This window comes from Gossypium arboreum, chromosome 8, assembly GCF_025698485.1.
Source record: "Gossypium arboreum isolate Shixiya-1 chromosome 8, ASM2569848v2, whole genome shotgun sequence".
NCBI lineage: Eukaryota > Viridiplantae > Streptophyta > Magnoliopsida > Malvales > Malvaceae > Gossypium > Gossypium arboreum.
The window spans coordinates 16,048,272-16,192,450 of record NC_069077.1 but is presented as its reverse complement, the minus strand read 5'-3'; the positions used below and the strand labels follow the sequence as shown (position 1 = coordinate 16,192,450).

The window sequence follows — 144,179 nt, the reverse complement described above, 5'->3', positions numbered from 1 at the left end:
AATCGCGTAACACGTAAAAGTTGAGTACTGTTGTTTAAAGGTACTATATGGCTATAGCTTGAATTGTGGGAGTCCTTGCATGTCAAATAAACCATATTAGAAGTTATTGGAAGTTGTTAGCTAGGTATTTTTGAAATTTTTAAATTTTATAAAGGTTAAAAAGGTAAATTAATTAATGATGTTAATAATAATAAATCAAAAACAAAAATTTGAGCTTGTCATCTTCACCTAGCTGAAATTTAGCAAGAAGAAAAGCCATTTTCGTAGCTTCCATATTCGGCCATGGTGTTTTGAGTGCATGAGTTCATTTTAAGGTTAATTTTCAATGATTTTTACGTTTTTGAGCTTGTTGTAGTTTAATTTAGCTAGCTTGTACCATCGTTCTTGAAACTGTTATAGATTTTGAAAAGTGTCATTGCTGAATACTTGAGTTCTTTGTTATTAAATGATGGATTTTGGAGATTTGATGATAGTTTTACTAGTGTTGTAAAGTAATTTTTGACAAAATTGTAAAATAGGGACTAAATTGTAAATTTATAAAAATTAGTATTAAAAGTATGAAATAATGAAATTTTTGGGTTGCTAGTAGCATATAGGAAATTCGGCTATAATGGGTTATAGCCTAATTGTGTAAATTTGTCATCTTGTGTATAAAGGATTAAATTGCAAAGTGTCAAAAGTCTAGGGTGAATTTGTAATTTGGCCAAAAATGAATGTTTTCGGCTAAATTGAATTGAATGAAAATTAAATGAGTTAATTTGATATCATATAGATCAAGATAAGCAAATATCGAAATTAGATCGGGGGAAACGAAAGGTAGACGAGTAGTCGACGGTTATTCGAGCAACTCGAGGTAAGTTCGTATAATTAGAATCGAACTATACTATACTTGCAATGGTTGAATTGAATGTTTATAATTGAATTACTTGATGATATATCGAATGTGTTACAAGTATTAGTTGAATTATAAGAATTCATTGGATACGAGTTGACATGTTTTTGTACTTACCAAAATGGTCGAGCTTCTGCATTTGTTGCGGACTCACCATAGCTTGTAAGAGCTTCCCTTCTACTCAATAGAGCTTCCAGTTTCCAGCTTAATTGAGCTTGCAGTTATCAACTCATTATGAGCTTATTGGCCATGTCTCGAAAGAGCATGTATGATGATGAATTAACGGATTATTAACATTGTTCACTCGATTATCCTTTGAAGTTCTAATAGATTCAATGAGCCTAAATAATATTATATGAATAAGATATGGTTTATGTATTAATTGAATGACTAACATGTGATGATTATGTGTAATTAGGTAATGGATTTTTATTTAATTGTTGGCTTGTTATTTTTGCATTTGATTTCTTTAAATGGTAAGTTCAATTCTGAATTGTACGAGCTTACTAAGCTTAGAAGCTTACTCAGTTTCTGTTTCTATGTCTTATAAAGGTTCGTTAGCTCACTCGTTCCGGACAAGTCGGAGTTGCGCGTCACATTATCCAAATTTCTGTTTGTATTTTGAACTTTCAAACCTATGTAAATATGGCATGTATAGGCTAGTTTAATAGTATAAGTTATGTTTTGGAACTATGTTTTGAGTAAGAATTGTATATAAATTAAGCCATGTGATTTGGCTTATTTAGTACTATGTTTTGGTTGTATATATATATGTGTTTAATCATGGTATATTTTTAGTATGATAATGTATGTATGAGATTATGCCAAGGTAGTATTGATTTAAGAGGTTAAATGGATGAGTTGTATATGATGCTATATAAGTGCATGAACATGTGAATGGTAAGTTTGGATATAGCTTTATTTGTGTATTGAATTGGTTCATTTGGCTAATGAGTTGTTCATATGAGGTCAAATTTGAATGTATTTTCTTGTGTTTTAGGGTGGCAAATTTGGCTATTCAAATGGCCTCTTTTTGTCCACATGTGAGAGACAGGCGTGTGTCTCATTGCAGTGTCACATTTCTGATCATGTTACACGGCCATGTGTCCCCTGGGGTACCCTACAAATTAAAGTCAGTATACCCTCCGGTTTTCACACGGTCTAGACACACGGGCGTGTCTAGTGGTCATGTGTGGCATACGGGCTGGCACATGGGCATGTGGGCGGCCGTATGGCCAAGTCAGTAGCCTCCTTAATTTTTACACGGCCTGGCACACGGGCGTGTCTTGTGGCCTTGTGGATAAGTCAGTATGTATGCACTGTTTTGCCATGGCTTGGACACACGGACGTGTCTAAGGCCGTGTGAGGCACACGATCTGTTCACACGGGCGTGTGACTTTTTAAAAGTTCAAAATTTTTTTAAGTTTCTGAAACTTTTATATATTACCAACTTGGTCTCTAATGTATGTTTTAAGTATAGTATGCTCGATTTTAAGTTCATACTGAATATGAATGAATGACATTTATTGTAATGAGTTGATTTTTGTTATGAAATTGTTCTGAACTAAATGACAAGTCCGGTAATGCCCCTTAACCTATTCTGTCGACGGTTACGGGTTAGGGGTGTTACATTTTTAGTAATTTTTATATTTCTGAGATCGTAATAAATTAATCTAGCTATCTTGGGGGTTAATTTGCAAATTTATTAAAGTATTAAAATTTTTACATGGATGTGTATGCTGAAATTTTGAAGTTTAAGGTAGAAAGTGAAAGGTTGTTGATAGACAAACAACTTTTGTAAAGGAAATTTTGATGAAATCATAACTTAGGGACTAAATTGAAAAGATGGAAAATCCATGGAAAAATTTTAAATTTTGTGAAATGCATAGGCTGCTATTGTTATATGTAAAAATCGGTTAGGCTTGGAATAAGGATTAAATTACATGAATTTCATTTTCCGAGCCTAAGGACGAAATTAGAATTAATTAAAAGTATAGGGGCAAAATGGTATTTTTTCCTAAGATGTGATTTGGATTGAATTGAGTGTAAATTTTATTAAATTGATTTTAAATTCATTCGTATAGATCCAGATAGATCAAGTACTGAATTAAATCGAGGAAAAGAGAAAGTATCGGAATAGTAAATTTTTCGTACACGAACACTTGTTGAGGTAAGTTCGTGTTACTAAATTGTGTATATTTATATGTTTAAATTGAATGTTATGTATATGTATTTTATAATTGACATGTATGAAATTCGGTCACATATCTAATAATTCTAGATAAGTATTAAGTCCCAATTAAATAAATGAAATTCAATGGATACAGGATTTCCGAATTGGTTATGGTCCTAAATATATTGCGGACACACTACAGCTCGAAAGAGCATCCTATTATTAGCTCTTATGAGCATCTTGATATATAGCCTCTCGAGCTTCCTATTATATGGTTCTTGCAAACTTCCCGTTAATAGCTCTTCGGAGCATCCCGATTGGTTGTGATTCTGCATGTGTTGTAGACACACCACAGCTCTTATGAGCGACCCGATACATGGCTCTTCGTAAGCTTCCTGATTAAAAGATCTTTGTGAGCTTCCTGATTAATTGGCTCTCCAGAGCTTCCCGATATGGCTCACTTGAACTTTCTGATATATGGCTATCTAGAGCTTCCCGATTAATGGCTCTTCAGAGCTACCTGTTATTGGCTCGCATGAGCTTCCTGATTATGGCTCTTATGAGTTTCCCGTTATACAGCTCAGATAAGCTTCCTGTTACATGGCTCACATGAGCTTCCCATTATATGGCTCGAGAGAGAGCTTCCTGTTTATGTGCTCATATGAACATTACTGAATATGAATTGACGGATTTCAGATTTGTACATTTCGAGTGTACTACCTGTGTATCCATCGATATTTCAAATAATGTGAACTTGAGATGAATTATTATGGAAATGTACTTGAAAATTACATGGATATGATTTGTACATGTTATATGGTTGCATGATATGGAAAGTATATGTATAAGGAAAATTTGATAATGGTTAAGCTTATACATGTTTCTTGATATTTATTTGGAAATTATGACTAACATGATTATTGAGGATATTTGTTTAAGCTTTTGGCCAAGTTGTTTGGAATATGTTTTTTATGCTTACCTTTAATGTAATTAAATTGTAAGTTAAATTCCATGTTATACGAACTTACTAAGCATTAAATGCTTACTCTATTTATTTTTTTCTGTTTTATAGTATTCGGAAGCTTGTAAAAGTTGGAAGTTGGTCGGAGCTACATCACACTATCCATCGGCTTATTTCGACATATTTAGTAAATCAACTTTGGTTATAATGGCATGTATATGTTAACTTGGCCAATGTTGGCATATAAATGTTTTGGTTGTAAGTAGCCATTGGAATGACTTATGATGAATATTTTTTAATATATACATATATATAAGTAGATTTATCATGCTTTAAATATGAGTTAATTATGCATATACGCATTTGGTACCTAGGTAAATACGAGTATTAGGATGACATAATGATAAACTGTCATTTGAGGTGCTTAAGAGCACATTGGTTGTATGTAGTAATATGTCATGTTTAAGACATGATTTTAGCATGTTTTGAGTGCTTTGATATGTTTGTAAATGTGTAATTTGCTGTAATAGGTTGATTCAAAATTTGGGTGAGAAATATGGCTTAGAAATGGCCTTATTCGTCCACACAGGAAGAGACACGGGCGTATGTCTCAGCTATGTGTGACACATGGCCTAGCACATGGGCGTGTGGTTTGGCCGTGTGTCCCCTGCATCTTAAAAATTTAGAAACAGAATGCTCAAAATTATCTACAGAGCTGGCACACGAGCGTGTGGCTTGGTCATGTGACCCTTGCACCTATACACGGCCTAGCACACGAGTGTGTGACTTGGCCATGTGACTTAAGTCAGAAAGTTACACGGGTATGGACACGGGCTAGGACATGGCCATGTGCCCTATTTCGAATGCCCACATGGCCTAAGATATGAACGTGTATCTTGGCTGTGTGAACCACATGGCCTGACCACACGGGCATGTGTCCCTTACACCTAGGAAAATTTTTGAAGTTTCGCGAAAAATTATCTGAATACCTGGTTTAGTCCCAACTTGATTCTAATGTGTGTTTTAGGTCTCGAGGGCTCACATAAGGGATGATATGATTGATTATTACAAGTTCATGATATGAATGTGAAATTATATGAGATTGTTTGTATTTGATCTATAAATCTTAGTAATGCTCCGTAACCCTATTTCGGCGATGGATAAGGGCTAGGGGTGTTACATTTTGAACTAGTGCATACTGATTTGTGGGGACTATAGTGGATCTCTACCCATAGTGGCCATCGTTCCTTTCTTACTATAGTTGATGATTATAGTAGGATGACCTGGATATGCTTGTTCCAATTGAAATCTAACGCAATTCTTCATTTAAAAATTTTTTTATCCTTGTCCAAAACCATTTTTCTACCACTGTTAAGTATTTACGCAGTGATAATGGAAATGAATTCTTCAATTCGTCTTGTTCAGAGTTATTTTCTTCCTTAAGAATTGTTTATCAAAGTAGCTGTGTTTTTACTCCTCGGCAAAATGGGATAGAAGAAAGAAAACATAAACATTTGTTAGAAATTGCTAGGGCCCTTCGATTTTAATCCAAAGTGCCTATTAATTTTTTTGGGGAGTGTGTTAAAACTGCTTGTTACCTTCTTAATAAACTTCCCTTCTTTATTTTAAACTGGAAAGTACCTTTCGTTGTACTTTATAACAAAGAACCTACTTTTTCTCATCTTAGGGTGTTTGGCTGCCTTTCTTATGCTATATGTCCTAATTATCATGACAAGTTTTCTCCTAAGGCCATATCTTTTATTTTCATGGGTTACTCAACTACTCAAAAAGGTTACATTCTCTTTTATCTACAAACCAAATCTTTTTTTGTCAATAGGCATGTCATTTTTCATGAGACCATTTTTCCATTCTAATTTCCTTAAGATCCTATTTCCAATTTCTTTCCCTTTCAACCACAGATTTCTGATGATGACTTTTTAGTTCCCACTCCTCAATCTTCACCTCAACCTTCACAATTATCTTCTCTTTTATCCTCTATTGTATTAACAAGTACACCTCTCCAACGTCAGTCTCCACATCAATCACCACAAAGTTCGTCTCCACATCAATCACCATAGAGTTAATCTTCACAAATTCAGTTACAATCCCAGTCGCAAAATACTTCAAAATTTAGAAAGTCTACTATAATATCTCAGCCACCACATTGGTTGAATGATTATGAGTATTCCTGCCAATCATTCATCCTTCCAAAATAGTACCCAATTTCTAATCGTCTTTCATATTCTCACTTAACTAAACGCACTCAAACTTACTTGTCTTCTACATCCACTCTTGTTGAACCACACACATATATTGAAGCCATAACAAATCCCTTATAGGTTCAAGCTTTGGAAAACAATCATACATGGTCTATAGTATTTTTGCCCCCTAGTAAAACTCTCATTAGTTGCAGATGGGTGTATAAGATTAAATACAAGGCTTTTGGTGCTATTGAAAGATTCAAAGCACGTCTTGTTGCTAAAGAATACAATCGGAAAGAAGGTATTAACTACACGGAAACCTTCTTTCCAGTGGCCAAATTGGTTACTGTTCGAGCTCTCCTTACCCTTGCTGCTATTTTTTACTGGCCTTTGTATCAGATGGATGTATACAATGCTTTTTTGATTTAGTTGAAGAACTGTACATGGAGCTACCTTAAGGATTTTGTAGCCAGGGGGAGAACAAAGTGTATAGGCTGCAAAGTTTATATATGGTTTAAAGCAGGAATCTAGGCAATGGAACATGAAGCTAACTAAGGTATTACTAGTTGTTAGATTTCAACAAAGTAAGTTTGATTACTCTATGTTCACAAAGAAGAAGGGTGATAATTTATTAGTCATGTTGATATATGTGGATAATTTAATGATCACTAGGAATAATGAGGAAATGATTGTTGAATTGAAAGGCATATTAAATCAAAACTTCAAAATGAAAGACTTAGGAAATTTGAAGTATTTTCTTGGATTTGAAGTTCTGAGATCAAAAGAGGGAATTTTTTTGAATTAGAGGAAATATGCTGTAGAAATTATTGAAGATGCAGGATTAGGAAGAGCTAAGCCTGTTCCAACTCCTATAGAATAGAATTTAAAGCTCACTACAGTTGAGTTTGATGGCATACTACTGCAGAAGTTTGGTGATTTCCTGATTGAAGACAAGACAGTTTATCAAAGATTAATTGGAAAATTGCTTTATTTGACTCATACCAGGGCAAACATTACTTGTGCAATGCAACATTTGAGTCAATTTATGCAGCAACCTAAGAATTAACATCTTGAAACATCATTGAGAGTTCTGAGATATGTGAAGAAAGATCTACTGCAAGGCTTGTTATTTAGAGCTTCAAAGGATATCCAAATGGTGGCCTATTGTGATTCAGATTGGGCTTCATGTTCAATGTCAAGAAAGTCAGTGACAGATTTTTGCATTAAATCAGGAGATTCTTTGGTATCTTGGAAGACAAAGAAGCAAAACACTGTTGCATGATCATCAATTGAAGCTGAATATAGAAGCATGGCTATGACAGTAGCAGAAATAGTTAGGTTAACTGGACTATTGGAAGAACTGGAAATAAGGAATGTAACTCCAATTAAACTTTTCAGTGACAGTAAGTCAGTCATTCAGATAGCTGCCAATCCTGTATTCCATGAAAGAACTAAGCACATTGAAATAGACTGCAACTTTGTTCGAGAGAAGATACAAGTGAGATTGATACAAACATAACATGTGTCTTCAATTGATCAGATTGAAGATATCCTGACAAGGCCTTGGGAATTCAACAACATAATTACTTGATGACCAAGTTGGGAGTTAAAAAACATATTTCAACCACCAACTTAAGGGGGCTGATGAAGAAAGAAACTGTAATTAGTTAGTAATTAGTTGCAATGTTTAGCTTTTAGTTTGTAAAGATAGTTAATCAGTTTGTAAGTAGTTATAGTTTACAATTTAGCTATATAATGGCATCACTTGTAAGTTGATTAAAATAGATTAATGAAAGTTCGTGTTTTAATATTCTCTCTGATTTCTCAACAAAGTGAATAGAAGATAAAAGGTGTCTCTAGACATCAAATATAGCATTGCTTATTTGGAGTGTTTATCGGTTTGAGTAAGGGGTGTTACATTTAACTTCAAAAATGGATTAAAAAGTTATCACATGTTTTTAATTGATATTTAATAAATAAATATGACACGTGAAAGTTTTTTTTTTTAATTTTGTTTGTGTATAAAAAAATAAATATGTATAAATAATAATCATACAATAAATTGAAATGAGTGCATTTGAGATGGATTGCAGGGGATCTCCGGTTGAATGCATTTAGGAGAATTTTAGCAATCAAACGCATTTTAATTTTGGGAAACTAATCCCAAAAATTTGGGCGAAAGTAAGAGGTCAAGTGATATCACTCAAGAGGCCATCACTTTATATTTTTAAAGCGTCCTTTAAATAATCTTGATATATTTTCATTCACCGCTTTTGCATCTCATATAACAATAAGTTAATTATTTATAAACTAATATATAAATAATTATAAAATAAGAAATAATATTTAATGCACTAGAACTTAAAAATAAATTTATTTAAATATAATTAAAATTGATTACTTGGACAACAAGATATAAAGCCCCAGGGTTGTTTAAAATCTGGAAAACAAATACACACATACAATAACTCTTCACTTGTTCTTTATTATTGGTAGAATTCAATTTTGTTAGAAGATATAATTTAGAAACCAACCTTATGATAGAAAAATTACATAAACAAGCAGGGATTTGATGCCTTGTATGTTGTTTTCAGTTTCTGGTAGGTGGTTTTTTTTAAATTGTAATTTATGTTTAACCACACTTAAATAAATTTTAGTTATTAATGAGATAACTTAGTGCATAAGAAATCTATAAAACTATAAAATATCACTTAAATTTTAAATGTTGTTCACAATACTCTTAGATGAATGTCAACCATCCATATATTTTTTTCTTAATTACTATTTTAAAAACTATTTTTCTATAGCATAAATATTTATATTTACTTCCTTGCATCACAATTTCTAGTTTTTGTTTATGTATAGAATTACCTATAGTTCCTCTCTAACACTTGAATAATAGAACAATGCGTTTCAACGCACTCGAACTCACGTCCTCTTACATTGACAATAATTTTGATGCCAACTGAATTAAGACTCAATCGACATAACTGAATAATTTAAATCAATTATAATTTTATTAAAACAACCTTAATATAATTGATATTACTTTACATAAATAACTATCATCCATATCAATCAAATTAAATTACAATAATCACATCACTATTAAATTAATTGAAATACACGACTCAAAATTATGGTTTGTGTTTTTGCAAAGATACTGATTTGCATTAAAATCACTTTCTCTATAAGCAATTTTAATTAACAAGTTACTTTTCTTTTTCCAAATGTAAGTTCTTACATTCAATAACAAATCAATTGTAAAATGCTTTTCAGGCAAGATATTGAAGATGTTAAAAGGACACAAAGATTCCTAAATATTTTATTCATGTTTTTTCCTATATTTTTTAGTTAAAATTTATTGTTTAAGAAAATTAAAACAATAGTCTAAATATTATGGTTATTTATAACATTTACAATTTTTTTATATAATTTTTTCTGTATTTTAATTTTTTTATAATTTATTTATCTATTAATATAAAAGACATTTTAAATAATACAAGATAAAAATTATCCAATTAAATTTTTGTTTAATTATTTTAATACATACATACACATATGATGTAATAACGCTTTTTAGATCGACTAAATCGAAATCAGTTGGAGTATTGATTCGAGAGAATTATTACATAGATTAAGTTGACCCGAGAATCGATACTGAGACCTCTAGAATCGATTTTTTAATATATATTATAAATTTTAAAATTTATTTAATTAAATCGATGAACTGATAACTTAAGCGATCTTACTATCGATTATCGATTTAATACTAAAACTTCATTTAATATAATATAATTTTTATTAATTTCGTAAGTGTGAAATAATTCAAAATTTTCATATATAAAGTTGTAATATGACCTTCATCTCACCAACACTAGTATATTCACATCCAAACATATTCCCCCAAAAGTCATGGCAGGTAGACTTAATATAGAATTAAGTTAATAATAAAACAAGTAATGTTGTAGAGAAACTACTTACACCAATTGTATAAAGTACAATTAGAGCTGAACAAAATTCGATTCGATTCAAAAAAATTAAAAAAAAAACTGAATTTCAAGTTAAACGAATTGAGTTATTCAAGTCAACTTCAATTTTTTTTCAAATTTCGAGTTCGAATCGAGTTGAGTTTTCGAATCCGAATATCAAATTATAATATTTTATATTTTTACCCTAAACTCCCAAACCTTTTTACTTTTCCCTCAAAACTTTTACTCCTTCCCACTTTCTCCCCAAAATTTTTACTCCCCTTCCATCCCAACCCCCAATCTACCCAAAATCCATTTCCCACAAAAATTTTACTCCCAAAAACACTCAAAATTTTTTATTTTCCCCTAAAATTTTTGCTCCCTCCCACTTTCCCCCTAAAATTTTACTCCCTCCCACTTTCCCCCTAAAATTTTTACTTCCTTCCCATCCCACCTCTCATCTACCCCAAACCCATCCCCCCTTCCAATTTTTTTTTTAATATTTCTCCCCAAAATTTTACTCCCCCTATTTACTTTCCCTCAAACTTTTATACCCAAAAACTTTTATTTTTCCCATAAACTTTTACTTCTCACCCTTTACTCTCAAATAAAAATCAAAATTATTCAAAAAAATCACTAAACATAAAAAGTAATAATTTTATTTATATCTATTATTTATATTATTAAATTAAATTTCACATTTTATATTATTTATATTATTGAATTGTTTAGTCATATTGAATATTTATATTAAAATTGAATTATTAATTATGCCATTAAACATTCATGTTAAAATTTATATTGGTATCAATTTCACATTTTATCTTTAAAATAATTTTTATTAAAAATCATATTTTTACATTTAATATATTTTTAATTCCAATATACATAGTGACAACAATCTAAAGATAATTGAAACAACTAAACAAGCAAAGAAGCTAACCTGTATATAAAATATTAATAAATAAATTATGAGGTGATGAAAGTTAATAAAAATTTTGATTAATGTGGACAAATTTTACTACGATGGGTGACAGTGGTTACAAAGACTCAAAATTATTTTTTAAAATTTAACTCGAACAAATATATTCGATTCAATTCGAATTCTATCTCACTCAAGTCAATTCGTGAAAATTTCAAATCAAATTAGGATGATAAAATATGATTCATAAACTCGATTAACTCAAAAAAATTTTATTTGATTCGATTTAATTCGATCGAACGCTGACCCCGTAAATACAACTACCTGATCAGCGGTGATGTTCTTTCACGTGCCAAAAAGTTCCAAAGAAATTAGCTAGGGATGGAAGCCACTCTTAATTAAGGGCAGGCATTAGATGTAGGCTGCTCCTATTGATCTCATTTATTTCATACCCTTCATCCATTAAAACTTTTCTTGCTGGCAATTTATATTTAATTAAAAACTATATTTGGTGTTTCAAACAAAAAAACTTGTAAATAAAGCTAATTTTATTATTCTCAATTATAAATATTTTGATATTTAATTCTTTATTCACACACTTTTACAATAACAATCTATTAATAGACAAATTTGGACTTTCCAAATTGGATTCAAAAGCTTATTCATGCTCTTTAGGGTGCAATAAAAATGAAATATTAAAAATTTATACTTTGAATATTTATGTCCTAATTGTAAAATAAAAAATATCTACTTTCTAATAAGATTATAATTTTGTACACCAACTCCACAAATGTATTTTGAATGATACATTTGTTTTAAGATGTAAGAAAATAATACAAGAGTTGACATTAGCTTATGAGAAACAATGGACAAAATAATTAATTTATTTAGTTAGATTTTGTTTTAAAAAATTAAATGGTTGACTTAAAGGTCATTTAAGATTTATAATCAACATGTCGATTGAGTTTTAAATCGGTTGGTATTAGTGTTATAAAAGTAGGAATACATAAGTTCGAAGGTGTTGAAATGTATTTATCTTTCTATTTAAGGGTAGGAAGAAGTCAAGGGTTCTTCTAATATAGGTTCAAACATATTGTTAATCTCTTTGCTTGTATTCAATTTGAGATTTAGCCCATGTGTTTTAAAAGTCAAAACTTCAGTTTTACTCTCTTTTTTTTTATCTAAAAAAATTTTAGACCAATCATTACGGTGGTTGATAATTTTTGTCAAAATTTATCAACTTACCTTATTTATTTTTTTGTCAATATTATGCCAAGTTATACATGGATAGTCTAATTAAAATACCATTTTGAATTTTAGTTATTGATTGAAATTTTTAAATAAAATATACGAAGACTTGATTTTTAACTTTTAAATACATGAATTAAATCTCAAAATTTGTCAAAATATAGAGACTAACAACATATTTTAATTTATTTATAATTTCTTTTTAGGGTAATTTAGGAATTCAAATGCAAATTGCAGAGCGTATCGACAGAAAAGAAATCACACGTGTCGAATGGATCTAAGAAGGTAGGGTAGGGTTCCTCTACAAATTATTGGAGCAAAAATTGAGTATTGCTCTTATAAAGTTCGAACTATTTATGGAGTATTAGGAATTAAAATATGGATATTTAAAGATAAAAAATAATAAAAATAAGACTCTACGTTGTAATCTGCATTAGGACAAAAAAAAAATACAAATTCTTTGATTTTTTCTAATTGTTGTAAATCCTATAAGGAAATTCTATAAGGTTATGTAAAAATTTGATTCATCATTTGAAATAATATATAAATAAAACATAGAAAGTTGTAAAATCCCAGCATAGCAGGGAGCCGGGACTTAAACAGTAACACTAGTTGAAAAACAAAAATTGCCTTTTGATTCTATTTCAATTTGTGAGAGAAATAAATAAAAAAAAATTAAAAAAATCTCGTCGTACGTTAATGGTAGGTTTCATTTGTGGCTGTGGATTGTGATTGATACACACATGCATCCACGCTTCCACCAATTGATCAAACCCCTCTTTTTATGCCAAATATCGCATTCAAATACAGATCTGTTTAAACCAAATCACACACACACATATATATAATATGCACACCTCTTCTAGTTCAAGTCTCTACCTGATCATCTCCCCCAACAACAACTACCCTCCCACCCATATCTACCCCTCCCACACCCTTTGAATGCAACCCCCGCCCCCTCTTCCTCTTCTGCTTTATATTCTCTAATCTCCTTCACCTCTAACCCACACCAGGTTTCTGATCTACTTTCTATTCAGTCGTATATACAAACTAAATTAGCTTGGCTTCTCTCCAACAGAAATGGCTCCCGCTTCCTTCCATCACGAGAAAGTTTGCGTGATGGACGCCTCCGGTCGCCTTGGCTCTACCCTGGTTGAACGCTTGTTGGAAAGAGGCTACACTGTCCATGCTGCTGTTCAAGGCCATGGTACTTATACTTAATGCTCCCTTTTATACGTTCAGCTTCATGTTTTTTCCCCTATTTTATGGGTAATTAATTATAATATGTTAATTTCTTTGGTTATAGTTGATGATTTGAAACTGAATGGGGTAGCTACTGAAAGGGAAAAGAAGCTCAAGATTTTCCAAGCAGACCCTTTCGATTATCAGAGCATTACCGACGCCCTGAAAGGCTGCTCTGGTTTGTTTTACGCCTTTGAGCCCCCACAAGACCACCCTGCCTATGATGTAAATTCCTTTCTCTCCTTCCTTACCATCTTCTTCAGATTTCTGTAAAATTCCTTATGGCTACTTTGATTTCATCTATGAACACATTCTCATGCATGTTTCAGAGTTGATATCCATTCTTCCTCATCGGGCAGTAATTAGTACAATTTAAACTTATATAACTCTCATGGCTAGTGTTCATGACGATTTTCCTAAACCACATCATTAGAGATAAAACTATAAATGTCTCTGCTCAACTGGTTGACGTACGGGCAGGAATATATGGTAGAAGTGGAGGTACGAGCAGCACATAATGTGGTAGAGGCATGCGCTCGGACGGAGACAATAGACAAGGTGGTCTTCACATCCTCCGCCACTGCTGTTCTTTGGAGAGACAACAATTCCCAATCGCTTGCTTCCGATTTGGATGAACGCCATTGGAGCGACGTCAATTTCTGCCGCAAATTCAAGGTAAACATACACACACACACACACACACACACACACACATATATATATTCAGTATTTGAGTTTCTTAATCAAAGATTAGATTGTAGTGTTTGTTAATGTGGGGGGCTCTGGTAAATTGGGAAAAATCAGTTATGGCACGCGCTGTCAAAGACGGTGGCAGAGAAGACAGCATGGGCGTTAGCAATGGATAGGGACATTAACATGGTTTCAATCAACGGTGGGTTGTTGATGGAGCCTCATCTTTCCATCACCCACCCTTACTTGAAAGGAGCCGCTGAGATGTACGAGAGTGGGACGTTCGTCACAGTCGATCTTCAGTTCTTGGTGGATGCTCACATCTGCGTCTTTGAAGATGTTTCATCCTACGGTCGATATCTATGCTTCAATCACGCCATTACTAACCATGAAGATGCTATTCACCTCGCCCGTTTGCTTACACCTTCTGCTCCTTCCCCTCCTCCCAGGTTTGTTACCATGTTTTCTATGTAGCTGCTAAATCAGTTATTTCACTCTTTGCTAGTATTAATTTTAATATAGTAAAATATTCGACTTTTCGTAGTTATGAAGAAGCTAACATGATCATCCAACAAAGATTAAGCAACAAGAAATTGAACAAAGTGATGGTGGATTTTGAGAGTGAGCTGCTTTTGGAGGATTGATCCATTCAGGCTGAGGGGGAAGGTCCTTATGAAACAACAGCAGAAAGAAAATCAATTAGTTTTTCTTTCCTTCCTTCCTCATCCAGAAGCAAAATTATTTACAGTTTGTCTTATAATTAATGGGAATTGCAAACTATTTTATCCCTCAACATGCCCCCTTGCAAGGGATATACCAAGTTTTGGGCTTTGCTGTAGCTCGAAAGCTGGATGATATTTACTGTTTAAGTAATCCTACTTCCTATTGTTTCTTTTTTCTTGTGTTCATCCGAAGTGAAACAATTCCATTTTCAGTTTACCGCTGTTTTCTTGGGTAAATTCCACAATTGAGTCACCAAACTTTTACAAGTTTTCATATTGAATACTGAAAATAAAAATTTTCATTTTAGGCACCACAATCAAAAACTATTTTTGTGTTTGGCATTGCCATTAAAAATTATTCTCATTTTGGTCACCCGCTTAATTCAATGTTATTTTACACTCATTTTAATCACTTAATTTTAATAAATTTTTATTTTTGTTACTCTTTTCCTTTTAAAATTATTTTTCTTTTTAAAAAGAAAAAAAACCTAATTTTTACCAGAATTGAGTTATTCAATTGTATATATAAAACTTAAGTTTTTCATGTAACTTAATTCATTGTAAAATTCATATTTTCTCTTGTGAAAACCTAGATATTTCAGTGGAAAAAAAACCATGATTTTCCTTTGTTATAGGAAAAAAACTAAAATTAAATTTAAAAGAGCCAAAAAGGAAATGAAAAGGTAGAAGGCTTTCCTCTTTCCTTATAAAAACTTAGTAATTCTCGTAAAACCTTAATTTTTTTTCTAGGAAAAATTTTAAAATTAATTTTAAAAATAAAATAAAATAAAAAGATAAATGGTTTTTCATGTAAAATCCAAGTTTTTCCCTATAAACTTAGGTTTTCCCCTTTATTAAAAAATTTAAATTAATTCTAAAAATTAAAAAGAAATTAAAAGTTAAAATAAGTAACCAAAATAAAATGTACTAAAGTTGAGTGACTAAAATGAATGTTAAAGTTGGGTGACTAAAATGAAAACATTTTCAACGATAGTACCTAAAATGAATTTTTTTATTTTTAATACTTAAAATGAAATTTTTAAAATTTGAGTGACCAATTGTATAATTCACTTTTCTTTTCGATGAACACTTTTCTTTTACACTGATAATGAAGATGCTATGAATTAATAATGCTTAAAGTTATAATATAGTTATGATATTTATATTTATATCTATATTTATCTGTACTATTTATGAGGTCTGTAGTTGTATTGGTACCTTTGAGTTAACTATATATATATATATATTGGTACTAGAAGAAAGAAATTAATGATTAAACAAACTCCATCCTATGCAATGTATGGCCTTCTAAGTCTTTTTGCAGAGCTTGAAGAACCTCACTCGATGGTTGACTATTGACATGGATGCCAATCCATTTTGAAAAAGCTAATGAAGCCATTTTGTCTGCCGCCCTTTGCCTTGACCGTGAACATGAGATGCCCTTAACAACCAGTCCCGGTGCAACAACTTCCAAATATCTCGCAATATTGCATTGCTACCATCACTCCTGATTTGTCCATTAATTAGTCGAACAACCACTAAGCTGTCTATTTCCAGAGTGATCCTCCGTGCACCCATATTCCAAGCTTGCATCAGCCCATCATAGATTCCCTATAATTCCGCCTCCACAATAGAGCATACACCAATATAGCGGGTAAAACCAACTTTCCATTCTTCATTATGATCACGTATAATGCCCCCTGCTGCAGCAAGTCCCGATTGTTGAGTTAAATAGATATTGATTTAGCTGGTAAAAGATTAAAAAATTTAAAAAAATTAAAAACAACAATTTTTTGTTACATGGGTATTCTATATTTCAATAATTTTATTTTTTAAAATTAAACAGCTTAAATTATTCTAACACTTCAAAATATATAAGGTTATATGAAATAAATTATCAAGAATTAGTTTAGTCTTGATGGTTATATTCTCTAGAGATCTTAAGTTCTATCCATACCCTTCTCATTTTTATTTTTTTTTAGTAAACTAGGATAAAAACTACTCTAGAATATATATTAAATGGAGTAAAAAAATAAATAAGTGTGGATAATAGTTTAATGATTAAGCATTCTCTCTCTCTCTCCCCCTTACACCCTAGGTTCAAGCCACATCAAATTGCCCTTTTAAATTTTGAAAACTCTAACTATTTAAACCATTCTTCTAATTAGACTAGGATTTTGCTCCCTTTTCCAATTCTCCTAAGAACTGTACTTCCATCTTTTCTATTTCATCCCTCTTTCTTTTCTTTCTTATTCTTTTCATCAAAATTATGTTTCATTGTTGAAAATTGTTCTTGATTACTCCAAATGAAATAAATTCTCAATTAATCTCATTCTTCCAGCGGTTGTTGAATTTATCGTCAATAATCTTTGAATTATCATCAAAAGATCGATTAGTACTCTTGTTTCATTTTGTAGAACCCATAAAATTTTGTAATAACATCGTCTTTATTAATCTTCCAGTTCGATTACTGATCTTTTACAAATTTTGTCGAAAATCTTATTAATCTTGGTAAATCTTGAAAACCATTATATATTCATGTGTAAATTATCCTATTTGAAGGACTTGATCTACGTGCCTCGGACTAGATCCATGCAAGAGGGACGTCACTCGAGACTCCATTGACAGGTGTGTGTTCTTTTACAAGTGAATCGGGATAAAATCGAGCCTAGTATAGGGCCACACGAGCTTGTGGGCCACCTGTGTGGACTAGACGCCCCCATACACGGCCATATTCCCCCTAAAACCCTAGGATGTTCGATTTTCACACGACCTATGGCCTCTCATACAGTCGTGTCACCCTTGAAGCTTAAATTTTGCATATCTCAAACGGCCACACTTCGTTACACAACCTTGCCACACGGCTATGTATCCCATCTACACGGTCGTGTGTCCCCTGTATCTCAAATTTTACAATTTTGACCTAAAATTTTAGGTTTTTGTCAATTTAACTCCTGAATAATTTTTAAACTATGTTTAGTGTTTTAAATTATACAATTAGGTCCCTGATTATTTGAATTATGTTAGAATCCATGATTGAGTGAATTATTAGGTCCTTGATTATATGAATTATGTTAGAATCCATGATTGACTGAATTAATTCGGTAATTATATATATATATTTGCATGAATTATGAATAGTATATATAACTATTGTATCTATAATTGGGATCATACATATAACATGCTTTGTGTTACTGTTAATATAAATACATGAAAAGTATGACTTTTGCTACTGCTTTACTATGTGTTAGTACATTAATTGCTATCATATTTGATATGTATTAAATATGTCACGTTGAATTGGGATGAGACGATGTGATCGGAAGAATTCTAGCAGTTTATCTGCATTTATCTATTTTATTGTGATCTACAACCAAGGGCAGATTCCATTTGTGGGTACTATTATGTATTGATCTGTCATAATTTGATGTAGCAGATTAAACTAGTTTTCACACTTTAGGATCCTAAATACAAGTATTTTTATTGTATTTTAGTTAAGTTTCTTTAGTTTTACTTACATTCAATAAAATGTGCAAATTAAGTCTTTTATTGACCTTAAGATTCGAATGAGGCCTGAGGGAGAGCTAACGTACTTTGTAAGTGTGCAGGAGACCATTAAAAGGTATTTTAGGTCAATACTAGATGCTATGTCACAACACGAAAGGTCTGATGTCGTAACATAGGGAACAGAATGAAGAAAACTCAAGTCTGCCTTCGATGTTAGACACAGACTGAGGGTGTCGCGACATACCCCTAAAGATGGCTACAAATGAGCATACTAGTTGCTATGTCGCGACATAGGTTTTGGTGTGTCATAACATCGACTTTTGGACGGAAATAAAACATTGTAATTTAACCATTTTTAACTAAAAATAAGTTTAGCCGAATTGTATAGCACTCCACTACAGCCCATATTTGTTGTTATTTTACATCAAGTCATTATAATTTTATCACTTTAACATTTTAGTCCTTAAACATTAAAATTACTAAATACTACTTTACAAAATAGTCCTATTTAACAACCAAGCTTAATAATCTACCATAAAACTTCAAGAGCAACTCCTACATTAATAACCTATAACATTTAACAGTTTTACATATTAGTCCCCGGGGTAGCTAGATCAAGCTAATACGAGCTCAAAAACATAAAAAAATTACTAAAAATAGGATTAAAAATCACTTACATACCCTAACCTAGCTTGACAGAAGCTTTCTTCTCCCATAACAATGGCCATTCGATTTCCAAAGAAAAGAAAGGAAGATGATAACTAAATTTAGCATTCTTTTAATTTAACCTTTTATTTACTTAATTTACAATTTTAACCTTTACATTATGACTTATAAAAATAAATAAAACATGTCCATATTTGTCCATCAAACGAGAATATGTAATAATTACCAACTAAGGGGGTTTAATTGCACAATTGATCCTTCAGTCATTTTAATTTTTTAACTAAACAAGCTTAATTTCAAGTTAACCCTAAACTAATTAGGACTAAATGAGCAAATAGCCTAAAAGCTAGTGGATTAATCATATCCACCGTGCTTGGACTTTTTGACCATGGTTTAATCACCATTTTGGTCCCTTTACTAATTTAAATCTATAACAATTAACTTTTACCTCTTTTACAATTTAATCCTTTTTACCTTAATTAAGCAACCAATTGTCAAAATTACTGGACCAAACCTCAATCCACCTATAATACGACTTTGCAAACATTTAATAAAAAAATTTACGACCTTAAAATATGAAAACGAGTCCCAATACCTCATTTTCAAAAACTACTTGACTTTTAGGCTAAACCACTTATACTAACCATTAATTTAATTAATTAAACTGCTTTAAATCAAAATTCAATATAAAAATTATTATTGACTCGTATAATTTAAATACTAATTTTACAAATTTACTCGTTGAATTTGTGGTCCCGAAATCATTGTTTTCGACACCATTGAAAAACAGGCTGTTACAGTTTCACATGCAAGACTTTTTGCTGTAAACTCACAGCCAAAGGCAGATTCCATCTACAGGGACTTGTGTGTCAAAGCCAAATGGTAGCTATTATTTGCGAAGCAGTAGTGGTTTATCCACATCCCGGTGTGTTGAAGAAGTGGGTTTAGGGGAACTACCATTGTGGTGTGTAGCAGTGGTGTAGGATCTATTCTGTTAAAAATCAAAACTGTATGGCATCTTTAAAATAATGTGCATACAAATCTGGAATCTCTGTTATGATATATATATGTGTGTGTGTGTGTGTGTGTGTGTGTGAAATTCCAAATTAGGGTAAAACACAGTTGATATTAGGGAAAGGCATTGCAAGATAGTCCTTATGGTGATAACTGCACGTTTTTGTACGACGAGCAGTCCAAGAATCGAGAGAGTGTGGCTATGGCGGCAGAGGTGGTGGTGGGAATGTGTACCGAATGCAAAGACAAGGATTTGTAATAAGTGGGAACTTACTGGGTACTGCCCATTTGGAAATAGAGCTGGAGGTATTGTTTATCAATTGATCGGTTAACGAATTACTTTTTATTTTTGTCCTGTTTTGATTTGGATTATGGAAAGTATTTATGCATTTCATTTGTTTGCTATCGGTGTTTGTTATTCAGTCAAAAGATTAGAATTCACATAGGATGATGAGTTGTGTAATTTAATTGTTTGATTCCTATGCGTATGCTCTAGGCTGGGATTGACCACAGCCATCCAATTTACTAATCAGTGTCGTGCAAGTTGGATGGTACTCAAAGCGGGACTCTTATCATGGACATGGTAGTATGCACTTGTTAAGTGATAAATAAGAATTTGGAGGTCATATGCTTGTACCCTTTAGCTCCTCAATTACTTTTACTTTAGAATCAGCTTAAAGACAGTGCTCCACTGATGAGTAGCTAACCCGAAGGATGATGCAAGATTGATGTTGTGTTGTTTTAAATGGACTGAGTGAGGACAAATATCATTCAGACAATACTCCACATCCTTCTCACAAGGACTCGTTCAATACCCAAAAATATAATGCTTACCAAGCATCACCTTTCCAAATTAAGGCTACCGTTTCAAAAACACATGCGTTGACCTGCTTCCTTGTTTCTCTCTTTCCTTCTACACAATCAACAAAGGAAAAAAAGAAAACATCTAATCAACAAACAGGCAATCTCATTTTCTCTCATCAATGAAAAAACACAAGGCCAGGACGATATATACTCCGGCTACTGCTGCCCTTTTTATTCGATGTCGACAAGTTCCACTTCTAATGAACCATCCTCCTTCTCATCAAAGTACAGCCAGCCAGCACCTATAATTATAACAATAGTTTTCATTGTTGCGGTCATTGGTTTTTTCACAGCATACTTATGTAGTTATTTCCTGAAAAATGTTCTTGCTATCTGGAATTATGGGCGTAACCCTTCAGCTGCTACAGCTGCCACAGAAGGTGGTGCAGATATGAGTGATGGTCTTGATCCTGAATTAATACAAGCTTTCCCTACATTTTATTATTCCAGTGTCAAAGACTTTTGTCCCCAAAAGTACAGTCTAGAATGCGCTATTTGCTTGGCAGAGTTTAGTGACGGTGACATGCTTCGATTTTTAACTATTTGTTGCCATGTTTTTCACCAGGAATGCATTGATCATTGGCTTGAATCACATAAAACATGCCCAGTTTGTCGTCAAGAGTTAGATGTGACTAGTAAATCAATAGTAAATGTAAGTTCACTACAAGATTCTGTTCGCATTGAAGTTTCAGAAGATATAAATAACAAAGTTAATGGTGTAGAAGATGCACAATGCTCTTTGAATTCGAAAGAACAACATGATAAAAAACATGAGGGCATAGAAAGATATTTAAGGTCACATTCAACGGGACATTCCATAACTATAGAAGAAGAGGAGGATAAACATACATTGAGACTGCCTGACAATGTAAGAATAAAGATTGCAAGGCGACATAAATCTGAAGGAAGTTATATTGCTTTTGGTGAATTTACAAGCTGCGAGGAGACATAGATGAAGTATAAGCTCATTTTTGACAATGTTGTCTTTGAAGTCATTTGCTAGAGCTTTTCTGTAAAAATTGCCTTTGATGAGTTGCACCAGTAGTTATGGTTGATACAAACTGTACTCTTTTGCCTTTGTAGAATAGCTCAATGAACTTTACAATTTATGTGCTTTATCATTAAAGTTGCAAGAAAGAAGCAAACCCTAAAAGGCATCAAAGGATGCAAAACCAGAGAACATTTGTGACATTTAACTGTCTTCTTTTCTATTATTTTATTTTATTTTTATGTTTCTTTTGCTTTCCCTCGATAAATACAAAGGTTGGAGACAACTAATCTTTTTTGTTTCTTTTTCTTTCCATATCCTGTACCAAGGTTATCCTTTTCAAAAAGTGATTAGATTTGAAGACCTAAATACACTTTTAAAATGTCATTAATTGTTTTGTTTTAGTAGCTTTCATGGATCCAATCCAGGGCAAAGAACAAAAGCTTGTGGGGTTACATGACAGAAGCACTATATCTTGTACACATTTTTTCAACACGAATATCTTTACTCGAGGCAACTCCCTTTTCTTTTTGAGAGCCTTTTTTCATTACTAGATCTCAAAAACAATACCCAGATATAGCTCTTTCACTCTTCAGACACATCAATTCTCCAAACATAAGAAAAAATGGCACTAAGCAACAATGTCATCGGTGCAATCAACTTCGTTGCTATGCTGCTCTCCATTCCAATCATTGGTGCTGGAATCTGGCTTGCAAATCAACCAGATAATTCTTGTGTCAAGATTTTACAATGGCCTGTTATAGTTTTAGGGGTGTTAATCTTGGTTGTAGCACTAGCAGGCTTCATTGGAGGGTTTTGGCGCATCCCATGGCTCCTTATTGCTTACCTTGTTGGCATGTTGATCCTCATCATATTGCTTGCATGCTTGGTTGTTTTCGTCTACATGGTTACCATGAGAGGTTCAGGCCACCTTGAACCTAGTCGGGCATACTTGGAATATCACCTGGAAGATTTTTCAGGTTGGCTTCAACGAAGAGTTAGAAGTTCTTTCAAGTGGGAAAGGATTAAAATCTGTCTCAGCTCAACAGATATATGTACCCAGCTGAACCAAACTTATACAATGGCCATAGATTTCTTTAATTCCCATCTAACTCCAATAGAGGTAAATCTCAGTTTCTCTACTCAAGTTTCAAATTGTTCCATACATCTCCATCCCTAATCTTGAGTTTTGTAGGAATTTAATGAAGTAAGTTAAGGCATAAATCCTTATTTATTTCAAGAAATTCAAAGGACAGGTATACTATGTTCTTGTTAAAATTCCTGGAATCTTCTCCCGGAAATAGGCTGTTTTGTCAAATTATGATTTTGATTCCTTTGCTATGCTCAAATTTAGTATTTAGTCCCTAGATTTTAATTTGGCATGGTTTAGTCCTCTACTTTTATAATGTTATTAGTTAATCCAACCGGTGAGTACTTTGATCTGAACAGTTGAATGGACTAACTATTTGGAATCACAAATTATGCTGAAGTACAAGATTAAATCACAAATTTAAACATAGTAGAGGAACCAAAACCAAAATTTAACCCATTTTGTTTAATACCAAGCTTAGATTTAGGCATGCATGTTAAGCTAATAGATTCTCCAGCCATAAGTTAATCATCTTGTATATTTATTCTTTATGCTTTTACTTTACAGTCTGGATGCTGTAAGCCACCAACTGAATGTGGATACACATTTGTGAATCCAACAAACTGGATCAGCCCCATCGACAACATAGCGGATCCGGACTGCATACAATGGAGCAATGACCAAACGCAGCTGTGCTACAATTGTAATTCATGCAAAGCGGGATTACTTGCAAATATAAAACAAGAATGGAGAAAAGCCGACATAATACTGCTCATAACTCTTATTGCTTTGATATGTGTATATCTAGTAGGGTGTTGTGCATTTAGGAATGCAAAGACTGAGGACATATTTAGGAAGTACAAGCAAGGTTATACGTGAGGAGTAGGTGGTTTGAATGCAGTTTTTGGTTTTGTGACTTTGTATAACTAAGCAGATGTTTTACTTGTTTTCATGTGGTTGAAAATTTGTGTTGGTACTGAATGTTTTCATTACAGGGTGTAGACATTTGTGTAAGAGCAGTGATGAGATGTGTCCAATATTTTACTGTTTAGTGCATGAGAACATTGACTTTAATGGTGGGGGTTCTTGAATCACTGTCTGACAATGTAAAGAAAAATGTCACAAAACTAAGTAATGGATGATTGCAAGAGGCTTGGCACGGATCTCCATAATAACCCCACGAATGATCTGAATTAGTAGCTAATTTTGAAAATTAAAAAGATGACTTTTCCATGAAAACGTTAAGCCTGGAAGCAAAAAGACCTGAAATCCCGGTTTTTGAATTTGAAAACAAAATGGCCGACAATGATACTTGCCCGTGAAAATATCGCCAAATGATCATCACGCATTTTCACTTTCAAACCAAAATAAGGTTGCTTTCTAGTTCATTTAAACCCATGGGAACCATTTTAACATATGACAAATATTTTTACATGCTCGAGATCACTATAATTTTGTTTGGGCTTGCAAAATGTATAACACGGAAATTGAAGCTCATTCTTATCAAAGAAGGGACTCAATTCATCGTGATTCGTGTCCCTCTAGCTGGCCTAAAGTTGGGAAATATAACCCTCAACATTTTCTTCATTTTCTCCTTCACTTTATCCCTATTCTATGCTATCCCATTTCCTGTAATCTGCCATTATAGTATTAGGTTTATTAGACCCCAGAGAAAAGATATTCTCATTATCCTCGATCTCACCGACATGGCAGCCAACAGCGCCACTGTTGGTGTTATCAACTTCATCACCTTGCTTCTCTCGATTCCAGTCATCGGAGCAGGAATCTGGCTTGCAAACGAACCGGACAACGCTTGCGTGAAGATACTGCAATGGCCTCTTATAATACTAGGCATCTCAATCGCGGTCGTGGCACTGTTAGGCTTCGTAGGAGGGTGTTGGCGCATCACTTGGCTCCTCATCTTTTACCTTTTTGCAATGTTCATCCTGATACTAGTGTTTGCTTGTTTGGTTGTTTTAATCTATTTGATCACCAACCAGGGTTCAGGTCACCCTGCACCAGGCCGCATATACTTGGAACATGACCTTGATGATTTTTCCGGTTGGCTTCGTCGAAAAGTAACGAATCCTTACAAGTGGGATCGGATTAGATCTTGCCTTAACTCAACAGATATGTGTTCCGAATTAAACCAAAGATATCGTATAGCTCAGGATTTCTTCAATGCTCGGTTAACATCTATACAGGTAAGCAGTGAGCTTCATTCTAAACTTGCAATGAATAGAAAAAGCAATGAATAAAATTATTCTTTTCTTTCTTGTTGTTCTTAGTACGGATGCTGTATGCCGCCAGCTGAATGTGGGTACTCTTACATAAATCCTACGTATTGGCTGACCCCCAACAACACAGCAGCAAGCATGGACTGCTTGCAGTGGAGCAATGACCAAATGCAGCTTTGCTTTCATTGCGATTCATGCAAAGCGGGATTACTGGCTAAGTTGACCAAAGAATGGAGAAGCGTAGACATCATTTTGTTCATTACACTTGTAGTTTTGATATGCGTGTATTTGATAGGGTTTTGTTTTGCTCTTAGGAAATCCAAAACTGGGGATACATCCCCAAGACGCCACAAACAAAATACATGAAGGTCTTGCTTCATGTTGTAAGTAGTAACTAGTTATGAGCCAGTTCCATCATTATCTTATTTAATCTGTTTTTTTTTCCAATTATCCCCTCATCTGATCTGAACAAAATGTTGGAATCGTATATTAACATGATTAAAAACTATGCCTGCTAAAGTGTATGGAATATATCCAAATTATCTTTTGATTTAACATCTGCTACAGAAACCTCACTGTTTGGAGATGGGGAAGGTGATGATATCATTATAGCGGTAGAAAATTGTAAAAAAAAAAAAAAAGCCGAATAATGTGTCTATGCGTAATTTGCGCGGGGCACCGAAAGATGATACTTATTTTTTTTTCTCTTTTTCTATTACGAGTGGCAGGATAACAGCAAAGGATTTGTGGGGCTTTGGGTTTCATCACCAGAAAAGGATTTATAGGGATAAATATTAAAAATCGGTAGAAAAGAAGAGGGATAAACCCTCAAATATTGTTAAAGACTCGTTTAACAAATATAAAAAATGACAATACATTTAGATATTGATTTTTGTATGGGTAAAATTTTGAATTTTATTTTTTTTCAAATATTAGAGGTAATTTTCAAGTTTTTAAATACATTTCAAAAGAGTAATGATTTTCTTATTTCTTCCAAATGTGTTCCCCATTGATCTGGTGATTCCAAAGTTTCACCGAACTGAAGGACAGTGTTAGATATCTTATCCGAGGTTTCCATTTGTTCATGACAAAACCTCTAAACTCAAAGTAAGCAAGCCAACCCAATCTCCTCACTCCCCAAAGCAACGTCAAACTTAAGATATTGGATGTGATACACCACAGTTTCCAGGAAAGACTACTCCTATAGATATCACTGCATAAGCCTCTGTTTAATCTCCCAAAAAGATTCTCTTAGTTCTAAGTAAAATTAGGTCCTTTGAATCTAATATCTCGCAAACCATGAATTCTTGGAAAAGTTTGCAACCATTAACAAGTCACCGCTCCTGAGAATAGAGCCGTCCACTGGTTGAGCTATAAGTCTTCAATAATAGCTTCCATTGCCTTTTGTGGTCGGCAGTACCATAGAAACTTCATTATTTCATACTTTAACCACTTTACCCTTCCACTGCAAAGACATTGGTAATCTCTGATTGTTTCTTGATGGATGGGCCACCCAACTCAACATGATGGGCTTGGGGTTGCTCTTGCCAACTAATTTTCATATAACCCCTTCTATATTCACCAACCCATCAAATGCCTTTATTTTTCGCTCAGGTTTGCGTTGCTCCTGTGAAAAGATGGTTGATTCTTTTCCAATGGTTGACTGCCTTTATTACCTTGGTCTTCCTGGGGAATATTCCCTTTATTTGGTAATAAATCAAAACAAGGTTTTTAATACCAATGGTGGTTGAGCCACCAAAAAAGTTAGGTTCAAAGAGGAGGAACCTGGTTTTGTACAAGCTAGTCCCCATGGCATGGCAACCAATCAAGTGGATGGCATTCCTTTTATCTGCTTTTCGGAAATGATCCATAGTCTTCTTAAAGCAAAGCATGAACTCCTGGGGTGAACATCGGATTCAATACTTTTTCCTAATAAAATCATATAAACTTTTATCTAATATCTATAGGTGTATAATCTAGGTTGGGCTTTAACAATCACAAGGACTATTACTATTACATTCAGTCTAGACGAGCAAATTTATTAATTTTCAACCGAGCCTAAGTTGTGACCCATCTTTATTTGCTAGACTGAACTGGATCTTTTCATGTAATTGGACCTAAAACCAGCCCAACTTCTACGCTCTGGAACCACTGTGCTGGTTTGGGGATTCTACAATTTTGATAGCGACTCCACGAGATAATATTCGGCCATATATCAATCCATTGAATTTAGCTCTGAACCATTCCCCTAACTTTGTGGTCAAGAACCAATTTCTCAGATTCTAAACCCAATGCTTGAAGCGTGTATACCAACTTGATGGAACTTTCAATGGACATTAAACAATCAATATCCGCCAATTTGTTTCAGCAATCCATTGATTCTTAAACTAGACAATAGTTGAAGGTCACCGAGTTGTTGAAAGCTGATCCTCTCGCAAATTCTCATAAACCATTCTGTCATTCATGTCTGCCAAAATACAGGGGACTTGACTCCTGGAAAGTTAAGTCAATTGCTCAAGACTGAAGCCTGGTAGCATGCAGAGGAAATTTCCTCCCCACAACTTGCACTGCACGCATAATAAAGTTTGTGGGGATACGGACTGGATCACTAGTTCATCAATGAAACCAAACAAGCTAGTTGACTTTTAAAACTATCACCATGACCCCACCTCTCAGGTCAATGTTAGATGTATCATATAATTGGCTTTTAATAATATATTACTTCACTTAATCTCTATCAGACACGTGTGCCTTAACCATCAAGATCTTTTCGGATTTCCGTTGGTAAGATTTCATGGCTGAATCAACGGATTATATCACAATAATTGGTTAAGTGGAGAAACCACAGTTAAATTTAAGAACTAATTTAAAACACAGTTGACTTTCAACAGGAGATCCGTCCGAAATGTGGCAACGATGCTTTTAATTTCCACCTACAATCTCATAATCTGTCGACAAGGAAAATGCACATCTGTTTGATATTATTATCGTTGTTTTGAATTTATATATAATCGTCCAGGATTATTGAAATCGATGTTTTTGTCTTGATTAAGATCAGGTGTCTGAAGAATAAATTCCATTGAAGAGCCGGCAATTTTGGTTGACAGGGACGATACATGCATGGTAATTTTTTTCTATATATAATTGAAGAAGGAGATGTTTTCGAGTGTTGGTCCAGATTATTTTACAACTAGCAATGAATTTCTTTGTCATTGAACGGAGATGTCAAGGCAAACTATTTATATATCTATATGTTTACAGATATTTTATAACCAAAGACACCATTTAGGCCATATTTTTCCCTTCATCTCTAATCATGCTACTGATCAACATTACTTTATTTTCAGCATGCTTTTGTTTTTTTATTTCTTTCATAATAATATCTTCTTCATATTCTTCAAAGGTTTAGGAGAAATTTTGGACACCTCAACTTTAGCCTCACTGATAAAATTAAAAGTCAATAACACCATAACGCAAAGCAGACAATGTAGGGAGGTGAGGCGCCTATTGCTAAATCCTAGCAAAAAGCAGGAGATAGGCTAGGGTTAGTAAACAAAATGACATGAGGGATTAGGTAAATTATTAATATAATGATCCACCTCCACCCATTTTATTGCATTAAGGCCGAGTAAAATTGTGGACGTGCAAAATCGAAAAAGTTTCATAGCTGGCATCATAGATTATGCTTTTCGCATATACAAACAGAAAGTTGGGCAGGTTTTTTTGTTGGAGGTGGATCACATGGGATACTGGTCCAAGACTGTCTGGAAATGAGAGAGTTAATAGAGGAAGAGCTTGGCATGAGTTTTTCTGGACATTTTTTCTTACTTTTGTAGGCCATGGAATACTTGGATGTGATAGGATGACTTTACCATGCAACATTTTTACAAGTAACAGAAGAAGATGATTCAGGTGATGACAAGTATATAGAAGTTTTCAGTTGAATGAACTATTTGATCTCCATGGTTTTAAGATTATCAGATATAATAATTGATTTATTGAAAGATTAAATAATTTCATATCAAAAGCAAGGTCACCATAGTCGCAGCCACTAATTAAAACATATATTTGGTTAATTTTGGATTAAACACCGTCCGTAATAACAAATCTTTAATTTAATTAATTAATTATGAGATAAATTAAGAATATAATATTTTTCGAAATTCTTTTGTAAAAATATATTTCGAAAAAATTATATTCTTAACTATTATTTTCCTTAACTAATTTAAATTAATATAAGATAAATAATAAATAAAAATATGAGGAACTAAAAATAATTAAATATGTACATGTGAGTAAAATTTTTTAAATATTTATACAAAATGTAATGATTAAGAATAAATTTAATATATTAAAAATAATAGTTTATATAATATGACAACTTATCATCAATTTTATTTTTTAGAAATTCGTATATGTAAAACGAATAAATCCTAAAAATAATATATGATTGTAACGTAAGTAAACCCTAAAATATGGCATACCATGTTAAGAAAAAATAGATTAGAGATTGGCAAAGCTAGACCTCCTAAAGTGGGGGCGCCCTACCAATGTTAATATATTTGAATTTCTATAGTAAGCTACGTAATTATTTTAACAACACAACCAACATTGCATTGCTTGAAAAGCTTGTATTTAGTGGTGCAGACAAAGTGGCTTCACACCGGATCTCACTCTCTTTATTTTATTTTAATTTATAATTTAATCTCTATATTTTTATTTATACAAATTTAATTCTTTTATTTTTTTTTGAATTTTCAAATTTAGATTCAACTGCTTCCAATTATCAAATATAGTTAAATCATCATTAAAATAATTTAAAATAATTTTTAAATCATCATTAAAGCATTTATACAAACTATAAAAAATGAATAGATTGTAAATTAAACTTTTCATTATTCAATTTGTTTGTCAATAAAAAAAAAAAAGAAAATCGTCATAATACTTGGTAGTTTATATATGATCAAGTGTTCATATTTAGTACTGGCAATGTACTTCCTTTTATTTCATAAAGAGTCTCTCTTTTTTAGATATTTATTTCTTAATATTTTACTATACTCTTATAAAATACTTGTCAATCCCTTAACATTGTTTGTAGTGTCTAAAACCTTCACTAGCAGTGTACCAAATAATTTTTCTATGATTAATACAAATACAATATATTAGATTATATATATCTATTACTTATAAAATTTTAAATACGAAATATTTAATAAATTATTAAAATGACTATTTAAAACTAAAAATAAAGTTTCCCATACTTACAATTCTTTTTGAAAAATCCACAATGTACAAAAAAAATCTTAAAACATTTATGAAATTATAAAAGCAATCAAGTCATAATCTATTTTTGAAAATTATCAAAAAAATTTAAAATTATAATTATACGGAACTTCAATAAAAATAAAAATAAAATAAAATCTATTTGTTTAGAAATGTAGGTTTTAGAAAATTTTAGAATTTTATGAGAAATTTTAACAACTTATGGTTTTCTTATTAATTTTAGATTTTTGCATTTTTATGAATTTTTTATGTTTTTAAAGGAATTTTGAGTTTTTTAGTAAGAAATACCATAAAATTCTTAAAATTTTCATAATATTCTAAAATTTTTCTAAAAACAATACAATTTCCAATAAACAAATTTATAATTTTTTTATTTTGAATACTTATAATCTTATTTTTTATAATTTTTAAAAATAAATTTTGTTTTTCTGTTTTTTTTATAATTTTATGAGTTCTTTAATTTTTGGGTTTTTGGATTTTTAAAGATATTTTCTTTTACATATTTTTAATATTTTTAAATGTTTTTTTCTCTTTTCTTGGCACGTTGCAACGTTGGCTGAAATGTTTTTAATGAAATTTAGGTTGAGGGGGTATTTATGGGTTAGGTCGAGTCAAGTTCGAGTCGGGTCTAAATAAGATATTAATATTTTTATGTTTGTACAAGCTCGGTCCTGCCTGGCTCGAAATATGAGCTTAAAATTTTATCTAAACCAGCCCCACTTATATTATTTTTAATTTTTTCAAAAAAATATTTATATTATATTATTTTAATATTTAATAATTTTTATTCTTTATTGAAATTTTTTATGTAATCATTTTAACATTTTTTAATGTTTACATTAAAGTAGTATTATATATTTAGTATAGGTTTTTTTAATGTGTTCTAAATTACATAATATAAAGATTTATAAACCTAAAACGAGCGATGTCCGGCTTTAAATATCCATGCTTGGGCCCGTCCATATTTTAAATGGGCCTATTTTTTTTTTGTGTGTAACCTCCCCAACCCAACTTAGACGTTAGACTTGAATTAAAGAAATTATATCGACCACCAAAATGGCCTAATATAATCAACTTTGGTTAAGAAAAATTTTGTTTTAAATGTAATTTTATTATGGATACATATAAATTTCTATATTGATATTAAATATAATTAGTAATTTAAAAGTTTTTCAATATAGAAATAAACTCTTAAAAAAGAGTATATAAAGTATTCATAAGAAAATCTCAATAATTATACCGTATCATTGTTATTCATTACATGTATGTTTACATTTTAAAATATTGTAAACTACATCCAAAGTCATTAAACTATTAGTAAGTTTATGTTTGAAGAGAAATATCACAAAAGTTTTATTAAACCATCATTAAAATAAAAGAAACCATGCACACGTATTTAAACAACCCTGCTAATTGTTATTAACCTACTAACTACTTCTTAACAAACTAACTACTAACTACCTAACCGTTAGAGTTAGGTTGACTATTCCTTAATATTCACCTAGCTAGTGAACATCGTTGAATGCTTTCGTTTTTGCTGACCACCTTCAGTTGTGTTCTGAACTTGCTAAAACATGCTGCTGGTAAAGGTTTCATGAGCACCACTACCACCTAATCCTGAGCTAGAACATAACCGACGACCAACTGACCTATTGCCACTTTTTCATGAACAAAAAATAAGTCAAGCTCTACATGCTTGAACTTGAAGTCAAGAATCGAATTAGCTAACATCGCCACTGTATTCGAATTTTCACACCACAAAGTTGTCTTTCTTGCAAGCTGAACATGTAACTCTTTCAACAACGACTCTATCCAAATGACCTCTGCTATAGCATGCGCGAGACTCATGTTTTCTACTTCTGCAGAAGAATGAACCACTACCTGTTGTTTCTTAGGACCACATAAGACAAGGTTTCCTCTGAGAAATATACAAAACCCTGACGTAGATCGCCTATCATTAGGATTGTCACCCCAACTGGCATTTGTATAACCCATAAGCGACAAGTGAGGAGCAGTAGTGAAACAAACTCTATGATCGATGGTGGCCTGTAAATACCGTAAAATAAACTTTACAGCCTTGAAATGATGATCAAGAGATTTATGCATGAATTGACAAACCCTATTTACAACAAAGGCGATTTCATGCCTAATGATTACAATATATTGTAATGGCCCCACTAAGCTCCTGTACTCAGACTCGTTTTCAATAAGACTTCCAGCATGAGTAAATAATACACAAGAGGAAACCATAGGAGTTAATGTGCCTTTGGAACTCTCCATGCGACTCCTATGCAACAAGTTAAGGATATACTTTCGTTAGTTGAGTAATAGCCCCAAAGAGTTATAGGTTACCTTTATACCCAAAAAATAACTCAACTATCCCAAATCTTTAAGAGAACCTTGAATCTAAAGACTTCACAAACTCATCAATGATTGGCTGATGGTTGTCTGTAACTATAATGTAATCGACAGAGACAAGTTCATAAAGAAGAACCTCACTAGTATGCTTTATAAAAAGTGAAACATCAAACTTTGCCAGAGTAAAACCAGCTGCAACCAGATAATCCCTTAATTTTTTGAACTAAGCCTGAAGAGCCTATTCAAGACCATACAATGCTTTCTTGAGTTTACACACCAATGACACACTTTCGCTCTGTTGTTCAAACCCTAGAGGTCGAGTCATGTAAATCTCTTCAGTTAAGTCATCATTGAGAATGGCATTGTTTATGTCGACTTGCATTAACTTCCAACCTATGAAGCATGGACATGGACATGCAATACGGGTATGACACAATACAGACACGGTGACACAGTAATTTTTAAAAAATGAGGACACAGATTTGGCAAGATACAACAACAATTTTTTTATGTTAAAATACTTAATGTAAATGAAAATATTGATATTTTTCATTAATAAATAATCAACTATTTTCCATTAAGTTCTCTTATCATTACATAAAATATGACAAAACATAGTAATAAATTTTCCAAGTTCATTACACAAAACGTGTCATATCTAACCTGATACGATCTCGCCTCGGTGATGATTCGAGTTATATTAGTTACTCGATCGTAAAATCAATAAGTTCCGTTCCAATTGAAGTAAGCTGAAATTGGTTAAGATTAGGCTTTAAACAAATGGGTTTGAAGTATTTTAAATATGATAAGTATATGGTTTAGGCTAACAAGAAATAATGTTATATTTAAGTCAATGAATGTGGATGGAATAGAAAGGTTCAAGGTTGAAGAATGAACCAATACTATATACAGTATTGACCCGAGACTTATAAAAACACTTGAGATGGCAAATGATAGAACCTTGACCCACTGTCTATAAGGAGATAGGAACCAAAGGTATAATGGTGAACGCCACGCTCGGTTTAGGAGTGATGAGTTCAAATAAATAGGGTGAAGCCACTAGCTAGGCTAGATAAGTCAAACTGTGTCTTAAAAGAACAAAGAGCATTGAATTAAACTTACAATGTTATAAACATCCATAAAAGGATAAGAGGTATTTTGTCTAAATTGTCTAACTAGCAAATGATTACAAAAACAACTATTTATAAGCCCTAAAATGCCTATTAAAATTCGGCTACTAATGTGTTCACACAACCTTTAAAATATTCACACTTAATAATAAATTTCGGTTCATGAATTGGCAGATTCATGCTTCAGCAGAATAGTTACATTCCTCCCTCTTGGTGCGTGCATGTATTCTTATTCAAGAAGTATTCTTTATGTTCAATGGATGTACAACCCTTAATCTACCTTCATTCCCTCTTAGATGAATGCTAGGTGCATGAAACAGGCATCTCCTTTAATTGAGATATTATGGCGTCTTGATCAAATAAATGGCAGTTTACATTTAATTGGTTTATCCCTCATTTTTGATGCATGAATGTGCTGGTACATTGGCTGAATTAATGAGGCTTGAATCCCTTAAATATTGTACATGAATTCTCTCATGTATGAAATAATTAATCAGCCAAATAAGATGTGAATATGATTTAATTCCCCTTGGATAGCCGAATGGGCAGCAGCCATTTCTAATGCTGTTGTAGCTCACGAACAGCCCTCAATGTGAACATATGAATTCGATTGGACACTTGTTGGAACTCAGCTTCTAGTTGAATGGTCAAGTGTGAAAACACTTTAATTTCTTTTGTAAAAAAGAACAGCCTTCTTAGAGCAAGTTAATGTATGAACATTATTTTTCAATGTGTTGAATTAATTTATCTTCTCCTCCCTTAGACGTGCATGCATATAGGATATGCATGAAGTGCAACCCAATGGCAACATTAAGCTTCCCAAACATCCACAGACATGAATGCTGCATAGAAGAAACAATCAGCAGCTCCACCTCCTTTTAATGCACGTCCAAATGCATGTCTTTACCTTCAATGTCGTTCATTGCACATGCTTGCTGTCATTGAATTTTGCTTGCTGATCAGCTCCTATAAACACATTAAAACCTATCTTAATTTTAAGAATAAAACATAATCCAACATCATTTAATTTGTCTAAGCTTTAGACACATTAAAAGCAAATAAATTCGGCTATAGCTAAAGTATATTAAAATAGGTATTAGACTAGGACAAATTAAAGACATGTATTAAAATAAAACACATTTATTAGATGAAACTAAGTTAACTAACTTAATTAAATAATTTGATTTATTCCAGTAAGTTTAGGAAGCATAAAATAAAAGGATGGAAATGAGCTCGATGAGCTAGAATCGAGCTGAATTGAGCTCAACGAACTGGATTTGAGCTAGGTCAGCTTGCAAAAGATAGCAAGCCTTGCTTGGTGAGCTGGTCCAAAGGCATTCTCGGGGCATGGCCCTATCAAAATCTAAATATGAAGGTCAACCTATATTCCTAATAAGGCTTATACAAAAAAAAAAAAAAGCAAAAAGAGGACAATTTTCTACTTCAATTCATAACATTAGCATTTTCCAAATCTTCTTCTTCATTGGAAAAAATTACCATCTCCATATCTGGTTCATCGAGAGATAGGCTAGCAACTTCAAGAACTTCAACTGCTTCAAATGAGTCAAATAAATCACCTCCAATATCCCACATCTTGTTCTGTTCTTCTTTATAATGAAGAGTATTTCTTGAAAGTAATCAAAGATTAGCATACACAAATATTTGATCTTCGGTACATTGAGAATTAATCTTGTTTCTCCTCATAGAATGGATAAACAAATATGTACTCCAATTCCTCTCACAGCAAGATGATGATGAAGGTTGTCTAAGAAGTTTCAAAGCTAAGTTTTGGAGCAGAGGTATTGAAGCCCCATGAACTAATCAGCAAGACTTGGGATCCAAAAGCCATCTATTTTATAGTGAATCAAATGAACCAAAATCATCTTGTGCTCCTAAAAATCTTGCAAAATCTTGCATAGTCATCTTCCTTTCTTCGGTAAAATAAAAATATCTTCTTAAGCTATTTTTCCTTTCCTCTGAACTTTTACATTTTTTTTTTGTGGAGGAAGTAGACTTGGAACATTATTAAGCTAATCACTACAATAATACCTATGTAAACAAATAAATTTATTTTTTTAATTGATAATAAATAAAACAAGTATAAAAGAACAAAAACAAGCATGAATGGAATATATGTTATCTAAGTTTAACTTGCATTTAAAGAATGAACCATACAATGAAGTGGTGTACTACTCTTAGTCCATCTATTAATAAGAATATCATATACCACTTCATAAAAGATTGATCTCTCGTCTCTTTCATTTCCTTCATGCCTATAAATGCTTGTCTTCACTTTTTCAATTATTTCGTACCACGTCTCATAAATCAAGTGAAGAGTAGGCTTATTCGGGTCCATAATTTGAAGCATATATAGGTCCCGTAATAAAAAGGATATAATCAACCTTATCCCACCAAAGGTTATCCAAATATTTTTCCTTCACTAAAGAGACTTTGGAAACGTCATCTTCTCTATAAATAGATCATTCATCACTAATAACTATATTTTGGAGACCCCGTTTAATGAGCTTAAGTCTTTTTAACATCACAATCATAGAAGTAAATCGAGTATCTACAATGGTAAGTAATTTCTGTAATGCCCCTTTTACCCGAGACCGTCGCCGGAGTCGAGCACGAGGCATTACTAAACTTATTTGAGCACTTAAACAAATTCAAACAATTTATATCACACTTTCCAGACAAGTTGTCCAACTGCGTTACAGACGCAAAAAAAATCATATCTCGAGCTACAAAACTCGAAATCCAAATCCATAAATTTTCCCCGAATCTAGGCTCCTACATCTACTTACTAATTTTTTTCTATAATTTTTGGTTGGGCCAATTAGTACAGTTTATTAGTTGAAGTCTCCCCTGTTTCAGGGTTCGGCTGCTCTGCCCCTATGCACTACGAACCAAATTTCTCCATGTACAGAATTCAAATAACCAAGCCGTTTGTTTATCTTAAAAATAGACTCAATAAAGAATCCATAAATATATAGTATGACTCCTAATTAATTTTTTTACAATTTTTAATGATTTTTACAAATCAGAACAGGGGAGTTCAAAATCACTCTGACCTTGTCTCACAAAAATTCAAATATCTCCTGATATGAAAGCCTTTTGCTTACACTGTTTCTTCTATGTGAAACTGGATTCAATAAGATTTAATTTCATATTTTATTCAACCTCTAATTAGATTTTCATGATTTTTGGTAAATTTTCAAACTCAAACTACTGCTACTAACCAAAAACTGTTTTAGTACAAAATGTTGTTAACTAGTTTATAACATCTTTACTTCATTTCATTTAAACTCTATACATGCCATATAAATCTTCAAACATAAAACAAAAGCTACCGGAATTGATCTGGATAGTGTGCTTTGTTGTGTTGATTCGATCTACCCACTTCACTTCAAGTCAATCTACATAAAAATATTAAACACACACAAGTAAGCTTATTTAAGCTTAGTAAGTTCATAGGTTTAAAAGTAATGCTTACCAAACATAATATTTCCAAACAATACCAAAACATTTACTAAAGTTTCCTGTGATTCACAACCATTGTTATAATAATTCACATAGTTGAGCTCAACAGTAACAACTACTCAATCTCTTTCATTTGGATCACTTCTATTTTATTTCTTATAATCAAATTAGGAAACGGCTTACGAAATTGAGTACGTCGTTGCTCAATGCCACAATTCACAACTCAGTATGGTTTTCCTTATTGAAATACCATACCTACATTTTTCAACTCGGTATGGGAAATGCCATACCTATATTTCTTAACTCAGTATGGATTTGATAATACCATACCTACATTTCACACTTTACCATGGAACAACCATGGTCTTATCTGTCAATTCATCACACGTCACGATACGAACGTACTCAATCCTGCGTTTTTCCTAATTTGCATTTCCACATTTATTCTTTCATTAACAAAATCTACACAATCCCACAACAAATTCGTATATAATAACACATTATATACTTCAATCATTCACAAATAAACATCTAAATTCAACCATATGAACTTACCTGGCTAATTTGTAGAAGATATTGAAATTTAGGGACTATTGCGCAACTTTTTCTTTTCCTCGTTCTTCTTTGGATTCTTGATCTATAATATAAAATATTTCTACTCATTAGCATTTATTTGATTTCTATTTCACTTCACAATTTATGCTGTTCAAATTTCAAAATTCCACTTTTACCCCAAAATTTATAGTTTTCACAATTTAGTCCCTGCTCAATTCACCCATCAATTGAACTAATTTTTCTCAATTAACACTTTATTTTATAATTATAAACTATTTCAAAACCTTTTGTATTCTAAATTTCAATAGAAACCTTCAATTCACAACTTTTTTCACAATTAGGTCCTAAATATCATTTCCTATCAAAATCACTTAATAAAACCACCTTAATATGAAATTAGAACTTAAATTTCATAATAATTCATCATAAAATTCCTTATCCATCCAGGGTAACTTCCAATTTCACCCATAAAATAAAAAACTAATGAATTCTATAAGTGGACCTAATTGTAAAAGTCATAAAAACACAAAATTATCAAGAAAAGCAAGAATTAAACTCACATGATGTAAAAATATGAAAACCAGCTTTCTCCAGACCTTCTATGGCGTTTTGGCTGAGAAAATATGAAGAAATGTCTAGATTTTTCAATTACATCATTATTTAACTATTAACTTTTATACTATTTCCAATTTTGCCCCTTGTTCACATTGTTTTCTTGCTTATTTCATACCCAAACCTTCCAGCCATTAACCTTTGGGTCTAATTGCCCTTTAAATCTATCTTTTTAAATACTTAAGCTATTTACTCAGAATTTAACAAATTTTGTGTTATTTTTAATTTAGTCCTTTTTAATTAATTAGCCATCCAAATGTTAAAATTTTATAACGAAACTTTAATACTAATTCAATAACACTCCATAAATATTTATAAAAATATTTATAGCTCTATTTTCAATTTTGAGGTCTCGATACCTCGTTTTTAACCCGTTTGACCTAATAAATTCTTTTAATTCACTAATTTCACCATTTCACAAATTCTTCTAAATTCTTACTTGACTCATAAATATTAAATTACTATCTTGTTCAATCTTATTTGTCGAATTTAGTGATCTCAAATCACCATTTCCGACACCACTGAAAATTAGGCCGTTACAATTTCAAAGGCACAAAAGAATTAAATATTGCCAACCCCATAGAGTGATTCATTATGAAGTTTCTTATAAAGATAACATCATCACCAACATTATTTATCCAACACAAAACTTCATATGTAACCTTATTCTTTTCTGTGTTTTTTGTAGTACATATATTTTTAAGAGAAATATTACGAGTATGTACCATACAAGATATCCAAAAGATATGAGGATGTTGTGTCTCTAGTAATAATCCTGCGGCTTTCCAAGCCGGTGCATTGTCGGTTCTCACTTGAGTAACATTTTGTGCCCTAACCTCACTTATGGCATCTCTAATTAAAATTGTAACATAATACTTATTCTTGTACTCCTTTTCACAATTGACAACTTTCAAGAAAACAACTCCACCTTCAAAAACGGCTATAAAGTCAATCAATGGTTGTCTTTGTGCATCCGTCCATCCATCACATACAAGACTAATACATTTTTCCCTTCACATTCCCTTTATAGGTTGTAACAACCTCTCTATGTTTGCTCGTTCTTTTTACAACAATGTTGTCCTTAATGCATTATACCCCGGAGGTATGTAATTCATAATCAAATTCTTACTAGCTAAGATGAATGCATTCACATAATGAGGGTTCCTAGCTAGATGAAAAGGTAATCCACCTGAATAAAACATTCAAGCAATTTCACTATCTAAATTCTCTCGAGTAACAAGGTTTAATGATTGTACTGAAGGGTCGTTTCTTTTATTAGAACCTAAACTATGCCCTTAAAGTGAGGTTGTGTTTGGCCCAAAGGAAGATGTTAGTGCTTGAGAACTAGGTGGCAATGGGACTATTTTTTGTTGCAACTTGAGTGTCGCATCTTCAACTATTTTTTGCATTTTAGCAAGATGTTATTGTGTTACTTTAGGACACACTCAAATTCCTTGCCCATTTAGTTTCAATAAATGTACTTGAACCCTAGAGTATAACCTCTTACATATAGCGTTGCAAAAATTACACACAAACCTAACATTCTTGCCTCCTTTAACAGTTTTCGGTAATTTAGTAAATATCTCCAAAGAGTGTTACTAATATCATCTGGAGACACACTAGCATTAGTAACATTATTTGATGAGCCAGCTCTTCAACTATCACTTTAAGATATCATAATTAAAAACCTAAAGTATTAACAAGAAAAAAATCAATGTCTTTTTCAAGAGTGATCATCATAAATCAATTATTTAACATACAAATATACAAAAAAAAAAGTAACTAAACAAATAAAATAATGTAACCCATTCAAACTTATCTAAAAATAAAAATGTAATCCATTCAAAGTATAACCAAAATAAAATATTGAACTTACCTTCAATAGCTTCAAACTTCCATACTCATTGAAAGTAGGAAAATGGAAATAAGAGCGATGAATGTTTAAAATATTTTTTAAAATGTGAAAAATGGAAACGTCAAAAGCAGAAAAACAAGTATAAAGCTCGAAAGCTTATCAAATAAGCTAATTTCTTTTTTAGTTTTTATTTTTCTATTTTGATCGACTATTTAATGTTTTAACTTTTAAGTCTTTCCAATGTTTACATAGGCTGATAGTAAAACTCAACGTTTCATTAATAGGAAACCTTAAACTTTACATTTTTTTTCTTTACATCATCTTCTTACTGTTGTTGACTCTTCATCTGCTACTTTTGAAAGCCAAAATTTTAGCCGCCTTCCGTCAGCCACTGTCTACTATTCCTGCATCTGTTATAAATTCATTTTTAAACACTCGTGTCGAGACCATGTCTAACCTCTTCTTTCTTTATGACGTATTCCTGCGTGTCTCCTACGTATCCAAGAGTGTCCAACAAGTGTCTGTGTCGGGCACACGTACGACACTAATATGAGGAGGGATGAGTCGTGTCTTGATCGACTATTTAATGTTTTAACTTTTAAGTCTTTCCAATGTTTACATAGGCTGATAGTAAAACTCAACGTTTCATTAATAGGAAACCTTAAACTTTACATTTTTTTTCTTTACATCATCTTCTTACTGTCGTTGACTCTTCATCTGCTACTTTTGAAAGCCAAAATTTTAGCCGTCTTCCGTCAGCCACTGTCTACTATTCCTGCATCTATTATAAATTCATTTTTAAACACTCGTGTCGAGACCATGTTTAACCTCTTCTTTCTTTATGACGTATTCCTGCGTGTCTCCTACGTATCCAAGAGTGTCCAACAAGTGTCTGTGTCGGGCACACGTACGACACTAATATGAGGAGGGATGAGTCGTGTCTGTGCTTCGTAGCTTCCAACCAAATGTAACATCAAAAGACAAAATCATCCGGATTATCGTAGGCTTCACAACCGGACTGAATGTTTTAATAAAGTCAATCATCATTTCTTATAGATACCTTTTTACAACTAGACATCCTTTGTAATGAGTTACGGACCTATCGACATGCCTTTTAATTTTAAAAATCCACTTACATCCCACGGCCCTTCTATTAAGAGGTCACGGTACAAGCTCCCATGTCTGATTTTTCATGAGTACCTGCTACTTTTGTTTAGCAGCATTCATCCAGTCTAAGCTTAAAAATGCTTCATCAATTCACAATGGCTCACGACCAACCAACTCAACAACATAAATCTTTGGTTTAAAAATCCCACATTTCGATCTTGTTTATATGGGATGTAAGTTGACAAGTGCAAGAACAAGAGAAACCAAAAACACAGGTACCATAAGAGGAAGTAAATCCTCATGCGAACCAAATGAAGTACCACCATCTTGATCTATAACCATATTATTGGAATATGACTTTGAACGAGAAACGGACTTGTTAGAAGACATCCAGATTTGACCAACAGGTGTTGCCACATCAGTATAAACACCTCTACCATAACCAGACAAATACCCCACAACACTTTTATCTAAACTAACTGATGATTGAACAGAGACTTGTTGAGATAAGATTGGAACACTTATCCTTTGATGGTCCATCAATGAGGTGTCCTTATTACATAAAAACCATGTCTTGTCAAATAGATAACAATCTTCATCAAAAACTACATATCGAGATGTAAAAATTCTGTCATTCTTATCAAGACATTTATAACCCTTATGAATAGGACTAAACCCAAGATGAGTACATGGTTGACAACGAAATTATAACTTATGCTTATTGTAAGGCCGCAGGTACGGATAACAGTAACAACCAAAAACCTTAAGCTACATGTAATCTAATGTTAAATGATACGGCTTCTCATAAGCACACTTGCCTCGAATAATTGGTGTTGGGAGCCTATTTATTACATAAGCAGCATGCAAGAATGCATGGCTTTATAAATGCATGGGCAAAGAGGCTTGTGCAAGCAGTTTGAGACCCGTCTCTCCCAAATGCATGTATTTTCTCTTGGCAATACCATTCTATTCAAACGTATGTGGGCAAGTGAGCCGGTGTTGTATACCTAGCTGAGAAAGTACCTTAGTTAACGGTTTATACTCACTACTTCAGTCACTTTGAAACTTTTTAATCTTGCAACCAAATTGAACTTGAGTTTGTGTCACCACCTCAACTTTTGTCTTCAATAGATAAATCTATGTAAAACAACTATATGCATCAACAAAAGAAATGTAACACCCCCTTCCCGTAAAATTTTTTTCTAAATTAATATGATCAATCATGTAAAAAAATCAGCCATAAAATTTTTTTCTAAATTAAAAACTTTCATACATATGTTTAACGTCCCTTATATGGGCCTACGGGGCCTAAAACATACATTCAGGGTGGTTCGGAACCAAACCGTAAACATATGAAACTTTTGCAACACTTAGAAAATTTTCACACTTTGGAGAGTCACACGCTCATGTTTTTAACCCGTGTAACTCTCTGTTTATAACTTCATCACCCTTGTCAGTCGTACACTTTATATAAATAACAAGAAACATGTATGGGCTTAATTCTCATTCAATTTCTCATATATATACACAATTTCACGTTATGTAATCATACAACATATATCAGCCATATCTCTCGTAATCTAAATATATTTTCATAACAACTTATCTTGATTTCAGACTATTTCATATTTAAGCTTAAATAACCAAAGTATTTGAAATATCATTTTATGCAAATAGTACACATGAGGTATATAATTCTATAATTATGAATAAACACATTTATCAAACATTTTCACATTCATATATCAATGTCTCATGTCTCCATATATCAATAACCATCATTTTCATGAATTCCGAATTCAATTTCATAATTATTTGTCTTGTGTTCAATTTATTCCATATCGGAATTTTATTCATTAAAACATTTGAATTATCAATACATATGGACAGTACATTCAGGATGAACAATTATATAATCACAAATGAATTCATTTATCAACCAAGTTCTATACCCATATCTTATCAACTCATACTTCCTTGTATCACATAATTCTATGTAACACTTACCAAACTTTGTCAAATTAGTGAATGTCTTACGGAATTGAGTACTTCGTTTTCTCGATGCCATAGTTCAACTATGGTCTTACACATCTTCACATAATGATGCCATGGCCCAGCTATGGTTTTACACGAATCACATATCTCACTGATGCCATATCCCAGATATGGTCTTATACAGTAGCATATATCACACCGGTGCCATATCCCAGATATGGTCTTATATGGAAATCACTTGTCACTTGTCACTTGTAGCCGAAGCTACCACTACTCACTGGTCAGGTAGCCGGAGCTACCATTTTTCACTGATCAGGTAGCCGGAGCTACCACTTTTCACTGATCAAGTAGCCGGAACTACCATTTTTCACTGATCAGGTAGCAGAAGCTACCACTTTTCACTGATCAGGTAGCTTCAGCTGTCACTTTTCACTTGTCATTTGTCATTGATCAGATAAGTGTAGCCGAATGTAACGCCCCCTTTACCCGAGACCGTCGCCGGAGTCGAGCACGAGGCATTACTAAACTTATTTGAGCACTTAAACAAATTCAAACAATTTATATCACACTTTCTAGACAAGCTGTCCAACTGCGTTACAGATGCAAAAAAAATCATATCTCGAGTTACAAAACTCGAAATCTAAATCCGTAAATTTTCCCCAAATCTAGGCTCATATATCTACTTACTAATTTTTTTTCTAGAATTTTTGGTTGGGCCAATTAGTACAGTTTATTAGTTGAAGTCTCCCCTGTTTTAGGGTTCGGCTGCTCGACCCCTGTTCACTACGAACCAAATTTCTCCATGTACAGAATTCAAATAACCAAGACGTTTATTTCTATTAAAAATAGACTCAATAAGGAATCCATACATATATAGTATGACTCCTAATTAATTTTTTTATAATTTTTAATGATTTTTACAAATCAGAACAGGGGAGTTCAAAATCACTCTGACCTTGTCTCACAAAAATTCAAATATCTCCTGATATGAAAGCCTTTTGCTTACACCGTTTCTTCTATGTGAAACTAGATTCAATAAGATTTAATTTCATATTTTATTAAACCTATAATTATATTTTTATGATTTATGGTGAATTTTCAAACTCAGACTACTGCTACTAACCAAAAACTATTTTAGTACAAAATGTTGTTAACTAGTTTATAACATCTTTACTTCATTTCATTTAAACTCTATACATGCCATATAAATCTTAAAACATAAAACAAAAGCTACCGAATTGATCTGGATAGTGTGCTTTGTTGTGTTGATCCGATCTACCCACTTCACTTCAAGTCAATCTATATAAAATATTAAACACACACAAGTAAGCTTATTGAAGCTTAGTAAGTTCATAGGTTAAAAGTAATGCTTACCAAACATAATATTTCCAAACAATACCAAAACACTTACTAAAGTTTCCTGCGATTCACAACCATTGTTATAATAATTCACATAGTTGAGCTCAACAAGAATAACTACTCAATCTCTTCCATTTGGATCACTTCTCTTTTATTTCTTATAATCAAATTAGGAAACGGCTTTTAAATTGAGTACGTCGTTGCTCAATGCCACGATTCACAACTCAGTATGGTTTTCCTCATTGAAATACCATACCTACATTTTCAACTCGGTATGGGAAATGCCATACCTACATTTCTTAACTCAAGATGGATTTGATAATACCATACCTACATTTCACATTTCAAGTATGGATAATACCATACCTACATTTCACAACTCAAGATGGATGATACCATACCTACATTTCACACTTTGCCATGGAACAACCATGGTCTTATCCGTCAATTCATCACACGTCCACGATCTGAACGTACTCAATCCTGCGTTTTTCCTAATTTGCATTTCCACATTTATTCTTTCATTAACAAAATCTACACAATCCCACAACAAATTAGTATATAATAGCACATTATAAACTTCAATCATTCACAAATAAACATCTAAATTCAACCATATGAACTTACCGGCTAATTTGTAGAAGATATTGAAATTTAGGGACTATTCGCAACTTTTTCTTTTCCTCGTTTTTCTTTGGATTCTTGATCTATAATATAAAATATTTCTACTCATTAGCATTTATTTGATTTCTATTTCACTTCACAATTTATGCTGTTCAAATTTCGAAATTGCACTTTTACCCCAAAATTTTGATTTTCACAATTTAGTCCCTACTCAATTCACCCATCAATTGAACTAATTTTTCTCAATTAACACTTTATTTTATCATTATAAACTATTTCAAAACCTTTTATATTCTGAATTTCAACAGCAACCTTCAATTCACAACTTTTTCACAATTAGGTCCTAAATATCATTTCCTATCAAAATCACTTAATAAAACCACCTTAATATGAAATTAGAACTTAAATTTCATAATAATTCATCATAAAATTCCCTTATCCATCCAGGGTAACTTCCAATTTCACCCATAAAATCAAAAACTAATGAATTCTACAAGTGGACCTAATTGTAAAAGTCATAAAAACATAAAAATTATCAAGAAAAAGCAAGAATTAGACTCACATGATGTAAAAATATGAAAACCAGCTTTCTCCAGACCTTCTATGGCGTTTTGGCTGAGAAAATATGAAGAAATGTCTAGATTTTTCAATTATATCATTATTTAACTATTAACTTTTATCTATTTCCAATTTTGCCCTTGTTCACATTGTTTTCTTGCTTATTTCATACCCAAACCATCCAGCCATTAACCTTTGGGTCTAATTGCTCTTTAAATCCATCTTTTAAATACTTAAGCTATTTACTCACAATTTAACAAATTTTGTGCTATTTTCAATTTAATCCTTTTTAATTAATTAGCCATCCAAACGTTAAAATTTTCTAACGAAACTTTAATACTAACTCAATGACACTCCATAAATATTTATAAAAATATTTATAGCTCGATTTTCAACTTTGAGGTCTCGATACCTCATTTTTGACCCGTTTGACCTAATAAATTCTTTTAATTCACTAATTTCACCATTTCACAAATTCTTCTAAATTCTTACTTGACTCATAAATATTAAATTACTATCTTGTTCAATCTTATTTGTCGAATTTAGTGATCTCAAATCACCATTTCTGACACCACTGAAAATTAGGCCGTTACACCGAAGCTATCACTTATCACTTTCACTTTTCCTTAATCGGATAAGTGTAGCCGAAGTTATCACTTATCACTTGTTGCCATGGTCCAACCATGGTCTTTTCCTTCAATTCATCTTGTCACTGAACTGAAATGCTCAATTTGATCATTTATTCAATTTTCATGCTTTTACATTATTCACGATTTTATCATCAATACATATGAAATAACACATCATGAAATTCATAAAATTAATAAATAATCACTAAAATTTAGCCATATAAACTCACAAGTTCAATTTTTGTATTATAATGATAATCATAATTTCATAATAAATATACCAAATAAAACATTATATCATTTCTAATCCAACACTTATCAATTATAATCGAGCATGTGATAAATTTATACACGAGTCATTCATATATTTTTGTATATTTTCCTCCTCCTCCTCTCCATCCACATCCTTAGTATAAACAACACACTTGTAGGTAACATTATCCATAATTTTCACTATCTACTTATGTGAATATTCAAGCTGTCCATCTGTGTCATAGTCACTAAATTATTTTTATCTTGAGCTACAGAACTCCAAATTAAGATCCATAAATTTTCCAGAAACTAGACTCATATTTCTTCTTACCATAAAATTTTCATAATTTTTGGTTGGGCCAATTAATACAGTTTATTCATTGAAGTCTCCCCTGTTCTACTATCTGACAGTTCCGACCCTTCTTCACTAAAAATTAATTATCTTCTCGTAAAAGATTCGAATGATGTCCTAATTTGTTTTTATTGAAAATAGACTCATTCAGGATTCTAAACATATAAATTTAAGTCTCTAATTATTTTTATCTAATTTTTGATGATTTTCCAAATTCAGAACAGGGGAACCCGAAATCATTCTGACCTTGTCTCACAAAAGTTATTGTATCTCATGATTTACAATTCCATTGCTTACATAATTTTTTTTATAAGAAACTAGACTCAATAAGCTTTAATTTCATATTTTATTCATCCTCTAATTCTATTTATACAATTTTTGGTGATTTTTCAAAGTTAAACTACTGTTGCTGCCTAAAACAGTTTTAGTGCAAAATGTTGATTTCCATTTTACCCCAAATTTCACAATTCATACAATTCAGTCCTTGCTCAATTAACCCCTAAATTAAGATAATTTTCTAAATTAATACTTTTTCTAGACATTATAAGTTATTTCATAACTATTGAAATTCAGAATTTCCACATAAAACTCTAACTTCAAACTCTTTTACAATTAGGTCCCAAACATTCACTTTCTATTCAATTCTTTCAATAAAATCAGAATATAAACAATTTAAAGCTCTAATTCCATGCCAAATCATCATATACTTCCAGCACTCTTCCATAACAACTTCACAAATTAGACATGGAATCAAAAACTAATGAAATAGTAAGTTGGACCCAATTGTAAAAGTCTAAAAACATAAAAATTTCAAGGAAAAAGCAAGAATTAAATTTTCATGAAGCTAGAGTATGAAAACCAGCTTGAACTCTCCTCCATCAGCTGATGAATATGAAGAGAAATGAAGAGAATTCTAGATATTCCAATTTAGTCCCATTTTTATTTAGTCAATTTTGTCAATTTTCTAATTTTGCCCTTATTTCACCCATTTCCTGATTTTTCTCAGCTATTGCCGCCCAAAATATCTCTTTTGGGCTTATTTTCACTTTAGGTCCTTCCTCGTTTGACAATTGAGCTATTTAATCTTTTTAGCAACTTTTACACCCTTTTCAATATAGTCCTTTTTATTTAATTAACCACCCAAACGTCAAAATTTTCTGACTAAATTTTATTACTACCTCACCAACACTCCATAAATATTTTTAAAAATATTTATGGCTCGATTTATGAAGTCGAGGTCTCGATACCTCATTCTCGACCCAATTTACCTAATTAATTCTTTTAAATCACCAAATTCATTAATTCAAAAATGCTTTTATATTCACATTTGACTCATAGGTATTAATTTATTAAATTTTAAACTCACCCGTCGAATTTAGTGATCTCGAATCTCTATTCCCGATACCACTGAAAATTAGGCTGTTACAAGAAAGATAATAAAGACAGCCCTCTAATTGCAACAATGCCGACCCTCATAGATCAGAAAGAACAAGCTCAAAATGGAACGAGTACACAATTTAAGAAATAGGAAAAACTAGCTTATAAGACTTCCCAAACTGACACAATACATAAACTTTTGACAAAACATATTTATTCAATGCAACATTACAACTTTTAAATACTTAAGTAAGTGTTCTATTACATGGATGACCTAGCCTTTTATACCACAAGGCAAAACTAATAATGTCAATCATAGCCGAATGCACGAGCGATCGTCCAAGTTGAGGTCTAGTCAAACTTGAAAAACCTCCACGATGTACTGACGGAGCAAAACGATACAATCTTTTATGAACATGTCCCACTAACAAAACCATCCCTATTTTGATGTCCTTCACAAAACAATGATAGAGATGAAATTCAAAATATAGTTGGTTATCCTTTGCAAACTGAGCTACAGAAATCAAATTTTTACATACATTTGGAATACGTAAAACATGTCTGAGATGCAACAGTCTATTACCAATAACAATCGAGGATGTCCCTGCGTGAGTTATAAGAATAGGAACCTCAATAACCATTAAGAGTTTACTTGTACTTGTATCTTTAGTAACATGGTTCATAGCTCTAGAGTCAAGATACTACATATGCTTATCACTGCTAGTTGAAGGCATTGAAACATTACCCCTTGAATGGTTGCTACCACCTCGAAAGCTAGGGCATGCATTACAGCAATAATGTGCCTCACAACTAATCGTGGTTTGTCTTGGAGCAAAAAGTTGATGATGATTCACTATCATTGAATGATCTTAATTAGAAACACTTGCAAAACTTTCATTAAAATGGTAATAACACTTTTGGACAATATGTCCAACTTTACCACACAACTAGCATTGGGCTTGATTGTTTGAAAAATGATGAAAAACGATCCCCACAACCTCTACCTTGATGGAAACCTCTATTACGTTAAAAGCCACCTCTATATTCCCGTTTTTCCTTTGATAGCCACTATTATAATTAGAACCATTGGTCCGATCACCTTCATGATAATCTTGTTTACTAGCTACGTTAGCTTATATGGGAACACTATTCAAGAACTAAACTTGCCAAGCTTTACAATCAAGAAGCATCTCAGACAACAGATCAAACAACACAACAATAGTTGAAGCTACTACTTGTATTAACTCATACTCAACTAGCAACCCTACAAGAATTATGCTAACCATTTCTTGATCTGAAATCAAACAACTCGTTGCAACCAACATATCATACATGGACTTGATCTTAGACAAATATTCTTTAACAGACAAATGACCTTTTTTCTATGAATGCAATGCATATCGCATGCTGGAGAGTTTTACAGTGGACTTAGTTGCAACCTTCTTTTCAATAGTTGCCCACACATCATAACTGGTAAGAACATTAATAAGATAGACTAGAATTTCATCACTAATAGTTGAAAGTAATGAAAAAACTAATACTTGATCTTGTTGCACATGTTAAACATAATAAGAATTTTCTACTAATATTTTATCTTTATCCACAATAAATTATGTTGGTACACTAACAGTGCCCAAAACAAACCCATACACATTGTATCCTTCAAGAATCAACATAATTTAGTGCTTCCATAAAAGAAAATTATGCTCGCCAAGCTTTATTGTATTGTGTTTAGGAAACTACTGAAAATGTCTACCAACAGAAGTGAATAGACTTGAATCTTGACAAGGAAGATTTATATGTTCATCACCAACATTGGAGTGACTTTCTTCAACCACCTCAGGTACCATGACAATCAACAATCTTGTAGAAAAAAAATCAGAAACAAAACCTTGAACAACCCTGATACCATGAAGAGAAATATCACAAAAGTTCTATTAAACCATCATGAAAATAAAAGAAACCATGCACACGTATTTAAACAACTTTGCTAACTGTTATTAACCTACTAACTACTTCTTAACAAACTAATTGCTAACTACCTAACTGTTAGAGTTAGGTTGACTATTCATTAATAATGTTTAAGGTCATTTAACTTTAAAAAGTTACAAAATGGTAGTGAACTATTCAAAAGTTTTCTTTTAAGTCACTAGACTGTTAAAATTGTGGTTGTCTGGCCTTTTTTGTTCGTATCGCCTACACCAATAAAAAGATTTTCTTCCGTTTCTCTTCTACAATTTAGTTCTTTTTGTTGAACAATTTTGAATGTACTAAATTTGCGATAAAAAATCCAAGTAATTTTCTTCTTTGATCTCTCGTATTGACCATCAAATCAACTTAAATCTAAGATATGTTCTTCTACTCATTAATGGGTACTGATGCACTGTATCTATTTTTAAATTTATGTTTGGAGCTTGCTAGCCTAACTTTTTTAATGCAAAACTTAACAACTTAATTATTTAAATAAAAGGACTCGAATAATTCAATAACTTAAATAAAAATTTTCAAATGGTCTAATGACCATTTTGTATCTTTTTAAAGTTGGCCAAAATATAAATTTACTAAAAGAAAATATAAAAAGATATAGTGTGCCAAATATTGAATTTTGAAGTGGGAGAGTGGAACACAATGATTGATACGTGGACGGTTCCCATGGAATTCCTTAAGGCCATCACTCAAAACATGTCGAGATATTCTTCAATCTTACAACGTAAGCACTTTGAAACAACTTTAACTAATACATTTATGATTTGTTGGATTTTAGATAAAATATGATTTAAGGCATACGTAAACGGTAAATGCAAGATCATATTATCTTAATTTATATTGAGATTATAGACACAATATGTTGAATGTACTCTCAATTATAAAATTATTTGATAAAAAATTTTATATAAACAAACTAAATCTTGATTGAAACCCTAATACTAAATGTTTAAAATTTAAAGTAAACTACATTAAGAGTACTTAGATGTTATTTAAAATTATATTATAATCACTCAACTTTTAAAACTAACGTAATAGCCATTAATATTATTAAATTATTATATTTTAGTCATTCATCTATTATCTCCGTTAAATGATAATGTAGTATGTTAATAACCAAATTGAGGCTTGAATAATAAATAAAATATTGTTTCGATATTTTTAAATGTTTTTATTAATAATTCTAAAAAGTTTTTAAATTTTTATTATGAAAAATTAAATTTAAAATGTTAATATAATTGAAGTATCCTATTTACATACAAATTTTTATTTTTTATATAAAGTTAATATTAAGATATATTATGTTGGGTTTAAAATTAGTTTATATTTAAATCAGATGCTTTAGGAAATATCAATCATTGTTTTCCAAAGTATAAGAACAAAAGAGAGAAATAGAAGATAGAGATAATTTCTTTATTTGAATAAGAGAAAAAAACATCAAACATATTTTGCACATGTTTCATTCATTTACTTTTTTAATGAATTTACTTTTTCCTTCCAGGAAAGTGAAAAGGTGGAATCAACCAGAACCAAAGGGGAAAAATCGACGGGCTGTTTAAAACCACTTCTAAATACTGTATTTGTCGGTAAAATTAGTGAAAAATGTCTTTTTTTTTTTTAAAAAAAACAAATTAGTGATTTAATTCATTTTTCTATATTATTCCATAAAAATACTTTACAATCTAATTCTTTTGATCTGCCTGCATTTTCTATTTTCGACTCCCCAATTAAAATCCTCTCTTATTTTTATTTAGTTGTTTTTTTAATGAATGTTGCTTCAATTTTTAATTTTTTAACTATTTTTAAATTAACAAACAAGTTATTTTAAAATCTTAATTATTTTAAGTTTTTATTTATTTTTAATTATTAAATTCTTTATTTATATAAACAAAATAATAAATGAAAAATATAATTTATTTTAAAACATCAACTAATTTTTTATATTTACTTTATATATAATTTTATACGTCAAATATTTATTTTTCTCACGTACATTGTAAGTATGATAAATTCTAATATTATAAAATACTTATTTCACCTGCATGGTGGGTATGGTAAATCTAACATATAAAATTAACTAATCATTTTAAATATATTTAGTTTTAGTAAATATAATTTTTATATGTGAACTTTATTTTTCCATCCATATCATGGGTGTGACAAATTTTAGTATTATATATTTTTGTATTTGTATTTTAAATTGTTATTTGAAATATTTTACATATAAAAACAATGATATTTAAAATAATTATTTTTATAATATTAGAATTTACCATACCTACCATGTAGGTGAAAATATATTGATATTTCTAATAATTATTTGAAATATTTCACATATAAAAATAATAATATTTGAAACAATTTTTGAAATATTATATATATATAAATAATAGTGATATTTGAAATAATTATTTGATTTTATAATGTTAGAATCTACAATACTCACAAAGTAGGTAAAAAATATAACATACAAAAATTATGTTTATTAAAAATAATGATATTTGAAATGATTAATTGATTTTTATATTAGAATTTATTATACCCACATATTCGTGAAAAAATAAATATTTGACATAAAAATTACATATAAAGAAAAATATATCAAAAAATTAGTTGATGTTTTTTAAAAATAAAATATATTTAACATAATAATATATATAAAAATTATTTTATTAAATAATTACATATTTATTATTGTCTATATAAATAAAGAAATTATCAATTAAAAATAAAATAAAATAACATGTTTGTTAATTAAAATTTTGAAAATAACTTATTTGTTAATTAAAAATATTAATTAATTTTTTTAAAAGAGCTTAATGCAACATTCAGTAGGAAAAACTAAATAAACATTAGAAGGAATTCAAACTTGGGATTCGGAGTTTGAAAATGCAAGCATGTAACTTCAAATGAAAGTAATTTTTAAAAAGTGCTTTTTATTGGAAGGTTTTTTCTTTTTTTTTTCATGTTAGTTTTTGACTTAAAAAACGATTTATTTCCCCTTGAAAAAAAAGATTTATTTACTTAAATAATATAAAAAAATACCTAAATCACTCATTAAAAAAAAAAAACAGCATTTTTTACTAAGTTTGCGGTATTTGTTTGGATAACAATTGGGGAGAGTGGAAATATGGAGTTGTATTGATTGTGATGACCACATTATTGAAGTAATTATTAGGTAAAAATAAAAAGAAAACATAAAAGCATAACATAATAAGAAGTCAAGTAGAGTTGATGTAGTTACATAATCACTCCGTTTTTGTGAATTGTCTTGGACGGTTTAAAGACAAAGTTACTTTTGACTATATGTTTCAAAGGCAAATGCCACGTATGCCTGCTCTTCCATAAAAGTTGGCCGGTGCTAATTGCTCACCAAAAACTCAGTTTGTGACTTAGCGCTCACCCGACCCGACCTTAATTCATGCTGCTTTCAGAGCTGATGATAATCAAAATGGAAGGGCAGTTACATGATCCAAGGGTGAAGACGGAATGAGGGCCCACAACTGCATTAAGAAAAACCCACTTGGCTAAGAAATCAAAACCAAACTGCCTTTCTGACACATCAATAAAAGAAACGCAAAGGCCACCCTTTCTTTTGATGATTCCAAGAATAAAACATCCAAACCCAGCCACCGTTGTACTTTCGACACGTGCCTCACTTGACAACCCCAAATATTCCCACTTCCCTCTCTCGCACGTGCTACTTCTCCACACCATTTCTTTACCTACTCATACTCATTTTGTTCAAAAGAAAGAAACTAATTCATCATACAACACACAGTAAAATCTACTTATATTTCATTCAATTTATAGTATAAACATCACCTTTTTCTCATCATCTTCTTCCTATAACAAAGGACTACAGTGCATTCCAATATCACATAATGGCTTCACTACTCCTAATGCCCTATTTACATCTTTCATTGGCCATTACTATTTGACAAAAACTTGTGTATAATCAATCCCATTCTAAGAAGGACCCCCACCCTATTAATAATAAAACTAGAAACAGAGAATAGCACTCAAGTACTTGAAACATTTTTTTGGGGGGGGGGCTTGTTTTTCCACATCTTAGCTTTTGCTGCTTCTATAATCTATATACACAACAGTAGAGAAAGGCAGGGGGAGTGTGATAAATGCCGGCACTTTTCGCGGAAAAGAGGTTGCACATTCTCACACGTTTCCTTTTGTATCTGTGGGGTAACATAGTAGGGTAAATATATATCTTTTGTATATGGGCTATGGTTAATATTCTATGATTAGACCTCCCATTGGGGATCGATGGGGAATCCCTTTTCTTCGTTTCGCAGTTCGGGAATTCACTGAAGTTGGAGGCGGTGTCGAAGGACTAAAGCTTCGCATTTTGTTGTTGTTGTTCATAAGCTTTCCATGGCTACTGCTGCTGCTGTATGAATCCTCAGAATCTGAGGCCATGGCTAAGTGTCTCTTCTTCTTCTGGAAATTCTTGGATGTGCCAACAATCTGGAATTTCATACAAGTCAAACAAATTTTAATTTATCATTTCAAACATAAATGTGCAAAAGGTATAGCTGACCAAAAACACATTTTGCTTGGAAAAAAGAAAAGAAGAGTCATAAATTCACCAAAAAGAAATTAAGCTAATTTTGACCATTTAGGTTTTGATTGGAAAAAAACTCCTTTTTTTTTTTTTCCAGCTACCAAACAGCACCATTGACTACCAAAAAAACTAATTTTATAACAACAAATAAATGAAGAAATGATATATACCTTGCAACCAAGAGAGCAGAAGCGAAATGAGTCGACAAGGCTACGGTCACAGACCTCACAGGTATTGGTGACACCTTTTCCAGGCCTTGGCTGAGGCCTCTCATTGATGAAAACAACCTTAGCACTGTTGATAACATAAGTCTGGATTCCAGATATGTCCAGGTATTTCTGTATCTCAGATACCCTTATCACATCATGGTATGAAGACCTCCTAATCTGTCCGAAACATAGCAATTTCACATTAGTAACTCCAAATTAAAATTTGGGTTGTGTTTTTGTTTTGGGGGGGGGGTCGGTAATGAATGACCTCTAACAGACAATCCCGCGAGAATTTCGTGAGTTTTATCTGTCAAGCAATGCAAAATCCGATAACACTTGTTTCACAATAAAAACATTTGGCTTTGCTGTTACAAACGGAGGACAAAACTGGGGAATTTCCTGAAGTTGCTGCCAAAGCTTCTTCTTCTTCTTTTTACACAAAAACAGAGAAATGGCCTTGGAAATTAAGTCAATGCCTGCTTGGATGTATAGAAAATGTCTAAAAAATAAGAGAGAGAGAGAGAGAGAGAGGAGAATATGGCGGCGTGTAAAAGTACAAACACCTGCCCTGGAATAAGATTAAAGCTTTAACCTTTTCAGTACATTTTAGAAAAACAGAACAAAAAACAAGTCGATCAAGTGATACGATTTAGATTAAAATTGAAAACAAACTCAATCGAGAAAGGACAAAGAACCAAATCCCAGAATTGGAAACCTGAATGACAAAAAAGAGGACTGAAACGATAGGATTCCCCTTGAATCCCATTAAAGGAAATTACACAAATTTTAAAAATAAAAATAAAAAGAGGTAAAACAGTTAGTGTCAAAAACGAAAGAGAAAAAAAACAAACCAAGATGAAGACAATTGAATAGCAAAAGAGGAAATGCAAAAATGAAGGGAAAAATGACCAAACCTGAATGTAACGATGATCCTTGTGATAAGCTAAGCAGAAAGAACAGAGAGCGCCGTTCATACAATCTAAGCAGTACATATTGCATTCGCTCTTGTGAGAATCAGCATGAAGCTTGCATTGAACAAAGAAATGCTCTCTTAACAAAGGTTTCAGCCATGGAGGCCACCTGTTGTCTTCTTCATCAGGCCCACCAGCTCCCTGTCAAAACCAACATTTCATTAACACACATTTCAAATGAATACCCAGATCAAGAATCCAACATAAAAAGAAATTAGGATTTTTTGAGAATGGAGATACCATGATTCTTCTGTTTTTGGGCTTGATTTCACGGACAGTGGGTTCTTGATTATCGATCGCCAGCTTGAAGTAATTGAAAGAAAACAACAGGGGAAAACTCAAAGAGTAATGAGTCTGTTTTAACGTTTCAGTGAGAAGCAGAGGAGGCAAAACAGAGAGAGCGAGAGCGAGAAATAAAACATAGAAAAGGGAAGGGAGGGTGGTTCTTATCTAAGCAAAGTCCACATCCGAACCTAAATCCGAAGCTAAGGTCTCGATGAGAGATGCGTTGGGTGCACGGAACCTACCTCCTCCTTTCCTTTTTATTTCCATTTCGTTTTCACTCGCACTCTTTCTTTAATCAATTTTTTAAAAAAACCCCATTAATTTTAGCTTTTTTTTTTAAGAAATACATATTTTGTATTTTCATATTATATAATTATTTAAAGAAATTTGTAATAATAGAATAAGTCTTTTCTCTATTTATAATTTCATACATTCTTATAAAATGCAAAATAATTGAGATATTTATAAATACTAGTTAAGGTGTGATTTATATATCCAACAAAAAGAGCTGTTATTTACAAATATATATAATTAATACATTACCTTTTCACTGCACTAATTTTTTTTCTTAATTTGGTAAATGAATAAATTGTTGATGAATGCTTTTATAAGTACAGCTACTACCAATATTTTATACCAAAATCTTATTCAACTTTAAATAAAAATATTTTTAAATAAATTATCAAAATTTAAACTTTTTTAGAATACATTATAAAAGTTATTTAAATCTACTAAAAAATAAAATAAAATTAAGAAATTAAAAGAAGAATTTTAAAATTCAAAAGTTTATAAACATTTTAAATATGAAATTAAACAATATTTTAAAACTAATTCATAACATTTATTTAAACGTAAAGACAGTCAAAATTTTAAAATAAATGTATTTTTTTTTAAGAAAAGATTAAAACTACTTATTGCCTCAACGTTGTTAGTGAGATAATTAGTTTGAATATAAATTTGTGAAATTATGTTTGTTTTTCTTTTGACTAAATGTATATTTTCTTAATAAAATTATTGTTGAATTTGGATTGTCTAATTTCCTTTTATTGATATTATTCCAAAATAAAAATTGAATGAGTAACATAAATAAATGGTAAATGAAGACATATTTTTAGAAAAGAGAAACTAATTTCTCTCAATTTTACGTATTTAAATAGCTTTCCTAATTTTACTGTAATTTCAATTTTACCCTACTCCTAATACCAACATTTATCACCTCAATCCAATTTCCAAAACACCTGTCGCTCGTTGCTACTACCAATTTCCCAAATTATTATTATTGATGGTAAGACCCGGGAAATAAATTTAACATTAAATTTATATTAAATTTTTATCATAGCGATTTATTTTTAATAATATTTAAGATTACTCATAGCTTCTCTCCAACTTTTAAATAGGAGGATGATGCGCTTTAACGCACTCAAACTTATGTTCCCCTACACTGACAATAAAATCAATATCAATCGAGTTAAAACTTAATCAATATATTTTGATATTTTTTTAAATCATAAGCCAAATAAAGTGAATTTTATTATTATTTTTTTAAACATGTGAAAGTGGTACTCATTTTTCTCGTCTTTAATGATTTTGGTCCAACTTTATATTCAACAATAACTAAAATTACAAGAAAGAGAGGAGAAAAACTCACAGATCAACCGCTTTCTCATATCAATTCCAGGACTTTGCAAACTACCAGGAAATTCATTTTCTCTCAAGGTAAACAAATTTTTATTTTTATTTTCAATTAATCATCTTACTCTCTTTTTAGTTTTTTATTTTTTTTTATTTTTCCCCCTTTGGTTCCTTAAGTTTTTTTATTCCACACTCAAAATACAATCGCATAATGATGTGTCTTTATTTTGATATTGGAAATAAACAATAGAAATATAAACATGAGTTCTATACACAAATTATTGGTGGTTTAGCTTTTAAGTCTTAACCTCAACCTTAGCTTCGATGTCCACCTCTACCTTAAGCTCAACCACGCCCATGTTGCCCAACTTCTACACCTATATCGCACTAGGATTGTAAGTTTCTCTTCTCCTTATTGGCCTCTTGAGGCAAGTTGGACATGGGTTTCTATGTTCCACAATTTGTGAAATTGGATATTGAATTTGATATACAGCATTATATTTCGCCGGATATAGATATGTTTTACGGTCAACCCTAAATCATTTTATATAAATAGTAGATGCTACAAAATTATCATCCTCAATCAATGTAACTTATGACCCATGTTAAAGACAATTAGTCTAATGTGCGACATGCTTAACAAACCTAATGGCCCAATTATGCTCCGAACCTTAAGACAAACCTATTGGATGATAGGTATCTATGTTCTCTAGATCTACTAAAATTTCTTAGACTATCTTGAACCATCCTAAAATTTGATCATATTGATGTCAGTTAATGCAACAAAATGAATAAAAACGGCATACACACATTAAAAATACAGTTGCCCACACATTTCTCTGGCAATAGTATAATTGCAATCACTTCCACTTGACAAAACATCCACACAAATTGTAATATGAGTTTATATTAATAAATGTAAATAAACTAAACAAGACAAATTACCAAAATATTTTATTTACCATAAATAAATGCTTGTATCGCTAAGAAATCATCCTTATAGTAAGTTGAATGATCACAATGCTCAAACCAACTATTAAAATATATAATGTTAGTATAAATATAAAACATTTAGAATGTAATAGATTGTATAAAATATGTAACTACTTTTACCATATGGCAAGGGGGAAACTAAGATTCTAGGAAGGGATAAGTGTAATCCATGGTACTTGGTACCACTTCCACGATTGTAAAATTATAAGGCAACTATTTACTTCATTGTGCTCGATTTTACATGTCTTGCATAGCATGTTGTATCGACATGCTAAAATGATAGAACTTTAATTGTATGTACCAAATATTTTGAAATTTAATAATAATTAAAGGTACACGATATGAATTAATTTGCTAGACTTTTGTGGCATTAACACAGTTTTGGTCAACTAGAGAATGTACACTCTAGCATGATGCTCAATATCTTCGGGTGTTGGATTATGTTAGAGATGCTCAAAGGAGGTCTTCAACCATTTTAACTTAATTTGAAGCCCTTGAAAATTAGATGTAAGGTTGATACTTGTTTCAAATGCTCGACAGAGGGCCTACCCTAGACTATCCACTAAAGGGCTCATCAACAACACTATATCTTCCAACATTATTGTTGGTTCGTTGCATGAGAGATGAAAAATATTGGTCTGGAGTCTCAATCACTCAATCAGAGTAGATATGAATGACTAAATGAAAGTAAGTTTCTCAAATTAGATAGTGTGATAAGAACCAGCTTGCATTAACTAAGGAATTATTCTCTTATTTGCCATACTTTTTCCCATATTATTCCAAGCTCAAGCCACAAGAGAATATTCCAATGTTGTTGCATTCTTAGCAACTTGTCCTTGTTTAGATCTCAATGCGTAGGCAACCTTTACGGTAGGAATGGAAATTAGAGTTTAGAAATATTTACATATGTAGGATAGTATACAATGTAGAAGGGGATTTGTTTTAGTTTTATGTAGAAAAGCAATAAGTTGGATTGCCTATTTATAAGTTTTAAAATTAGGGTTCTACTAAAATTTTCAATAGAATCTCAACACCCATAGGTGACAAAGTCAATTTAAAATTCGTTTAAATTTATTTAAATTATGATATATGTTTTTTAAATCTCAAAAGAACTTTACATATACTAGGTTGAGCTTTTGTTTAAATATTATCAAATGTTATAAATTAAATTATACTATTACATGTTAAAATTTAAATATTTTAAAAGAACTCAATCCGGTTGGCGTTGAAGTGTTGTAATTATTACAAAATGATTACCTTGATTTTAATAGGGTGTGAGAAACTCGACAATTCATTAAACTTCTTTGAACTTAACATGTAATTCTCCAAAAAAAACATATTCTGAAAAAAGAACTTTTGATAAAACATATTATATTAAATAACAAAAAGACCCACCAATATCGAGTTAGAAAATAAGGTTAGGTTTCATAGTTCAATTTACCTATAAGGATACATTTGAAATTTATATATAATTAAGGGCAAAATTTGAAATAGTTGATGGATTTTGAACCAATCCATTTCAAATGTAGAGTTTTTTCTTTTGAACAATATAGAATATTTTTGGTATTTGCTTGCCCCCTTTTGCCTCAATTTGATATTTTGAATTTATTATCTTATTCTTATATAATTTTTAAAATGATAAAATGTAAATATATATTATATATTTTAATTGGATGAGGACCGAAACGACTTCATGATTAAATGATAAGGTGAAAAACTACCGCACCTAATAATTGAAATATTCATAGATTATTCTTCCAATCTATATGTCAAATGTTTAATATGAGAAGAAAGATAAAAATAAAATGTGTGAATGATAAATTTGAAAATATGCCTCGCACTCCGCTCTACATTATATTTTCTTTATCAATAAAAGGAAAAATGAGTTTTCTGAAAATCAAAATCATTTAAAATTGGTTTATAGATGTTGATGTGAGTTATAGTTTGTAGGGTAGAATAGGTTTAAACTTTTATTTGTTTTTTTTATGCTAAGCATTTATTCTTGGGATATGTTTTTCAATCATTATCTAATGTAAGAATAGGATGCTCAATGCCAATAATAAAAGAGAGACAGTAAATTCAAATATTCTACCTCCAACCTTGTCCATGTATTTATAAATTAACCACAATGAATTAATGAGGATTTTACATATTTTTTAATTATAATATTTCAAATTAATTTTAGAATAGATAATTATTTATTTTGTGTAAAAAATTTTTATCAATATAAATAATATTTTAAATCAATATAATATAAATATAATTATATTAATAAAATTTTAAGTTTATTTTAATTATACTTAATAATGATTACTTTAATATGACTTCAAAACAGCATGCCAATGGGAGATCCTCGGGATTCAATTGGGATGATCGATAAAGATCCCCCCGTTGAGATTTTCATATCTTCCTAAAATTTCACAAAATTTTCACAAGATTTCTTCCTAAAACTAACCCTTTCATTTTTTTTTTCCAAAAAAAAAAAAGAAGAAAAGGAAATCCCACTTTGTTCTATATTTATATATATATTGACACACTGTTGCAACGAAATTTACTTGAACATGACCCAATGACCATGAAATATACTAGATTTTTGTAAATAAACAATTAAAGTATTACTCAATATAGCAAATTAGTAAAAAGAAATTAAGTTTCCACAAAAGCATTAGCTAAATTTACTATCCATAAAAGGACAACTTTATTTTACAATTAATAATTAGATTTGATTAAAGATGATTTGTATTAAATACAAAGTTTAAAGTCACCACACACTGCACACACTCATTCACAATACTTTCAATAATCTTCAATGGATATTATTTTTACCATGAATTTCATATTTTACGATTCGTATTTAAAACATGATATTTTATTAAAAATACAATTCATGATTTATTTTTTTAAAAAAATAAAAATTAAGTTACAAATTTTTAACTAAACATAGATTAATCCAACTCAAAAAGAGTGCGATGTCGTTTTACAAACCGTGTTTCAGGGCTTTTTAAGATTATCCCAAAAAGGGGCACGTGGCCGTGTTTTCTCCTTGGTTTGGTTTTCTTTTCTTTTTTTTTTTTCCTTCATTGGGCCAATCTTTCCAAAGCTTTGCAAAATCTCATGGTTCGGCCTATACGGTACACACACGTTCCAACACGTCATTGAAGGGTTTGGGGTTGTACCCAATGAGGTATTGCCATGTCATTACGTGTAGAGCTTGACTTTGACTAGACGGTAGAAACACCCTTTCGTCTTTTTTGGCCTAGTTATTTGACCTTGTCTTTTGTTTGAAGTTGTCCAAATTAAGGGCACCATTGAAATAGTTGGAAAGTTTCTTTATTTCTCCACTAGAACTGGTTTTGTTTGTTTAGGCAAAGTGACTCTCCATATTGGCCCAAATATATAGTTTTCTCATACAATTGAAGGAGGGTAAGTTTCATCATTTTTATGGTACCACTCAACTTGTTCATCTTTTATTTGCAAGCTATCTAGTTAAAAGATAATGAGCGTAAAGATGAATTCCAAGTATAGAAAACCATCCACTTGATGTAGTATATATAATGCTTTGTGCCGTATTGGACTTTGAGGGTTTTAATGGCTTTTTACTTTTTGAAAAGCAAGTACTTACTTGGTTAGTTTCTTATTTAAAAATAGAGAGAGAGAGAGAGAGGACAATAGCACTACTTGTTAACAAGTCTAAGGACAAAAATGCTAAATTCCATGGAGAAATTAAGATGGTATTTGTTTTGGAAAGGTATTGTAGTGGATGATGACTTTTATTGTTGTTGTTTATTTCTTAATAAATTTGATCTAGTTCCTAGTGATTCAATGACTAGGAAAAGTTTAAATAGTATATCATCTTATATATTAGTAGTGTTTTTTTTAAGTAGATTAAAATTGTTGATTGAATAGATATTGGTTTGAATGAGTGATAGAGTTGCCGCTCTAAATTCTTTCTAATGCTTAAGTTAAATAAAATTTTTAAAGAATATATGAAAGGGTCTAACTTGAATAATCATTAGAAAATTCAAGACTTTACCTCATATTACATCCTATTCTTCTAATCCTCTTAGGTCTCAAGGTTTCTTGCGATTGATTCGCACTTTTTTTTTTTTTTTTTTTTGCCAATCGTTTGGTATAGACATAAAACAGTGATAGCTGTTCAGTATTATCTACTACATAGATAAAAAGTTGGAGGCTATAGCTTTAAGCTGTAGGTTCCAATAAGTTCAAGTAATTCAATATTGTACATAATTTCTCATATTATGGATAATAAGAAATCAAAATGTAATTTAAATTGGTATTACTGTTATTACCCAATTATTTTTAGGTAGCGGTACCTGTCATTTATCTTTTGAGGGTTTAATGGATGGGGATTAAAAAAAGAAAGCTCAAGTGCAAAATAATTTGCCAAAACCGCTCTTGCATTCCCAACAAGTTGAAGGAAAAATGTTTTTCCCATATGAATATTTCAACATTGCTCCATTTGGAAATTGGGTTCTAACAGGTCAAATCAAAATTGATTTCTAGATATTCTAAGAAAAATATATGTTTTTAGATTTTAAGATGTTATAATTGATTCCTTAAAGTATTAGTATTGTATTAAATAAAGATTTTTCGACTAAATAATTTAAGCATTAAATGTTAGTTTGGATATGACTTTGAGCATTTTTAAAATGTTAAAGTATGCTTTTAGTTCTCGTACTTTGCAAAAGTCGTCTCTATATTTTTTAATTTGATTAGTTTGTCCGTGTACTTTTTGAATTGGTCAATTTTTATCCTTTTACTTTTCAAATTTTAAAATTTTAGTCTTGACCCAAACAATAGCAGTTAAGTCTATTCGGTTGAATTTGATTACTAGTCCTGTATTATGTGTACAGTTATAGATTTGGTTTATATTCTTCAATTAGATCATTCTAAATAATTATACTTTTTGAATTTTGAAATTTAAGCCTTTATGCAAATGACAGTCATTAATCCACCAACTGAGTTTTTAGTGAGTAATATGTGAAAATAATAAGTTGACATGACATTACATATATGATTATATTATGTTTAGTGCATTACATTTTGGAAATATCAGAAGTTAACTTAATGAATAATGAATGTTATAGTTATCGTTTGGTGATGGTTGAAATTTTAAAAAATTGTAAAATAAAAGGACTAAAATGATCAAATTAAAATACAAGGATTAAATCCACAACTACCGAAAATTACAAAGACTAATAGCAAAATTTGACCATTTTGAACATGCAAATCAATTTGTAAGCATGTGTATATTGTACCTATCATATAAACAACTTGGATCTAACGTGTTAAAGAAAAAGACACAATTTTTTTCAACATGTTATATCTAAATTGTTTATGTTATAGTTATACACATGTTTACAATTTGATTAATATGTTTTAAATATGTTGCACATCATATTTTAACTAACATTTAATACTTAAATTGGTTGCTAAGCTGTTAGAAGAACCAATTAAATGATACTTTGAATATTCAATTAGAAGATTTTTAAGTATGAGGTTTAATTTTGAGATTTGTGTAATAACTTTACGACGTGTGTTGCAATTAACCCATATATATAAGACTTAAAAGAGAAGATGAAAATTTTGGAGACAATTTATAAATATAATTATTTGATATATAGGTGGTGGAGTTTTTAACTTCATAAATAAAATTAAGAGACTGGCAAGTGTTTTTAATTGATATTTTTTTAAAAATAAAAATATCATACATGTTAATATTTTAACCCACTTATAGAGCTAAAAATTTACGTATAAACTTGCAATTCATTTATAAATGCATTGTGGTGCAGTTGTGATAGTTTGATATCCCCATTTGTTTTCCTTTAATAGTTACAAGGGAGTGGGTGGTTAATTATATATCATATGTACTAATGTCACGAATTAGAAGGCAACGAAGGAGTTGAAAGTCAAGCAGACAAGCCTGAATGGGACATGTACTAATGTCATGAATTAGAAGGCAAAGAAGCGAGTTACAAGTTGATCAATAATCTGGGCCTGTATCCAAGAGCACTTCGGTGTACTCTTTTGATAGCCCTCAACAGATACGGGTCGGCTGGACTTAACCGCTTTTCCACTGTTGGTTTTAGTTGACTCCTACATAATTGGATCCAACGTTTGGTTTATTAACATTAGAGTTGATATTGGGTTGATTCGGGGCGGACTTATTTTTTAGGTTTGGATTCAATCCAGTTTAAAAATAGGTTTAGAATTTTGATAAAGTCTATTTCGGATAAAAAATGTTAAATTCGAGCCCGACTAATCTATATTTGTTTTTAGATTATTTTTATTAAAAATATAATACATCAAATAGACTAAAAACATTAAAATAAATGTTTCCCAACAAATTAAAAATATGTTTAAAAAATCTTTATACTTAAATAACACTAATATAGTTGCAATTTAACCAAGAAATGCTTCTAAAATGTAACAAAATTAACAATAAAACAAGAGTTATACAATATACAAACTATAACAATAAAATAATAGTAATATAATAGTGAAATGGTAGCAAACAACAACATGATAGTAACAAAATAGTGACAGGTTTTTTTTGTCAAATTCAGGCCGGGCCCGAGCCAAAAAAGTATTGCTTGAGGCCGACCTGTTTTCTAAACAGACCTTATTTTTTTGTCTAAGCTCATTTTTCTAGTCTATATTTTTATCTAAACTCTTTCACTTTTTTGAAAGAGCTTTTAAACCTAAACGAATGATCGATCCATAATAAAGTCTGCTCATCATCTAAATGGTAAGATTAAATTGTTGTATGTATAGTAATAATTGACTCCTTCTAAAGATACATGTTGTGCCCAAAAAAAAAAAAAACTTTATAGTTAATATTACTTAAGTTTGCAAAATGGTATGGAGGATTTGAATAAATTTAAATTTAAGTTGCATATAAGGAATTGATTACTAACAGTTAAAATATACTAAATTATGTCACATTTATGGATCTTTTAACTGAAAATATAGTTATAAAGAAATTTATTTATTAAATGGAGTACAAGTGGAGTGGTAAAAGTCTTATTCTTTGGTTCAATCATTGTATTTCTTTGATATAATATTGGGGTGTAGGAAACGGTTTGAGTCTGCATTAAATGAGCGCTTAACAAGAGATTTAACTATTGCTCTATACAAGTTAAAATCAATCATTAATTTTTGTTATTTTAACTAGTATTATTTATTTATTTGATTTAAAATTCTATAAAAAATAATAGATTATGGTATGCATACACACAATGTAAATGAAAATAAAAAAATATAAAAATATATTTATAGAACAATTATGAAAAAATCAAATAAGGTTTTAATTAAAACGATAAAATTAAAACTTTAAAGATTTTGATGTCTTAAGTTTTTTATTTAAATTATTTTATACATTTTATATAAAAATATAAAAGACAAACACTTCCGTAATAATATTTGTTCATTTTTAAATATAATATTTTTTAAATAATTTCTTAACTTAGTTAATTTAAAATGACGCCACCAAAGTCAAATACTTAAATATAATATGTATATATATAACAACAAATATCATTATAATAATATTTATTACTTCTTTAAAAATTGATTCTTAAGTCTCTTCGTAAATAAGTTAATGTCCGACAAACTTGTGGCATCAACTCATTCAAAAGCATTATCTATATACTATATATAAAACTTTTGACTGAGTTAGTGTCACTCATCAATTGTGTCTCAACTCAATTGTGAAATTACCAAAAACATTACAAATCAAATAATATTATTTTAGGAATATTATTTATTATTATATTTTGTAAATTTAGAAAATATTTATACATAATGAGAATCATGGGACTTAAATACAAAACATTATGGTATTCATTATCTCAACTTTACCATTTGGGTTAAATATAAAATTGGAACCCGAACTTGTCCTGTAATGACCTAATTTTTAATGGTGTCGGAAACAATAATTCAAGATTACTAAATCTGACGAGTGAGTTTAAAAATTTTATTATTATTTAATAATTATGAGTCAAGTGTGATTTTAGAAATATTCTTGAATTAGTGAATTTTGTGGTTTAAAAAAATTATTAGGTTAATTAGTCTCGAAAACAAGGTATCGAGACCTCGATTTCATAAACCGAGCCGTAAATATTTATAAGTGTCAATAAGTTAGTACTAAAATTTCTTTAAAAAATTGACAACACCAGTGGTTGGAACAAAATGAATTTCCAACTAAATCCCCAAAGCAAATATTCTATAATTTTGAGATTTACTAATTCCCCACCACTAAAATTACTTAAAGCTACTAATCCATTAACCAAAACATGAAAACGAGAGCTAGACTTGGGAAAGCTCATAGGAAAGCTTTGGTGTCGTTGTTGGTCAGAGAACTCACCGAAGGAGGTCGAGCAGTGGCTTAGCAACGGTGTAGAACTAGGGCAGCTAGGGTAGGAAAAAGAAGAAAATAAAAAAGAAAATAAAAAAATGGAAAGAGCTGCAAATATCAGTCCAAGTGGTGGCTTGCGAATGGTCAACATTGCCACATTAGCAACAGCGTTAAGCTCGGAAACCAATATAGTGGATGAAAAAAAAAATTAGAGTATCAATTTGAGACAAAAAAATAATAAATATTAATCTAGAAGAAATAAATAAATTCGAGTACCAATTTTATATTTAACCCTTACCATTTCAACTAAAGTAATATTTAATTTTATATAAATGTATTACATATATTTTTATAATTAATTAATAATATAGATAGTATAGATATATTAATATTGATTTTAGGTTAATGAAGTTTGAATATAAATTCACAACTAACATTGTACCAGACAAAAGTTGCATTTAAATGTTGTCCCATTTGGTCTTGGGTCACTGCATGAATGATCTATCTGTTTTAAAGTAGGGATGATAAACTCGAGGATTGTAATCATTTGTTGAGATTTACACATATAAAAAGAAAAAAAAGAACGAAATTGAAAACTGATGCAATCTACTAGTAGTAGAGAAATAATTTTGTGAAATTACTAAACTAATTGAATTTGCACAATAAAGAGAAAATTGGGGAAGGCTAGAAGATAGAATAGGGTCGGGTTTTCGGAGCTCAAAACCTATAAAGTTATGGTTTTCTTTCTCCCTTTCATTTCTCTTTTGAGGATGTTCGACTATTTTTATTATTATATATTTTATTAGAATTAAAAACGAATAAAAAAATATAAAAAGAAGAACGGCAGAGTTAATTTGTATATTCTTATGTAAATTAGGATGGCCATGTTTAAGAAAATAAAAACTAATTATTTAGAGAGAAAAGAAGAAAATTATGAATGGTTTTAAAAACCATGCATACTAGTACTATAAAAGGCCTATTAAAGTGGAAACCAACCCTACTTCAACGGCTAATTTACAAAAATTAAAAATATTCAGATCCTTCAATGTTTTTTCTTTCCAAACTACAGAACAGGAGATTTGCAATTTTCTCCATCCCTTGATATCAGGAACAGTTTAGGTTGGTCAACCTCATCGCTACTGTCACAGACGCCCGTAGCCCATGGACATTGTCGTGCATATTTAATGCTGAAGATTATATTGTTTTTTTCTACCATTGCACATTAATCACAGCCAACTCATATTAATATTTTCCTTTCTTTACTTAAATTTTAAGTGATGGGATTTGCTTTGAACCGGTACCACTCCAAGTGTGAAATGTGTCTCCATCTTTTATTTTTTCAATTTTGGCCTATGCTAAGTACGTGTGAACTTATCACAAATTTTCCCTCCCTAAGACTCACAAAAGGTCCTAAATTGAAAATTTCCTAAAAAGGAATGGCATTTTCGTTAATAACGACTAAATTGATGGGTAATCTTCAGTAATTGGCATTGAAACGCAGCGTTCAGTTCAGTCTACCAAAGCATACCAAACGACGGCGCCCAACTGACAAACAACAGAACAAATGCTAAAAAACAGAGAAATCTAACCACGGTTAAGAATCCTAATATGTTATAGACGTAACCATGGTTAATATATTCCGCCTTAATCAAACCTTCCCCTTTTAAAAACCTCACCCTCACCGAATACCACAAAGAAAGAAAGAAACCGCAAGAGAGGAAAAAAAAAAAAGGTAAAGAGAGAACCAAACAGCAAGTGCAGGAAAAGTGCAAAAATTTTCTCAAGAAAAAGTGGAGATATATAAAGGTTGATACCTTAACTCAAGAAAAAAAAAAATGGCGTTTTACGTCGACGAAGAGGAGGTCTGGAAATGTCCGAGTCATCCTTCTAAGCGTCGCCGTACTGGTATCTGTCCGGTTTGTCTCCGAGACAAACTTGCTTCTCTTTGCCCCGACTGCGCCCACGCACGTCCTTGCTCATGTATCACAACCTCTTCTTCTTCTTCCTCCTCTTCCTCCTTCTCCCGCTTCTCAACTGCGGCGGCTGGTGGCAACACAGGTGTCGGTTCTGTTGGTCGAGTTTCCAATCTTATCGAAAGCGAACCTGCGTTTCGACGATCCAGATCCCTGGCGATTCCATTCCTCCGATCCAAACCTGAGGATTCAAGCGAAAGGAATGGTTTGGCGGGTAGGAAGAGCAAGACGCCGTCCTTTTGGTCGATATTTAGAGCTAGTAATAAGAGCAAGCGGTACGAGAGTGAAGATGATCAGAGCCAAGGGGAGAAAGAGAGAAGAGCAGCGGCGGACGAAGAACGGAGGAGGAGGATGATGAGGAAGTCAAGGTCTGTGGCTGTGACGTCACATTCGGGTAAATCATCTCCGTCGACGAAAGGGAAGAGCTGGTATTTTCCTAGTCCGATGAAAGTTCTCAGGCAAACTAGGGTTTCGAAATTGGTTTTCCAAGAACGCTCTCCTTTGTATAGAGGTTGATTTCTTTTTAGCCTCCTTTATTCATTGTTATTTTCTATAGTAAATAAATAAGTAAATGTGGAAAATTAACAATAGAAACGAACTGAAAGAGTATGAATTTTATATTTTAAAACGTTTTACAATTATGGTTTTGTCGAACTGATTGAATATGAATTGACTAAATCGGCAGATGAAGGAATTTCCCCTCTCTGTGTGGTCAAATGTATTATTGCAATTGATTTAATTCCACTTGATTTTAATGGTGCAAATTAATTCTCTTAAATTCATGGGCCACCCCATCCAACAAAAGCTGTAAAACCATCTTAATAACGGATTTTGCATTTCAATGTGACTATTAAATTTTACTACTTTAAAATTATTCATTGCAATAAAAGAAATTAATCTTAGTGTTTTTGTTTTTACAAATACTAATTTTTAGTTGACTCCAAAAAGTTATATTACATTTTACATGCACATTTTGGCTTTTGAAAAGAATATTGGGAAAAGGAGTAACTTATTTGGACCCACATAACATAATAAAATGTGGTTGAAGCTAAAATCATGAGAAAATAATCACAACTTGTACCGTCAGATATACACTAAAATAAAAAAATTTCAAAGATTGGAGTGTACCCAAACAAGTACCTTTAATCAAACAGAATGATACTAACTTTAGCAATGATGAAGCTGGGGCTTAGATAGAGGATGATACAAATAATATTTGTAAAATGAATTTTTATTTATTTCATTGATAACAATTTTTAAATAATTTTAATTTCTTTATTTTTGAATAAATTTTAATAAAAATTCATAATACAACCAAATTTAGATAATATCTATATATTGTAAGACTTTAATCCAAATAAAACCGGAAGAAAATTATTATTTAAATGTGAGATCTAAAGCTTTTAAAACCTCAACTTTGTCATTAAGCTAATATTTCATTAGCAATTCTATGAATTTTATTTGATAATATAATTAATTCTAGGGTGATTATTTGATTGAATCGAGTAAAAGATTTGAGTTGATGAGTTTTATTTTTTATCTTTAACTTAATTCAATTTTTTAATCAAGTCAAGTAAAATGAAATTCAAGTTGAGTCAAATTAAGTGAAATTGTTTGAGTTAGATTAAAAATGAAACATGTCAAATTAAAATCTTGTTACAATATAACTAAATTTATGTTAGAGAACACATAAATTTGAAACAATATATATTTGAAAATTTTATATATTCTTTAGATTTTTAAAAAATTATAATTTTTAAAATATAATTTTATAATTTTATAAATGTTTTGAATTTTAAAATTATTTTGAAATTTTTGTTGAGAGAGAGACTAATTTGCTCATTTCCTAAACTGACAAGGACCAAAGGGGATTTTACATCAATCTATTATTCGAGTTATTTAAATTGTAAAATTTAACTTGACTCAAATCCGAATTACTTATTCGAGTTGACTTAAAAAATTGAATAATTCTATTTGATTAACTCGAAATTCAAAATTTATTCAACTTTTTGAATCAAATCAAAATTTGCTCACCCTAACTTTACTATTATTAATATTATTATTATTATTATTATTATTGATACTCATTTAACAAAAAAAAGCAATTCAAGTAACATTTTAATCAAAATTAGAAATTTTCAAATCTTTAAAAATAATGAAGCTGAACCACAACACTGTTTTAAATTAATAAGAAAAATAAAATTTTGAGATACCCAAAATTTTTTCTGTCCTTAGTTGTAATTGTAAGTGAATAAATTTAAAACATAAATTAGTTTTTCAATTGTATATATTGGGGTATGGTATAGAATGGAGAAAAGGACCTGATATCACTTTAATTATATCAGGCCCACAAATTAATTAAAATTAAGAAATTGATATCGCAATGATTTAAGGCCCTCATAGCGAGTCATCCTTTGAGATTCCTGCTCATCAACTCCATATATTTGTTTTATTTTAATGTTTTAAACACTTTTTGTTATAAAAATGTTTTTGAGACTTTAATCGAAAAAGCAAAAAAGCAATGATGAGTTTTATATGAATTTTAAAAAAAAAAAAAAGAAGTCAAAGTTTTCAATTCCCTGTTCAAACTTATATATGTTTGGTTAATTCAGAAGATATAATTATAAGTCATGCTTGACTCATGTATTTCTTTGTAATTTTTATTTATTTAATATTTGACAGGTTCCTTGTTAATTTTCATTTTTAAAAATCTTCAAAATGGAATTAAACCCAAAAGCTGGGGAATGATCTGTGAATGTATTAGATATTCAGAATCTGAAACCAGAATATTGTACACAAAATATATGCAGAACATTGGCACATGTTACCCTATTTAAAGGAATAAACTAAACCCAATTTGCAATTCAAGAGGCCAAAAAGCTAACCTCTAACGTGAATTCAATCTGTAATTAATTTCTCAAAATCTGCTTTATCTATCTGTCATCTGCGGTTAATCTAATTTAACATTCTTATATGTATGCATGGATTCGATGTGGTATTTATCTAGAATAGTCAACATCGGTTAGCATTCAGCAAAAGGATGCCCCACCGGACTTGACGAAGGAAATTTTTACTTTGAATGTGAATTTGTCAACCATATAAAATATATTTTGTTTTGCAATCGGTCAGGGTCTTGAGTTTTTTTTGGTCATCTTTAGCTAAGATATTGTGGAAAACAAGGGAAATTAAATAACTTAGAAAATTTTACCGCAATCCTCCTGGTTGTGACCGTCACTACTCACTACATGAGTTTTAAAATAACATTAATTCCCTGATATCTTTGACCATTTTACCATATATTTTCCGCTACCTCTATTACCTTTGTCCTCTTAACCCGGTCAACATGTTCTGTTGATTTTGTTTGCAAATCATTTCTCTTGATTCATAACTTAACAACTTAATTTAACAATATATTTATCACTTGTCACGCACATATTTTACAATTTAATCATCTCATATTACATTAATAATTTAACAAGTAATCAATGAACGACGGATCAATCTATTATGAAATGATATATGACGTAAGAGGTTAATCCTTATACATACCTTTCCTACTACTTAACAATGAGTCTCTCTCTCTCTACTCATCCTCTACTTTTGGTGCTTCAAATATTCCTCCCTATCTTCATCTTAGGACTCTTTGCCCTTATTGGATGAACTGTATTTCCTCTATTGTTGGCCTTTCTCCTTCAACTCATATTCTTATCGTTATGAACAATAAATTTAATAATTTTCATTTTGGTATCTTGGTCTATAATTTGTTTTTTTTTCTTTTTTATCTAAGGTCTCCAAGTATTTAAGAGTTACATTGAAACTTGAATAAATTAGAAGTCAAATCAAGTTGGATCTTTAAATGAAAGGCAAAATTCTTTTAAAATTATTTTTTTCATCTACAAAGCTTGAATCTAAAGATTTTGTTGTTATTTTTTTTATTTATTATTACCTAAGTCTTCTCTATATTCAATAGTCACATTGGAATACGACTAAAACTAAAGTCAAGTGAGATTCCTAAAAAGAAGTACAAAGTTCTCCCAAAATACTTATTCCATCCACAATATTTAAACCCAAAGAATTGTTTAAAAAAAGGTTCAACTTATTACTTGAACCCAAATGTGTCGATTTAGCCTACATCTTTAACCATGAATGAAGCTAGCTTTCCAACTATTTATTCAAAATCTTGGAGGGGTAAGTCTTCGGTAACTTGAACAACAAACCAAAACAAAGAGCTGAAAACTTAATGATGCAGTGCTGTAGGTTTGTAGTATTGTTGCCCTACCATATCATGGCAACCTATATAGATTTTAGGAGAAGTTGATCAGATACAATGCAAGCAAAGCGATAAAGCGTGCGTGGTGTATAAATTAAACCGAGATTACACATAAACCGATGCAATGGAGGGGATATTTGTTTGGGCAGTGTACAATGTACAGGCAAGAACGTACATAAGAACATGCCTTTCTGCACCACCACAGTTGCATCTCTCCATTGTCTCTTTGTATAGTTTGCAACCTCCACCAATCTTTCAATGTGATTACCTCCTTTTTTTTTCTTTTTTTTTTTTTTATCTTTTGGGTATGTGAGGATGTGGAATTTGATGGAGTTAGGATAATATTAGAGTGCATAAAATATCTAATATATGAGGCGTTGAAATCAAAGCAAATTGTGGGTGAAGTGAAGCAAAGAGGAGGAGAGAGGAAGCCTATCATTTAGTTCACAAATTTTGAGGACTGGAACATGGGATGTAAGGCAGGTCATGTGGGGGCATAGAACTTGGAGGTCCCCTTTTGGTATTTGTTCACACTAAATTACAGATAAAATTCACTGTAGCGTCTTTGTTTCATTGGATGTTTCACATCAGACATCTATATCTATCGCTTTCAGTTTCATTTTTCTTTTTTAATTCTGTTGCGCATTTTAGGGACTCGTGCCAATTCGAATGGCGACAGACATACGCACACGAATGCCATTTCCCTTTTTTCTTATGAATTGGAGTGGGTATCAGGTGAAGCCAAAGTAAGTGGTGGAGAGTAGCGTAGATGGTTCTAATTTAATTAATTAAATTGCCGATCGGAGGTTTTTCTAGATGTTGGATAACGTGCTTTGCCAAGGGACTCGACAGCCCCCAGCATCTTTGGTCAAAACCATCATTTATTTGACCATCCATTGTTTTTTTTTTTTTTGTTTAAATCATCTTTGACATTCAAGATTTGAGGAATGAATCTTGGATTGGGCATTTTCATAAAAGTTGGGCAGGCTTTGCTTTCCCTAAATGGGTTTTGAATCTTGGATTGGTTTCATTCATTTCAACCTAGAGGGCTTTTAGCCCATCGCAATACCGTCCGAACGAGGAAATAGCGTTTTTTATTTACGCTTTTCTCATCTAAACCATCTTCCTTTTTTTCTCTGTTGCGCCCGCCGATCTCCATGGCTGAAGCCAGTAGGACGCTGCTCTTCTCCTATGGAACTTTGAAACAAGGCCATCAAAATCATTTCCTAATGCAAGACCTTATCCGCAAAAAAGACGCTAATTTTTTAGGACCCTATGTGACCCATCAATGCCACCCACTTGTTATAGGCCCACACGGCATCCCCTACCTCATCAACCTCCTTGGATGCGGTCATCGAGTGAAGGGCGAGTTGTACTCTGTGTCCGCTCAGGGACTAGTACGAGTGGATGAACTGGAAAGCACCAGTATCGGACACTACGAGCGATTACCCATTCAAGTGTGCGAAGAAGGGAAAGATAGCGTCTTGGTGGAGGCGCAAGGTTATTTCGCTCATCGGAGTTTCGGGGAAAAGTTGTGGGAGAGGAAAGGAAAGGTGGGTTTGGCGGAGTTTGGGGATAAAGAGGGAAAAGAGTATGTTAGGAAAGAGGATAGGGCCCCAGGAAGTGGCAGTATTCTTCATGATATTGCATCATTTATCACCCCTGATGATTAATTTGCTCGTTTAAGGTGCAGTTTGAATCAAATAAATTCTATGGCTACAATTGGCTTTATATGAAGTTTCTTTTCTATTCCGAGTATATTTGTATCATAGTAAAAATATAATTTTATTATTTTAATAATTTTTATTTTTATGATTTTAAAAAAATTAAATTAAATTATTATTATTTTTAAAAATTTAAATATAATTTTATTATTATCAATTTAAAATTTTATAAATTATAAAAATTTAAATTAAAAGCTACCATTTTAACAGTGGCTCCGCAACTGGTTTATTGTAACCAGTAATATATTTGATTGGTGCTTGGCATCCCCTAAAACCATATTTAATAAACGACCCTTCTTACGTGGATGTTATTATGTAATGAGGAAGTCACAACAGGCCCCATACATACAATGAGTCCATTGTAATGAGAAGGAACGAGGTTCTGAAAATAATAATAACAACAAATATGTACTTAAACTAAATAATAATAATTTAAATTGTGAGTGAACAAATTTTAAATAGATAAATTTATTAAATTAAAAATATTAAATTCAATTCAATTGTTTATTATTATTATTATATTTGTGTAAATTAAATAGTTTATTTTGTTATTAGGCCAATAAAAAAATTCAAGTTGGACTTTGATTAACTTGTTAAGGGAGATTGATTAAAATATTTAATTTTGAAAAATTAAATGATTAAATCAAAATAATTAATAGTTAAATGACCAAATTAAATACATATTTGGGTGACTATTTGTATAGTTTACCCTATAATTTAACTAAATAATATATATTTTGTATAATTAAATAATTGTAAGAAAATAATACATAATTTATTACATATTTTTACCTACAAAAACTCTAGTTTTTAAAACTATATAATTAATTTTTATTATATTTTATCTTTATTTTTAATTTAAAAATAATATAACCATTAACTAATATATTTCATTTATAATTTTGTTGTATAATGCTTCTTCTTCTTTTTTTTAAAAAAGAGTAGTCTAATTATACATATGATCTTGTTGGGCCCAATTTTAGCCGGAACCCAATAAACAAATTAAATAAAAACACCGAAACAGTCCAATGTCCATTTACAAACCTATACCACTACTCAAACTAGCCCAAACATTACACGGGCCCAATCCAAAATTACAACCCACACTAAAGACCCTTGCCCAAATTTTCAGCCCAAAAGCTTAAACAATTTCAGCCAAAGAAACCCTAAGCAGACCCTTGTGCCGCAGCCAACAGCGCACCTCCCCCGCACGTCGCGCTCTTTCTCCGCGTCGTACGCTACTCCACTACGCTACATCAATGATACACCCACGCACGTATCTGCAAACGTGCAAAAAATTGAGATGTAAAATGACTATAAAAAGCCTTCGAAAATTGTTTGTAAGGGACCTTTTTTTGGATGAATATATGATAGCAAAGAGTACAAACAAAAAGTCAATAGCAATCAAAGATCGAATCCAATGTTGTTTTTCAGTTTTTCTTTCCTATTCACAGTCGTGTTTTTTCTTTTTCCCTTTCGTTTTTATTTTACTTTGCAAACGGATTTTAAACAAAAGCCGAAGGAGAAGAGGCTTCCCTGGGTCCACTCCATGGATCGGCGTCGGAGGTGGAGGCGCAGAAGTGCCGATAACCCTCGTGCACAGCCTCTCAGGATAGGGTCAAAACCCTTGAAACAAATTGGGATTTGTTTTGCTACCTGTGAAGAATGGCATATGGCCATTCATTTTTTGGTTTTTTAAATGGCAAATAAAACAGCACCGTTTGGTGCTGGACCCACGCATTTTGGCTCAAAATGAGGAATTTGCGCATGGAGTCCCCCCTTCGCGCTAGCGTTCAATTGAGCCATGTTTAAGTTTTTTTAAATTCTTTTAAATTGTCCTTGGAATTTGCGCGCTGTTACAAATCAGTCTACGCTTAAGTGTTTCATTTTGGGCGTTTGGTTTATTTGTTTTTTTAGTCCCCGTTAGTTTATATGCCTCGCATTTTGATCCTTCGGTACTTTATCATTTACAAATTGTCTTTTTGATTTTAACCTTTTTTTTAAATTAAGTTTTTAATTCATATTTTAAATTTTCTTTTTTATTATTCATTTTTTTTCATATATTATTTTACTATGTACTGTTTTAATAAATTACATATTATTAAGGTTTTTATTTCCTTATTTTTGCGTATTTTTACATTGATTTGTTGTATGACTTATTGGTTTTAAAATTCTTTTATATAATTTTATACTTTAGTGATTTGTTTTGTTTATAAATTATCCCTTTGGTTTGTTTTTCTTTCAATCAAGTTTTAGTTATTCATTTCTCTTAAAAATAAACATGTTATTTTAACTTATTACTTGAATTATTTTGTCGATTTCACACTGTTTCTTACTTTATTCTTATGTACATATTTATTTATTTCAAACACTGTCAAGTATTATTACTATTATATATATTATTTACTTAGGTTAATGTATGTATATTACTTTGAATATCACTTATTTTAACCTTTTATATATATATTATTTATTTTGAGATTTCATTTATGCATTGTTATTACATATATTATCTATTTTATTTTCTATTTTTAGTACATTTCAAACTTTCCTGTAAATTATCTACTTTATAACATTTACTTTAAAATTTATTTGTATATCACTATTTAATATATATAGATTTTAATTTCTAAATTCTTATGTCTATTCCCTGTTTTAAAGTTTTTGTATGGCTTGTATGGCAATGTTTCCAAATTTTCTGTTTCCAAATTTTCTTTCTTTCCTATTATTTATTCTATTTTATTTTAAAGTTTATTATATTTTATTTGTGTAGTTTATATAGTATATGATATGATGCCATTGTATGCACTCTAATTTGTTCTTTTGAATTTCCTTATTACTTTAATTATTCATGTAATATTATTGCCACATATTTTCTTTTCATGTTCAATAATAAACTTGCATGTTCGTTATTGCATCGTGATTTTAAATTTCAATTTTTCGCCCAACATCAATTGTTTTCACCCTAAAAGTAAACCAAACAAATGTACTCTAAGCTGATTCTATAATTGCTTATTTGGAAATTCTTCAAAACAAGGTAATGTTTCGTGTTTGGAAGTTCGAGAAATCGTGTCCTATCGTGCTGGGTTTCGATTTTTCATTCAACTAAATACTGAATATCCTTTTGAAATTTCATCCAAGTTTTCTTAAAATGAGGCAATATTTCACATTTGGAAACTCGAGGAATCATGCCCAATCGTGCTGGGTTTTGATTTACCGTTTAACCAAATAGCCAAATATCCTTTTGAAATTTCAAATGCATGAGTTTTGGAAATCCTGAGATGATCTTGTATCGAGAGTTCGAAGTGTTGTATCCTACCGTGTTGGATATGATATTTTGTTCCTTCTGAGTGAGAGAATCGCAATATCCAATTCAAGATATCTAAATGTTTTAAAGGAATTGTATTTCAAAATCTTTTTCAAATTTTTAACATTAGGATGATAATTGATAGATACGGTACCAATTTTGGGCGTTGCGAGGGTTCTAACCCTTCCTCGTGCGTAACCGACTCCCGAATCCTTCTTCTAATTTTTCATAGACCAAAAAAATTATTTTAATAAACCAAAATGCTTTATTAAAATGATCGATCACAGGGTGACCCAATCACACCTAAACAAAAAAGGATTGCTGGCGACTCCATTTTCGTTTTAAAGTCGACCCCCATTTTTTTTAAAAAATGGTTTCGATAGATACTATTATTTTTTATAAAATTATTTTATCACTCTTATGAAGATGGTATTAGTGAGTGATGTTATATATATTAAGTGGCACTTATGTAAAGATGAAAATTAATTAAGTTTTCAACCTTTGATCAAATGTTTTTGAGAAACATGGATAAAAAATGTGACTTACACCCAGTCCAATCCACAATGGTAATTAACTAATTTGATTCTATACCTCTTTGTTGGTGCTTTTGGTTGGAAAGCACCTAATTCCACATGGAGGGATAAGCATTTTGGTCTCAATTACATCGACTTTTCAAGCTTTTTTTACCCCAATATTTAGCTTCAATTAACAATATAATAGGCTATTTTTTTTTCTCTAAAAAAAATGGTGATTTAGAAAACTAGAAAGGCCAAGTTTATGGAACGTGGCCAAAGCCAGCTCGCCCCTTTTCTATCAGATTCTAGAACCCAACTCATCAATCCAGAGATGTTTTTGGGTACCCATATTTATAGAAATTTTTATTTTTGTGTTTATCCAACTTGCTGGCTCAATTTATGCATGGCGAAAAAAAAAGATTGAAATTATCTTAGTTCTTTAATATTCAAATAATAAAAATAAAGAAAAAAAAAGTAAAAATAATAATAACATTGAGTACAAATTCCATCGAATTTCCCTTACTTGATCGAACAACCCAAAATTCAGTTATTTCAATTACATTAAATGATCTTTCAAATTGGTCAAAACTTTCACTTTTTCAAAATCTTTTTAAAAGTGAAATCATTATTATATGTACTTTTCAAAGAAGAAGTGCCATACCAGAAAAGGGGAGGGATAAGGTTCACAATCAAGGGTGCCATATGGTGAAGGCTAGTGTGAAAGGATCAAGGACAGGGTGGATGAGCATGAGCCAAAACTGATGATACGGCCACCCCTCGAGTCACATCTAGCTCGAGTAAAGAGCCTTTGGAGCTGCCTCAAGGTCCTATCACCCAAGCACGAGCCAAGCGCTTCAAAGAGGCTATCTCGGCCTTAGTAGACCAAGTGTGGGGCTAGACCTTGGCTAGCCACACCGAGAGAGCTTGGACCAACCCTACGAGTTCACCCTGCAATCTTTTGCGAGCTGAACTAAGCTCAAACTTAGCTCCATGAGCTCAATTCCAACTCGATTTAATTAATGCAATTCTTTAGTTGTTGGAATAAATTAAATGCTACTAGTTAATTTAGTTAGTTCAGTTCAAATAATTAAATTACGTTTTTAATATGTCAAAACTATGAACATTTTAATTATGTTTTAAATTTATCTTAGTTTAATTCATATTAATTAGCTATTTTATTGTGTCTAAGTTTAGGACGAATTTATTGCATGTTACAAATTAAATTGTCCAGCCGAATTTTAATGTGTCCTAGCTACTGTTGAATTTAATACGTCTCAAGACTAATTAATTGCTGAATTAAATTGTTGCAGCTACATACATTGGATGGCATGAATATGGTGTGCTGATGGTTCAGCTTTTCCAAGCATCTATTCGTGTATGCCAAGGGCCAAAAGAGCTGCTGATTTCTTTTCCCAAGTTGACCAACTAGATGCTTAATTGTTTTCACATGTCATGACTGTCTGGCTTTGTGCATTCACACACAAGGGGCTGCTCACATTCAGTTTTCACACCTAATGGCCATTGGAGTGCTCAAGATGCCATTAAAATCATCAAGACCATTTAGCTGATCAAAGCAACTCAGTTAAAGTCTTTCACACCCCTTGGCCGAACCTAGCTAGTCCAATCAGCTCCATTTAGCTGCTCAATTAATTTTATTTAATTCCAGTTGATTGGAATCAGTAAAGGACTTGTCCATTGGTGTCACCAATGTTGGAGAAGCTTCAAGGAACTTGCTAGGAAACTTCATGGAAGCTTCAGACCATTTAAGCTGCACACAAGCTGCCCATTCGGTTTCTTATTTGACTATTCGGCTAGCCTAGTATTTGAGCCTATAAATATGAAGCTCCTAAGTTGTAATTCAGACTTTTGATACTTTTACGAGTGTTTATCACATTTGTGAGTTATTCAACTCTCTTATTTCATTTAAGACTCAAGTTGGCTTATCTAGCTTGTTAGTGGCGTCATTCTTGTTTCTTTGAACTTATCACTCTTAAACCAAGTATGGCATTCATCCAACATACCTCTGGTTCCTATCTCGATATAGATAGCGAGTCAAGGTTATCTTAACAAAGTCCATCACCTTAAGTGTCGTATAAGTCTCGGGTCAATACTTTTCATAGTATTGGTTCATTCTTGACCTTAAGTTTGTTTACCCATTTTATTCATCACCTTATTTTATTTGTTTCTATTCCTCAACTGAACTAATACCCTTATTCCTAAACCATTGAACTTTTTTTTTTCACATAAACTTAGCTGAATATCCATCAACTCCAACAAAAGCGATACTTCTCCATTTTAACGATCGAGCACAACTACGGCTCGAACACTTTGGCAACTCGAGATCGTATCAACTGAAGTCAGAACTAGTAATCAAACACTGTGTTGGTTGGTTAATCACTCTCATTCAGGGTCACAAGAAATGACAGGTGCACTTCTATCTCTTGGAACATCGTTTTCGCCAATTAGCGGTTTGGTAAAACATTCACCGACAAGAATTTCAGAGTTTGATTTCCCCATAAGTTTGAAAAAGAAAAAAGTTAGCACATAATCCATTTCCAGTTTTATCCTTGATTGGCTCCAAGTTTTCAACACTTAATTGCACTTGGGTAAAGACTTCCTTCTTCCTTCAAATGCTTGCAAAAAAGTTTAATTTGATTTAAAATACTTAAATCACGTTAAAATGACCAAGTTCAATTTCAATTCGATTCTACAATACTTTAAAGGCTATTTAAATTTAATTTTAAAAGGAGATAGACCTAATATACAAATAGACCAAAAGTTTAAATTTTTGTACAAGATTTTGCAATTGGGTATTTTTGTAATTAATCAATAATTCTGGTTCAATTTAAAAAAAAGCTAAAAGAATGGAACAACATTGAAACTAGTATTTTGAGTATTTTCCAAGTAACCCGGACAACAACCGAAGTATTTTGAGTTGCAGAATAGGTAGCCCAAATTTACTTAGACCTAGTCCCTGTTGCCTTCTTCCTTTGTCGCTTCACTTGCTTCCAATGTTGCAGCAAGACTGAGAACTCGAACCCAACTCAGGTAAGAAATCTCCCTTTCATTCCCATTTTCCAAGATTACCTAATCGAAGGTCAATATAATAAAATCTCCCTTTTGACTAAATCCTATCATCAACAGCTATTGCTGAAATCGATCACCGAAATCCATCATTCTCGCTTCACCTTTTTCAACACCGAGTCCAGAAAACCATCATTGTCGCTTCATCTCTTTCAACACCAAAGTTCATTATTAAGTAAATTTTACTTTGATTTTTTCACTACCAAAATTGTTGTCTCTGATTTTTTTATTTTGAGTACAGTGTTAATTTTTCCATTGCTTGTATTCTCCTAGCCTGAACTCCCTGTTGTGTCTTTATTGCCATACAAACATTTGTGGGTTCAATGTTAAAATTGTTATGGATTAAATTATAAGAAATTTCTTAAGTTAAAAATGAATATTTATGAGCAATGTGGAAGTTATATATGTTATGCTCGATGGACATAAATTTGCTTATAATTATATTTTGCATTTGAATTATTAGGTAAAATTTGCTTTGATTTTTCTCTACCAACATTGCTATATCTAATTTTTCTATTCTGAGTATAGTGCTAATTTTTCCATTGCTTAGTATTCTACTGTCCTGAACTCCCTTTGTGTCATTATGCCAACATTTTTATCTCTGATTTTTCTATTCAGAGTACAATACTGATTTTTCCATTGCTTATATTCTATTAGTAAGAACTCCTTGTTGTGTCTTTATTGCCATATATACTATTTCCATAAGAATTCCCTGAATATGCCTCTAGTATGAACTTCTGTTTGTCTTGATGAATTGCTAGGGTGACTGGCCTCTGGAAAACTCTGATTATAGTTGTCTTATCCTTGTCTTTCAATTATTCTATTTTGTTGTGCATTGCTGGCCATTTTAACGTTTCTTATTATTTAATGATTTAATGTTTTGCTTAACTTTTTTTTAGATCAAACATCATACTTTTTTAACACTACTAACAAGTTATATATAACATCCTTTTCACTTTTCCTAGAAGTGTAAAAATAGTAAATTGAATTTCCAAGAATTGACTGGGCCTGTAACACCCCTATCCCGTAACCGTCGCCGGAATAGGACGAGGTGTTAACAGAATTTAGAAATCGGATCAGAACAGTAAAATTTTGAACCTTTTCTTAAATAAAAGATCATTTATTTATATAACTAATGGACACAAACAAAGATCGAATTTAAAACTTATAAAAGTAAACTTCCATAAGATGCCATATTCGCATGGCTTATATACAATAGTCAAAATATCATTCTACTTATAGTTTATCCTATACATGCCATAAGCTAAGTCCAAATCACATGATTACTACAATAGTAGATAGCGTGACGAAGTACTGATGATCCCCGAGCTAATAGTAAGAGTCAACGATCTACAAAAATAAACAGAGAAACATAACATTCAAAGTAAGCTTTCATAAGCTTAGTAAGTCTTAAGCAATTTAAACAGTTGAACTTAAAAACAAACCAAATGTTCGAAATCACATAACACTTTCTGAGTATAATACTATTTGGTTGATTATGCACAAACACATATCATTTTACTTCGTTTATACTCAAACTCATATAAACATAGTATTTACAAGCTTCCGGATTAACTTTAATTCTTTCAAATTTCACTAGTGTATCATTTCTTACCCACACTTACTTTCAAAATTCATAGTTAAATGGCATATCGAAAACTATCTTGTAATTTTGCATAATAACTGAATACACACATATACAAATATACATCTGAATTTACAACATCTTTTCATATGTTACTCATTACACATTCTTAATTCCCGTCAGATCAATCTCACATATAATATATATATCACATACCTGAATCACTTAATGTGTAATACGAGTTCAATTTATCATCATAGCGTAGGATCTCGTAGTCATATACTTTATCAAATTCACTAACACTTGGCCTGCGAGGTATAAAACTCGAACATAACACCAGCACGAAGCCTACGGGACTTTAAACTCAGATATAATACCAGCACTAGGCCTGCGGGATTTAACTCAGATACACATCAAATATCATGCATATTTAATCATACATTAACACATCTCATTCAACATATCACATTAGTAGTCATTTGCTACAATCGGATATAAGCTTCATATGAACACCATCATTTACATTTCGGTTCAAAAGTCATACATAAATATCACATATCCATTTCACCATTCAAACTTAACCCATAGTGACCATTCGACTAAAAGTCATATACATAAATTATTTATCACACAACTTAATTCAAGTAGAACCAAAAGGTCACAATTCATCTAATATATACATATTGCTCACTGATTCGCACACAACCTTTCAAATTAGCAATTATAAGATGGTTCCGCATATAGCCCATCCTTATCGATAATTTACGATGGTTTTACCCTTACTCACATATACAACATTTTTACCTATGCTTCTCAATTCACATTCATGATTCAATTCCAATCAATTTAACATGCATAAGTACATATCGCATACTTGGCCAACTTAATGTATTGAATGAATTCGATTGTCGATTTAACACAAGGTCTCATAGTTGAACCTAAACATGAAACCATTTATTATAGGTTCGATTCACATCAATCATCATTTTCATTTAATTCATATGTATATAATTAGGTTGTTCGTACCTGAATAATTTATTTTACGGAACGAATCCACATATCGTATTAGCCCATAGTCTTATAACACCACACTTTTAATAGTTCACCTCATCGAAGTTCACAATTAATCACTTTAGTGCCAAGCCATATTCGGCTACCACAAAGGACTAATAATAATAATTTTATACACATCATGGTTTCCTTTAGATATTTAATAATCATAAATTGTGATATCTCTACCAACACATATACGGCATAGTTTATTCATTGTAACACTCATTTAGTGCATCAAATTTCAAAGTCCAATTCAACTTAAGCATAATAGCCATAATCGGCTTATAGCCTTAAATCATTACATATTCGGCACATTAACTAAATAAAATTTACATTCTCTTTGCCATATTAATTTAACTCTTAGGCATATAAAAAGGAATCAAGCTTAAACACTTAAGAACTTACCTCGAATGTTACCGAACGATTACAATGGCTATTCGATTACTTTCTCTTTTCCCTTATCCGAATTTGCCCCTCTATGCTCTTGAGCTTAAATTCAACAATTTTAAACTTAGTCATTATTCGACTATTCAAGCATCACTTTCAGAATATAATATATATATATATTCGACTTTCACACATACAGATCATAGTAAGCTTATAAGAAATCAATAAGCAACTCATTAACAAATTTTTGTCAATGTTTACCACATAATCATAATTTCACTGCAAGCTGTCTTCCTGAGCAACAGTCACTAAATCATTTATAACTTGAGCTACGAAACTCTAAATCAATTTCCATTAATTTTCCCTGAAAATAGACTCATATATCTTCTATCCATAAAATTTTCATAATTTTTGGTTTGGCCAATCAATACCAGATTTTTCTTAAAGTTTCCCCTGTTTCACTATTTGACTAATCTAACCACTCTTCACTACGAATCAAATTTCTCATTGTACAGAATTCAAAATATGTTCTAGTTAATTTCATTTGAAACTAGAATCATTAAGGAGTCTTAGCATATAAACTTTATCTTATAACTATTTTTGTACAAATTATAATGATTTTCTAAATAAAAGGAATAGGGGACCCCGAAGTCATTTGACTCTATCCCACATCACTTCAAATATCTCATTATCAGAAATTCATTTGTTTTCACGGTTTCTTTTATAAGGAACTAGGCTCATTAAGCTTTAATTACATAATTTATTCAGCTTCTAAATCATCTCCCACAATTTATGGTGATTTTCCAAAATCACATTACTGCTACTGTCCCAAGCAGATTTATTACCAATTCACTCTTTCACACATACCTTGCATTCACATTATTTAAACATGTATATCACCAATCAATTTCATCACATATCTATACTTTCACTTACCCATAATCTCAATACAATACATCATGCTCAATTATACCTTAACTTATCCATTCCTTTCATTTAAACAACCCACATAACTTATTCATTCATGAACACATTCGGCACTATACATCTTTACAAATATTTCTTGGCACCTTTATCATATTTTCACAATCGGCATAACCGTGTTACCAATCTAATACATCAAAATTTACTTATCCAGGACTACATTCAGCATATATATATTCACATAAACACAATAGCGAACACTTCATGAAGTTACCGAGACTCATCATTTGCTATTTCACACACACTCACATCCAATCCTTTTTATTAAACACTCAAAATCAACCATCTTCATGCCTTATCACAAAAATATCAAAACACCGACCAAGACACTCTACAACCCATAGCCGAATGCATCACTTCAAACCAATAACAAAAATTGAGTCATGGGCTATGAAAGGAGCTTAGCAATTAACTCAATTTCACATAAATTATCAAGAAATAAAATTAAACATACCTTCAATTAGAATCACCAAGGCCAAATATCAAAGAGCCCTTTTTTTCTACCTTAGATTCTGAGTTTTCTCCTTGGCCGAAATCCTCAAAATATCTTTCCTCTTTCTTTTTCCCACATTCGGCAAGAACAGGCAAGGATGTATGGTCCCTTTTTCTTTTTTTATTTTATTCATTCACCTTACCCATTAACTATTATAATATTAATATGTAAGGCATATATGACTATTCCACCATCAACATGGCCGGCCACTTACTTAAAAATGGGGAATTTGACATGCAAATCCCCATATTTTAAGCCATGCAATATTTGACCACTACACTTCAACCTAACACAATTTCAATATTTTTCACATAAGTCTTTTTTAATTAATTTCACATTTTAAATAACAAAATCAAAGCATGAAATTTTCACACATACACTTTCACATGTAATAATCACAGAATATAACATTTAATTATTTTTGTGACTCAATTTTGTGGTCCCGAAACCACTTCCCGACTAGGGTCAAATTAGGACTGTCACAGAGCCAGTTATCACAAAATCAATCCTTTTCAAGTGAAAATGGAACCTTTCAAGGCCAACTAAACAAAAGCTCCTACATTTAAAGTTGCCTTTAGACCAGCTCAAAGGTCAGGTCTAGGCTCAAAGGTCCACTCTAAAATGGGAGACTTTGGATAAAAACATGAGGCTTGAAAAATTGGCTTGAGTAAAATTTAAGGCTCATTTTCTATATGGGTTGACCTTTGGGCAAGGTTTTTTTAGCTCGAGTTTGGCCCAAATATGTTATGTTATAAAAAATATTATATTAATGATTTATATTTATAATAAATCACTAATCTAATAACAATTAAACCCATTATGCAAAATTTAAAACAACTTCCCAACTAAATAACTCGACCCAAAATATAAAATTTTAAGATTATACTTAATACAATAAAGTAATTTTTATATTTATTTGTGTTTTTTAATATAATAAAAATTTATCATATTTATGGTAGTGTTTTTAATATAAATACTTTTAATATATTAGAAAACTTTTATTTTAGCATTTTAGTGTATTTAGTGTATTATATTTTTTAAAAATATTTTTAAATAAAAAGTAATATTAAAAAATTAAATATGGGCGGGCTTGGTTGAATTTGAATTTATCTTTCTTAAATTAGGTCAAATTCGAAAAGATAAGTCTATATACTCAAACTTAAAAAATAAGTTTAAATACCTTATGTGATCCAACCCATGAACATCTTTAAATTCTTGTAAAATTATAACCCAAAACCAACCCACCATGGATCAAAGTTTTTCGAAACATGGCCCAAGGACGGACTGATAAACTGCAAGCTGCTGTTAGCCCAACCCAAGTGATTCATATATTTTGTTTCCCAAAATAATTAAGTATTATTTTATAATTTAGAGTCCCTAGAAACTGTAGATGGGGTACCCCTTTTCTCCCGTCTAACATTACATATTATTACTAAAATCAGCTCTTACGTCATGGTATCTTAATTAACCATTATTAATCTGTCTATAATCTTTAATGATGAATTAACACAAAGGCAGTTCCTTTCAACAATATAAGTTAAAAATTTTAGATTTCTTAAAGAAAAGGTCGCTATTTGATTATATGGATAAGAATTAAATCCTAACTTAACCAAAGTTAACCTAATCAATCACTTTGGTAACAAAAACGCTTAAGGGTATAAGACGTCCTCCAGGAATTTTAAAAATATATATTAATTAATTTTCTTTTTAACTTTCCAAATTTATAAAATTCATCAAATCAGCCCTTTAATTGACGTTGACCCATAGTTTCTAACAAAATTACTGAGATGTCCATTAACAACTGCTAAATCAACATCTGTTAGCTAACATAGATTTATATCAGCACTACCATATCATCAAAATTCAAAATAGGAAAAATATATTTTAAAAATTTAAGTTTAAAATAAACTTAGACACCAAATTCATTTAAATCTCAACATTTATTTGTTTAATTATAATAATCGTCAAATTTATAAAAATTATTAATAAACCATTAATATTTTAAAAAATAAAATTATAAAAATAATAAAATTTATAAAAGAGATAATTGAACCATAATCAATTTAAAATTATTAAAATATAAAAATATAAAACCATAATATTTTTAAGTCATTATAAATATTTTTCCTCATATCAAATTCAACCATAAAAATTACTTTAAATTCAATTTAAAATAATAATTTAATAAATTTACAATTCAACCATATTTTTTATTCAAATATCAAATTGTTTCTTTCTCGTAATAGATTGGTGGACTTGAGATTTATTTTTATAATTTTTGTAATTTTAATTGTAACAGGTTAATTCTGCCTCGCTCACTACAAACAAAAAAACAAACCAAAAAAAAAATTCATTAAAATCTAAAGTACATTTACAAAGCCTAAAAGCACAAAATTTACAAACCCAAATAATACAAAACCATAAAGCCCAAATGGCCCACAACTTAAACTATTTTCAATAAAACTAAAAACCTTAACCGCCACTACTCTCATGCCGCCCAAGGCACCTCGTCCCAAGGCCTGATGCCCCTACCGCCATTGCACCAAAACGCCAAAGGCAGCCCTTCTCTCCTCTCCGTTGACTGCACGTCAGTACTTGCAAAAAAACGAAAAAGGACAACAACAGTAGAGAAATAGCGCAGCAGAAACAATAGAAACATTGAAAATATAAAAAAAAATCAAGATCTAATTTATTATTCAGCTATAAAAGCCAGATCCACCATGTATTCTTTTACACACACAGAAAAATATAAAAAAAATCAAGTTTCAAAAGGTAGCATATTATTTTCTGATTTTTACATTCAAAGCAAATAAAAATAATAATAAGTAAAAATTAAAAAAAGGGTTACCTGCCTTTTCATCTTCACACCGATGTCAGTGTCTCTTTCAATTCAAGAGGCCGTCGAATATTTGGGGATTCGATCCTAATTTCATTTTTTCTTTTTTAAATTGTACCTTTTAATTTTAATTCATTGTTAATTTAGTCCTTATACCGTTGAACCCTCGAGGAGTGATATGTGTACTGTTTTGGACTAATTGTCCTTGGGGTCCCTGAACTTTTGCTCCGCATTTTAATTTAGCCCCTTTTTTTATCATATTTTTTAATTTAGACATTAGATTTTCTTGGACCTTCAATTTAGTTCTTTATTCCCTATTTCTTAAGTAAATCACTTAAGTGATTTTAATTAAAAATATTATTATGCAAGGTGGGATCGTGTTTTAAATTCTCTTCAAATTTTCAATTCTCAACACTAGGACATCAATTAATTAACTAGGTACCAATTTTGGGCGCTACAAGGGTCCTAATCCTTCATCGTGCGTAACCGACTCCCGAACCTAATTCCTGGATTTTGTAAATAAAAAAGTATCATTTTAATAAGTCTAACATTTTATTAAAATGAGTTTAAAGTTAATTCAGTCAAACCTAAATAAAAAGATTGGTGGCGACTCCATTTTCGTTTTTTAAAATAAAAAGTCGAACTCAAAAAAAGGTTTCGACGTTAATTATTTTCCTTTTTTTTATAATTTTTCTAAATTTTATTATTTTTATAATTTCAGAATGAATTTAGACAAATAGGTGTCGAGATTCATTTATTTATCTGGACATTCATTTGTTTAGGTTTATTTTGAATTTAAATTTTAAAAGATTATACAAATATTTTTGAATTTTTGTTTTGTTGAGTGAGAATATTAACGGTCACGTTAGTGATTCTTTTAGAAAGAAAGGATCAACATTAATTAAATAGTTAATTTGATAAATTTTGTAAATTCATCGCTTAATAGGATGAAAAAAAAAAAGAGATACTTAATTGATTTTTTAAATCCTTCGAGGACCTTTTATAGCTTAAAAAAAGAATTTAATAGAGAGAAATATAAATTCCTTGAAAACATTAAGAAATCTTCTCCTAAACTGATAAGTGTCAAAAGTAACATATTTTAATTTTGTTCCTAATGCGTTTTTAGATGATTAATCAATGCAAAATGGTGAATTTTATACTCCTAATCCTTTAAATTCATGTTTCTATGCTTAGGAGAGCATCTGAGAGCAAAATGAGTGAAAATGAAGTGAAAATCAAACAATTAGAGCAGATTTCAGAAGACACATGGGTTGGACACACGGTCGTGTGAGACACATGGGCTGCCACACGGCCATGTACCAGACCATGTGGACTTCACGACTCGCACTCCAAATACGTGAGAAAAAAACCCTGTAATTTTTAAGTTTTTTGGGCATTCTAAGACCTATAAATACCAAATATAAGAATAGGGGAAGGGAGCTATCAAAGAATATTGAAGAAAACAACTCGAAAAACACCATTGAAGCCGACTCTAAAGCAGATTTCCACCAAGGTTGAAGATCTACTTTTGATTTCTTTAAAGTTTATTATGAGTTTCTTTATTTCTTGTGGTTATACTATTTTTGAGATGTTTTTCTTCACGATTATGAACTAATTTTCTAAATACTTAGGGGAGATGAACCTTATGATGGATCCTGTCTTTTGATTTTTGTTATACGCAGTAAATACTTGAATCTTGTTCTCATTTATGTTTGCTTAATTCTTGACTTAATATTTTCGAATTATTAATTCATGTTTGATGTGCTTAATTCAAAAGAGGAATAGACCTTGTTTAAGAGTAGATCTAGCATAATTGAGTGGAGTTGCATGCAATTCTAGAAATAGAATGACATAAACCTACCAGATTAGAGTCAAATATAATAGGGGAATCTATAGATCGAGTTAATGCGATAATAGGGGTTTTAATTAGAAAGAAATTTTAATTAATCAACCTAAAGTCAGTTGCTCTTAGTCTTGGAGAGAGATATTAGCATAATTTAGTGATTTCTACGAATCAAGATATTAAGTGAATAAATTGTTTAATTCAAATTAATAATGACATATACAGTCTAAGTAGATTCTGTAATAGCCTAAATTTTCAGTGGTGTCGGAACAATGATTCGAGATCACTAAATCCAACAAATGAGTAGAAAATATTATTAATTTAGTGAATATAAGTTAGATATGAAGTTAGGAAAATTTTTGAAGTAGCGAATAGTGGACTAGAAATAAATATTAAAATAATTATAATAAAAAAATGAGGTATCGAGACTTTGAAAATTTTAAACCGAGCTATAAATATTTTATAAATATTTATGGAGTGTTAATAAGTTAGTATTAAAGTTTAGTCAAGAAATTTCAAAGTTCCGATAGTTAATTGAATAGAAAGGACTAAATTGTAACAAATGTAAAATTTTGGAAAATGATTAAATAGCTTAAATAAAAAAAGAAAGAGGGTTTAAAAGGAAAATAGACCCAATGTATATTTGGGATGGACGGAAAAGGCATGGAATCAGCAAGAAAATAAGGAGAATTAAGGGTAAAATTGGAATATTCAAAATTTACTTAATAAAGATAGGACTAAAGTGGAATTATCTAGATTTCTCTTTATTTTTCTGCATTTTCATCAGAAAAAAACACCATATAAGGGTTTCCTTAAGCTGGTTTTTCATATTTTTACTACAAGTAAGTTCAATTCTTGATTATTTCTTTAAATTTATGTGTTTTTATGACTTTTACAACTAGGTTCACTTGTTGAATTTATTAGTTTTTGATTCTATGAAAGAAATTGAAAGTTGCTATGAATATGTTCTGGAATTATATGATGATTTAGCATGGAATTAGAGCTTTAAATTGTTTATATACTGATTTTATTGAAAGAATTGAATAGAAAGTGAATGTTTGGGACCTGATAGTGAAAGGGTTTGAAGTTAGGGTTTTATGTAGAAATTATGAATTTAAATAATTTTGAAATAACTTATAATGTCTAGGTAAAGCATTAATTGGGAAAAATTAGCTTCATTGAGGGGTTAATTGAGTAAGGACTGAATTGTATGAACTGTGAAATTTGGGGCAAAAATCAAAATCAACATTTGCACTAGAACAGTTTTGGACAGCAGCAGTACTCTAACTTTGAAAAATCACCAAAAATTTTAGAAATCGATTTAGAGAATGAATAAAATATGAAATTAAAGCTTATTGAGTCTAGTTTCTTATAGAGAAACGGCGTAAGCAATGGAATTGTAAATCATGAGATATAATAAATTTTGTAAGACAATGTCAGAATGATTTCGGGTTCCCCTGTTCTGACTTTGGAAAATCATCAAAAATTGGATAAAAATAATTAAGGGATTAAATTTATATTTTTAAAATCCTTAATGAGTCTATTTTCAAGAGAAATAAACACAGACATCATCTGAATTTCGTATGAGGAGATAATTAATTTTTAGTTAAGAAGGGTCGGAATTGTCAGACAGCGGAACATGCGTGCTTTTAAAGAATAAACTGTACTTATTGGCTAAACCAAAAATTCTAAAAATTTTATGATAAGAAGATATGTGAGTCTAGTTTCAGGGAAAATTAGCAGATCCTAATTTGGAGTTCTGTAGCTCAAGATAAAAATAATTTAATGACTATGACACAGATGGATAGCATTGGAATATACGTAAGTAAATAATGAAATTATAGATAATATTACTTACAAGCGGGTTATAAGCATTAAAAATGTGATATAGAGTGATGATGAAGTCAATACTGATAAGTGAATGATTTTACATTGATAGATCAAGAGCCCGAAGCAAGTCAAGGAAAACAAAAAGTAGCTGATTAGTCCCTGAACTTTTACAAATTTTGCAAATCGACCCAGGTAAGTTCATATGATTGAAATTTAATGATTATATGTTAATTTTATGAATTATATAATGTATGATGAGATATATTTATTGATGAATAGAGAATAAAATAACAACCCAAAAATCAAATAAATGATCAAATTGAGCAGAACGTCGGATTTAAGTACTTTTGATCAGTGACAAGTGATAAGTGATAAGTGGTAGCTTCTGCTACACTTATCTGATCAGTGACAAGTGACAAGTGACAAGTGATAAATGTGATCATTGTAAGACCGTGGCAGTACCATGACTTCAAAAAGTGTTAAGTGATCATACGCAAGACCATAGTTATACTATGGCAAAGTGGAAGTGAAGTACTCAATTTTCCGTAACCGTTCCCTAATTTGGTTAAAGAATGATATGTGACAAATGGGCTCAAATGAATTAAAGGAAATGGATAAGTGGTAGTGAGTTTATACAAGGGAACTCACCAATGACTGTGGTTGACAGGTGAACTTAATAATTGTGTATATTGTATAAGTGTATAAATATTTGGTAAGATTTATGTTTTATGCCTATGAACTTAATAAGCTTCTATAAGCTTACTTGAGTGTATTCAATGTCTCTTGTAGATTGACGTGGAAGTATACGGGAGATCGGATCAACACAGAGGATCATACTATCCAGATTATCTCCGGTAGCTTTTGTAAATTTCCTTTTTGATTTATATGGCATGTATAAGGTTTGATGATTATATAAATACTAAGACTTGTTTAATGAATATACATTAAAGTAAAGAATGATGAATATGTTAAATAGTATAATTATAATAGAAATATAATTTGGTATCAAATTGATTGAAATGAATTGGTTGGTTGGATTGGTCTCGGTTTTAAAATTTGCAGGGAAGGTTAGATATTTATAAATGAGTTATATTGAGCTAAAAAAAAAAACTTTGGGATTTTGCGAAAAATTCCCTATGGTTTCTATTTAATTCTGGTTTGGTCCCGAAGTATGTTTTGGGCTTTGGAGGCCCATCTAAAGGACGTCATGACATGTTTTAGTAAATGAATAGTATTTAACTCGTAATAACGGAAAATTAATTTGGTAAACTCCGGTAACGCCTCATACCCTATTCCAACGACAAATACGGGTAAGGGGTGTTACAGATTCTTTCCTTGGTACTGTTTCACTTCTTGGTTGTGAATCGATTATTTTCCTAATTTGTTCCTTGTCGTGTTCTTTAGTTAATTAATTTAGTCAATTTTAATTTTAATTATTCACTCCAATTTGTCGGTTAAATAATAAATGGATGGTAATTACTAGTACTTTTAATTTTCGTGGGAACAATATTTGTGCTCACTGTGGTTACACTATTAATTGATAGGTGCACTTACGTTTGTCAAAATTTTAGTTGGTTTTGTGGGCATCATAGACCTACAATTTAAGATCTTAGGGGTGTATTGAAATTCTTGAACTAGAAGGGTATCTTTTGATACATGAAAATTAATCTTTTTTAAAGTTCATTATTGTTTCTTTCAACAATATTGTGTTTTTTTTTTTAAGAACACAATATCCTTTATTACTACACTCAACACTTGTCAATATCTGATCATGTACGTTAAAGTTTAAGAATTGAAAAAGGTTTATATAATTTCAATGTTAATCCTTTTTTGTCATTGGCAATTGTAAACAAAAGATGAGATAGGAAATGGGAGTAATGAAACTCGCAGCAGCAGTAGTCAGGAACGAACTCCGCAGTTAGTGGTGAGAAAAATTCGATTCGACTCGAAAAAAAAAACTCGAATTTCGAGTTAAACGAATCGAGTTATTCGAGTTAATCGAGTCAACTTGAATTTTTTTTCGAATTTCGAGTCTGAATCGAGTTGAGTTTTCGAATTCGAATAACTCGAATAATTCGAATATTAAACTATAATATTTTATATTTTTATCCCAAACTCTCAAAACTTTTACTCCTTCCCACTTTTCACCCAAAACTTTTACTCCACTCCCATCCCAACCCCCCAATCTACCCAAAATCTATTTTTCACCAAAATTTTACTCTCCCGTTTACTTTTTCTCAAAATTTAACTCCCAAAAACCCTCAAAACTTTTTATTTTTCCCCAAAATTTTTACTCCCTCCCAGTTTCCCCCTAAAACTTTTACTCCCTTCCCTTCCCATCCCACCTCCCATCTACCCCAAACTCATTTCCCCCCAAATTTTATTTAATATTTTCCCTCCAAAATTTTACTCTCCCCTTTACTTTCCCTCAAACTTTTATTCTTCAAAACTTTTTATTTTCCTCCTAAACTTTTACTTCTCACCCTTTAGTCTCAAATAAAAATCAAAACTATTCAAAAATATCACTAATAATTTTATTTATATATACTATTTAAATTATTAAATTAAATTTCATATTTTATATTATTTATATTAAAATTGAATTATTAATTATGCCATAAAATATTCGTGCTAAAATTTTATATTGGTATCAATTTCACATTTTATATTTAAAATAACTTTTATTAAAAATCATATTTTTACATTTAATATATTTTTAATTCTAAAATATATAGTGACAAGAATCAAGATAATTGAAACAACTAAACAAGCAAAGAAGTTAACCCGTATATAAAAGATTAATAAATAAATTATGAGGTGATGAAAGTTAATAAATAATTTGATTAATGAGGAGAAATTTTATTATGATAGGTGATAGTGGTTATAAGGACCAAAAATTATTTTTTAAAATTTAACTCGAACAAATATATTCGATTCGAATTCCATCTCACTTGACTCGATTCGAGAAAATTTCAAATCAAATTAGAATGATAAAATATGATTCGTCAACTCAATTAACTCGAAATTTTTTCATTCAATTCAATCGAACGCTCACCCGAAATCATCAGTGGCCATATATATAAGCTTGTGAATAATGTGCTTTCTGTGTTTCCCAGATAATTTATAAACGAAAAATACATGATCATTGCTGCTTCACTCACTTTGTTTTCACGTTATCTTCTCTTAAATTCCCAATATTTTTGGGTCTCCACATGGAATCCAACAAGAATCCCTTCTTTAATTTGTGTGCTAATGTGCTTGTCTTTGCAAGACGTCACGATTCAAGGATTTTCATCCATTTATATTAAAAATGATTTTGAAATTTTCAGGTGTGGGTCTCACTTTTTTAGGTTTATTTTTGTTCAATGTCCTTATTCTTTTTCAAACTTTTGAAACTTAATACTTCTACTTATTTGATTTAAAAATTAAACTCCAAAAGACTGAGAGGCATAAGTACAACTTTTTTTTTAACAATTTTAATTTAAATTCTAATTATATCTATTTTTCTTATACAATATTTAGAATTAAATATAGCCCCACAATCTTTAAATAAGAAAATATTGCGTTTTAACATACTGGAACCTATATTTCCTGCAGACAAGAGACAATTTTGGTTTTTTACTTGCATATTGACGTGCTACTAATTAAGAACATTTTGTTTTGTTTCATTATGTTTGGCTTTGCTGAAGTGTGGGTTGACTCTTTTTTTTTTGTTTTGTTTTGGTACCTTCTTCTTGGAGACTCGCTCTCAACTAGATTCCTCCGAGTTTTTGATACTTTCATATACCAAAACTTAATTTGAGTTACTATTTAGAAATGGTCGGAAAATTGAATATTTGAATACACACACCATCATAATTATGATATTCTCCATTTGAAATGGAGAATATTAAATTCCTCACTCCATATAACTAAATGGTAATTTTATTTTTGTTCCAGAGTATTCCAAGAGTTTGGACCACCCACAGTATTGCATATCATCTGGTCAGCATTTACCATGTGGGGGATTCAATTGATTGCGACAATATTAGGGCCAAACATTTTTAAGCAGTTGTGAAACAACCACATGCCACATCACTTTTTGAAACAATCTCATTTTTTATCAAATTAAGATTTGATATTTTTCATTTGTGAGTGCCAATTGCATATATCCTATCCTGCAATATGGACCAAACATTCTAATCATTTCTGGGGAATCTTAAATTTCATGACACCTTTTACGGGTTACATTATATATAGCAAGAATCTATGTTTTGGTACACTATATTCCTTATACTTCATCTCAAAATGTCCCGGGGCTGATTGAAAGTTTTCCTTGCCTCCCTACATTTAAATATAATGACTAATGACATCCTTTACCCACTGTTTGTAATGTATCAAACAAAATGTTGAATACTAAAATTTTCAGTTTTGTGTAAAAAATGCAAAATTTTTGATAAAGTAAAAGGGGGAGGAAAAAGAAAGGAAAGAGAGGGAGGAAATGGAAGAGGGTAGGAAAGTGAGTCCAACAAACAGTAAAAGAGCACGTTTGAATTTTATTTTTTTTAATTCTAGTAAATGATTTGATGATTAAAGGATATACAAATATATAACTTTTGGGAAATAAATAGTAATTTTTATTTAAATAATTGTAATAATACAAAAATTATTTTATTTTTTTATTTTTAGCAACATATATACGAGTAGTAACTTTTTAATTGTAATGATAATTTAATTAATATATATATATATATTATTATCAATGTAAATTATTTATGGATTAAGTATTATGTAAAAAATAAATATGATTAGAACGAGGTTACCATAGTTATTTATTTTGCTTTAAATTTTTGGCCGCATATGCAAATGCAATTATGGAGGATGGAGTTTTTATGGTGAGTGCTGCCAAAGTGGAAGGAAGAACACAGTTGACACGTCACTAGCAACGCGTGGACACGCCTTTTTTGAAGCATGAATCACGTGGAGCTGCCGTCCACTCCTATTTTTATATATAATAAATTAAACAATATAACATATTTAGCTTTTATAAATTTTCTTTTGGGTCCCTCATATTTGCTTTTATTCCCTCTCTAACCCCTTTAATAATTAAATTTATAAATAAGAGAGGCGGAATAGACAAGAGAGGCAAAGATATAAAATTAAAGAAAAGAGTTAGCGGGATTTTGAGGATAAGCAAGGAAGATTTGGTTACCTTGTAATACACTAAAATCTAATATTATTTAGGACTATTGATAGTTGTATTAAATTATATAATAAAGAGTAAGATGGGCATGTGAAACTTGTGGGAATTATTAATTTGTGAAGACCAAAATCTAGAAGCCATGAGTTCACAGTCAAGGAGCAGCCATATGGGATTCTAATTACCATTTTTACTTAGCTTTTTTATGCCTACATTAACATAGACTTTGCAATTTTAAAATTATTAATAATAATAATTCCTTTTTCTTTTTCAGCGTGTTGGGGAATCTGCTTTGCAACTTGCCCACTTTCTACCCTTCATCTTACTTTTGAATTCAATAAATACACTACTTATTCCGCAGTTTAGGGGCTAAACTATTTTACTCTTTTCACTTTCGTCCTTCAATTTCTTCTTTCATTTTAATTTCTAATCTTATTACACCTCCTTTAAACATTAAAATAAATCCATCGGGATATCCACCAATCATAAATTATCACGTGGCATATGTTAAAGCTACAATAACACCATCATCCAAAAAAAAAAAAATCTTTTTGAAAATATAAAATTGATAATAAAACTATAAATTTATATAATTGCTTAAAAATTAAAAATATGTTATAAAATTTTCGTTGAGTCTTATCTCAATTAGTATGGACATTGTTGCCAATAGAGGAGGACATAAGCTCAAGTGTATTGAAGCAGGTTATCCTTCTATTTATGGGTTGGGAGGGCTATTGATAGTTCTAAGCATTGTCTCAAAAGAACAGATATGATCAAAATTTATAATAAAAATTATTAAAAAATTAAATATAGTAAAGATTATTGTATATTAGAATAAAGTATACATTCATTAATCACATTTAAAATATTAAAAATTTTGCTATAAAATTGTATATAATAATGCAATCAATTTTTATAAAGATTGTATTTTTAAAATATTTTAATAAAAAATGAATAAATTTTATATCCATTTTTAATATTTTCAAATGCATCAAATTTTAGTACTTTATCAACATTAGCGACAACATGTTTATTTGACTCGACTTCCTATTTAATGTTTAGAGTAAGTTTCTTTCAGCCATGGTCGTGAACGTGCTCTTTTATTTTGCGTTAAAGTTCTTTAGAATGATCAAATACTTAACAATATTTCTTAAGATATTGGTGTTGAGACATAATTTTGTTAAGATAGAAAAAAATTATAATCATTAAAAATTATTGAATTGAAATAATATTAATTTTATTATTTAAATAAATTGAGAAAAAATTATTTAAATTTATCACTTAAAAGATCTACCAATTATAAATTTCGATTGATTGAATTATAAAATAATTATCTTAAGTGTATCTTTCTAAGAGACAATGATCCTTGAACCTCTAATAATTGTGATTTATAAAATTTTAAAAATATAAAATATTTAATATTTTTAACAAATGAGTAAATTTTAATTTTTATTATAATTTTATTAATTTTTCTATTTTTAATATTTGTAATAAATTTTGTATATTTTTCATTTTTAAGTTTTTTAAAAGAAATTTAACATCATTATGACATATTCTATGACAAGTGGTAGCCTATGATTGGTTGGATATTCCAACCATTGATTTTTTATATCTAAAGGACTAAACTCAGAACGTCATATAACATTAAAGACCAAAGTGGGCCAAAAATAAACTTTAAGAACCAATGTGAGAAAATTGGTATACTTGAGAGACTAAAGTGTGCATTAAACCTAAACAGAACCTTCTCGGTACATACCAAACGCATTGAAACCATCCTTTTTTTGGGTAAATTTTACAAATAGTTATCCAACTATTAACATGTTTTTATTTTGGTCACTCAGATTTAAAAAATTTTATTTTAGTCATTAATGTTATCAAAATCTAATATTGTGGTCATTCATTATATAAATCCCTGATGAAATGTAGAGGTAGGCTTTTCTTATTTGTATAATAACAAATTTAACTCTCAAATGTTTATAGATTCTATTAATTTGGTCATAATTCTAAAAAAATATTTAAAATTTTATTTTTCAATAAAAATACATAAAATTTTATAAATAAATACATACAATTTTATAAAAATATTTATAAATAAATAAATATATATTTTCTCATTTTCTAACATGAAATTTATATATTAATATAATAATTTTATAAATAAAATGATAATTTTATAAATGAAACAATTTAAGGAAAAAAATCATGAAGAAGACTTGAGAGGATTCAACATTTCTCTTTTTTCAATATTTGTGACTACCATCTTCAAATTGGGTTCAAAACTAAAGTTTGAAGTCGAAAATGATAAAAAATCAATGTTTGTAAGTTGTTGCCCAGAATAAGTTTGTTGCGTTTGAGGCTGCGGTTGAAAGCGGGCATGATTGGGTATTAGAGGCCCAATAGGCGGAAGGTCATGTTGATAGCACCATAATTGATTCTTAGTTGGATGACATGACGGCAGAAAATGTGAAAATCGAGGAATTTGGAGTAAGAAATATTGGTGCTAGTGGTTGTGGGTGAAGGCGGTATCCAATGCTCGACAAATTCGGTGAATACTAAGAAACAAGGTTAATGTATAATAAATAAATTATTATTTATAAATAAATTTAAAAAAAAAAGTCCAAATTTGGTTTAAGTCTTGTCTGGAGTTTTTTTTTATAAATATTTTATTTATAAAATTACTATTTTACTAAATAAATTTCATGGTAGAAAAAGAGAAAAATGAGTATAATATTTATAATTTTGCAATTATTTTTATAAAATCTTCTATATTTGTATCAAAAATTAAGATTTTAAGATTTTAATTTTTTTGATTTTTAAGAACCAAGATTAAATTAATAAAATGTGTAAAATTGTAGAGATAAATTTATTATTATTCTAATAAAAATAGTTAAATTAATATTCCGTTAATGATGAAATGAAGGAGTGACCAAAATATTAAAATTTGACAATGTTAATAACTAAAATGAAAAGTTTTAAACCTGGATGATCAAAATAGAAAAATGCTAATAGTTGAGCAGTATATGTAAAATTTAGTTTTTTGTTTTTTTAATCCACGCGCTAAAACAAAAAGGAAAAAAAAAAACAGTTGAGCTTTCACTCCAAATAAATCTCAAGCCAAACCTAGTTGCATCCCCAAAATAATCTAATCCCATCCCCCCACTCCCAGCTTCTGTGCTTATTTTCCTGCTGCTCCTCCACCTCCACAAAAACAAATTCCAAAGAAATAAATCTGGCGAAATCTTATGGAATGACGGACTATCAGTTAGCACCCACCATGAATCTTTGGACCGACGATAATGCATCTGTTATGGAAGCTTTCATGACCTCTGACCTTTCTTCTATATGGCCACCTCCACAATCCTCTGCTTCCACTTCCACTCCAGTTGTTGCTGCTCCTCCTCCTCCTCCTCCTCCTCCTCCTGCTGCTGGGCTCGACCCATCAAAGTCCTTCCTCCCCCACTCCCAGCCCTCCGTTTCTCTCCTCAGTCAAGAATCTCTTCAACAACGTCTCCAAGCACTCATCGAAGGGGCTCGCGAGAGCTGGACTTACGCCATTTTCTGGCAGTCTTCTTACGATTACTCCGCCACTACCGTGCTCGGTTGGGGGGACGGCTATTACAAAGGCGAAGAAGACAAAGGGAAGGCAAAGTTGAAAGCTTCTTCATCTTCTGTTGCTGAACAAGAACACCGTAAGAAAGTGCTTCGAGAACTCAACTCCTTGATTTCTGGACCCGCAGCTCCCACCGACGATGCCGTCGACGAAGAAGTCACCGACACCGAGTGGTTCTTTTTGGTATCCATGACGCAGTCTTTTGTCGACGGCAGCGGCCTTCCGGGCCAGGCTTTTTCCAATTCAAGTCCCGTTTGGGTTGCTGGGCCGGATCGGTTAGAGAGTTCCATGTGCGAGAGGGCGAAGCAAGCGCAAGTTTTTGGTTTGCAAACCTTGGTTTGTATACCCTCGGCAAATGGGGTTGTTGAGTTAGGGTCAACGGAACTCATCACGCAAAGCTCAGATATAATGAACAAGGTTCGGGTTTTGTTTAATTTCAATATCGAGATCGAAGCTGGTTCTTGGTGTATGAGTAACAACACTGCTGATCAAGGCGAAAATGATCCCTCTTCGCTTTGGATTAGTGACCCACATGCTGGAGTCGAGTTTAAGGAAAGCAGCAACACCACCACCACCACCAATCATACTAGCAACCATAATCAGCAGACTCAGAAGTCAATTCAGTTCTGCGACAATCGTAGTTCCAGTAGTTTAACCGAGAATCCGAGTTCTATTCCTGCTGGAAATCATCACCAGCAGCAGCAGAGTCATCCGCAGGGGCAAAGTTTATGCTTGAATTTTTCCGATTATGGCTTTGATGAGAGTAGCAGTGTGAGGAATGGGAATTCATCTTCTCATTTGTTGAAACCTGAATCCGGAGAGATATTGAATTTTGGTGAGAGTAAGAGAAGTGGGAATGGGAATTTGTTCACAGGAAACTCTCCGTTCGCTGTGGAGAACAAGAAGAGGTCGCCTAATTCAAGAGGGAGTAACGAAGAAGCTATGCTTTCGTTTACTTCAGGTGTAATTTTACCTTCATCTGGTGTGGTGAAATCAAGTGGGGGTGCCGGGGATTCAGATCACTCTGATCTTGAAGCTTCCGTTGTTAAGGAGGCCGATAGTAGTCGAGTCGTAGAGCCTGAAAAGAGGCCTCGAAAACGGGGGAGAAAACCGGCTAACGGAAGAGAAGAGCCTCTAAATCATGTTGAAGCAGAGCGTCAAAGAAGGGAGAAGCTTAACCAGAAGTTTTACGCCCTGCGTGCGGTGGTTCCTAACGTGTCGAAGATGGATAAAGCATCGCTCTTGGGTGATGCTATTTCATATATTAACGAGCTCAAGTCGAAGCTACAAAGTGCAGATTTGGAGAAAGAGGAGATGCAGAGCCAATTAGAGGCATTGAAGAAAAATTTGTCAAGTAAAGCTCCACCACCACATGATCAAGACCTCAAGATTTCAAATCACAGTGGCAATAAATTGATAGATTTGGAGATTGAGGTGAAGATTATTGGATGGGATGCAATGATTCAAATCCAATGCGGTAAAAAGAACCATCCAGCAGCAAAGCTAATGGCTGCCTTGAAGGAATTAGACCTGGATGTGCACCACGCTAGTGTATCAGTAGTGAAAGACTTGATGATCCAACAAGCCAATGTGAAGATGGGGAGCCGGTTTTTCACGCAGGAGCAATTAAAATCAGCCCTAACAACCAAACTTGGAGATGCAAGATAGAGAGTATTGAGCAGAGCTTGATTGAAAGATCATTGTTTAAAATGGCTGCAGGGTTCTGGGATATTTTAAGGCTCCTGGTAGCACGAGCTCTGTAAAATACTGTTCTGTTTTGTTCTTATTAGTGTTTAGTGTAGTTAATAATAGTTTGAGAGGTGATGTTAATGAATCAGGAGCTTAACTGGTTAGCAGGTGGTGGGTTGATTTCCCAATAACTTTAAAAACACTGGATTAACATTTGTTGAGCTCCAATCAAGTGAAAATAGCCCCCCCTCTTTTTTTTGTGTTAAATCTTGTAGTATGTCTTGAATTCAATGTAAATAGCTTGTTAATGTTAAGAATATGAACCTGAATGAACAAGTTCTGGGTTTGTTGTTATTATAATTATTATGCTTCAGGAATATTAACCATTTCGAGTGTTTTTGAACAAGATCAAAGGGGGCATTGGACATATGCTATTGCTGCTTTTGGTAGTGATGTTTCTTGCACTTTTTCTTAACCATTCATGTGCATGCTACCTTTTTGGTTGAGTATACACTTGTGGGATGGGATGTTTAAAAAAGATAATATATATTGAAGACTAACATGGGCATGTGTAACTTGTGGGAATTATGGATTTATGAAGACCAAAATCTACTAGCCATGGGAATTCGTTTAGTTCACAGTCAACAATGAAATCAGAAATATGGGATGGTAATTACTATTTCCTTTGGTTTTTGATGGCTACATGAATTTGCAGAATAAAAAATAATAATTACTTTTTCTTTCATTTCTAAATTGTTGGGGAATGTGCTTTGCAAGTTGCCAACTTTGTAGGCTCCATCTTGCTTTGGAATTCAGCAAGTAACCAAATAATTGGGGTACGCAATTCCTCTAATTATTCAAAAAAATTATGGTTGCTGTGTATAAAAGTTTATTTTGGGGGGGGCGGGGGTTGGAAACGGATGGTTGCATTCAACCCAAATTATTTCTTATATACTTACCTACTTTACAAACTCTATTTTTCCTATATTCAAGACAGTTATTCAAAGAGATTATATATATATATGTATATGCAGACGTATGATTGATTTTATTTATAGCTAAAAACAACAAAATTGTACCAACTCAATTAATTAGGTTAGCTTGAAATATTTGGTGACTTGGACCTTGATTGCAAAGACAAAGAAAAAGACATAATACTTTTTTCTTAATGTGTGTCTTAATTTGTACGAATTTTTTTATTATAATTAGAGGTATTGGTAGAGACATATCACACAACACAAATATCTTGCTAATAACCCAAGATGTTGTTGGTAGTTCTGATTGAGAATTGAACAAAAAGGACCAAATATTTTAGATGAAGGATTAAATTATAAAATAGTTAAAGTATTGTTTAGTCTAGGGACTAAACTTGGAATTGACCAAAAAAGAATAAAGTTAGAACAGCAAATAAAGCAAAAGAAGGTTTAATAAAAAAAAAAAAATTAAGTAAGAAATGAGGGTGGTATTTTCACATGTCAAATTGCCCCACAAAATAGTCCATTAAAATATCACTATAAAAGTACCAACCAAAACGTACCCCAATAATTAATCAATTAAAAAGATATGGGAATCAATACATTATTTTATTTGGAGACCCTATCAACGGCCAACATCTAATCTCACGATACCAACGCGTCCCTACCTTTATTTTCATTTTTAAAACCATTTACTTTAATTTTGACAAATTATTTAAAAATACTTTTAATGTTGTCGGATCTTAACTCACATTCATTACCCGGGATTATTAATTTTTAGGTAATAAGTTTATTATTATTTAGTAAAATACATTAAATTTCACACCTCATATTTTATTTTAAATTTAGGCATTTTATATTTGAATTAAAGTTTATTATCAATAATTAAAATTGAAACACATTAAAATGAAAAAAAAACATTAAGCTTTTGAGTAATTAAATTTGTAACACCCCTAACCCATATATATCGCCGGAATAGGTTTATAAAGTATTACTGGAGTTTACAGAACAAATATAATTAACTCATATCCGAATCCAATCATATTGTCCCTTAAATGGACCCTTAAGGCCTAATTTATGCATTAGAAACAAGTCAGGACTAAATCGGAAACTCAGAAAATTTTTCTTAGATGCAAGGAACATAGGCCCGTATGGCTCACACGGCCAAGTGACACTCCCGTGCCCCAGGCCGTGTGGGCATTCGATGTGAGGCACACAGCCGTGTCCCAACCCGTGTCCGTACTTGTGTAATTCTCAAACTTGGGTCACACGGCCAACCACACGCCCTTGTGCTAGGCCGTGCGACACACACGGTTGAGACACACGCCCGTATGAGCAATTCGAAGCATTCTGTTTCTCAAACTTTAAGATGTAGGGGACACACGGCCAAACCACATGCCCATGCGCATGGCTGTATGTTACACACAGTTGAGACACACGCTCGTTTGTCTACCCATGTGGACGAAAATAGGCCCTTTTTAAGGCCACTTTTTGTAACACCCCTAACCCATATCCGTCGCCGGAACAGTGTTACAGAGCATTACCAGAGTTTTCAAAACATTTACAAATAATTCATATCAATTACTATCCATTTTCCAATATTATCCATAATGCCCATAGGATGGACCCTTGAGGCCCAAAATGAATGTTAGGATCAAGTCGGGATTAAACTGAGAACATAGGAATATTTTCTTGAAATTTAAAAATTTTTCTTATGTACAGGGGTCACACGCCCATGTGGGTAGGCCATGTGACTCACACGACCAAGTGACACAGGTCACAAGACTGTGTCTCCAACCTGTGTAACTCTCTGACTTGCAAAACATTAAGGTGCAGTTTTCACACGACCAAGACACACACCCGTGTTCTAGGCCGTGTGACACACACGGCTGAGACATATGCTCGTGTCTTTGCCCGTGTACTCAAACCTGAGCATTCTGTTTCTCAAATTTAAGTTGCAGGGGACACACGGCCTGATCACATGCCCATGTGCCAGGCCGTGTGTTATACACGGTTATGACACAAGCTTGTGCGTCTACCTGTGTGGACAAAAATTGGCCATTTCAAGACTACTTTTCTCACCTTTTTTACAAACAACCTGCACACAATACTTTCACATACTAATACAATCCAACCAAGCAACCAATTCAGGCCAAAATATGTATAAAATATGTTATATCATCCCATACACATCAATATCTAATACTTACAAACACATCTAAGTCTCATAATCCCAATTCAAACTACTTCATTATCAAACCAAACCTATACATGCCATATAAACAAAAAATGTATAACAAAATCTACCGGAGTAATCTGGATAGTCTGAGTCGATGTGTTGATCCGATCCTCCAATACACGTTAATCTACAAGAACATTAAACACACAAAGGTAAGCTTATAGAAGCTTAGTAAGTTCATAGGTTTAAAATATAAATCTTACCAAACCATTTATAATTAGATCATAAACAAAGCATTTTATTAATATTCCCTGCCATTCATAATCTCAAATGATGATTTCACTTGATTTAATCTTATCACTTTAATTTATATTACACTTACCGTTTCTTGTCCAATTAGAGAACGTCTTATGGTTTTGAGTACATTGTTTGCTTAATGTCATATTCCAACTATGGTCTTACACATATGTTGCCATGTGTAACGCCCCCGTACCCGTTTTCACTTAAAACCGAGTAGCACAAGTTGTCTAGCATAATTTAAAACCTCATATTCTATCATAAAACACCAAAATATACAAATTTCACCTATGGGTACTTTTCCAAATATGAACCCTAGGTTGAATTATTGCTAGCATAAGTTAAATCGAGTTACCGGGATTTCAAAAACATAAAAATCATTAAAAACGGGCATAGAAATCACTTGCAATCAAGGCTTAAAAGTGTTGAAACCCTAGCTATGGTGGAGAGCACAATTTGGCAGCAACTTATGGAGAAGATGATCATTTTTGTGTTATTTTTCCCATTTTATTTCATTTAATATCCAAATGACCAAAATGCCCTTCCTTACTAAACTTTCAAAAATTCCATCCATGTCCAATTTTTGTCCATCTTAGAAATTGGTCAAATTGCTATTTAAGACCTCCTCATTAAAATTCCAAAGCAATTTCATACTAAAAACTTCTAGAATGCAAGTTTTGCAAATTATTCGATTTAGTCCCTAATTTCAACTTAAGCACTTTATGCATAGAATTTCGTCACGAAATTTTCACACAATCATGCAATCATATCATAGACCTCGAAATAATTATAAAATAATTATTTCTATCTCAGATTTGTGGTCTTGAAACTACTATTCCGATTAGGCCGTAATTCGGGATATCACACCATGGCCCAGCCATGGTCTTGCACTTTATCACGATGCCATAGCCAAGCTATGGTCTTACATGTTTACACATATATTACCATGGTCTGACCATAGTTTTACATTCACAATGCCATAACCCAGTTATGGTATTTTCACTGAAATGCCATAGCCCAGCTATGGTATTACATTCACACTATGCCATGATCCAACCATGGTCTTATTCGCCAATTCATCATTGGTCACAGAATAATCGTACTCAATCCAGCATTCTACTCAATTTGAATTTTTGCTTCGATTTTCATTTTATCACAATAGTAATAATTCCATAGCAAAGATATAAAATAATGCATTATATAATCTCTAATTTGAAAATAAATCACAAAATTTAACCATATGAACTTACCTGAGCCAATTTGTAGAATTTGTAGGAATTAGGGGCTAATCTGAAATTTTCTCTTTCCCATGTTTGTCTTCGGGTTCTTGATCTATGATATAAGTTTTTCCATTCATTAGCATCAAATTTAATTCCAGTTCACTTCACATTTTATGCCCCTCAATTTTTTAAATTACACTTTTATCCCAAATTTTACGGTTTTTATAATTTAATCCCTAATAAATTAACGCATCAATTAAGCTAATTTTTCTCAATTAACACTTTATATAATTATTTTAGACTACTACACATCCTTTGATATTTAGAATTTCAACGTCAAACCCTAATTCACAGCTTTTTCACAATTAAGTCATAAAAATCAATTTCTATTAAATTCACTTGATAAAATCATCATATAATAAAATTAAAGTTTCAAATCCATAATAATTCATCATAAAATTCCATCACTCATTCATGGTAACTTTAAAAATCTCCCATAAAATAAAAAACTAATGAATTAGATAGTTGGGCCTAATTGTAATAGCCATAAAGAATAAAAATTTTAAGAAAGGAGCAAGAATTGACTCAAATAAAGTGAAAATATGAAAAAACCAGCTTATTTTAGACCTCTTATGGTGTTTTGCTGAAGTTTGTGAAGAAGAAATGTCTAGATTTTTCAATTACATCCTTTTTAACTATTAATTTTTATGTTATTTCTAATTTTGCCCCTTATTCACACTAGGTTTTGTTATTTCTTGTACACACATGCCGTCTAGCCTTATAATAGGGGTTTAATTGCCTATTAGGTTCTTCCTTCTTGAACATTTAAGCTATTTAATCACTTCAGCAATTTTTTGCTCCTTTTACAATTTAGTCCTTTTTAATTAATTAGCTATTAAAACGTTAAAATTTTCTAACGAAACTTCAATACTAACTCAATGACACTTCGTTTTATAAATTCAAGGTCTTGATACCTAATAAATTCTTTTTAATTCTCAAAATTCACTAATTCAAAAATATTTCAATACCATACTTGACTTATAAATGTTAATTTATTTAAATTTTCAAACTCACTCATCGGATTTAGTGATCTCGAATCACTGTTTCTGACACCATTGAAAATTAATCTATTACACTTTTCACACCCAAGTTTGCTTTCAACCTACAACAACACTTAAATATATTCACCAACCAATTCAAGAAATTAAAACCAAGCCAAAATCAATCTTATACATGATAGATCATCACATGTATTTAAGTGTTCAAACTTACCTATTTGTATAATCATATAAGTTTATCAAAATTCAACCTATTATACCAAGCACATATATATTAAGCATGATATAATCTCCTACACAAACATCAAATATACCATCACTAGCCATTCCAATGGCTAATTAAACCAACCATATACATGCCATCATTGGGCAATTTAGCCTATACATGCCATTATACCAAAATAAGTTTGCTATTTATACCAAAATGAGCTGAAGGATAGTGTGATAATGTTCCGACCGACTTCCAACCTTTATGAGCTTCCGAGCACTATAAAACAGAGGAAAATAAATAGAGTAAGCATATAATGCTTAGTAAGTTCGTATAATTAGAAATTTAACTCACCATTCACTTCCATTAAAATAAACATGCAAAATGCATCAAATAAGTTTGGCTAATAGCCTAAACACCCAACTTCATCAAACAAGTTTGGCTAATAGCCTAAACACCCAACTTCATCAAACATGTTAGTCATTATAATTCACACAATTGCCAAGAAACATGAATGAGCTCATCATGTAATAACTTTCATACATATATACTTTTCTTATCATATTTCCATATAACATATACATTTCTATCATAAATCATCTCAAGTTCAGTTTATCCATGTCAGAACTTTGCCCGTTGAATTTATTTGGAACATTAATAGATACTCATGTAGTACACTTAAAGTGTACAAAACTGTAATTCGTCAATTCATATTCAGGGGTACTCATTAGAGCACATAATCAGGAAACACTCTCTCAAGTTATATAACAGGAAGCTTGTGTGAGCCATGTAACATGAAGCTTATCCGGGCTTAATAACAGGAAGCTCATAAGAGTTTAAAACAAAAAGTTCATGTGAACTTAACAGGATAACTCCGAAGAGTTATTATCAAGAAGCTCCGGATAGCCATATAACAAGAACTTCAATCGAGCCAAATTAGGAAGCTCACAAAGAGCCTATATCGGGACACTTATAAAGAGCTGCAGTATGTCTACAATACATGTATGATCAATACCGATCATATAACAGGACACTTACAAAGAGCTATGGTATATCGCAACACATGCAAGATCAATACCGATCGGGATGCTCGCAGGAACCATATAATGGGAAGCTCGAGAGGGCTTATAACAGGATGCTCTTTCGAGCTATGGTGTGTCCGCAACATATGAGGACTACAACCAATACAAGAAACTTGTATCCTTCGATTTTCATTTGTTCAAATAGAACTTAGCATTTATCAGGCATTTTCGGATATTTAACTACTTTCACATATACGAAAATTATACAATTTTACATATATAACATATAATTTAAACATATAAATACACACAACTTAGTTACACGAACTTACCTCGACATTTGTTTGTATACGAGAATCTACTAATCCGATACTTTTTGGTTTTCTCGATCTAACTCCGTACTAGGTATAAGAGAGTGTTACCACTACGTGTCTTGCGACCCAACTTAGAAACTTGAATAGCTTGCCATCCCCTACATGTCTAATGGCCACAGCTCGCCATTCATCGGTTCGCTTGATGGTCACGACTCGCCACTCCCTTACAACTTGCCACCTTCCCTAGATTGCCAATTCACCATGTAGTTGATCCGCTGTTCATCATTTCCTTGTTTGTCAGTTGGCCAGTTCGCCACTTTCCAACCTCACCTCCCAGCTTGCCTACTCGCAAAGAGGCCCCTTCAGAGATACCTCTGAGGTTATGTGTCAAACCTAGAGGGGTAATGTGTTGGTGTGCATGGCACCTAATTATCCTTTAACACGTCTCATCAAGAAACTGTATTACAAAAATATTTTTTTTTATTTCTAATTTACACTGTGTGTTGAATTATGTATTTATGTAAAAAAGGAGATAAATTTAAATAATATGTAAATATTAAAATTTAGATTTTTAAAATTAATACTACGTTAACCCAATATGTAAACATTGATGGTTAAATTTTTTTCAATGTTTTTTGAACAAACAACATAGGGTGATCGGAAATATGTTATTGTTGTTCTTGGCAGTGATGTTACTTGCACTTTCCTTAGCCCTTGATGTGCTGCTACCATTTTTTGTTGAATATATACTTCCGTGATTTTGATGATTTTACGTTTTTATTTCTAATTTGGTTCTTTTTTTTAACTATATAATAGTTTTTCAGTGTTTTTTTCCGAATAATATGAAAAAGAATTTTTTATCATAAAAATATAAAAAGTTTTTTGGTTATTGAAATAATATGGACTATGCATAGGAACCCCAAATTAGCATGATGAATAACAATTTGGGATTACTACGAGATAATAGTTGTGTCAGAAAGAGGCATAGAATCCTTATAATTTCAAATTGGCAGCCGACATGCTGATTTGGGTTCCTGATGGCTTGTCATGTTAGAAATTTAAGTTTTTTAAAAATATTTTTAAAACTATTTTTTATTTTATTTTAAAAAGTTTATTTTTATAATTTTATTTCTAAAAACTTGTTTTTTAAATGTTATTTTAAAATTTTATTTTATTTTTACTTAAAATAGGAAGAATTAATTTTAAAACTTATTAAAAATTTATAACTTTTAAAGGGTGAAGACCAAATTGACAAAAATGTAAATGTTGAAGGCTAAAAAATTATTTTACCTTTGAAATAATTAACTTTAATGGTAGAAAAGATGGAAGAATCAAGATTTTAAATAAAAAAAGTATAAGGACTCAGTATCTTAAAATTAAAAGTATAATAACTAAACTTTAAATTTCAAAAGAGTGTAAGGACCTTTGATATATTTAAGCCTATAAATTATACACAGTAAATGATGCATGAAATTACAAATCTAAATAATGAAACAACGTATTGAGTAACTTAAGATGGATTAAAATGGGATATAAATGTTTAGAAAAGAATTCTTACACTAAAAAGCATGTAGTGAGTCCTTAGGGCGTACAGTTTGTATAGGTGTTATGAATAGATATTAGAGGCTAGGAAATAGAAGTATAACAATTCCATATAGAATTCAAGCTTTAAATTATTATTTGCACCATTTGGGAGTCTAAACTCATTTATTTTTTTATATAAAATAGATATTATTATTTGCACTTACAATGAATATTTTGATATATACATATACATATAAAGTTTTAGTCGAAATGGGAGATATTATTATTTGGATTAAAATTTATGCAAAATGGAGTTCAAATGTTAAATTACTATTTGCATTACGTGGGAGTCTAAGCTCATTTAATTTTTTCGTCCAAAATAAATATTATTTGTACAATTTTTGTCAATTTGGTATTTACCCTTTAAAAGTATATATTTTTTAATAATTTTTAAAATTAATTTTCATATTTTAAATAAAATTCTAAAATTTTAAAAGTTATATATTTAAAAAATTATTTTTAATAAAAAAGTTGGTCTGCTACCCTAGCACGAAAACGTCTGCCTATTGGCATGCATTTTAGGTTTTTATTTTTTTAGCATAATTTGTCCTTGCCGGCGGGTCACTTTCAAACAACTTTTTCCATAGTAAAGCACGGGTACAATCAGGATCAGGTCTCCGTCCTACAAACATGGAGATGGAATTAGCAGATTAACACTAGATGAAGAAGAAGAAGCAATTCTTCAAGTACAAACAGAGCAGCGCACACAGGGAGAAGAGGGGTTTTTCAGGTTAGTGGGTTGTTTCTTAATAGCAAGTGTTTTCATTATCCTGCAATGAAAAGTACTATGGCAAATTTATGGCATCCGGTTCAGGTTGTCCAGATTCGGGATCTGGGAGATAGAAGATTCTTGTTCCAATTTTTTCATGTTATGGATTTGGAGAGAGTATTAAATGGATCACCATGGACATTTAATAATCACTTACTGCTGCTATACAAATTACAACTGGGGGAGGATCCATTAAGAGTTCTTTTTTTGCTTTTTTTGTAGTCGTTTGGGTCATAGTGATGCTTTTTGTGAAGCAAAAATGGAAGCAGGTATGGAAGTTGCTGATATAGGGTGGAACTTATCGTTGAGAGCTCAATCTAGAAGGGCTTTAGCAATGAAAAGAATATGGCTGCGAGAAGACAATGATGATAATTTTGGAGTTAATAGTGCAGACAGACGCATTCAAAGGAACGACAAATGGGCTGCGGAACACACGCAAGGATTTTGGTGACCTATTGACCCAATACTGGGACTAAGCCTGAAAGGAAAACCGGCCTATGTGGGGCAAGAGAGAGTTAAATCGACGATTAATCCAGCTCCTGCTGATATGGAGCATGATCAGGAAGATGGAATTTTAATTGGGGAGGAAGGGAAAAAAAGAGCTAGAGGGGAGAATGAGGATGAGATCAATAATTCAATGAACAGAAACAGACGAGTATTGGAAGGTAATTATTTATTATCGGTGGCTGCCAAGAGGCATGCCGACCGGGCGCAATGAAAATCTTGAGTTGGAATGTCCGTGGATTGGGAAGTCCACGGGCGATTCGCAGACTTCGGCATTCACTGAAGATACATAATCCCCAAGTGGTTTTCTTTATGGAAACTAAGGTGTGTAAAAATAACATGGAAAGAATTTGTCATAGATGTGGTTATATGAATGGGATTGAAGTTGATCCAATTAATACTAGAGGTGGTCTATGTTTAGCATGGAGGAATGATATTTGCATTGAGCTTAGGAGTTTTTCTAAGAGACACATTGATGTGGTGGTTGAGGATAAGGAGGTAAAGGGAAAATGAAGACTCACTGGATTCTATGGATCTCCCTATGCTCAAGACAGGAGTGAATCTTGGAATGTGTTGAGGAATTTACACAATGATGATGGGAGGCCTTGGTTCGTTTGTGGAGACTTTGATGAGATAATGTACAGCCATAAAAAAAAAGGAGGGCTACTTTGTGATGAACGAAAAATGGAGAATTTTCGTATTGTTTTAGTGGATTGTGAACTTTTGGATGTGGGCTTTTCTGGGAATTAGTTTACGTGGGAAAGAGGAAATCTGCCCGAAACAAATATTCGGGAATGACTTGATCGTGGAGTTGTTAATGATGCATGGATGAGTTTGTTTCCGGAGGTCACTATTCAACATATGCCTCACTCTTTTTCGGATCATTGTCCTCTCTTAATTACTACTAGGAGGGTTGAAAAGGGGATAAATACTAAAGCATTCAAGTTTGAAGCATGGTGGATAATGGAAGAGTCTTTTAATAAAGAAGTCAAAAATTTATGGGAGTCATCTTCTGGAAGCCTATTATAAAAGCTAGATATCTTAAAAAAAAGTCAAACTCGATTTGATAGAAGAAGGAGAAAGGATATGCTCACAGTTAGACTATCAGAACTTGCAGGGGATGACAGAGATGATATTAACATGGCAGAATTGATTGATTGTAAAATTCAATTGAACTTTGAGATTGAGAAGGATGAACGTTACTGGGAACAATGAGCTCGGATAAATTGGTTGAAATTTGGGGATAAGAATACTGTATTTTTTCATAACCAAGCGACGTAGCGTAAAAGAAAAAACGTCATACACAAACTTAACGATAAAGAAGGAGGAACAACGGAGATTATAACGGAAATGGAGGGAATTGCGCGATCTTATTTTCAAAATTTATCTTCAACAGATGAACGAGAAAATCTTGACCATTTGTTATCAAGTATTGAGAAATGCATATCTGAGGAGGAAAACCAAGATCTTTTGAGGCCTTATACGGCAGAGGAGCTTAGAGAGGCGCTTTTTACAATGGGTCCTACCAAAACACCAGGTGAAGATGGCTTCCCGTAATATTTTACCAAAATTGCTGGCATATCATTAGGGAGGACGTCACCAAATTCTGTTTACAAATTCTAAATGAAGGTATGGATTTTCAACAAATTAATGCGACTCAAATAAATTTTATCCCTAAAATTGATAATCCTACTACTATGATGGATTTCCATCCTATCAGTCTGTGCAATGTGCTTTATAAAATTACAGCAAAAACGATTGCAAATAGGCATAGAGGAGTTATCAAAATATGCATTGAACTCAGACAATATTCTACTTGCATATGAAATTCTTCATACTCTTAAACAAAAGAGAAATGGGAAAAAAGGTCTTATGGCAGTCAAGTTGGACATGAGTAAAGCATATGACAGGGTTGAGTAGAATTTTATAAAAAAAATGATGGCACGAATGGGGTTTGATATGAGAGTGATCAGAATTTTGATGAAATGTTTGACAACGGTCTCCTACTCAGTAGTTGTAAACGAATACATAGGAGAAAGCTTTCAACCAACAAGGGGACTTCGTCAGAGAGATCCACTTAGCCCGTTTCTTTTTCTCATTTGTGGGGAAGGGCTGTCATGTTTAATGAGATTAGTATGCAGGGAAGGACTAGTGAAAGGCGCCAAAGCTAGTAGGAACGGGGCACCAAAGCTAGTAGGAACGGACCACAGGTATCACATTTGCTGTTTGCTGATGATTGTATCTTATTTGGTCAAGCCACAAGTAGAGAAGCTAATTTTTTAAAGGAAATTTTGGGAGAATAGGAGATGCTCGGGCCAATGTGTTAACTTTAATAAGTCCACTGTCTTTTCTAGCAGTAATACAAATGATGAAGATAAACGAGAGGTGGTAAACATTTTGGGGGTGCGTAGTTCAGAAAATCCGGAGAGGTATTTGAGGTTACCCAACACAGTTGGAAGAAGGAAAAAATAATCTTTTCAGGGCCTAAAAGATAGATTTAAGAAACGTATTGACAATTGGAGCACCAGGTTTTTGTCTCAGGGCAGGAAAGAAGTGTTTATTAAATCGGTCCTTCAATATACCAACTTACTTTATGTCGTGTTTCTTATTACCTAAGTCTTTATGTTCAAAAATGGAAAGCATTATAGCTCAATTTTGGTGGCAAAAGGGGCATGGAAAACGAGGAATACATTAGTGTGCATGGAAAAATCTTTGCATTTTAAAAGAAAATGGGGGTCTTGGTTTTCGAAACATGAGTCAGTTCAATATCGCATTATTAGCCAAACGGGGGTGGCGCCTTATTAATTACCTGAATTCAATAGTGGCTAGAGTGTTCAAGGCTAAATACTATCCAAATACAGACTTTAACAGCACTCAATTAGGGAATATACCTTTTCTTACCTGGAAGAGTGTGTAGGCTGCTAAGGGATTGTTAAATAATGGACTGTGTTGGAGGGTTGGAAAGGGTGACGGGATCTCGATCTGGGAGGACCGTTGGCTACCAGGCAAGGAACCTGAAGAGTGGAATAGTAGAAACAGAAGTGAAGAGTACAAGTTAGTTTCAGAATTAATTGATCCAAATACCAGAATGTGGAAGACAGATATTATCATGCAAATCATGCAAATTCCTCTTGCGAAAATTCCTCCTAACGACATTCAAATGTGGAAGGGAGAATCGACCGGAGAATTCACTGTCAGAAGCGCCTACAAACTATTACAAGAAGCTAGCATGGATCCTAGTTATTATTATTTACAGGCCGACTCAAAGAATTTCTACAAAAAACTTTGGAATCTAAGACTACCCTAAAAAATACTGATTGCAATTTAGAGAATTACATGGAACTATATCCCGAATTTTGTAAATCTAAAACATAAGCGAGTGATCAATAGTGCTTTATTCCCTCGTTGCGGGAATGGAGAAGAAGACAGTGAGCATGTCTTTCTGAATTGCCCTGTTACAGTAGTGATTTGGAGGAAGTTAGAGGTCTCATGGGTAGACAGAATAGTTCAAAATATCTGGGAATGGATCACCTGGATCTTTCAAAATACTGCTATTCAACAGTGTCGCTTGCTCTGCTGTGGCTTGTGGATTAATGGAGTTCACGAAATAAGCTTGTACACGAAAGGAAGTTAGAGTCAGAAGATGAGATTTTACAGAATATTCGAAGATATATGGCTGAGATTGAAGGATTAGAAGAAAAGAAACTCACCTCTCCAACGGGGTATAGAAGCAACACTATAGATGTAAACACCAGGGCAACGATTCAGTTTGACGCTGCACTCGATAACAGAAACCACAGATCAGCATCGGGATTAGTGGTTTGGCGTCAGACGGGGGAACTCCTTGCATTTAAGTCAATGATCAACTGGAAGGTTTCATCTCCATTTGTTGCAGAGGCGTATGCAGGCTTACAGATGTTCAATTAGGGATCTCGCTAAAACTTCCCTCAGTAACGGTTATGGGATATTCTCAAACAGTTATCAAAAAATGCCAGTTAAAGAACTCGGATAAATCAATCATCGGTACAATAATCAGAGACATTCATAGCAGTATGAACAGGTTTCAAGAAATAAAATTCCAGTTTATTAAAAGAACAGAGAATGCCTATGCTCACAACCTGGCAAAGGAGTCTTTGAGAAAGAATGAGGAAACGTACCAGAGAAGGCCGGATCTGACTCAACACCATTTCCAACCGGAGAGAAAATAGAGGAACAACCCAGATTGAGATTTGTTTGGGGTTAATGAAATAAAACAGATAGCTGAAAATGGTATATGGATCAACTATTGACAAGCATAGAGAAGACAGTGATGTGGAAGGACGAGAAGGAAATGGAGTACAGTTGTGTCTTGGGAATCGGCTAGTTTAATTTCAACAAGCTTCCTTTTTATTTGTTTTTCAATTAATAGGCAGGTTTTATTAGAATTATTTTAATTATTTTTGAAACTAATGGCTAAAGAAATAGGCCAATTATGGGATAGGAAGTCTAGAGTGTCATAGGCTGAACTATTATTATTAGGTTTTGTATTTGACTTCTTTATTTATTTAAGTCTAGCCGATTATATTTTCAAAAAAATTATTTTAAAAATAAAATTATAAAAATAAACTATTTAAATTTTTAAAATAAAAATATTTAAAATTCTAAAATTTCGACATGACTAGTCATTGGGAACCTAAATCAATATGTCGGCTATCAATTTGAAATTATGAGGATTCCATGTTTATTTCTATCACAATTATTGCCTCGTAGCTATTTCAAATCATCAACTGTTATGGCAATTTGAAGTTCTCATCCACCATTCATATTATTCCAGTAAATAATTTTTTTTTTCATATCATTCAGAAAAAAATTAATTTTTCTTTGCCCGAAATGCACCCACATTTTTTGACAGGAAAAGAAAAAGCTTTGTTCCTCTATTTTGATCTCTAGAATTGCATGTGAAGACCTACCTTTCTCTACCATTCTTTTATATCTTTCATGCACAACAAGTTTTGGATCCTTTGGTTTTTTGTTTGTTTGAGGACAAAAAAGGATATGTGATGACTGAATAAAAGTTACTTCACTTTGAATACTTAATTCTTCACTAAATCTCTTTTTGCCTTTGCAACCTTCATTTCTCTATTTGGGGTTTAGTTTTTACAACTTCAACTGTTAGTCTCAGTTTCATGTTTTCATGGTGAATTTTCTGTTGGGTAAATTGCACTTGTATTCATTCAACTATTAGTGATTTTATTTTTTATCATCCAATAATCAAAAGTTACAAAATATTCACCTAATTATTCACTTTTTTTTGTTACTAGCCATTAAATGGATGATAAGGAAACGATGTGACAATTTTTAAAATTGGCATAATAATAACTTTAGCCCTAAACATTAATACATTGTATCAATTTAGTATTGATTCTAAACAAATTAACCCTCAGCGATTACACATTATATAATTTTTTCAATTTTGTTTTTCTTTACGACCCTTTCATCTAAAAAGCTAAAAAAATAACAAATCTATCAACAAAATTTGATTGAGAATATACCAAAAATGTAAACACAAAAAAACTCCAAGATAATAATTTTTTTATTTTCTCATTCTTTTAAAACTAACCTTCAATGTCACAAATAAAAGTAAATCTTAAAAAAAGGATTAAATTACACAATGTGTAAGTATTTAGGGTTAATTTTTTTTAGAATCAAGACTAAATTGACATAATATATAAATGTTATGGGTTAAAGTTACTATCATGCCAATTTTAAAGATGTCTAATTATCTTTCTGTTAATAATTTAACGGTCGGTGACCCAAAAAATAAAGTCGAATAGTTAGATGACCATTTTTGTAGATTTCATAATTGAGTGACCAAAAAAAAATATTAATAATTAGGTGACTACCAGTGTAATTTACCTTTTTGTTTTCTTAACATTTTCATAGTGATAACAAAATATGATTTTATGATAGTGTGGTTTCATTATTGACTTATGAATAAGTAACGTGTTTTTTTTGGTTATATAAAAATGAGATGTACGCTCTATTTGCAGAGAAAATAGAAGGGGAAAAATAATGTTGTAGGAGTATCTCGCAATATTGAATTATATGACATTTTAGAGGTTTTTAGATTAATTTTAAAGATAGTATTTAAAGCTTAAAAATTTTAGAAAATTCAATACCTATTGAAGCACCTTTTGCATAGTTGAGGAATTTCTCTAATCCATTTTCAGGCTCTATAAAAATCCCAGTGGAATATCTTTAAAGATAATGAATTGGTATAGGAACAATGTTGTGCCTGGGCCGAGCTTTCATTATCTGGTTTGAAATAAAAATAAAATGCTAAAATTCCAACCTTAAATTTTCTTCGAGAATGGGATTAGGGTTCTTGCTAGACAATAACATTATATTCAACTAAAAATATTAAGTGATGAATATATATTAAATACCCTTTGCATCTAAAACTTGAAATAAAATGAGCCCACATTCTTAAATAAAGTTGGATGATAATATCAAGTTATCCTCACATGTCCTTAAAGCTCCAATTCCTCCTCACCCCACTACTTCTTACCAGCTTAGGTTCATCATTGTCAGATTCAAATGCCGTAGCTCCGTAAGGGGAATCGATTGTCTTTAGGCGGCGATGACCCTTGTTTATCTTATTTTTAGCGATCACCAATGATGTTGGCTCATGATCACTTTTAATTTCATTGTAATATGTGGGGCTAATGCCTGAACAACTTGTACCAACCCTTTCTTTACAATTCTTTTCTTTAGCACAATATTCCCTATAATTGTTTGAATTTGATCTGTGTTGGCAAATCAAGCAATTGAGGCTCATGGTCGCTTTGGTTTTTGTTTGTCCCCCCATACCAATATGAATATTTCTTTTATCGAGATTTGAAGGACAATTCGTAAAGGAATAGTGGGATTTCAAAGAAAATGATGTTCATTGAGAAATTTAATGCAGTTTAAAGTAGGTAATTAAACAGATTCTGGTGTGAAATTAGAATCATTGTTTGGTTTTGCTATTTTCTGAGAGTAATAGATGCTTCCATAAAGACAGGTACATCGATGCCTAAATTTGGTTGTCAAAATATTTAGTCTAACGTACCAACTAAAGATTCCTTCGCAAAGCATGCATTGGGAGTTTGATAAATTTGCAACATTGAATGCGAACCTCTACACATCTTGTTGGGTCCATCTTTGACTTATTAAGATGGACGTCTACACACACACCCAACCCAATAGCTTTACATTTGTCCTACCCCATCCCAACACCATGGACACTTACTCTACACTTGTTAAGCTCTAAAACTCCCCACCTTATACCATAATTGACAATTAAAATGTAAACATATATGAAAGTTAATTAATTATATAAACCAATATTTCATTAATATGGCATAAAACAAACATTAGATATAAAGATAGACACGATCAAACCATTCATGTACATGATAATTGTCAAATTCTATTAGGATAAACAAACAAGCTATGTAATATTCTTAACACCTTTTGAAATAAGAACACTATCATTTTGAAACTAGCATGTATTAAAAATTTTGAAGTAGATAAAATGGAAATTATTAATGTTAATGGAGAAGGTAATTGGATACTATAGGAAATTTAAATGGCTTTTGAATTGAGAGAAATTAATTTGAGATATTGACTAAATTTTAATAGTGTGAAAAATATTAGGGTAAAAGTATGAAAATTAAAAATAACAATGATTAGATGAGATTGATGGGAAAAGGAAGAATGTTTAGAAGTGCAATTTAACCAAGATAGTGTTTTAAGTGTGGATGAGATTGAAATTAGTTGTGAACTACAACATGTATATGATGATGTTTAGATTTTTTTAGTTAAATAAATTTTAATATTTTAAATACTAAATTAGATAGGTATGTAACGACCCAATAGTTAGGAGTGTCGGAAATTGCATTCCTGAGACTCTGTTCGTGTAAATCAGACTCGTAAATATTTTTAATAAATATTTACGAAGCTAGTTGTGTAGTTAATTAGGTTTTGATTAAGTGAATTTTCTTAAATTAGAAGTAATTAGGTATAAAGACTAAATTGCATATAGGGTGAAAATTAAATTATAGATTAATGAATAATTAAAGGGACTAAAGAAGCAATTTTATCATTGTATCTTTAGTGGGACGAGATTAAGTAAATTAGTTGTAAATTATTTTATATATTATAATATTAAAGTTAGAAATATATTATAATATGTTATCTTAAGTATTAAGTAAATATATATTATATAATAACAAAACAAAAAGTAAAAGAAATAGAAAAGAAAGCCAACCAAAATTTGAAAGAAAAAGAAAGAACAAAAAAAAAAAGAAGAAAAAGAAGGAGACCCACGGTTTAAGGGTTCCAAAATTTGAAAGAAAAAGAAAGAACAAAAAAAAAAAGAAGAAAAAGAAGGAGACCCACGGTTTAAGAACAATTTAGCTTTTTTTTTTCTGTAATTTGTATATTTTTGGAATCCCCCGTTGTTAAGTATTACCTTACCCATGTTGAAATTTTAGCAATTATTAAGTTTTTAAGTATTGTTAATGTTGAATAATTTTAGTATTAGGGATTAAATTGATAGTTTTCTAAGTTAGAAGTGGAAAGGATTAAATTGTAAAACAAATTGTAAAATTTGAGTATTAGGGACTAAATTGTGAAAAAAATAAAATTTAGGGGTTCAAGTAAAAATAGGGAGTTAAATTTAGTTTAAAGTGGAATTTGTATGAAAATATAGAATTAAATGTGAAGAATAAAAATTAATCTTGGTTTAGGGACTAAATTGGAATTTAGGAAAATATTGAGTAAAAATTAAAATATTCAATATGAAATTGAATTGTGTTATATTGATGAATTTTAATTTTTTTTACTTCCGTAGTTAACGTCATACCGGAATCCTCGACTAAAAAGGGGAAATATAAAATTGACGTGGAATAGCTCGGAATTCACGGTTTGTATTTCTATAATCCGAACTTAATTGTTAATTATTATAATTCAATTTAATGCATATGATAAGTGTTGAGGTGAGTATTTGGTGCTTTGATATTGAATTGAATTAAAGTTGATTGAAATGGATTGAATTGGTATACATATTATGAATGTATTGATTATTTAAATTGAAATGAATATTCATGTATATATGTGATTATGTGAAAATTTTATATTGGATATGGTTGTTTTTGAAAAGAAAAATATAACCCTATTAACTGTGCCGGGCTGAGTCGGATATAGATGGCATGCCATAGGATAGGAAGAGTTTAGGGATTTCTTCGACTTCGAGTCGATGAGGCACTGGGTGCCAATTTACTTCGACACTGGGTGTCAAATTTATATAACGTTGGGCGCAGTTACTACTTCGAGTTTATCCGATTAGGCACTGAGCGTCAAACCAGTGTGTTGGTTAGATCTGTGTATCCGTCCGGGTTCGAGTCATGTTAATAAGGGTAATTAAATAGAACGGTAGTATGATTGATATTGAATGATATTGTATAAGAATTGAAAATGGAATAGTGATTTGGAACATGAGAATGAGATACATGAGTTATGTGATCATGAAGTGAATATGGAATGGATAATGCCATTGTTTAAATGAAATGTAAATCAAATTGTGAAAAGCTATTTATATAACAAGTGTGAGAATTGAGATATTTGTGAACAAATGAAATATGATAACATGTGTAAGTTGAATATAGTGTGAAATGATATGCTATTATGTATGAATTCAAAGAGTTGACATGTGATAGTTTTGATTTTTAAATATTAATATGTGTTTATATTTCAATTATACAATTGTAATTTCTTGCCTTTAAATATTCAGATTATAGAAATACCACTGAGTTTTACTCAGCGTGCGGTTTTGTTTTTCCGTGCGCAGATTAGGTACTTCACTTTTGATCGCCGATTCAGTATCCAATAACGATCGTGAACTCAAATGGGGTGATGTTTATCTTTTGTGCCGGCATGTACCTAGGATGTCTAAATGATATTTATCTTGTGGATGGATTGTAAATAAGGTCATAAGTGTAATGTTAGTTTGGTATATACATATAAACATGTGTTTGTATTTGAAGTCATATTATGGCATGGTAAATTGAACAAAATTTAGATACGTGCATGTGAATTTAAGTTGATGTTTAAGTGCTCATGAACTAGGCAAAATGGATTGAATTTGGTATGTTTATAATTTGGATTTGAATGATACTTTGATGATATGAATTGAGGATATAAATGTGGTACCAATGAGGGTTTATTGGTTAGGCACCTAAGATGATTGTTTTGACATGTTTTGATTATATTTGATCATGTTTTGAACTGGTTAAACAAATTGTTTTTGAGTTGTTTAATGTCTAAGCTTGCAGGGAATGGTAAATTATTGTTTAAGGCACCTTTTAGGTTCACACGGCCAGACACACGGGCTTGTGACTTGGTCGTGTGAGACACACGGCTAGCACACAGGTGTGTGAGGCTATTTCAAAGGGTACACAGCTTGGCACACAGGCGATGGCTTGGCTGTATGACCCAAGTCAGAGAGTTACACGGGCACACACATGAGCTGGGACATGGCTGTGTGTCCCTACTTCGAATGCCCACACGACTAGGCACACGGGCGTGTGACTTAGCCATGTGAACTTTGCAGCTAATTTTTTTTGAACTTTTTCTAAAAATTTTCAAATATTTTTGATTTAGTCTAAAATCATTTCTAAAGTGTTTTCAAACTCTCAAAGACTTACAATCGTTTTATGATGTTTGAAATAAATGATTAGGTTACAATTACTCGGTAATATCCCGAAACCCTATTCTGGCAACAGATATAGGTTAAGGGTGTTACATTTAGTGGTATCAGAGTTTTGTAGGTTTAGCCGATTCTCGAATTAAATCGGGCTCGGAATTGAGTTTAGAGGTACATGCCATAATTGAGTCTAATTGAGTTGAGATTTGGATGCTGATATATTTGTTTTTATTTTATAGTTGAAAATGTCAGATGATTATAAGACGATGTTTATGAAGAGATGTATACCAGAGATGATGTCTCTATTGAGTTAGATGGAATCGAATCGGTAACACCAAGTGTTAATCCAGTTAGTACTTAACAACCTAACGTTGAGTGAAGTAATATTGAGGAAAAAGATGATTCACAGTTACTTAGAGCTATAGCTGATGCTCTTCAGCGTGTGACGAGAACTACATCAGCTACGACATCTGCACCTACTATTTGTTGAGCTCCGATTAAAGAGCTACGTAGATACGGTATGGCTGAATTCTTAGGATTGAAAGGAGTTGATCCTTCTGCAGTTGAAGTTTGGATTGAATCCACTAAATGCCTCTTGCAACAACTTGAATGCAACCCGCGTGAAAGTGTAATATGTACTATTTCTCTACTGTAAGGAGAAGCATATACTTAGTGGAAATCAGTGACATGCCACATATCCGTAGATTAGGCAAATTGGGAGTTCTTCCAAAAGAAATTCAAAAAGAAATATGTTGGCGAATTGTATATCGAAGACAAAAGACAAGAGTTTTTGATGCTAAAATAAGGTGGAATATTTATGATTGAGTATGAACGAGAGTTTTCGTGACTTAGTAGGTATGCTGTGGAATTTATGCCAACTGAAATTGATAGTTTACGTGATGAGTTGCGAGTATAGTTAGTATCACATAAAATTACAGAGTTTGTGGATCTAGTTGAATTAGCAAGAATGGTAGAACAAGTTATGGGTTTAGATAAAAAGACTAAAAATACCCTTATTATGGGAAAGTGTCCTGGAGCTGCGAGTTCAAATCCACAACTGAAAAGATCAAAAGAATTTCGTGGTAGTTGGAGATCAAATTTTAAATCAGATAGAGTTGATAGAAATCGTGATAGACAACTGACTGTGTCTATGGGTAGTGTCCGAGGTCCATTTAAGGATACTGATATTCCGAATTATGAGCACTACAGGAAAAAGCACAGTGGTGAATGCTGAAAGTGAACTTGAGGCTGTTTTCGCTGTGGATCTACAGAACATTTTGATAGAGAATGTCCGAAGATTGAGAAAGCTACACCTGTTACTTTTCAGAGATCTATGCCTACTTCTAGAAGTCGCGGGTCGATTCGAAGTGGTTCATTTTTTAGAGGGGTGCTAGAAAGGGAAATATGCTGTTACTCATAAGCCGGATGTCAGAACGCCAACTCGAGCTTATGTTGTGTAGCTCGTGAGGATGGTGATGCTAATGATGTTGTGACAAGTATCGTTTTATTACGTTCAGAACCTGTTTATGATTTGATGTATCCAGGTTTTTCGCATTCGTATGTTAATACTGAATTGGTTAAGTTGCGAAGTTTAAAATTTGAGACGTCTAGAGTATCGATAGTAGTGTCTAGTCCATTGAGACAATCTGTGTTAATAGACCAGATGTGTAGGAGATGTCCTTTAGTGATACAGAATATAACATTCCTTGTTGATTTGTTGGTAATGCATTGACTTACGGAGCATGGGGTGATTTTGGATTGTTGTAAAAAGATGTTGGATTGTTGTAAAAAGAAGTTTGTTGTTCAGAGTGAAGGCGGTGATATGATTGAGGTGAATGGTGTTAGAACAAGTGGTTCAACTCGTATCATTTCAGCAATTCAAGTTGATAAAATTCTTAATCAAGGTAGTGAAGTTTTTCTAGCTTATGTTATTTATTCTAATTTTGGTGATAGTCAGGACAATAAAATTAGAACTGTTTGCGAATTTTCTGATGTGTTTCCTGAGGAATTACCAGGATTACCACTAGATTGGGAGGTTAAGTTTGCAATTGAAATGTTTTTCATTTTTCGTATGGCACCTATGAAGTTGAAAGAATTAAAAGTACAATTGCAAGACTTATTGGATCGTGGCTTTATACGCCCTAGTATATCACATTGGGGAGCTCTAGTGTTTTTCGTTAGAAAGAAAGATGGTTTGATACGGCTTTGTATTGACTATCGACAATTGAATAAGTTGACGATTAAAAATCGATACCCTCTAGCCCGTATTTATGACTTATTCGATCAACTAAAAGGAGCTTCTGTCTTTTTAGAGATTGATTTGAGATCAGGTTACTATTAGTTGAAAGTGAAAGATAGTGATGTACTGAAGACGACATTTCGTACGTGTTATGGCCATTATGAATTCTTGGTAATGCCTTTTGGGTTGAAGAATGCTCCGGCAACATTTATGGATCTCATGAATATTATTTTCCAACTGTATTTGGATCAATTTGTGGAAGTTTTTGTTGACGACATTTTGATCTATTTGAAATCTAAATCCAAGCATGAGCAACACCTCAGAATTGTTTTGCATGTGTCAGAGGTTCATAGTTTTCTTGGACTAATTGGTTATTATCAAAGATTTGTAAATTAATTTTCGAAGATATCTTTGCCGATGACAAAATTGTTGCGTAAGAATGTTCAATTCGTCTGGGACGATCAGTGTCAAGACAATTTTGAGAAATTGAAGTAGATGTTGACTGAAGCGCTGGTTTTGACTTTACTAAAATCGGGAAAGGATTTTTTCTTTTATAGTGATGCTTCATTAAGTGGTCTTGGTTGTGTTTTGATGCAAGACGGGAAAGTAATCACTTATGCATCTCATCAGCTAAAAATGCATGAATGCAATTATCTGATGCACGATTTAGAGCTAGCTGCTGTTGTTTTTGCTTTAAAGATCTGGAGACACTACCTGTATGGTGAAAAGTGTCATATCTATAATGATTGTAATGCCCCAAAATTTTTATTTTTGTCACTGTTAAAAATGACACAGAAATGTTTATCTCTTTCAGTGGTTAAGTGTTCTGGGTGTGTGTGGGAGGTCCCAAGTTCAAGCCATGACTTGGGAAAATTTTGGTACTTTCATGAATTAAGCCCAATCATTGGTCAGTAGGCTTTTATTTAATTATTGGTAAGTAATTAACAAAATGGGCCTGCTGGTCTAGTGCATAAGTGGAGTGCTAGTGTGAGGGAGGTTTTGGGTTCGATTCTATGGAACGGTAAGTGTTTTTACTCTTAGTTTCGGCCAGAGTTGTGCTGAACTGGGATTCTGAGTGGCGGTTGTGTAGTGGTAGTTGAGGGAGAAAATTAAGGGGGTGAGATAGTATCATATCTAATTTATTTCTTTTTGAATTTTACTCTGAAATTTTCTTCTCTTTCTGAGCAATTTTCTTGTATTTTTCTTAAGTTTCTTTTTCAAAACTTTCATTTTTGATCGACAATTCTTTTGATTCTTGTTCGTTCATCTGCGGTGCTATTCTTTACTTTTGGGGTATTGTAGGTAAGTTTCTTTAAGTTTTAGAGTTGTGGGAAATGATATCAAGATTAGTAATACGCTGTTTTGTTGTCTAAGTGCTGTACGGGGGGCTGGAAACTGCTAATCGGCACTATTGCTATTGTTCGAAAGCTTCGTACTTGGTTGGAAGTAAGGTTTGTGGTGGTTCAAGTTTTAGTCATTTCGTTGTAGTCTGGTTGGTGTAATTAATGGCTAACATTGTGTTGTATGGGTCGTTATTTAGGTTTCTGAAGGCTTGGGAGTACGTTTGCTGCAAAATCGTTGTAGGTGTGTACTCAATTGCACAGAAAATGAGGTTTCAACGAAAGCTGAAAACCTCATTGTCGACACCACATAGCTGTATGGTAGGTCATGTGCCTTAACATGGGCGTGTGATTGACGAGGCCAAGCCGTGTGCACCAGACACGGCTGTGTGATGGCCAGGTAAGGCCATGTGCAACACACGGGCTCGATATATTAAGCCGTGTAGGCCACATGGGCATGTGGGCTAACACGGGTAAACCACACTAGTGTGTGAAATTTTGGTCAAGGCTGTGTGATCTACACGGCCAAGGCCAATTTAGACCGTGTGGGCTATACGAGCGTGTAGACCTACACAGGCTGGCCACATGGGCGTGTAAGCCCATTTTTTTGAAATACTCTTAAAAGTTGCTCGGGTCGCCCAATCTACTGGACCTACTGTAGGGTCGGTAAGAGTTACTTGACCTCTGATTACGTGATCTGAGTGTGTGATATATGTGCTCTAGCATTTTACTTTTAGCATGTAAATTGATTTGTGTGTATGATCTGTTAATTGCATATTTGCATGTCATGTATTGTTTGCTGCATTGCATCGGGGTTGGATTAATGTATATGGAGAAAATATTCTGAAAGGCTCCTAAGCTTGATAGCTGGCAGCACAGCTGTAGTTATCTGATTATGTGCCGCATTTCGGTACAACATGGTGTGTAGGGATAGGTGGGTCGATTTTATCCCTACATGGTGTGTAGGGTTGGACGAAGCTGGTGTGTAGAGGTTGGTGGGTAGGACTCTATTATTCTGCTCTGTTATGCATGATATATCTGAAATAGGCTAAGCCCCCGTTCGTGTTTGATTCTGTATCTTAGTGGACTAAGGTTCACACTGGTTCTGTAAAGGGTTCAGGCCTGAGTTATTTGATATTTGGATGTATGATTGACTTCTACTATTGTGTATATTTTCTATGGGGATTACATACTGAGTTTGTGAAAACTCACCTTTTTCTATTTAATCTATATAGGTAATCCCCAGACTTGACGGGTCGGTGCAGTGGAGGACTCGACGGTGGCCTTATATACTTAGACTGTTTTAAACTCAGCTCCTGTATTCTTTTCTTAATTATTTTCTGGGTTGTTTGATGTAATTTGGGACTTTCTGGACTTTATTTGGATTTTTAAACTGTTTATGAAATTTTAGTCTAAACTCGGTTTTTCTAAAAACTAAAGTTTTCGTAAATGAAACGGTCCCAAAAAATTTATCAGGTTTCCAAATCTTCTGCGTAAAAGAAATGTTTTAAATCAAATCAATTAGAACACGTTTTCCTTAACTAAGTAAAAACATTAATAACTGGAACGATTTTAAGGTCAATGCATTTTAAAAAAACATTCTCATGTGACATTGCCAGATTCGGCCATAACGTTTAAATCGGGTTTAGGGTGTTACAAAATTTCCATAACGTCCAAACAGAAAGGTAGTTGCTTATGCGTTTCGTTAGCTCAAGGCTCATGAGGCTAATTTTTCGAAGCATGATCTGGAGTTGGCAGCGGTAGCCTTCGCTTTAAAAATTTGGAGGCACTATATGTACGGCGAGAAGTGTGCTATCTACACTGATCACAGAAGCCTCAAGTATCTCCTCACTCAGAAGGAGTTAAACCTTAGGCAGCGTAGATGGATTGAACTGCTTAAGGATTACGACTGCACTATCGAGTAGCATCCTCATAAGACCTATGTAGTGGCCGATGCGTTAAACCGTAGGGCTATGATCGATCTAAGAGCGATGTTCGCTCAGCTGAGTCTTTTCAACGATGCGAGTCTGTTAGCTGAACTTCAAGTGAAACCGACATGGATTGATCAGATCAGAAATAAACAAATGGGGGTAAGTTTCATAAGTTACATTTTCGTCAGGTTAATAGTGGTATGACTACTGATTTTGAGATTAATAAGGATGGGGTATTGTGCTTTCGCGGTCGAATTAGTGTACCGAATGATGAGGACTTGAGACAGTCAATTCTAAGGAAAGTGCATAGTAGCCTTTATGCTATGCATCTCGACGGAAATAAAATGTATTGAGATCAGCGAGATTTATATTGGTGGCCAGGGTTGAAGTGAAAGGTTACCGACTTTGTGGCTCGCTGTTTGACTTGTCAGTAGGTTAAGGCTGAGCATCAGTTACCTTCGGGTTTACTGCAGCCGATTAAAATACCGTTATGGAAATGGGAGCAAGTAACGATAGACTTCATTAGTGGGTTGCCTTTAACACCCACTAAGAAGGATTCTGTCTAAGTCATCGTGGATCAATTGACCAAGTCCGCACACTTTATCCCGGCAGGACAGACTGTTCTCTGCAAAAATTGGCCAAGCTCTATATTTCTGAAATAGTGAGGCTATATGGGGTACCTGTCTCGATCATCTCTGATAGGGATCCTTGTTTCACTTATCGATTCTGGACGAAACTGCATGAGGCTCTAGGTTCGAGTTTAGACTTCAGTACTACTTTCTATCCTCAGACAGATAGTCAGTCGGAGAGAGTGATTCAAGTACTGGAGGATATGTTTAGGAGCTGTGTTATCGATTTTCGAGGTAGTTGGGAGGAGTACTTACCTCTAGCAGTGTTCGCCTACAATAATAGCTATCAGTTTAGTATACAAATGGCACATTATGAGGCAATGTATGGTCGTAAGTGTTGCACTCCCTTATGCTGGATTGAGTTGGGTGAGCGACGTATTCTGGATCCAGAGTTAGTTTCTGAGACTGAGAGGACAAGGCCCGTTTGGTTTGAGATCGACTGAAAGCGATTTCTGATAGACATAAGTCATATGCGAATCTGAAATGTCAAGAGATAGAACATTCTGTGGGGGACTTCATGTTTCTGAAAGTCTCGCTATGGAAGAAGGTTCTAAGGTTCGGTCGCAAGGCAAGTTGAACCCACGAGTGGGACCGGTCGCTTATCAGTTAGAGCTACCTCCAGAGTTGGACCGCATTCACGATGTATTTCATGTCTCAATGATGAGGCGTTACCACTTTGAACCCACGCATATTGTTCCTGTTGAAAAAATTGAGGTTTGGCCAGATTTAACCTTCGAGGAGGAGCCAGTTCAAATCCATCCCTTTAGTGAAGGTGCTGTGGTGAAATCATAGCACTGAGGAGGCTACGTGGAAGTCTGAGGATGCGATGTGTCAGCAGTATCCTCATTTGTTCTGATCAGGTAAATTTCGAGGCCAAAATTTTCTTTTAGGGGGTAGAGTTGTAACGCCCCAAAATTTTTATTTTTTTCGCTGTTAAAAATGACACACAAGTGTGTATCTGCTTCAGTGGTTAAGTGTTCTGGGTGTATGTGGGAGGTCCCAAGTTCAAGCAATGACTTGGGCAAATTTTGGTATTTTCATGAATTAAGCCCAATCCTTGGTCAGCAGGCTTTTATTTAATTGTTGGTAAGTAATTAACAGAATAGGCCTACTGGTCTAGTGGATAAGTGGAGTGCTGGTGTAAGGGAGGTCTTGGGTTCGATTTTATGGAACAACAAGGGTTGTATTTTTACTCCTAGTTTCGGCCAGAGTTGTGCTGAACTGGGATTTTGAGTGGCGGTTGTGTAGTGGGTGTTGAGGGAGAAAATTAATGGGGTAAGATAGTATTATATCTGATTTATTTATTTTTGAATTTTCCTCCTGCCGAAATTTTCTTCTCTTTCTGAGCATCTTTCTTACGTTTTTCCCAAGTTTCGTTTTCAAAACTATCATTTTTTATCAACAATTCTTTCTATTCTTGTTCACCCATCTGTCGTGCTATTCTTCGCGTTTGGGGTATTCTAGGTAAGTTCTTTTAAGTTCTGAAGTAGTGGAAAATGATATCAGGATTAGTAATAGTTGTTTTGTTGTCTAGGTGCTGTACGGAGGGCTGGAAACTGCTAATCGGCACTATTGCTGTTGTTCGGAAGCTTCGTACTTGGTTGGAAGTAAGGTTTGTAGTAGTTTAAGTTTTACTCGATTCGTTGTAGTCTAGTTAATGTCGTTTTAATGGCTAACATAGTGTTGTATGGGTTGATATTTAGGGTTTTGAAGGCTCGGAAGTGCGTTTGCTGCAAAATCATTGTAGGTGTGTACTCAATTGCATAGAAAATAAGGTTTCAACGAAAGCCAAAAACCTCACTGTCGACGCCATACGGCCGTGTGCTAGGCCGTGTGCCCTAACACGGGCGTGTGATCGACGAGGCCAAGCCCTGCACACCAGACACGATCGTGTGTTGGCCAAGTGAGGCCATGTGCAACATACGGACTCGATCTATTGAGTTGTGTGGGCCACATGGACGTGTGGGCCCACATGGGTCAACCACACGGGCATGTGAAATTCTGGGCCAGGCCGTGTGATCCACACGGCCAAGGCCAATTTGGGCCGTGTAGGCCACACAGGCTGGTAGACCCACACGGGCACATGGGCGTGTAAGCCCATTTTTCTGAAGTATTTTGAAAGGTTGCTTGGGTCACCCAAGTCGACTAGGACCTACTGTAGGGTCGGTAAGAGTTACTTGACCTCTGGTTACGTGATCTAACCGTGTGACATATGTGCTCTAACATGTTACTCCTAGCATGTAAATCGATTTGTGTATATGATCTGTTAATTGCATATTTGCATGTCATGTATTGTTTGCTGCGTTGCGTTGGGGTTGGGTTAATGTATATGGAGTAAGTATTCTGAAAGGCTCCTAAGACTGATATCTGGCAGCACAGCTGTAATTAACTGATTATGTGCCACATTTTGGTACAACATGGTGTGTAGGGATGGGTGGGTTGATTTTATCCCCACATGATGTGTAGCATTGGACGGAGCTGGTGTGTAGAGGCTGGTGGGTAAGACTCTATTATTCTGCTCTATTATGCATGATATATCTGAGATAGGCTAAGGCCCTATTCGTATCCGATTCTGTATCTGAGTGGACTAAGGTTCACATCGCTTCTATAAATGGTTCAGGCCCGTGTTATCTGATATTTGGATGTATAATTGACTTCTGCTATTGTGTATATTTTTTGTGGGGATTACACACTGAGTTTGTGACAACTCACCCTTTTCTGTTTAATCTGTGTAGTTAATCTCCAAACTTGACGGGTCGGTGCAGCGGAGGACTTGACGGTGGCATTATATATTTAGACTGTTTTAAACTTCTGGTATTTTTTTCTTAATTATTTTCTGGATTGTTTGATGTAATTTGGGACTTTATGGACTTTATTTGGATTTTTAAATTGTTTATGAGATTTTAGTCTAAAGTCGACTTTCTTAAAAGTTAAGGTTTTCGTAAATGAAACAGTTCCCAAAAATTTATTGGGTTTCAAAAGCTTCTGCGTAAAAGAAATGTTTTAAATCAAATCAATTAGAACACATTTTCCCAAACTAAGCAAAAACATTAATAATTGGAACGATTTTAAGGTCAATGCATTTTCAAAAACACTTTCATGTGACATTGCCAGATTCGGCTATAACGTCCAAACTGAGTTCAGGGTGTTACACTGATCATAAGAGTCTCAAATACCTCCTATCTCAAAAAGAGTTGAATTTGAGACAACATTGTTGGGTAGAGCTTGTGAAATGTTTTGATTGTGTTATTGATTATTACCCTGGTAAAATTAATGTCGTAGCTGATGCGTTCAGTAGAAAAAGAGTGATTGAATTGTGATCAATGTTTGCTCAGCTCAGAATCAATAATGATTGAAGCCTATTAGCTAAATTAAAGATCAAACTGGTGATGTTTGATTAGATCAAGTCAACGCAGTTAGATGATGACAAGTTTATGAAGAAAATAGAAATGGTTCAGAATGGTATATTAGAAAATTTCAGCATTAATGGTTGTGTTTACTTAGATTTCATAATCGAATCTGCGTTCTGGATGTTTCTGAACTAAAAGAGTAGATACTTCGCGAAGCTCATGATAGTCCTTTTGCTTTGCATCCTGGAGGAACAAAAATGTATTGCGATCTGCGAGAATCTTATTGGTGGCCAGGAATGAAAAGAGACATAGTCGAGTATGTGGCTAAATGTTTAATTTGTCAGATAGTTAAGGCAGAACATCAGGTTCCCACCAGATTACTTCAGCGTATTTCTATTCTTGAATGGAAATGAGATTGTACCACGATAGATTTTGTAATGGGGTTACATTTATCGACAAGTAAGAAAAATATTGTATGGGTGATTGTTGATCGACTTATGAAATCGGCTCACTTCGTTGCGATTAGGACTGATAGGTCACTTCAAAAGCTTGTTGAAGTTTATATTCAAGAAATCGTGAGATTGCACGATGTTCCTATGTCTATAATCTATGATCGAGATTCGTGGTTCACTTTGAGATTTTAGACACAGTTGCATAAATCTCTTGGTACACAACTTAATTTTAGCAAAGCTTTTCACCCACAGACTGATGGGCAATCGGAGCGTGTTATTCAAATTTTGGAAGACATGCTTCGTTCTTGTGTTATTGATTGTGAATTGGGATGAGAGCGTTACTTACCTTTAGTCAAATTTGTATACAATAATAGTTTTCAATTGAGTATTTAAATGGCTCCGTATGAAGCCTTATACGGTCGTAGGTGTAGAACAACTGTTTTTTGGATAGAATTGAGTGAAATAAGAATGATCGGCCCGGACTTAATTCAAGAAACGAAAGACATTGTTAAGAAAATTTGAGATAGATTGAAGACAATTTTCGATAGACAAAAATTGTACGTAGATTTGAAACGTCGAGATATTGAATATTCTGTTGGCGATAAAGTATTTCTTAAAGTTTCACCTTGGAAGAAAATCTTGAGATTTGGTCAAAAAGGGAAACTGAGTCATCATTTTATCAAACTGTATGAGATCACAAAAAGAGTGTGACCAATTACGTATTGTTTAGCTTTGCTTAGGGAACTATAGAAAATCCATGATGTTTTTCACGCTTAAATGCTTAGAAGATATCGATCAGATCCATCTCACGTTATTTTAATAGAAGATATTAAGATTCAGCCTGTAACAGCCCGTTTTTAGTGAAATCGGAACAATGGTTTTGGGACCACAAATCCAAAGTTAAAAAATTTAGTTTAATATTATTTTATGGTCTACAGTATGATAGAGATATCGTATAAAAATTTCGTCAAGAAATTTTACCGTTTACATGCTTAATTTGATAAAAAATGACTAAACTGCATAAAGTGCAAAGGTTGTGTTCTAATAGCTAAAAGTATTAAATAGCTATAGACTTTCAAATTGGAGGTCCATATTAGTAAATAGGCCATTAAAGTGCTTAGTGCTTAAGCATGAGTAGTCATCATTGGAAATTGAATAAATTATTAAGGGTAATTTTAGAAATTAGTGATTAAAGTTATAATAAATAAAATAAAACAATCTATTCTCATCATTATCTTGAAAAAAAAAAAAAAGAAAGCTAGCTATGGAAGCTTGAAAATTTTGCTCAATTAGATCCTGTCAAACCTCGTACAAAGTTAGATCGAGGCAAAGAGAAAATACATGATTAGTCGCCTTCGTATCTACGTACACTTGTCGAGGTAAGTTCATGTAATTAAATTGTACATTTATATGTTTTAAATTGAATTATTTGTTTCTGAATTGTATAATTTCCATGAATAAATATCGGTTGTATATTCGACAATTACTGAGCCTCGCTTGAACCTTAAGAATCCGTAGCATACAAATGACATGTCATTAGGGTCACCGATTTCAGCTCTTATGAGCTTCCCCATACTCAGCTCACATGAGCTTCGCATTATTAAACTCAAAGGATCCTACTGTTTACAACTTGTGTGAGCATACATGTACATGAATTGACGGATTACATTAAGTACAGTTCGTGTGTACTACCCGTGTATCCAATGATATTCTAAATGGTTCAACGGGCACAATTCTATTATGAGATTATTTGAGTTCGATATGATCTATTACTGGTATTTACATGAAATATGATTATTTGATGAATTCATCCATGTCTGTTAGATCTTGTATGTGATTTTCATGGCTAATATGTTGGTGATCATGTGTTTAGAAATTTGGCCAAGTTGGTTGAGATATGCTATGTTTACATACCTATTTTATGGATATATGGTAAGTTAAATTGTATGTTATACGAACTTACTAAGCTTAGATGTTTACTCTATTTTATTTTCCATGTTTTATAGTAATTCAAAATCTCGTTCGGGTTGAAAGTTGGTCAAACTTATTTCACACTATCCATTGGCCATTTTGGTACTTTTAGTAAATTAATTTCGGTTATAATAGCATGTATAGGTTAATTTGGCCAATGTTGGCGTATAATTGTTTTGTTAAGATTAACCAGTTATATGGCTTGTGTTTGGTATACTTTGATGTACATATATATGGCCTTACCATATTTGATGTGTGTTTAATAAAGTAGAATGATGAAAAGTAAAATGTGGTTTGAACATGCATATATGTATTTGGTCATTTAGGTAAGTTTGGATAATTGGTTGACATGTTTTTAAGTTGTCATTTGAGGTGTCTAAGGGCATATTGGTTGTATGTGGTGATATTTTTTGTTTAAGACTTGATTTTAGCTTGATTTGAATACCTTATTATGGCTTGTTGCTGTGCAAATTGTTGTGTTTAGGTTGGTACCAAATTGGGTGAGAAATGTGGCTTGGAAAATGACCTATTTTCGTCCACACGGGTAGAGACATGGGTGTGTGTCTCAGCCGTGTGTCCCTGTATCTTTTAAATTGTACAAGTTAGTATGCACACACGGCCTAGCACACAGGTGTGTGGCTTGGCCGTGTGGCCCTAATCAGGGAGTTACACGGGCATAAGCATGGGTTGGGACACGGCCGTGTGTCCCTATTTTGAATGTCCACACTGTCTAAGACACGGGTGTGTCTCTTAGCCGTATGACCCTTACAGCTTTGAAAAATTTTAATGTTTTTTGAAAAATTATTCGAGTACTCGATTTGTTTTTAATGTGTATTATGGGCCTCGAGGGCTCGCATAAGGGACAATATGCTTGATTTTGATTGGTTTCTGACAGAAATGTTATATGATATGAAATGTCTGTTTATTTGATCTGTAAACTCTAGTAATGCTCCGTAACCCTGTTCTGGCGATGGATACACAACCTGATTTTTCATATGAAGAAGAACCAGTTGAGATTTTAGCGCATGAGGTGAAAGAGTTGCGTAATAAGTGAGTTTCGTTAGTGAAAGTACTATGACGCAATCATTGTGTCGAGGAAGCGACTTGGGAATTGGAAGAGACAATGAGATCTCAGTATCCCCACCCTTTTTAGGTAAATTTCGGGGACAAAATTTAATTAGGGGGAGAATTGTAATGACCTGATAGTTGGGGTGTCGAAAAGTGCATTCCCGAAACTCTGTTCCCATAAGTCAGACTCATAAATATTCGATAAATATATTTATGAAGCTAGTTGTGTAGTTAATTAGGTTTCGATTAAGTGAATTTACTTGAATTAGAAGTAATTAGTATAAGGACTAAATTGTATATATGGTAAAAGTTGAATTATAGAATAAAGAATAATTAAAGGGACTAAAGAAGCAATTTTACCATTGTTTCTATAGTGGGACGACATTAGGTAAATTAGGTGTAAACTTAGTATATATATATTATAATATTAAAGTTAAAAATATATTATAATATGTTATCTTAAGTATTAAGTAAATATATATATTATAAAATAAAACAAATAAGAAATAGAAAAGAAATAGAAATAGAAAGCCAAACAAAATTTGAAAGAAAAGAAAGAAGGAAAACAAGGTGACGCACGGCCTTAGGGCTCCAAAATTTCAAAGTTTAATTGGTTAGTCAATTTAGTCCTTTTTTCTTGTAATTTGTATATTTTTGGAATCTCGATGTTAAGTATTACCTGATCCATGTTGAAATTCTAGAAATTATTAAGTTTTTAAGTGTTGTTAATGTTGAATAATTTTAGTATTAGGTATTAAATTGATAGATTTTTAAGTTAGAAATGGAAAATGATTAAATTGTAGAACAAATTGCAAAAATTGAGTATTAGGGATTAAATTGTGAAAAATTCAAAATATAGGGGTTCAAGTGAAAATAGAGAGTTAAATTTAGTTTTTAGTGGAATCTGTATGAAAATATAGAATTAAATGTGAAGAATAAAAGTTAGTCTTGGTTTTGGGACTAAATTAGAATTTAGGCAAATATTGAGTAAAAATGTAACAGTCTGTTTTTTGTCAAATCAGAAAGGTCAAAATAATTATTTTATTATTATTTTGAGGTTTATAGAATGATAGTATGATTGTGTGAAAGTTTCGTTAAGAAATTTTATCGTTTGAGTGCTTAATTTGATAAAAAGGACTAAATCGCGTAAAATATAAAAACTTGTGTTTTAGTAGCTAAAAGTGTCTAATAGCTATGGAATCTTAAATTTAAGGTCCTTAAGTGGTAATTAAACCATTAATATCTTAGTGGACATTTATGAGATTGGTATTGTTGAAATTTGATTGAAATTAAAAGCTTAATTAAGTAATTTAGTAAATTAATGTAAAATAAATAAAACAAAACAATTTCAATTCCCTTATCATCTTTGCCAACCGATTATACAAGGAGAAAGAAAGCATTTTTCTTCATTTAGGGTTCGATCACTTTGAAGCTAGATTGGTAAGTGATTTTTGTCCCATTTTTAGTGATTTCTATGTTTTTGAGATCGTTGCAGTTTAATCTAGCTAGCCCAGGGACTAATGTGTAAAACTATTAAATTTTTAGGGTTTTTCTGTTGATGAATCTATGTATATTTTGATGTTTGATGATAGAAAATGTATGCTTGATGTTAGATAAACAATATTTGTAAAGTGATTTTTGACAAAATTGTTATTTAGGGATTTAATTGAGAAATGTTAAAATTTTGTGGTTAAACTGTGAAATAAATGAAAAATATAGGCTTCTAGGGACTTAATTGAAATTCGGCTAGCATGGGTATAGGTTTAATTACATGAATTTGTATTTTTACGAGATAAGGACTAAATTGTAAAAATGTTAAAATATTTGGAGCAAAAATGTAAAGTTTCTTTAATGTGTATTTTGGACTAAATTGAATATAATGATAATTAAATAATTTAATTTTGATTACATTTGGATCAAGAAAGGCGAAATTTAGATTTAGATCTGGGGAAAAATAAAGTATCGGACTAATCGACTTATTTCGTCGTTTTTGCAGTCAAGGTAAGTTCATATGTTAATAATCTTTATTATAATTGTGTTTTAAATTCTTTAATATTGAAAAAATTGTGTTCGACGATATGTTCGACGATGATTCGACAAATGAGAAATCCCAGTTGAACCTTAGGAATAGATTAAGATACGAATGACATGTCATTAGGGATTATGTGATTTGGGTGCTGGTCCGTATGTCCTACCGGTGGCTGAGTTATCCGACATGTGTTGCGGATACTCGTCAGCTTGTATGAGTAGCACTGTGTAGTTTCGTCATGACCGTCAGTTTGTTTGAGCAGACCCGTTGATAGCTCGAAAGTGAGCATTATATGTGATAGGATATCGAGATAGCTTCAGCTATATATATGTGGCACTTAGGGTGCAAGATTCCCAAGTATCCGATAGCATTACGAATGGTTCAACGGGTATATCGAAGATATGAAATGGTGAGAAATAGATACGTATCAGTAGAGGTATGGACATAAACTATATAAGCATCGAATCTATGAAAGATATGAGTTCAAGGTTAAATATGTAATTGAATATATGTTAACATATTGATTAAATGTTTGGTAGTATGAAATGTTCATATTCTTGATTGGTAAATGCATAGTGAGCTTTGCTTATTATTTCATACAAGCTTACTAAGCTTTGTAGCTTACATTGTTTATTTTTCTATGTTTTATAGTGAAATCAAAGCTAGCTCAGATTTGGGAATAGTTAGAGACCTCATCACACTATCAAGCTATCACTTTGGTACTTTTGAATATATGTTTTTGGGTTATATGGCATGTATAGGAGTTTTGGTCATTTAGATATACAGTTTGGTAATGAAGTTAGTTATCTGAAATAGCTTGTAAATGTTAAGTATTTGGTTTTGTGCATGGTTATGTGAGTTGGCTTATTTTGGCATATTTGATAATGTATTTAAATATGTGCATATAGCTTTAGTTATGTGATTGTTGATGGATATATGATGCTTATTGATAGTTGGCAATTAAGAATACTAAATGGTTGAGATTTAAATTTGGTATATTTGTGAATTTGAGGTAAATTAATGCATGTTTGAAAGAGATCTATTGATGATTAAGAATGTGAATTTTTTATATGAAATTGAATGGTATATTGTGGTATTTGTGTGCCTTGTAATTGATGGTATTGAAATGGTTTGAATTAAGTTTATTTGAGATTGGATGAATGCCTATTTATGTCATGTTTGGTGCCATTTAGTTTGGTGTAGGTATATACAAATTTGGGCGGCAAGATGGCTTGATAAATAGCCTATTTTTGTCCACATGGGAAAAGACACGTGCGTGTCTCAACCGTGTGTGAAACACGGTCAGGTTACACGATATTGTGTCCCTTGCTGTTGAATTAGAAATCAAGTCAGTATGCTCCACACGGCCCAGCACACAGGCATGTGACTTGGCCGTGTGGCATAAGTCAGTATACCCTACAGGTTTGGCACGGCCTAGCACACGGCCTGGCACCGGGCATGTAAGGCCATTTCAAAGGGCATACATGCTGGTCACATGTGCATGTGGTTGGCCGTGTGACCTAAGTCAGAGAGTTACACGGGGTAGAACACGGGCTGGGACACGTCCATGTGATCCTATTTCGAATGTCTACATGGCCTGTGACACGGGTCTCGTAGGCTCGTATTAGGGACGATATAGATATTTGTGATTGATTATGAATAATGTGTGCTTGAAATTTGAAAATGTATATGAAATGTATGCTTAATTGTATAATATGTCCGGTAATGCTCCGTAACCCTATTCCGGCGTTGAATACGGGTGAGGAGTGTTACAAAAAATTGAAATATTCAATATGAAATTGAATTGTGTTTTATTGATGAATTTTAATTATTTTAATATTGTAGCTAGCGTCGTACCAGAATCCTCAACTAAAAAGAGGAAAGATCAAATCGACGTGGAATAGCTCGAAATTCACATTTGTATTTCTGTAGTCCGAACTTAGTTGTTAATTGTTATAATTCAATTTAATGCATATGGTAAGTGTTGAGGTAAGTATTTGGTGCTTTGATATTGAATTGAATTAAATTTGATTGAAATGGATTGAATTGGTATACATATTATGAATGTATCGGTTATTTGAATTGAAATGGATATTCATGTATATATGTGATTATATGAAAAATTTATATTGGATATTGGTTGTTTTTGAAAAGTAAAATGTAACCCTATTAACTGTATTGGGCTGAGTCAGATATAGATAACATGCTATAGTATAGGAAGAGTTTATGGATTTCTTCGACTTCTAGTTGATGAGGCACTGGGTGCCAATTTACTTCGGTTTAACTGATAAGACACTAGGTGTCAAATTTATATAGCGCCAGGCACAGTTACTGCTTCAGATTTATTTGATTAAGTACTGGATACCAAACTAGTGTGTTGGTTGGATCCATGTATCCGTCCGAGTCTAAGTCATGTTAATAGGGGTAATTAAATAAAACGGTACTATGATTGATATTGGATGATATTATATAAGAATTGAAAATGGGATAGTGATTTGGAACATGAAAATGAGATACATGAGTTATGTACTCATGAAGTGAATATGGAATGGATAATGTCATTATTTAAATGAAATGTGAATCAAATTGTAAAAAAGCTATTTGTATAGCAAGTATGAGAATTGGGATATTTGTGAACAAATGAAATATGATAGCATGTGTAAGTTGAATATAGTGTGAAATGATATGCTGTTATGTATGAATTCAAAGAGTTGACATATGATAGTTGTGATTTTTAAATATTAATATGTGTTTATATTTCAATTATACAATTGTAATCTCTTGTCTTTAAATATTCGGATTATAGAAATACCACTGAGTTTTACTCAACGTGTGGTTTTGTTTTTCTGTGCGCAGATTAGGTCCTTCACTTTTGATCTCTAATTCAGCATCCAATAACGATCGCGAACTCAAATATGGTGATGTTTATCTTTTGTGTCGACATGTACCTAGGATGTCTAAATGATAATTATTTTGTGGATGGATTGTAAATAAGATTATAAGTGTAATGTTAGTTTGGTATATACATATAAACATGTGTTTGTGTTTGAAGTCATATTATAGCATGGTAAATTGAACAAAACCTAGATAAGTGCATGTGAATTTAAGTTGTTGTTTAAGTGCTTATGAACTAGGCAAAATGGATTGAATTTGTAATGTTTATAATTTGGATTTGAATGATACTTTGATGATATGAATTGAGGATATAAATGTAGTACCAATAAGGGTACATTGGTTAGGCACCTAAGATGACTATTTTGACATGTTTTGATTGTATTTGATCATGTGTTGAACTGGTTAAACGAATGGTTTTGAGTTGTTTAATATCCAAGCTTGCAGGGAATGGTAAATTATTGTTTAAGGCACCTTTTAGGTCCATACGGCCAGACACACGGCGTGTGACTTGGCTGTGTAAGACACAAGGCGTGCGAGGCCACTTCAAAAGATACACGGCCTGGCACACGGCGTGTGGCTTGGCTGTGTGACCCAAGTCAGAGAGTTACATGGGCACACACACGGGTTATGACACAGCTGTGTGTCCCTACTTCGAATGCCCACATGTGACTTGGCCGTGTGAGTCACACAGCCTAACCACACTGCTGTGTGAACCCTGCAGCTAAAAAAAATTTCTAACTTTTCCAAAAAATTTCTAACTTTTCCTAAAAATTTTCAAATGTTCCCGATTTAGTCTAAAATCGTTTCTAAAGTGTTTTCAAATTCTCAAAAACTTATTAAGGGACTATATGCATGTTAATATAAAATCATTTTATGATGTTTGAAATGAATGATTAGATTATGATTACTTGGTAATATCCCAAAACTCTATTCCGGTGACGGATTCGGGTTAGGGGTGTTACAAGATATTTGTTTATATGTATTATGGACTTTATTTGAAAGTGAAGATAAATTCTTAAAATATATTGAATAGCTTATTTGTAGTGAATTTGAAGAAAAAGGAAAAAATTACAAAGTGTATAAAAATTAGAGAAGTGAAGTAGATG

The 144,179-nt window shown here is 32.0% G+C and overlaps 8 protein-coding genes and 2 long non-coding RNA genes across 11 annotated transcripts; 7 read left to right on the top strand and 3 right to left on the bottom strand.

The window, feature by feature from the left end:
• Positions 1-13,226: 13,226 nt before the first annotated feature.
• On the top strand, positions 13,227-15,259 carry LOC108467985 (cinnamoyl-CoA reductase-like SNL6). The gene is made up of 5 exons (XM_017768828.2): positions 13,227-13,575; positions 13,675-13,835; positions 14,091-14,285; positions 14,415-14,749; positions 14,845-15,259. Exons 1-5 carry the CDS (start codon positions 13,449-13,451, stop codon positions 14,942-14,944), a joined length of 918 nt encoding a protein of 305 aa, XP_017624317.1. The 5' UTR covers positions 13,227-13,448; the 3' UTR covers positions 14,945-15,259.
• A 5,995-nt stretch (positions 15,260-21,254) lies between these two features.
• LOC108468523 (RING-H2 finger protein ATL29-like) lies at positions 21,255-22,028 on the top strand. The gene has a single exon (XM_017769403.1). The coding sequence runs from the start codon at positions 21,255-21,257 to the stop codon at positions 22,026-22,028; it is 774 nt and encodes a 257-aa protein (XP_017624892.1).
• A 512-nt stretch (positions 22,029-22,540) lies between these two features.
• On the top strand, positions 22,541-24,216 carry LOC108469038 (protein TORNADO 2-like). Its single transcript, XM_017769926.2, has 2 exons — positions 22,541-23,187; positions 23,722-24,216. The coding sequence occupies exons 1-2, from the start codon at positions 22,690-22,692 to the stop codon at positions 24,031-24,033; spliced, it is 810 nt and encodes a 269-aa protein (XP_017625415.1). The 5' UTR covers positions 22,541-22,689; the 3' UTR covers positions 24,034-24,216.
• A 341-nt stretch (positions 24,217-24,557) lies between these two features.
• Positions 24,558-25,899, top strand: LOC108469375 (protein TORNADO 2-like). The gene is made up of 2 exons (XM_017770265.2): positions 24,558-25,358; positions 25,443-25,899. Exons 1-2 carry the CDS (start codon positions 24,588-24,590, stop codon positions 25,755-25,757), a joined length of 1,086 nt encoding a protein of 361 aa, XP_017625754.2. The 5' UTR covers positions 24,558-24,587; the 3' UTR covers positions 25,758-25,899.
• Positions 25,900-54,668: 28,769 nt separating this feature from the next.
• On the bottom strand, positions 54,669-57,177 carry LOC108467513 (protein RGF1 INDUCIBLE TRANSCRIPTION FACTOR 1-like). The gene is made up of 4 exons (XM_017768146.2): positions 56,906-57,177; positions 56,609-56,806; positions 55,656-55,871; positions 54,669-55,388 (listed from the first exon to the last, which is right to left on the bottom strand). Exons 1-4 carry the CDS (start codon positions 56,906-56,908, stop codon positions 55,152-55,154), a joined length of 654 nt encoding a protein of 217 aa, XP_017623635.1. The 5' UTR covers positions 56,909-57,177; the 3' UTR covers positions 54,669-55,151.
• A 12,434-nt stretch (positions 57,178-69,611) lies between these two features.
• LOC108468909 (uncharacterized) lies at positions 69,612-70,519 on the top strand. The gene has a single exon (XM_017769775.2). It carries the CDS (start codon positions 69,788-69,790, stop codon positions 70,439-70,441), a length of 654 nt encoding a protein of 217 aa, XP_017625264.1. The 5' UTR covers positions 69,612-69,787; the 3' UTR covers positions 70,442-70,519.
• A 4,338-nt stretch (positions 70,520-74,857) lies between these two features.
• LOC108469397 (putative gamma-glutamylcyclotransferase At3g02910) lies at positions 74,858-75,986 on the top strand. Its single transcript, XM_017770285.2, has one exon. The coding sequence runs from the start codon at positions 75,353-75,355 to the stop codon at positions 75,866-75,868; it is 516 nt and encodes a 171-aa protein (XP_017625774.1). The 5' UTR covers positions 74,858-75,352; the 3' UTR covers positions 75,869-75,986.
• Positions 75,987-83,924: 7,938 nt separating this feature from the next.
• On the bottom strand, positions 83,925-87,465 carry LOC128279477 (uncharacterized). Its single transcript, XR_008269663.1, has 3 exons — positions 87,289-87,465; positions 85,869-85,952; positions 83,925-84,175 (listed from the first exon to the last, which is right to left on the bottom strand). It is a non-coding gene; the product is annotated as an uncharacterized LOC128279477 (long non-coding RNA).
• A 14,603-nt stretch (positions 87,466-102,068) lies between these two features.
• Positions 102,069-104,553, top strand: LOC108464735 (transcription factor MYC2-like). The gene has a single exon (XM_017765007.2). It carries the CDS (start codon positions 102,263-102,265, stop codon positions 104,291-104,293), a length of 2,031 nt encoding a protein of 676 aa, XP_017620496.2. The 5' UTR covers positions 102,069-102,262; the 3' UTR covers positions 104,294-104,553.
• A 9,037-nt stretch (positions 104,554-113,590) lies between these two features.
• LOC108467456 (uncharacterized) lies at positions 113,591-118,836 on the bottom strand. Of its 2 annotated transcripts, none has more exons than XR_008286851.1 (4): positions 118,154-118,836; positions 117,975-118,055; positions 117,335-117,895; positions 113,591-113,792 (listed from the first exon to the last, which is right to left on the bottom strand). It is a non-coding gene; the product is annotated as an uncharacterized LOC108467456 (long non-coding RNA). The 2 variants fall into 2 exon arrangements; XR_001868841.2 differs by having other exon boundaries at positions 117,345-117,895; positions 118,154-118,835.
• Between the last annotated feature and the right edge of the window lie 25,343 nt (positions 118,837-144,179).

Excerpts from the sequence above, each read along its gene's own strand:
- LOC108468523 (XM_017769403.1), top strand. The coding sequence starts at position 21,255 with ATGTCGACAAGTTCCACTTCTAATGAACCATCCTCCTTCTCATCAAAG.
- LOC108469397 (XM_017770285.2), top strand. The coding sequence starts at position 75,353 with ATGGCTGAAGCCAGTAGGACGCTGCTCTTCTCCTATGGAACTTTGAAA.
- LOC108468909 (XM_017769775.2), top strand. The coding sequence starts at position 69,788 with ATGGCGTTTTACGTCGACGAAGAGGAGGTCTGGAAATGTCCGAGTCAT.
- LOC108464735 (XM_017765007.2), top strand. The coding sequence starts at position 102,263 with ATGACGGACTATCAGTTAGCACCCACCATGAATCTTTGGACCGACGAT.
- LOC108467985 (XM_017768828.2), top strand. The coding sequence starts at position 13,449 with ATGGCTCCCGCTTCCTTCCATCACGAGAAAGTTTGCGTGATGGACGCC. Across the intron at positions 13,836-14,090 it reads AAGACCACCCTGCCTATGAT|GAATATATGGTAGAAGTGGA; the intron begins GTAAATTCCTTT and ends ACGTACGGGCAG. Across the intron at positions 14,286-14,414 it reads ATTTCTGCCGCAAATTCAAG|TTATGGCACGCGCTGTCAAA; the intron begins GTAAACATACAC and ends GGGAAAAATCAG.
- LOC108469038 (XM_017769926.2), top strand. The coding sequence starts at position 22,690 with ATGGCACTAAGCAACAATGTCATCGGTGCAATCAACTTCGTTGCTATG. Across the intron at positions 23,188-23,721 it reads CCCATCTAACTCCAATAGAG|TCTGGATGCTGTAAGCCACC; the intron begins GTAAATCTCAGT and ends TTTACTTTACAG.
- LOC108467513 (XM_017768146.2), bottom strand. Across the intron at positions 55,872-56,608 it reads AGGATCATCGTTACATTCAG|ATTAGGAGGTCTTCATACCA; the intron begins GTTTGGTCATTT and ends TGTTTCGGACAG. Across the intron at positions 55,389-55,655 it reads TCTGCTCTCTTGGTTGCAAG|ATTGTTGGCACATCCAAGAA; the intron begins GTATATATCATT and ends ATGAAATTCCAG.
- LOC108469375 (XM_017770265.2), top strand. The coding sequence starts at position 24,588 with ATGCTCGAGATCACTATAATTTTGTTTGGGCTTGCAAAATGTATAACA. Across the intron at positions 25,359-25,442 it reads CTCGGTTAACATCTATACAG|TACGGATGCTGTATGCCGCC; the intron begins GTAAGCAGTGAG and ends TGTTGTTCTTAG.